At 45.1% G+C, this 141,411-nt stretch overlaps 4 protein-coding genes and 1 long non-coding RNA gene across 13 annotated transcripts; 3 read left to right on the top strand and 2 right to left on the bottom strand.

The window, feature by feature from the left end:
- Positions 1-22,592: 22,592 nt before the first annotated feature.
- Positions 22,593-39,578, bottom strand: TMIE (transmembrane inner ear). Of its 3 annotated transcripts, none has more exons than XM_063417464.1 (4): positions 38,400-39,578; positions 35,356-35,473; positions 29,825-29,974; positions 22,593-26,884 (listed from the first exon to the last, which is right to left on the bottom strand). In XM_063417464.1, the coding sequence occupies exons 1-4, from the start codon at positions 38,484-38,486 to the stop codon at positions 26,394-26,396; spliced, it is 846 nt and encodes a 281-aa protein (XP_063273534.1). In that variant the 5' UTR covers positions 38,487-39,578; the 3' UTR covers positions 22,593-26,393. The 3 variants fall into 3 exon arrangements, with proteins under 3 accessions (XP_063273534.1, XP_063273544.1, XP_063273552.1); XM_063417474.1 differs by having other exon boundaries at positions 26,385-26,889; XM_063417482.1 differs by lacking the exon at positions 22,593-26,884 and adding an exon at positions 26,904-27,680.
- A 5,773-nt stretch (positions 39,579-45,351) lies between these two features.
- Positions 45,352-90,581, top strand: ALS2CL (ALS2 C-terminal like). Of its 5 annotated transcripts, none has more exons than XM_063417384.1 (26): positions 45,352-45,500; positions 48,780-48,888; positions 49,628-50,048; positions 51,036-51,101; positions 52,239-52,404; positions 53,502-53,630; positions 54,768-54,887; positions 56,953-57,029; positions 57,566-57,632; positions 58,538-58,734; positions 62,979-63,044; positions 64,001-64,099; positions 65,383-65,541; positions 66,219-66,330; positions 67,329-67,394; positions 69,296-69,327; positions 71,652-71,825; positions 72,592-72,667; positions 73,802-73,959; positions 74,739-74,801; positions 76,676-76,849; positions 77,925-77,967; positions 78,678-78,739; positions 81,059-81,208; positions 82,594-82,690; positions 82,907-84,724. In XM_063417384.1, exons 1-26 carry the CDS (start codon positions 45,411-45,413, stop codon positions 82,967-82,969), a joined length of 3,036 nt encoding a protein of 1,011 aa, XP_063273454.1. In that variant the 5' UTR covers positions 45,352-45,410; the 3' UTR covers positions 82,970-84,724. The 5 variants fall into 5 exon arrangements, with proteins under 5 accessions (XP_063273454.1, XP_063273479.1, XP_063273470.1 ...); XM_063417393.1 differs by lacking the exon at positions 45,352-45,500 and adding an exon at positions 46,230-46,728; XM_063417409.1 differs by lacking the exons at positions 82,594-82,690; positions 82,907-84,724 and adding an exon at positions 90,443-90,581.
- On the bottom strand, positions 84,515-97,887 carry JMJD4 (jumonji domain containing 4). Of its 2 annotated transcripts, none has more exons than XM_063417430.1 (7): positions 97,784-97,887; positions 94,944-95,430; positions 91,812-91,977; positions 90,540-90,665; positions 89,135-89,402; positions 87,340-87,486; positions 84,515-86,552 (listed from the first exon to the last, which is right to left on the bottom strand). In XM_063417430.1, the coding sequence occupies exons 2-7, from the start codon at positions 95,200-95,202 to the stop codon at positions 86,241-86,243; spliced, it is 1,278 nt and encodes a 425-aa protein (XP_063273500.1). In that variant the 5' UTR covers positions 95,203-95,430; positions 97,784-97,887; the 3' UTR covers positions 84,515-86,240. The 2 variants fall into 2 exon arrangements, with proteins under 2 accessions (XP_063273500.1, XP_063273508.1); XM_063417438.1 differs by having other exon boundaries at positions 94,944-95,207; positions 97,784-97,881.
- LOC134560961 (uncharacterized) lies at positions 90,604-94,934 on the top strand. 2 transcript variants are annotated; one of them, XR_010082835.1, is made up of 4 exons: positions 90,604-90,740; positions 92,520-92,782; positions 93,065-93,111; positions 94,433-94,934. It is a non-coding gene; the product is annotated as an uncharacterized LOC134560961 (long non-coding RNA). The 2 variants fall into 2 exon arrangements; XR_010082833.1 differs by having other exon boundaries at positions 92,520-93,111.
- An 87-nt stretch (positions 97,888-97,974) lies between the features above and the next one.
- SNAP47 (synaptosome associated protein 47) lies at positions 97,975-115,484 on the top strand. The gene is made up of 5 exons (XM_063417371.1): positions 97,975-98,024; positions 103,899-104,439; positions 106,404-106,888; positions 111,546-111,658; positions 113,272-115,484. Exons 2-5 carry the CDS (start codon positions 103,946-103,948, stop codon positions 113,416-113,418), a joined length of 1,239 nt encoding a protein of 412 aa, XP_063273441.1. The 5' UTR covers positions 97,975-98,024; positions 103,899-103,945; the 3' UTR covers positions 113,419-115,484.
- The last annotated feature ends 25,927 nt before the right edge of the window (positions 115,485-141,411 follow it).

Below are 141,411 nucleotides of genomic sequence, written 5' to 3'. Positions count from 1 at the left end.
CTGCAGGAGAATCTTTGTCCATGTGGGTTTTCCTTTAATTCCCTGGTGTGGAACCATTCCAGAGTTCCCACTTTTTAATTTCTCCCTCCCCCTCCACTCGGTAATTTTTTTTTCCTTGTTTTGTTTTTTTTTTTTTTCTCTCCCCTTTTGGCAGCAGTTGCTCTGGAAAAGTCACAGGAGAAACATGATCAGGATGTTTTCCTCACTTGTGGCTGCCCTTGGCGTTATCCCGAGGAATTGGGCTGCTCCTTGTGATCCAGCATTCCCTCTTTCACATGGAATTGCTATCAGGAGCTCCGGGTTCATCAGGAAAATCGGTGCAGAGCTGCACAAAAAGGCTTTTGGTTGGATGGCTGGGATTCATTTCCCTTTTTTAGAGGCAGCTGGGATTGAAATCCAGGCCCAAATCACTGCAGGATTCCACAAAATTCCCTATCTGGGAGAATCCAGGAATTGTTCTGGATGAACATGGGGTGGATTTCACCAACATCCAGCAGGTGCTCAATGAACCCTCCTTGGTTCCACACTCCTCACCCTTCCAGCCAGGAATGTGAAGCCACGGAGGTGTTTCCTCCCCCGATCCCCACCCAGGAATTAAGAGGGGTTGGGAAGAGGGATCCAACCCGCTTTGGATGTGCCATTATTTGTGAAAAAGGTTTTGAGACAATTCTGGGAGGGAGTGGCCTCCTGCCAGCGGGGTTTTGGGAATTCCGTGGGATTCCAGGCAGGGTTTAGGATCTGGGCTGGAAAACGGAGCTAAATAAAGCTTCAATCCAGGCCAAATCCACTGATCCATCAGATTTCTTGGGAATTATTGGGCTGCCTTGGCTTACAACCCCTGATAATTCATGGAGCAAGGGAATGGATTGATGGCAATGAAATAACATCCACAACCTCCCCTCCCTGGAATGACCTGGAATGAAAATCCAAGGTGGTTCCTTATCCAGTCCTTATCCCGCTGGGTGAATATCCCTGGATAAGATCCAGCTTTTACTTCCTCTGGAAATGAACACCCAAAGGGTTGTTGTTCTTCTTTCTTATCTCTGGGAGAATCCCCAATTCCCAGCTCTCCAAAGAGGAATCCTGATAATATTCAGGATTCACGTCTTCTGTGCTATCATTTTTTTTTTTCAGAAAAAAAATCATAATCTTAATCATAACCATAATGATAACCACAATGATAATCATAATTATAATAATGATAATAATATAATTATTATTATGATTAAAATATAATTATGATGATGGTGATAATAATAATAAATAAAATAAAAATAATTTTAAAAATACAATACAACAAAATAAAATAAAATAAAATACAATACAACAAAATAAAATAAAATAAAATAAAATAAAATAAAATATAAAATAAAATAAAATAAAATAAAATAAAATAAAATAAAATAAAATAAAATAAAATAAAATAAAATAAAATAAAACAAAACAATTGAGTTTTATAGAATCCTAGAATTCCAGGAGGGTTTTGGTGGGAAGGGACCTTAAAGATGATCCTGTTCCCCACCCCTGCCATGGACAGAGACACCTCCCACTGTCCCAGGTTGCTCCAGACCCCATCCAACCTGGCCTTGGACACTTCCAGGGATCCAGGGGCATCCAAAACTTCACAGGGAAGAATCCCTTCCCAATTTCCCATCTAAACCCACCCTCCTTCAGCCGAAAGCCATTTCCACTTTTAGTCCATGTTTACATTACAAATATTGGGGGGGGGGGGGGGCGGAAAGAATCCAGCCCAATTCCCATCTTTCCAATTGTTTCCTGGGCTATTTGGTGGCATCAGACAGCTCCTTTCTGTTGGAAAAGGTGACAAAATGGTCCTTCCATTGTTCGGCGGGAATGGTGCGAATCCCCAGGGATGAATCCATTCCAGCCCATGGATCATTTTGCATTATTGTCATTCGGTGGCTCCTGCAGCAGAGAATTTGGAAATTTCCATCCTGCCCTTGCTCGGAGCCATGACCATCCCAAAACATCGAAACTTTGCCGTGGTTTTTGTGGGATGGAAACCGTGAGGAATCCCAGTGGAAAACCTCCCGCTGTTTTGTCTCCATAATTCACTGGAGGAGGAACGTTGTGACCTCCCCGAAATGAAAATGTTCTGCTCTGACTTGTTGAAACGGGGCTTTGTTTGGGGCTTTTCCCTCATCAGACGCCGGCTCTCTGATGTGGTGTGGGAGGGCCGGAGCCTCCAAAGGGATCGGAATCTCGCTTCTTCTGTAGGATGAAAGTTTTATGGGCATATTACACCTCTTGTCATGCCCCAAATCCAACCCCGTGAAAGGATCCGTGCCTGAGAATGAGCACATGGGGAGAGGAGGCTTCCAGGCCATTCATCCCACAAAATTTCCACTACAGTTCCCATGGAGCCGTGAATTCACAGGACAATGCCGTGGAGCTGACTGGGAATTGAATCCCTCACACCAGAGCAGCAAAGTGAAACCTTCAGGATGTGATTTATCAATTAGGCATCGATCATTTCTGCAACCGCACCAATGTTAAATGCCAGGCCATGGGATTTAATTCCCATGAAGGATTCCCTTTCCTTCCCTTTCCCAATTAATCATGGAGCAAATCAAACTCTCCAGCCCATGGATTTATTTCCCACACACGATCCCCTCTGCTTCCCCTTCCCAATTAATTATGGAGCAAATCCAACACTCCAGGCCATGGATTTATTCCCCACACGATCCCCTCTTCTTCCCTTTCTCACCTCATTATGGAGCAGATAAAACCCTCCAGGCCATGGATTTTATTCCCAGCCATGATCCCATCTCCTTTCCTTTCCCACAAAATTATGGAGCAAATAAAAGAGGCCAGGCCATGGATTTAATTCCCATTAAAGATCCCTTCTCTTTCCCTTTCCCACTAATCCACAGGATTTCCAGTACCATTCCCTTAAAGCCGTGAATTCACAGGACAATGCCGTGGAGCTGACTGGGAATTGAATCCCTCACACCAGAGCAGCAAAGTGAAACCTTCAGGATGTGATTTATCAATTAGGCATTGATAATTTCCCCCGTTCCCCTGGGGTAAATCAGTTCTACAGGAATTTTCAGTGCAGAAATAATCCAAGCAGAAAAATCCTGAGCATTCCAACCTATTGATCCTTTGGAGCTTTGAGCTCCCAGGAAAACTGTCAGTGCAGGAATTCTGTCCAGTAGCTGATGGAATCGATGGCTCTCTCTGTTGTATATATCAGACATTGCATTATCCTGGAATCCTGGATAATGGGATGGAAAGGACCTTAAATCCCACCCAGTGCCACCCCTGCCGTGGCAGGGACACTTCCCACTCTCCCAGGTTTTTCCAAGCCCTGTCCAACCCGGCCTTGGGCACTGCCAGGCATCCCCAATTTTAATTAAATCCATAACTTCCTGTTGTGCCTGGCATGAGGAGATCACAATCCTGAGTGGAAGCCCTGAAAATCCCAGTGAAAAAATCACGGAATACTTGGAAACTCCAAGGCCTTCCCCTTTGTGGCCAAGAAGTTGCTCCTTCTCCAATGGATTTGCCTTTGTGCCAGGACTGGGGTTGCTCAGGCAGGAAATATTTTACTGGGCACGGTGGGATTTGAGGGTTGGACTTGGGGGTCTTTCCCAAGCTGGAAGATTCCAGGATGGAATCCCAGAGCTCTGGGATCACTGAGCCCGAGCTGTGCCTGATCCAAACAGAGCCCCGAGTGCCACATCCAGGAATTCCCCAGACACGTCCAGGGATGAGAACTCCAAACCTCCCCGGGCAGTGCCAAGGCCTGAACACCCTTTCCATGGAGAAATGATCCCAAATATCCAATTTAACCCTTCCCTGGCCCAGCCTGAGGCTGTTCCCTCTCCTCCTGTCCCTGTTCCCTGGGAGCAGAGCCCGACCCTGCCTGGCTACAATTTTCCTTCAGGGACTTGTGGAGAGCAAAATTTCCGTGAAATGGGATGGAACCTCTGTCCAATATTCCAGGTCTTGGATCCTTCAGGCTGGGCCTTGAAGCAGCTTTGGATGATTTGGAGGCAGATTCCTTTTAAAGTGAAAAGATTCCTTTTAAAGGGAAAAGATTCCAAGGGAGGGCTGCCGGAGTTCAGCCTCTGCTCCGGAGAGCAGCACGGCTGGGAATTTTCTCCAGACTTCGTGTCCCAGACTAACTCCGGCCAGAAGCTCAGGAAGTGGGAAAGCAGCACCTCCAGGGAAGTTCCTCTCAGGTCACTCCGTGCGGAAAAAAACGGGAGGCTGGGAAGGAGGATGGGACGGGGGACCCTGGTTCCAGCATGGCCTGGAGCATTTCTCCCCAAGCCATGCCAGGAGCAGGGAAAGGAGCTGGGCTTTGTTCCTGTCACAGAGGTGGGAGCACAAGGCTTGGAATCCCCTGGGAAAACACGCGGAATTTCTGGAGAGGAAAATAATCCCTGCGCACACGGAGCTGTCTGGGCCCTTTTTTTAGGTGCTGGGAGTGAGACTTTCCTCTGGATCAGATTTCCTCCAGGCTGGAGCTCCCGTCCAAACCTGAGAGCCAACGGCAACAAAGCCCCGGCCTGACTCCGCTCCTAATTGCGCTTCCTTGTTTTCCTGCTGCTGCTGCTGGGATTGGATTTGAGAACGGCACCTGAAATATCCCGGGACAGCAAATCCACACAAACAGGGCCACGCTTCCCTGTGTTTGTCCAACCCCAGGAATAATAACGGTGATTGCAATAATAATAAACCCTGGCTGGGTTATAAATAGGGGCTGGAGAAGCCTTTGGAATCGGCTCCCTGTCCGCTTCCAGAGGGAGGATGCAGTTTGTTCTTGCTGGAAACTGAGAATTTCAGGAGCTGCAGCAAAGGAGAGGAAGGTGGGAGGAAAGGGGGTCCTGGGTGGGGGGAAATATTTTGGGGCTTTTCCAGCTGCTGCTACCATGGCCTGGAAAGGGGGAATGGGGATTTGCCAGGGGAAGGGAAGGAAGGAGAGAAGCAGCGGGAGAATGAGGACCGTGAGGTGGCTTCAAGAGGATGGAATCCGGAAGAACAAGGGAGGATATAATTCCATAATTCCATAATTCCATAATTCCATAATTCCATAATTCCATAATTCCATAATTCCATAATTCCATAATTCCATAATTCCATAATTCCATAATTCCATAATCTCATAATCTCATAAACCCATAATCCCATAATTCCCCAAATTCTTGGTACAAGTTTATGCATCCATCCCCTACTCCCCAATTCCAGGATTCCTTCTCTTTTCAGGGGAGGGCATCCGAGATACAAACAGGGAGAAAGGAGGAATTTTTCATCCATTGGTGAGGAAGTTTTTTGGGATGTGTTGGGAGTGGGGGGATGTCTCTGAGCATGGAAGAGGGGTCAGGGCAATGACCTGGGAATGAGGATAAAAGGAGGGAATGGGAGAATGAGGAGAAAAGGAGGATCCCAAAGGCCCCAGGTGGGAATGGAGGAACAACCTGCAGGGCCAGAGGATCCTGAATTCCTCTGCCCTTCCTGGTGGAAAAGGGGGGTGGTGGGATGGCAGCGGAGCCAGGAGAATCTCGGATCCAGCACCTTCTTCCAGGCGGGATGGACAAAGTGCTGGAAGAGAAGTCCCAGGAAAGGCCGGGCCTGGAGATTTGCAACCAGATCACCAATACTGAACGCCAGGCCGCAGGATTTAGTTCCAGTGAAGGATCCCCTTTCCTTCCCTTTCCCAAGGATTAGACAGCAAATCCCAACACCCCAGGCCACAGATTTATTTCTTATCCATCATCCCCTCTCTTCCTTTTCCCAATTAATTGTGGTCAAATCCAACACTCCAGGCCATGGATTTATTTCTTACACATGATCTCTTCTTTTCCCTTTCCAGCCTAATTACTGAGCAAATCAAACTCTCCAGGTCATGGATTTATTTCCCATCCATGATCCCTTATCTTTCCCTTTCCCAATTAATTATGAAGCAAATCAAGCCCTCCAGGACACGGATTTATTTCCCATCCATTACCTCATCTCCTTCCTTTTCCCGCTAAATTATGGAGCAAATAAGAGAGGCCAGGCCATGGATTTTGTTCCCACACACGATCCCTTCTCTTTCCCTTTCCCAATTAATCCTGGAGCAGCCCAACCCCTCCGGGTGCTGTTTCTGCCCCTGAGCCCAGTCCCAGGCCGTGTCTCACCTCCTCACACAGGAACTCTTCCCCTCCCCGCCCTCCCAAGAAGAAAATATCCCAAATCCCAACCTTTGGGAATTGCCTGCTGCCTCAGGATCCAGGGATCTCCCCAGGCTCCCAGGATCCTGCTTCATTTGAGCATTCCTGGGCTGGAAGGAGCCATTTGAACCCCGGGACAATCTCCCAGTTGTGTCAAAAACACGGAATGAACAAATGGAATTGTCTTTATTCCATGGCTGGAATCCACCGAGGGCAAAGGGATTAATGGACTCACTCGAGCCAAACAAACGGATACTGGTGGAGCAATCCTTGGATTTTGGATAAATCTTTATTTAGGAAGTGTCTAAGAACTTCTGTCAGCTCCGTGATTCCCTTCCAGCTTCAATAAATATCCAGGCTGAAATCCCAAACTCTGTCTTTTTCTTTTTTTTTCCCCCAAAAAACACTTCCCTGCCCACACCCCTCGTATGAGTGCAGATAAATATTCCCATATTTATATCTGGCGGAGAAAATTCCATGTAGCAAATTCAGGATTGGCGACTGCTGACACTGCCCTAAAGCTTTACTGTGTGCAGTCCAAATGCCGAGCGTTTAAATATTAAATAAATCCTAAATGTTGAACTATGAGCAATTAATTATAAAATCATGTCTAGAATGATGGTTTTATGGGGAAGACGTGCCCAGCCCATTCCCTAGGGATTGGAAAACACTGGATAATGTGATAAGCAGCTGGGACAAAACGCTTGATGATGGAAAAAATGTTTCCAAAGCCAGCAAGAAATAAAGAAATCCCAGTGACAAAAAGGATCTGCAGGAAGCCAATTCTTGGAATGTCTATGGAAGGGCAGAACTACAAAGCTGGAATTTTTTTGGAAATTATGAGAGATGAGAGCAACTCAAGAAAGATGGGTCTCTTTTGGGAGAACATCCATTGATTTTTATCTCTCTGCAGCTTGAATTTCCTTGGGTTATCCGTGGGCTGGCTGACAGCTTTGTCTGAAGCTGTGTCAGACCCAGCCGGGAGCTGCTCCCGGGCATGGAACCACAGGAAATATCCCGGGAAGAGCGGGGCCTCCCTGATGCCCCTGGTGCCTCGGGAAGGCTGAGCTGGAGCAGAGACCGGGCAGAGCTGGAGAATAAAGCAGAGATTTATTCAAAGCCCTTGAAGGACACACCTTGGGCAGCACAAGAGCCTGGCCAGGCCTGCACCCAAGGTGGGCCCAAAATGGGCCCCAAATGGACAAACGCTGCCCAGGCCTCCCCCTTGGATCAGTTTGGGTCCATTGGCACTTTGGGGTGGGATTGCCCAATGCCAGCTGCAGGTGATGCAGTCCCATCCTTCTTGTTTTCTCCTGCAGCCACCGCTGGTTGTGCTCTGGGGCCTGAGAACTTGTGCCAGCTGTCCTTGGTGTGCAGCAGGAGAAGGATTTGTTTTGTGTGGCTGCTGTGTGCAGAGAGCTGAGTGAGCCTGGTGTGAGCTCAGGGGCTGGGATACAGGGAAGGGAAAACTGAAGCTAAAAATGCTGCTGTCATTCATCTGCTGATTTTAATCTTGTTGTCCTTTCCATTCCCAGGGCCTTCCCCTCACCAGTCTTCCCGAATTTTGTGTCTCTTCCTCCACATTTTAGGAGGCTCCAAACCTTGAGGGAGGGTGAGCAGTTTCCCTGGAGCTGTTTGTGCCCTTGGATCCCTGGATGTGTCCAAGGCTGGGTTGGATGGGGCTTGGAGCAGCCTGGGACAGTGGAATCTCCCCCTGCTCATGGAATGAGAAAATTCTGAGGGTCCTTTCCAATCCATTAATTGAGATTAAATTTCCTAGCACAAAACTTTCCTCATTTTCCTGATTTTTCCCCCACAGGAAGTGGTTCCATTTCTCCAAAGTGCTCCCGAAATCAGGGATTGATGCCCTGAACTCTCCTCCCCAGCAGAACCGGACACAAACACGGATCACATTCCAAGTGTTACTCATGGAAAGTTTTCCCTTTGCTTGAGACCAGCAGGGGATAATGTTTTACAAACTCCAGGGAAAATCGGGGAAATTTTCCATCTTTTTTGCCTTCTCTGGAAAAGGAAAGGGATATGGGCAAAGCCCTGGAGGGCCAGGACAAAAGGAAATGGCTTTAAACCGAAACAGAGTAGGGATGGATGGGATTTTGGGAAGGAATTCCTGGCTGGGAGGGTGGGGAGGGGCTGGGATGGGATTCCCAGAGCAGCTGTGGATCCCTGGAAGTGCCCAAGGCCAGGATGGGCCTTGGAGCACCCTGGGATAATGGGAGGTGTCCCAGCCCATGGCCCTGGATGGGCTTTGAGGTCCTTTCCATCCCAAACCATTCCAGGATCCTCTGGAGATAAGGAAGGGTTCTCAACCCCCCAGCTCCTGATCCGATGTTCCATTCATGGCCTGCACTTGGATCACATCCAACAATTCCAGGATTGCCGGGAGCTCCCGCTCCCCACGCAGCTGCTCCTTCGGAGGAGAAGGGGTGAAGCAAAGAATGGAAATCGAGACAGCTGAGCACAGTTATTTCCCCAAAAACCACAAAACAGGGCAGGAAAATATCAAAACATCAAAATCAGGGAATCCCCAGAGTTCCTCGGCGCAAGGATCGCCCCGCTCTTCTGAGTCAGTTCCTCGATGGCCCAAATTCCAGTGGAATTCCCTCAAATGGCCCAGATTCCAGTGGATTTAATTCCCTCAAATTCCAGAGGAACGGCCTTTGGGTCTTCCAAGTCTTCATTTAGGCCTGTGGACATCAGCTCAGCTCCAAAGCAAAGCTGCTCCTCAGTTTTCTCCTTTAAGCCTCGCCCTACACAATTCCAGGGCTCAGGAATATCCCAGAAAATCAATCAGGGCTCAGGAGAAGCTGAGCAGAGCGGGAAGGGAGGAGCAGCAGTCCAGGCTTCAGGAATATCCTGGAAAATCAATCACGTGGATATTTTTCATAGCTCTGGTGAGAAGATAATTCAGAATCCTGATATTGCCCCAAAATTAAAATCATTTAAGAGGCCACTACACCCCGAATTCTCCATGTCATTGCTCCAAATCTGGGTGTGTGTCATTCCCTAATCCCTGTTTGGCTGGGAAAAACAAACTCTGGAATTGGAAAGGGACGATGCCATGAGGTGGAAAACCTCAGTCCATGGGGAAAACTTGGGGATGGCTTTTAGCCGCCGGAGTGACGTGGGAGAAATTTATTAAGGAATACAAAAAGCTTGGAGCAACCAGGAAATGCACAAGACACCAACAAGGGACCTGCGATTCCCAAACAAGGCCTGGAAAGCTCCCTGATGTTCCCAGCATGGATTAGTCACCCTGCTGGGAAGGCCTTGGCAGCTCCTCCTGGTGGACAGTCCAACAGGTGGGGCTGAAATTCCAGGGATTTTAATTCGTCCGCTGCTCTGTCACCACCGGGAATGTCCTTCCTGAGAAATGGGGGTGCAGGCCACACACAGATATCCAAAAAATATCCCCAAAATTTCATGTCCAGGATGTGAAAAAAACACCTCTGACCCCTCCAGCAGCCTGGCAAATATTCCTGTGTTTCTGGGCTTGCCCAGGATTTCAGCTTCCCAACCCTTTTTTCATTATTTTGTCCAAGAATGGATGATAATTCCCGTTCTTTTGGTTGAATTCCAAATTTTTCTTTCTCCTCTCATTGCCATTTGCCAGAATCCCTTTTTTTTTCCCCTCTAAAAATTGCATTAAAGGTTCTGTCGGACATTCCAGCAGGGAGCAAAGAGGAGACAAATCCTGGAAGTAGAAGTTGAACACGCAAAGCCAAACTTCACTTTTTTGGGAATGGGTGTCCAAGTGGTGACTTTCTTCCCACCCTCGTGCCAAGGAGACACCAAACTCCTGCAGACCAGGAAATCCCAGGGGAAAAAATTGTCCTAGGACAAAAAAATATCCCCAAAAAATTGTTGGGATGGGAAATCCTTCAGCAAAATGTCCCTCACAACCTGTCCCTTGTTAACGACGTCATGATCCCTCCACCTGCCTTTTCCAGGAGATTCCAGGAGCTGAAATTCCCTGAAATGGGAACAAACAGAAGTGTCACATTCCCAATCCGTGCTTTGGAGGAGCATCGGGTCCCTCCTGGTCCAAACATAAAATTCCAGACTCCCTTGGCACAGAGTCGGAAAAGAGCTCGGAGTCCAACATTCGGCTCCTCGACGCAATTCCTGGAGATTTTGGAAGGAGTCAAAGATGGAAAATCTTTTCCTCTTGTGAGGGGACGGTGGGAGAACCTGGAATATCGTTGTCCTACCCAAGCAGGAATTTTGGCTTAGGACAGATAATATTGACATTTTTCCTTCCCTGTTTGTGGCCGTGTCTGTGCAGGATTCTCTGTAATCCTTCATTTATCCTGCCAAAATTCGGGATGAACGTCACCTGTCCCACAGGTCTGAGCTTTTCCTGGATTCCTAAAACATTCCCCTTCCCAGACCCCCCTAATTCTGTCCATTTTTGTGTTCGCATCCTTCATTTTCCCTCTCCATTCTTCTCCTCCAGACTTTTTTAAAGTACAGGAATTAATGATAATTCATTAATACAATTAATTATTATTAAAATAACTCTATTAATATTATTATAATTAATAATCCTATTAATGATAATTGGATTTGAGATGCTGCCTCACATTCCTGGGAAATTTTGCAGCCAAAGCTCCCCAAGAAAATGCAGAGAAGAGTTATTTATAACTCCCCAAAAACAAGGAAAAAGAACTTCACCTTCTGCAAACCGGAATCCTCTGTTTTCCTGCTGCTCCGAGCCCGGCCTTTCCAAATTCTGACAGGGCCCCGTTGTTAATCCCAATCCTGGAAGCCGTCAACGCTCCGGGGTAATTTTTCACCACGTTCCAGCACCTCCTCATCCATAATTTTCCTCTTCCAGAGCTTTTAAGTGCAGCAATTTCAGACCCAGCCTCCTCCTCCTTCACTGCTGAGGCTCTTCGGGGGAACTTTTCCTGCCTCACCATTCCCAGAGCCGCTGGGAAGCCTGAACTCCTGGAAAGAGCTTTGGCACGTCGTGAAAATTTCACTTCATCCCACGGAACTCCTTCCAAGAAAACCAGAACAATCCTATGGACGTTTCTTCCTGCTGCCATTGCCAATTAAATCAGAATATTTTAAGGTTTTTTCATCTTTCCTGCTTCTGAACAGTGTCTGGGTGTTGTTTCTTTTCTCCTTTTTTCCCCTGTATTTTCTCTGTAATTCCAGAGCTTTTTAAAATCCGTTCATGGGTTTGAGGAGTTGTTTTTATTCCGGGGCTTCCTCGGGGCCAAACGCTGAGAAAACAACGCTGGGCTTTGAGAGGGGATAAAAATTACAGGGGGAAATATTCAGGTTCGTTTATTATTAGTTAAAACGTTGCTATTACAAATATATATCTTAGTAATAAATATTAGTAATAACTAATAATAATAATTTATGACGTGAATGAGAATCTTTTATTGAAATTAAGCACTTTCTTGGTAATAAAAAAATCAAAGTTTTTCGTCATTTTGCTATTTCTGACTAAAATTAGGGATTTATTTCCCGTCCTTTCCAAACAGCTGCGGCAAGAGGAGGAAAATTTCACCCAAATCCTTTAAAAACGCCTCCTTTTTTCCCTCCTTTTCCCTCTCACTTCCCTTTCCCCCTTCAGCACTGATTTTACTCCTCTCAAATAATTGCTGATGCTATTAATTAATTAATTGTCATCATCCTTGAGGCAAATTAATTCTGATTGTATGCAAATGAGATCTTCGCTCCTGTCTGTAGGAACCACAATTCGCTGTTCCTTAGGATTCCAAGGAATGACATTCCCTCCTCTTCCTCTATTTTATTCAATAATTAATGACTTTATTTATTTTAATTATGGCTTTTAAATTATTTTTAAAAAATGATTAAATTAAATTAAACGATCTTTTGCTTTGAGATCTCCAGGCTGGAAAACTGCAAAAACCCTTTGGAACAATTAAAGTTTAATTAAATTTCAAATAAAATTAATTTCAAAGGACACCCAGAATGAGAATGAGCATTGCAACATTTTAATTCCTCCTGGTTTTCCTTTTTTGTGATTGTTTTGGGATACAGAAATACTCAGAGAGGGATAGATTTCAAACAGGATTAAGAAAAACCCCAAAATTTTCAAGGAAGACCCTGGAATCCTGACAGAGACTTTCCACGCGGGGAGGTCAAGGCCTCCTGGAGAAACCTCTGGATCCTTAGATTTTTCCATCAAAGCCTCCGTCCCATCCTTTGGAGATTCTCCGGTGCTTTGTAACCAAGTCCGAACTTCCTCTCCTGGACAAATCCAAGGAATTCCCTTCCCTTCCCTTCCCTTCCCTTCCCTTCCCTTCCCTTCCCTTCCCTTCCCTTCCCTTCCCTTCCCTTCCCTTCCCTTCCCTTCCCTTCCCTTCCCTTCCCTTCCCTTCCCTTCCCTTCCCTTCCCTTCCCTTCCCTTCCCTTCCCTTCCCTTCCCTTCCCTTCCCTTCCCTTCCCTTCCCTTCCCTTCCCTTCCCTTCCCTTCCCTTCCCTTCCCTTCCCTTCCCTTCCCTTCCCTTCCCTTCCCTTCCCTTCCCTTCCCTTCCCTTCCCTTCCCTTCCCTTCCCTTCCCTTCCCTTCCCTTCCCTTCCCTTCCCTTCCCTTCCCTTCCCTTCCCTTCCCTTCCCTTCCCTTCCCTTCCCTTCCCTTCCCTTCCCTTCCCTTCCCTTCCCTTCCCTTCCCTTCCCTTCCCTTCCCATCCCATGGATGTGTGGCACACGTTGAGTCATTCTTGGAAAACCCAAATCACTTTTGGCAAATCCGGATTTTAGGCTCAGCCTGTAGGCTCGGCTTTGCCCCCAGACCAACCAGGAGCACGGGAAGGTCACGCAGGACAACCTCCAGCCCTCCCACCCTGATCCACCTGGAGCACTTCTGGAAAGCCCTGGAGAAAATCCAGTGGGTCCATTTCCGACTGGGAGCTGCCAAGGCAAACAAAACCCTCACAGGCGCACGGATGAAATCCACGTTTTTATGGAGTTTTCCTTTGGGATGGATCCACACACTGTGGAAAGTTGAGGAATTGTGCTGCTTTTGAAGGAAAACCATCCCTGAAGGAGCTGCCAGATCTCCTTCTTGCAAAACGCTTTTTGCACAAAAAAAAAAATCCCTTTTTCCCCTTTTCCTTTTCCTTCTTTTTTTTCCTAAAAGAGTAGAGTGGGAAAAATAAAATCCCTATAAATAACTCTGCTGTACTCCTCTGTCTGAAAACTCAGGGAATGTTTTACAAGCTGGACTCGGAGCCAGAATTTGGGACCTGCAAATGGGAGCCCTTTCTGCGGTGGGCTGAAAATGAGGGGAAATAATAAAACGAGGAATGTCTCAGCTTTAAAACAACAAAAAAAAAATTGAAAAAGGGAATCAAAACCCTCTGGTTTGTATTCCTGTTTTTGAGTGGATTAAGCACAGGGGAAGAGTTCTTTAATTTGGGGGGGCTTGGAGGGGCCAGGGGAGGATCGAAAGCTGCTGGAAGGATCTGAATGTTAATTAAAAGCAGCTGAAAATAATCAAATTTAAAATTAGAGGAGGGGGGGATTGGACTGTCCAAAAATTTTTATTTAATTTTAATCCAATCTTTTTTCTGCTCGGGACTCAGGATGAGCTGGGATGAAGGATGGCCTTGAGTCCCTTGTGGACATGGATCAGTTCTTCAGAGACCTGAAAAATCAGGGAATTCCAGAGCGGTTTGGGTTAGAAAAGATCTTAAATCCCATCCAATTCCATGGGCATGGATGTCTCCCACTGTCCCAGGCTGCTCCAAGCCCCAGTGTCCAACCTGGCCTTGGGAACTTCCAGAGATCCAGGGACAGCCACAGCTGCTCTGGGAATTCCAGCCCAGCCCCTCCCCACCTTCCCAGCCAGGAATTCCTTCCCAATCTCCCAATCTGGCAGTGGGAGCCATTCCCTGTGTCCTGTCCCTCCAGCCCTTGTCCCAAGTCTCTCTCTCCATCTTCCCTGCAGCTCCTTCAGGTCCTGCAAGGTCACACTGAGGTCACCCCAAACTTCTCCTCTCCAGCTGAACATTCCCAGCTCTCCCAGCCTTTCCTCCCAGCAGAGCTGCTCCATCCCTGGGATCCCCCTGGAGCCTCCTCTGGGCTCTCTCCAGCAGCTCCAGCTCCTTCCCGTGCTGGATCCAGGGCTGGGGCAGCTCTGCAGGGGGGGCCTCATCTGAGCACAGGGGCAGGAGGGACTGATCCCATCCCGGAGCTTCCTTACGTGCTTCCACAGAATTCCAAAAATATTCCATAGAATTCCAAAATTCCACCCCCTGCTGCTATTCTGTACCAGTCCGGAGACTGCGGAATGACTTTGCTAAACCTGAGGAGAGCAACACAAATCCTGGAAGAGTTTGGGTGGGAAGGGACTTTGGAGCTCATCCCATCCCACCCCTTCCATGGGCAGGGACACCTCCCGCTATCCCAGGCTGCTCCAACCAAATCCCACCACCAGAGCAGTTTGAGGCGGATTTGTCCTTTCCTTGTGTTATCAGCGAAAAATTAACAAAATTAACAAAATTAACAAAATCCACAAAACCCTGAAGTGATGCCGGGAGGTTTTTGCTCATCCTCGCGGTGCTTTGCATTCCAATGCCCAGGAATTGCGGCCCTGGGAGCGATTATCAGGGATTGGCGTGCCCGGAATCGCTTCCCCACCGAGGGATAATTAGGAAAAGAAAGTCTCTTCGTTCCTGTGAATTATTGGAGCCCCCAAAGCTCCGAGGAGAAGGAGCTGCCGCAGAGCATCTCTGGCAGCGCCGAGGTTGCTAATGAGGGAATCTTTATGGAGCTTCCCGCCGGGAGAAAGGGAAAATCTGGGATTTATTTCTTCGTGCAGTTTGCGCTTGGCAGCCAGACGTGAAATTAAGACAGCAAAGCAAAAAAAAAAAAAAAAAAAAAAAAAACCACAAAAAAAATCAGGCAGCATCAGCAAATTGGAGGCTGTGGAGCAGAGAGGGACGGGAATTTAATGGGAGAAGGAGGGAAAATGAGGGAAAAAGGGAGAGGGGATCCACAGTTCTTTCCAAATATTAGCAGCAAATCCAGGTTTCCTTTTCCAGGCTGGAGATTTGAGCCTGAGGACCCCAAAGCAGGAAGAAGTTATCCAAAATATCCCTAGGAAAAGTCTAGGGGATGAGGAGGTTGGAATTTTGGGATCCTTAAGGTCCCTTCCAAGCCAACCTGTTCCGTGATTCTATGGATGGAGGGAATGGAAATCCAGCTGTAGCGTTTCCATGGGCTGGGGGAAAGCAAAGGATTCCCGAGCTTTCCATGTTGGCATTTGTAAAGGGAATTCTCAAATTTTTAAGGGAATTCTCCACTTTTTAAGGGAATTCTCCATTTTCAAGGGAATTCCACATTTTTAAAGATAATTTTCAATTTTTGAAAGGGAATTTTTTCTTTTTTCAAGGGAATTCTCCATTTTCAAGGGAACTCTCAGTTTTAAAGAGAGTTCTCCATTATTAAAGAGAATTTTCCGTTTTTAAGGGAATTTTCAATTTCTGAAAGGGAATTCTCCTTTTTTTCAAGGGAATTCTCCATTTTTCAAGAGAATTCTCCATTTTTAAAGAGAATTTTCCATTTTTAAGGGAATTTTCAATTTTTGAAAGGGAATTATTTATTTTTGAGGCAATTTTCCATTTTGAAAGGGAATTTTCCTTTTCTCAAAGGAACTCTCCATTTTAAAAGGGAATTCTCCATTTTTAAAAAGATTTCCCATTTTTTCCAGTTAATTTTCCACTTTTAAAGGGAATCCTCCATTTTTAAAGGGAATTCTCCATTCTTTAATGGGAATTCTTCCCTTTTTTAAGCGAGTTCTCAATTTTAAAAGAGAATTTTCCATTTTTAAAGAGAATTCTCCATTTTTAAAAGCAGATTTTCCATTCTTTAACAGGAATTCTTCCCTTTTTTAAGCGAATTCTCCATTTTTAAAGAGAATTTTCCATTTTTAAGGGGAATTCTCCATTTTTAAAGGGAATAAACCATGCCTGCCTTATAATTTTTTAATTTTGAAGTCCTTACTCTACGCTTTGCTGGAAGAGACAAAGAATATTGAATTTAACAGCTGGTGATGAAATACAAACTGCAATACAATCTTGAATTGCAACCTAAGACATTCCCTGATTCCCCCTCAAGGGAAATCCAGAGCTCTCTGCTCCCACCCATCCCGGTGCTCCCGTGGGAGCAAAATCTGGGAGTCAGGAGCCAAGGGGTTTTGCTGGTTTATATATATATTTTTTTAACTTTTTTTGTGGTTGTAAAATGAAGCGTTTTCTCCCAAACCGCTGTGGAGGAGAAAAAAGGTGCACTGTGAGAGCCAGGCTTCTCCAGTGGTTTGCTGGTTTCGTTTTGGGTGGTTTTGCTCAAAGCCAGGGGTGATTTTGGATTTCAGTTCCCAAAACCCTTTGGCTACGAGCTGAAAATAGAAACCCTTGGCCACTCGGAGCCAGAGAGGGTTTTTTTAAAACCTATTTTATTTTTTTTCCCTGCATTTTAATCCCTTTTTTTTTAAATGAAAACCAGAAACTCATTTCAGACAGCAGGGAGAACTTCTCGATCCGTTCCAGTTTTTCTATCCTTGATTATTTAATAAAGATGAGGGTTTTTTTTTTTATTTTTGTCTCTTCCAAAGCTTCTAAAGCTCCTAAATCGCGGTGTTTAATTAGTGCAGAAGGTTTTAATGAGGGTGGAGCGCTCGTGCATCTGGAGTTGGGGATGGGGAAGGACTGGGGATGTTTTCACGCTGACAGAGAGGAAAAACGAACTCCCACCATTTCTCATTCTTTATTTTAAGCATCCCCATCTGCCTTGTAAATCCCCTCCTTGGCTGCTGGGGAACGGAGCCCTCTTCCCTAAAATCCTGCTTCTCCTGAGGAGAAATCCAGCTCAAAATGCTGGATTGGATTCCAGATCCAGATGTTTATTGACTCTGAATCTGATCAATCCAATCCCAGCCCTCCGAAGGAATTGGCTGCTGGTTTTGGAGCTCTTTGCTGGGAGGGAATTTGGGAATCATCCCCGCTGGGAGCCTGGGTTAATTTTAGGATTGGGATAACAGGGATGGTCTGGTTGTGGGGTGACATCAGCACAGCTCTGCTGTCGCTGGTGCGAGGAGGACACCAGGCAGGCTTTCCCTGTGAACGGCTTCCAGCAGGAGCTGATTCATCCCAAATTCACAGATGTCTTTTCCACTGGCCCGGGATCACAAAACGAAGCTTTTTATCCCCAATTCCTGGCTCCCACTCCAGCTCCGTGCCCGAAGCCTCTCCCCTCGGGGCTCGGCTGCCAAAGGGTGCGATGAAAGAAATGAAGGATGAGGGACAACTCATCCCGGCTTTGGGAAGCAGCAGGGACAACTTCCACCATCCCAGGCTGCTCCAAGCCCTCTCCAGCCTGGCCTTGGACACTTCCAGGGATGGGCCAGCCACGGTTTTTCCGGGAAATCCAATCCAGCCCCTCACTGCTCTCCCAGGGAATTGTTCCTTCCCCATCTCCAATCCAACCCTGCTCTCCTTCAGGATGAAGCCTTCTCAAGATATTCCTACTCTTACATGTTTCTTACTGTTTATTACTATTATAATTATTATTGTTGTTATTGTTATTATTGCTAGATATTTATCTCTTATTAGTTAATTATTGATTTTAGATGTTTATTATTGTTAATTGTGTGCTACTGTTGGATACTTACCTGTTATTGAATACCGATTATTAGTAGATATTTAGAATAGAGACTGGACAAGGAAAAGGCCTTGTCAGGCCTCTAAAATTGAGGAAATGACGCCTTCAGTTTGAATTTTTGTGTATCCCAGCCCCTGAGCTCACACCAGGCTCACTCAGCTCTCTGCACACAGCAGCCACACAAAACAAATCCTTCTCCTGCTGCACACCAAGGACAGCTGGCACAAGTTCTCAGGCCCCAGAGCACAACCAGCGGTGGCTGCAGGAGAAAACAAGAAGGATGGGACTGCATCACCTGCAGCTGGCATTGGACAATCCCACCCCAAAGTGCCAATGGACCCAAACTGATCCAAGGGGGAGGCCTGGGCAGCGTTTGTCCATTTGGGGCCCATTTTGGGCCCCCCTTGGGTGCAGGCCTGGCCAGGCTCTTGTGCTGCCCAAGGTGTGTCCTTCAAGGGCTTTGAATAAATCTCTGCTTTATTCTCCAGCTCTGCCCAGTCTCTGCTCCAGCTCAGCCTGCCCAAGGCATCGCTGCCTCTCTCAGCTTTTCCAAGCAGTTCCTCTCTGGAATTTTTGCAGGTTTCCCTTCAGGGATTTTGCGGTTTTCATGGAGCACAGGAAATATTTCAGCTCCACTGGATAAAATCAGAGGGTGCCCAATGCAATTCAGTCCCTCCCTGACACCGTGTGGAGGCAGCTGAAGGAAAGGGAGAAGTGTGGATGCACAGCAGGAAATGGTTTTCCCTCAAAACCAGAGAAATCTGGATTGTTGAGCAGGATTAGGAACTGTTCCTGGTGTCCCTTTCCCTCACAAGCCGCGCTTTCTTTCCTCTCTTTGCTCACCATTCTCTCCACGCACGAAAATTCACTTTTTGTGAATTCCCAAATCACATAATTTGATTAAATTTAATTTTAAGGCCCCGGAGCTTCCCCCAGCTCCAAACTCGCTCCTGCTCCTGCAGCCTGCACCAGAGCAAGTAAATCTGTTCTTATCAATTCACAGTCACCTCTTATCAATTCACAATCACCTCTTATCAATTCATAGTGGCCTCTTATCAATTCAGTCATTTCTTATCAATGTCCAAATCATCTCTCATTAACTGCACAATATCCTCTTATCAATTCCAAATCATCTCTTATCAACCTCAAAATCACCTCTTATCAATTGACAATCAATCGCGTCTTATCATTTCACAATCACCTCTTATCAATTTGCAGTAATCTCTTATCAATTTCCAATCACTTCTAATCAACCTCCCAATCACCTCTTATCAATCCCCAATAATCTCTTATCAATTCCCAATCACCTCCAATTTACAATCAGTCATCTCCTATCAACTCCCAATCACTTCTTATCAATTCATAATCAATCACCTTTTATCAATTCCAAATTAATCTCCTCCTATCAATCCCCAATCACGGCTTATCAACCTAACAATTACCTGTTATAAAGGAGGAAATAAAGAAGAGATAATTAATAATTAAGAAGTGATAATTAATAGTAGAGATAATTCATAATGAAGAGATAATTATTAATAAAGAAGAGATAATTAATAATAACAAGGTAATTAATATTAAAGAAGAGATAAATAATAATAAAGAATAGATTCATTAATGACAGGATAATCGCTGTGTAATAAAATTAATAATAGCATAAAATAATATGTAGAAAATATAAAATAAATATAAAACTAAAATAAAATAAAAAAATTAAAATTAAAAATAAAATTTAGATAATTAAAATTTTTAAAAAATGAAGAAGAGATTAATTAACGGTGGGATTATTGCTGTTGCACGGAAAGCAGAACAAGTTTTTTCACAGCTGAATCTCAATTTCTTCCCAGATTTCCTTCCCTTTGGCTTTTATCAGCTTGCCAACAGTTTTTAGGAGGAAATGAAGAGCTAATAAAAAATAATAATTATTAAGAATAAATAATAACAAGAGTATACAATTATAAACGAATATATATAATATAACATAAAAATAAACAAAAATTAATGCAAAGCAATGTATATAAAATATATTCTATTTTGGAATGTTCACCCAGTGTGTCCCACCAAATTCTATTTTGAAATACACACCCAGAGTGTCCCAAAAAAATTTTTATTGTGGAATGCTGACCCAGTGTATTCACAAAAATTCTATTTTGGAATACTCATCCAGAGTGTCCCAAAAAAATTCTGTTTTGGAATGCTCATCCCAAGTATCCCAAAAAAATCTATTTTGGAATGCTGACCCACTGTGTCCCACCAAACTCTTTTTTGGAATGCTCACCCTCAGTGCCCACCGAATTCTGTTTTGGATTGTTCACCCAGAGTATTCACAAAAAATCTGTTTTGAAAACTGACCCTGAGTGTCCCAAAAATTTTATTTTGGAATGCTCACCCAGCGTGTCCCACCAAATTCTGTTTTGGAATGCTCACCCCGAGTGTCCCAAAAATTCTATTTTGGAATGTTGACCCCGAGTGTCCCACCAAATTCTATTTGGGGATGCTCATCCAGAGCGTCCCAAAAATTCTATTTTGGAATGCTCACCCAGAGTATTCACAAAAATTCTGTTTTGCAATGCTCACCCAGAGTATCCCACAAAATTCTATTTTGGAATACTCACCCTGAGTGTCCCATGAAATTCTGTTTTGGAATACTCACCCTGAGCGTCCCAAAAGATTCTGTTTTGCAATGCTCACCCCAAGTGTCCCAAAAAAAAATTTTATTTTGGGATGCTGACCCTGAGTGTCCCAAAAATTCTGTTTTGGAATGGTCACCCTGACTGTTCCACCAAATTCCATTTTGGGATGTTCACCCCAAGTATCCCAAAAACCTTCTATTTTGGGATGCTGACCCGGTGTCCCACCACACTCCATTTCCAATCCGACGAAGGGCCCTGGCTGCCGTTGTTTGTTCCTGGTTAACCGCCTTCCCCCCTTCCCCCCTGCCCGTTTTTTCCGGGAAGAGCGTTCCATATGGAGCCCACAGTTAAACCCCAGACAGCGCTGGGGGAGAGCTTTGGGCTGTTCTGGAAAACCAAACCAAAAATAACAACCCTCGGTGGCTCCCGAGGTGCTCCAGCTCCTTCTGACCACCCAAAACCACGTCTGGGTTTATTACGGAAGGTTTGGGTTTACTGCGAAAGGTTTTGGGTTTATTGAAAAGGAACAACCCCAAAAATAAAAACCCTTGGTGGTTTCCAAGGTGCTCCAGCTCCATTGGATCACCCCAAAACCAGGTTTGGGTTTATTATGAAAGGTTTTGGGTTTATTGTGAAAGACCAATCCCAAAAATAAAAATCCTCTGTGGCTCCCAAGGTGCTCCAACTCTTTTTAACCACCCAAAACCAGGTTTGGGTTTTATTATTAAAGGTTTTGGTTTTATTACGAAAGGTTTTGGGTTTATTGTGAAAGACCAATCCCAAAAATAAAAACCCTTGGTCGCTCCCAAGGTGCTCCAGCTCCTTTTAACCACCCAAAACCAGGTTTGGGTTTATTATGAAAGGTTTTGGGTTTATTATAAAAGGTTTGGGGTTTATTACGAAAGGTTTGGGTTTTATTACGAAAGTCCAATCCCAAAATAAAGACTCTCGGTGGCTCCCAAGGTGCTCCAGCTCCTTTTGACCACCCCAAAAACAGGTTTGGGTTTTATTATTAAAGGTTTTGGTTTTATTGCCAAAGACCAACCCCCAAAATAAAAACCCAAGGTGCTCCAACTCCATTTGACCACCCCAAAACCAGGTTTGGGTTTGTTATGAAAGGTTTGGGTTCTATTATGAAAGGTTTTGGTTTTATTGTGAAAGGCCAACCCCCAAAATAAAACCCCAAGGTGCTCCAGCTCCATTTGACCACCCAAAACCAAGGCGAGGATCCTTCCAGGAAGAGGGAAAAAAGAATTCCCAAAAATAAAAAAGCTGCACTCAGCCACTGTGGGAGCCTTGATTTTGGTTTGTTTTTTTGGGAAAGGCCAAACCGAAGGCGGAGCTCAGCCCAAATGATGGAAGCAAAAAAAGAAACGTTTGTGGCTCTCTGCCTTTCATCGGCTCCCACCTGATCCCGGGGGTTTGGTGCTCTTTGAATTCCACGCGGGATCGTTGCGGGATCGTTATCCCAGAGCAGCAATTTGCTAATTAGGATCTCGACTCGGAGGGAATTACAAGGGGATTTAGCAGGGGGAGAATCAGGCCATGGGATTCGCTCCAGGTTTTCTTTATTCTCTGCTGGAGCTGCCCTCAAAATCCACAGGAAAGGCAAAGAAAAGGTTTGGAAACGGCAGAAGAGGATGGGAGAGTGAAGCTGAAAGGATTTTCCATATAAATATCCATAAATATCCATAAATATCCATAAATATCACCTCTGTCAGAGCTGCTGATCCCAGAAATCCCTGAAATCCCAAATATCCTTCCTGTTAGAGCTGGTGATCCCAGAAATCCCTGAAATCCCAAATATCCTCCAAGTCAGAGCTCTGATCCCAGAAATCCCTCAAATCCCAAATATCCTCCCAGGCAGTGCAGAATTGATCTCCAACCCAAACCTGCTCTGTTCCCGGTGATATCCCAAATTCCCGGTGCCAAATCCTAAAAGGAAAAGGGAAAAGCTCCAAGAGCAGCAATTCCCAGGCAGGATCCGGGGGAGTTTCTCTTTTCCTTGGCTTTCCCAAGGTGACAAACTGGGACAGGGAAGGGCTGAGAAGAAAAAAAAAAAACAGGGAATGGGACCAGGAATGGTGAGAGCAGGGATGAAAGGTTGCCATGGAAACCACTCCTCTTTTTTTTACGTTTCCCTGGTTTTGCAGAATTCCAGCCTGGATGAGGCTCCCTGATCCTTTTATTCCTGGCCATGTCCCTGGCAGATGGGGATTTGGGATTTGCTCCCAGAGAGCAGGGACAGGAGGAGAGGGAATGAGCAGGAGATGTTCAGGATCAGCAGGAATTTCCTCATGGAAAAGGTGGCCAAGGACTGGAAGTGCCCAGGGAGGTTTGGAGGGATTTATTGTCCATGGGGAAGCGGTTTAAAGCCTGGACTCGATGGAAACCATTCCATGATTCCGTGGAAAAGCAGGAGAAGCGCTCCGAAGCCACCTGGCTCCCAGGAATGCCTAAAGTTCCGACATTCCAGCATTCCCTGAACGTCCAACCCACGGAACGCCCCAGCTTTGCCAAAGGATAGCCAGATGTTTCCATGAGGATGGATCCCATGGATCCCAGACAGGTCTGGGCAGGAGAGGGAGGAATCAGGGAATGATGGAATGACGGAATGAAGGAATCACAGAATCACAGAATCACGGAATCACGGAATCACGGAATCACACAGAATATTGGAATCACAGAATCACACAGAATATTGGAATCACGGAATCACGGAATCACACAGAATCACACAGACTCATGGAATCACGGAATGACAGAATGATGGAATCACGGAATCACGGAATCACACAGAATGATGGAATGACGGAATCACAGAATCACACAATCACGGAATCATGGAATCAAAGAATGACAGAATGATGGAATCACAGAATGACGGAATCACAGAATGACGGAATGATGGAATCACGGAATCACAGAATGATGGAATCACAGAATCATGGAATCATGGATTCACGGAATTATGGAATCACAGAATCATGGAATCACCAGGTTGGAAGAGGCCTCCAGGATCATCGAGTCCAACCCAGCCCCAACACCTCAACTAAACCACGACACCAGTGCCACATCCAGGCTTTCCTTAAACACATCCAGGGATGGTGACTCCACCATTCCGATCATCCAGACCATTCCAGTACTTTATTGTTCTTCCTGTAAAAAAACTTTTCCCTAATATCCAGCCTGTATTTCCCTTGGCACAGCCTGAGGCTGTGTCCTCTCTTTCTCTCGGTGCTGCCTGGAGAAAGAGCCCAACCCCACCTGACACAGGCACCTCTCAGGGAGTTGTGAGAGTGATGAGGTCACCTCTGAGTCAGCATCACCTGAATCCAAGGAAATGAGTGATCCTGTCATTATTCCCTGGATTTCTGGGAATGAAATGCAACTTTTGGCCTCTGGAATTCCATTTCCACCCAAATCCGGGATGATAAATCCCATTCTCCAATAAAAATCCCTTCCTGTGCCTGTGGCTTTTCCAAGGCAACTTCTCCACCTGCTGGTGGAAAAGCAACTCCCAAAGAAGCTGGAATTGCTCCTGGCTGGAATTTTCCATCTTTTTTTCACTTCCTGACTTCCCAAATCCCACCGGAACAGAGAAAACATCTGATGGAGGCTGGGAATTTCTTCTCATTCCGCTTCAGGATTTGGGATGAGTTTTAAGGCCAGGATGATCCCTGGAAACTCCAGGAATGGATTCCCAAATGCCAAAAATGATTCTCAAATCCCAGGGATGGATTCCCCAATCCAAGGAACTGCTTCCCTGATTCCAGGAACAGATTCCCAGATCCCAGGGATGGATTCCCAAATCCCAAAAACGGATTCCCAAAACCCAAGAGTGGATTCCCAAATCCCAGGAATGGATTCCCCAATCCCAGGGATGGATTCCCAAATCCCGGGAAGGAATTCACAAATTCCAGGAATGGATTCACCAATTCCAGGAATGGGTTCCTGATCCCAAGGGTGGATCTCTGAATCCCAGGGATGGATTCCCAAATCCCATGATTGGATTCTCAAATCTCAGGAATGGATTCCCAGATCTCAGGAATGAATTCCCAAATCCCAGGGATGGATTCCCATTTTCCAAAAATGGATTCCCAAATCCCAGGAGCGGATTCCCAAACCCCAGTGAGGGCTTCCCAAATCCGAGGAACAGATTCCCAAATCCCAGGATTGGATTCCCAGATCCCAAGGATGGATTCCCCTCATTCCACCCCCACCCTGCTAATTCCAAACCCAATAATTCCCAAAGGATAGTTTTTTAAAATGGAAAATACCTTTTTTTTTTTTTTAGTCAATAAGGCATTCTCACAAATTTTTCAGATCTGATCCACAGGATTTGGAATTTTTCCTTCCAAAAAAAGGGACTGAGGTGGATCTCAGAGGATTCCCCAATCTCAGTGAATATTTTATTTGGGATTTTGATGATTTTTAACGGGATAGGGATGGAAGTTGGATGAGGGAGAAGGAATTCCACGGAAAAGGAAAGGAGCGGATTTTCCTCCTGGAACCCTTTGGATCGGGAATAAATCCGCTCCTCTCCAAACGGAGCCACATCCCAAATTTCCTGCGTAATTCCAAGTGCAGGATGGGGAATCCGAGTTTTCCTGCCCCGATCCCAGCTGGATCCCATCCCGGAGTTTTCAAGGCATGAATTCCCTTCCCAAAATTCCCACGGATCCGGCAGATCCCAGGGAGCAAAGCCTGAGTCCAATGGAAAAACCCTTTTTTGGTGGGGATTCCTGATTAAACAGGGCCTTGAAAAATTGGGATTGGGATGGAAATTCCAGAGAAATCTCATTTTTGGATCCGTATTCCCATTTTTCCAGTGGTGCCACTCCAAGGATGGAAGTTTAAGGCTCCTCTGTGTCCAGGGGCAGAATTCCCAACCCTGGAATTCCAGATTTCCCTGGAGCACTGATCCTTCTCTTCCCAAATATTAGTTTTCCCCACATTTTCAGGAGCTCTGGAATTTTGGGATTTTGTGGAGCTGAGCGACCTCATCCCAACAGAAAATTCCCTCCATTTTTCGTTTCCCACCAAGATGAGGCGGGCAGGAGAGAAAGGGAAGGAAAACTGAGACAAGGAAAAGTGGGAAAAATGGGAAATATCTTGGCAGCGATAAATCTGGCTTGGAAAACCAGCAGGAAAATGGAATAAAATCAATTAAACAAAAACTAAATCCCATTCCCACGGACAAGGGATTGGAGGGAATTCTCCCTATGGAGAATTCCAGGATATCCCCAGTTTGAATTATCCCAAGATTTTCCATGGTATCCCCCCCAAAAATGTGGATTTAGATCCCCCCCAGCTGGAACTTTTAAGGCAGAAATTGCTGGAATATTCCCGAAGCAGCCAGAAAACGCCGCTCCCGATAAATCCACCCCACAGGAATTCCCGGGAAGGGAGGGAGAAGCAGCCACATGGAAGCAGAGCAGAATTCCTGGCTTTCCTCAGCAAAAAAATCAGGAAAATGTAGATATATCTCCTAGAAAAGATGGAATTCCTGGTGCAATCCAGGGAAAGAGGTGCCGGAGAAGGAAGGAAAAATTTCCGTGTGTCCAAAAAACTCTTAGAATCCACAGGAGCCAGGCTTTGGAGAATTCCATCCTTTGGGATCTTCCCAGAATTTCCATAATCCCTAAAACTCCCCATGAGGAGATGCTGAGTGCCAGGAAATCTTTATCCAACTCCTCCAGCTCCTCTGGAAGCAGAAATTTGGGATGAATCCCATTTTTTTTTAGTCAGGATCCTCATCCCCGAGCATTCCCACATTTATCCAAACCCCTCATTCCCCTCCCGGCTTCCGGGTCGGTTCTATTCCATTCCCGCTGGAGCTTTTCCTTTCTTGTCCACCCCAATTCCCGTTTTTCCTTTGGAGAGCCGGATCCTGGCAGATGCAAACAGGAATAAATCTATGCATCCAGCAGCGTCCCGCGGGAATATCGGGAAAGGCACATCCCGCTCCAAGGGCTCCTCCCGCGGCAATTTGCTGGAAAATTCCCCCCAAAAATTCCAGCTCTGTCCTTCCAGGTCACTTCTTCTTTGCCGGAGCTTTGGAATTCCCGCTGCCTTTTCCATCGGTTTTGGCGCCTCCGGATTTTCCAGCTTCGCCGTCTTTTTCCCCCTTTTTCCCCTGTTTCTTGTCGTTTGTGTCCTTTCCCTTTTCCCCCTTTTCCTTTTCCCCCTTGTCTCCTTTCCCTCCTTTTTCCTCTTTTTCCCCTTTCCCCCCCTTTTCTCCATCCTTTTTTTTGGCTCCGTCCTTCCCTTCCTTCTTGGCTTCTTCCTTCTGCTCCTTCTCCCCGTCCTTTTTCTTGGAGTCTTTGGATCCGTCCTTCTTTCCCTGAGCCTTGTCCACTTTTCCGGACACCGTGGGAACTTCTTCCTCTTTTTTTTCTTCCGCCACCTGAGCTGTTTCCAAGGGTAAAAAGAAAAAAAACAAAAACAAAAACAGGGAAGGGATTGATGTCGATTAAACGAGCCAGGAATTGTCGAAATTCCAGCTGGAAATCTGGGATAAAGGGAAAATATTCCTACTGGGGATTTTCCCATCCTGGTGAGATTTTTTTTGGAAAGAAGAAGCAGAAAATCCAAAGGTCGATGGATCCCCTTGGAAAAGAGAAGACTCATTCCCTGAATTCCTTGGAGTGGCATCTCCTCCCACAAGGATTAACTCCAAGGACAAGGATTGAGTGGAAGGACAAGGATTTATTCATGGATTGGATTTGGCTCCAGAGGGAATTCCCAGTTTTGGGTCAGATATCCGGACAACCCGGAAATCCTGGGATTTGTGCAAATTCCTGTTGTTCAACTCTTAATTCTGCATTTTGCTGGAGTGAATTTCTCCAAGGAATTGCTGAATTCCCGAATTCCTGCAGTGCTGGGATCTGCCTCTTTCCTGCAGATTGAAGTGGCACATCCCAAATTACGGAAATGCCGTTTTTATGGAATTCCAGCTCCCGGAGAGACACAGGAAAGAGGGAAAAAGCCATGAAAAAGTGTTGAGAAAAAAAAGGAGAAATCCAGGGATGGAGAAGCAGAAAATCCAAGGGTTCCCTTGGGAAAGAGAAGGCACAGGCAGGCGGGAATCATTCCCTAAATTCCTTGGAGAAGCATCTCGTCCTCTTCCTTCAGCACGGGCAGGGAGCGGAGAGGCCGGGCCTGGACGTGGCCAGAGAGAGGGAGGAGATTTTCGGGAGAGCCTACGGAATCGGGAAGGAGAGTGAGAGCAGCAGGAGAAGAGACATTCCAGCAGGAAAAAAACCGGGAATGTGGAATTCCAGAGCTCCTGGGATCCCCCCAACCCATGAGCCTTCAATGAGTCCAAATTCCTGCCCGGAATTTTCAGTATGGAATTCTCTTGTGAATGCCCTGATGGGAAGGGAGGGGTGGAAAGGGATGGGAAATTTGGCCTCCAGTTACCCCAGGAAAGGTTTGGATTGAATGTCAGGGAAAAAAAATTCCTGATTGGAAGAGTGATTCCTAATTGGAATATTAGGGAAATAAAAATCCTAATTGGAAGAGGGATTCCATTTTTGGAATATTAGGGGAAAAAAAAAACCCAAATTGGAAGTGTGACTGAGGATTGGAATATTAGGGAAATAAAACTATTGATTGGAAGAGTGATTCCTAATTGGAATATCAGGGGAAAAAAAATCCTAATTGGAAGAGTGATTCCATTTTTGGACTATTAAGGAAATAAAATTCCTGATTGGAAGAGTGATTCCTAATTGGAATATTAGGGGGAAAAAATTCCTAATTGGATGAGTGATTGAGGATTGGGAAATGTTGGAATCACCCTGCCTGGAAGGGTTCAAAAATCAGGAATTTCAGGGGCTTTTGGTGGGATTTGGTTCAAAATGGGATTTGATGGATTTGACGGGCTTTTCCAACCTTAATTTGGGAATGAAGGAAGGATTCCAACTCAAACCGATGGGCGAATTCCCACTTTTCCAAAGGATTTTATCCCAAAATCCTGATCTGCTGCCCTCAGTCCTCACTGCGGGGGCGGGGGGTGGGTGTTGATCTTGGTGGTGGCACCATGGGGGGAATTTTGGGCTGCCAGAATCCCCCAAAAAAAGTGGGAATTACCTCTGGGAATGCTGGTGAGATTGTCGAGGGACTTAGCACTGCCACATTCCCCCCAAAAAAGCAGGAATTACCTCCAGGAATGTCGCTGAGCTTGTTGAAGGACTGGGCTCCAAAAAAGCGGGAATTACCCCCCAAAAGTGGGAATTACCTCTGGGAATGTTGCTGAGCTCATTGAGGGACTTTGTGCTGCCACAATCCCAAAAAAAAGTAGGAATTATGTCCAGGAATGTTGGATGAGCTTATTGAGCAATTTTGTGTTCCAGGAATCCCAAAAAATAGTGGGAATTATGTCCAGGAATGTCGCTGAGCTCATTGAGGGACTTGGTGCTGCCACAATCCCCCCAAAAAGCAGGAATTATGTCCAGGAATGTTGGATGAGCTCACTGAGGGATTTTGTGCTCCCAGAATCACCCCCAAAAGCAGGAATTACCTCCGGGAATGTCACTGAGCTTGTTGAGGGACTGGGTTCCCAGAATCTCCCAAAAAAGTGGGAATTACCCCCCAAAAGTAGGAATTGTTTCCAGGAATGTCACTGAGCTCATTGAGGGACTTTGCGCTGCCAGAATCCCCCAAAAAGTGGGAATTACCTCCAAAAAGTGAGAATTACCCGCCAAAAGCGGGAATTACCTCTGGGAATGTCAGTGAAATCATTGGGGGACTCTGAGCTCCCAGAATCCCAAAGAAAAGCAGGAATTACCTCCGGGAATGTCGGTGAGCTCACTGGGGGACTTTGCGCTCCCCGAATCCCAAAGAAAAGCGGGAATTACCTCCAGGAATGTCAGTGAGCTCATTGAAGAACTTAGCACTCCCAGAATCCCCAAAAATTTTTGAATCACCTCCAGGAATGTCACTGAGTTTATTGAGGGACTCTGCGCTCCCTGAATACCAAAGAAAAGCGGGAATTGCCTCCAGGAATGTCGCTGTGCTCATTGGGGGACTCTGCACTCCCCGAATCCCGAAGAAAAGCGGGAATTATCTCCAGGAATGTCGCTGAGCTCGTTGAGAGACTTTGTGCTCCCAGAATCCCAAAGAAAAGCGGGAATTACCTCTGGGAATGTCGGTGAGCTCATTGAAGAACTTAGCACTCCCAGAATCCCAAAAAATTTTGGAATTACCTCCAGGAATGTCACTGAGTTTATTGAGGGACTCTGCGCTCCCTGAATCCCAAAGAAAAGCGGGAATTACCTCCAGGAATGTCGCTGTGCTCATTGGGGGACTCTGCACTCCCCGAATCCCGAAGAAAAGCGGGAATTACCTCCGGGAATGTCGGTGAGCTCGTTGAGCGGCGGCACGGTGTCCAGCTTGTCGGCGTAGTTCTTGGCCGCCTTGCGCTGGGCGTAGCGCGCCTCGATCTCCTTCCGCGTGCGCGGGATGCGGCACTTGAAGATGCAGCACAGCGTGATAACTGGGAAACAGGGAATGCCGCTGGGATAACTGGGAAACAGGGAATGCCGGTGGGATAACTGGGAAACGGGGAATGCCGGTGGGATAACTGGGAAACAGGGAATCCGGTGGATAACTGGGAAACAGGGAATGCCGCTGGGATAACTGGGAAACAGGGAATGCCGCTGGGATAACTAGGAAACAGGGAATGCCGGTGGGATAACTGGGAAACAGGGAATGCCGCTGGGATAACTGGGAAACAGGGAATGCTGGTGAGATAACTGGGAAACAGGGAATGCCGCTGGGATAACTGGGAAACAGGGAATGCTGGTGGGATAACTGGGAAACAGGGAATGCCGCTGGGATAACTGGGAAACAGGGAATCCGGTGGATAACTGGGAAACAGGGAATCCGGTGGATAACTGGGAAACAGGGAATGCCGCTGGGATAACTGGGAAACAGGGAATGCCAGTGGGATAACTGGGAATGGGAAATGCCGCTGGGATAACTGGGAAACAGGGAATGCCGCTGGGATAACTGGGAAACAGGGAATGCCAGTGGGATAACTGGGAAACAGGGAATGCCAGTGGGATTTGGGAATGGGAAACAGGGAATGCCAGTGGGATAACTGGGAATGGGAAACGGGAATGCTGGGGGATAACTGGGAATGGGAAACAGGGAATGCTGGGGGAATAACTGGGAAGGGGAAACGGGGAATTCCAGTGGCATTTGGGAATGGGAAACAGGGAATTCTGGGGGAGTTATTGGGAATGGGAAATGGGGAATTCTGGTTGATAACTCGGGATGGGAAATGGGAATGCCGGTGGGATAACTGGGAATGGGAAAGAGGGAATGCCGGTGGGATAACTGGGAATGGGAAACAGGGAATTCTGGGGGATAACTGGGAATGGGAAACAGGGAATGCCAGGGGATAACTGGGAATGGGAAACGGGAATGTCGGTGGGATAACTGGGAATGGGAAACGGGAATGCTGGGGAATAACTGGGAATGGGAAACGGGGAATTCCAGTGGCATTTGGGAATGGGAAACAGGGAATTCTGGGGGAGTTATTTGGAATGGGAAATGGGGAATTCTGGTTGATAACTGGGAATGGGAAAGAGCGAATGCCGATGGGATAACTGGGAATGGGAAAGAGGGAATTCTGGGGGATAACTGGGAAGGGGAAATGGGGAATGCCGGTGAGATGTGGGAATGGGAAATGTGGAATTCTGGGGGAGTTATTGGGAATGGGAAATGTGGAACTTTGGGGGAATAACTGGGAAACATGGAATTCTGGTGAGATGTTTGGAATGGGGAACAGGGAGTTCTGGGGGATAACTGGGAATGGGAAACAGGGAATGCCGGTGGGATTTGGAATAGGAAACAGGGAATTCCGGTGAGATTTGGGAATGCGAAATGTGGAATTCTGGGGGATAACTGGGAATGGGGAATGGAATTCTGGGGGTGTTATTGGGAATGAGAAATATGGGATTCTGGGGGAGTTATTGGGAATGGGAAAGAGGAATTCTGAGGGAGTTCCTGGGAACTGAGAGGGAGAAGCGAGGATTTAACTGGGAATGGGAAATGTGGAATTCTGGGTGGGCTATGGGGAATGGGAAACACGGAATTCTGGGTGATAACTGGGAGTGGGAAACAGGGAATTCTGGTGAGTTGTTGGGAATGGAAAACAGGGAATTCTGGAGGAGTTATTTGGAATGGAAAAGAGGATTTCTGGGGGAGTTCCTGGGAATGGGCAATGTGGAATTGTGGGTGGGTTACTAGGAATGGAGAGGGAGAAATGAGGGTTTAACTGGGATTGGGAATGGGAAACAGGGAATTCTGGGGGAGTTATTTGGAATAGGAAATGTGGAATTCTGGGTGAGTTATTGGGAACTGGGAAGGAGAAACCAGGATTTAACTGGGAATGGGAAACAGGGAATTGTGGGGGAGTTATCAGGAATGGGAGAGGAAAACCCGGATTTGGCCCCTGGATCCCTGGGAGTGTCCAAGGCCAGGCTGAGGGGTGAGGATCCAATCCCAGAGCGGAAGTTCCAGGAAAAACAATGGACGGGCCTGACAGGGAATTCTCTCCATAGGGATCCCGAGGAATTCAGGAAAAAGAGATTTGGGATTTTACCTGGCTGTGGAATTTGGGTGTTTCCCTAATTTTGGGAATTAGGGATTTTGCCTGGTTTGGAATTTCGGAAAAAGGGATGGATGGGTCTGTCAGGGAATTCTTTCCATAAGAATCCCCAGGAATTTGGGTCCAGGTCCTTCAGGAGAGATGGGAAAACCCCTGGATTTCAGGGAAAAAATCAAATTTTTCCTGGTTTCGCATTCCCAAAAATCCCCTCCTGTTGTGATTTCGATCGTTTTCCCAGGAAAGAAGGGTAAAGAAAATTTGGGATTCGGATTTTCCACCGTTTTTTATGGGATGGTGCCACCGTGTGGAATGTGCTGGAAGCCAGACTTGGAGCAGATTTACAGTTTATTATTATTATTATTGTTGTTGTTACTATTATTATTATTATTATTATTATTATTACTATATTTATATTTATATTTATATTTATATTTATATTTATATTTATATTTATATTTATATTTATATTTATATTTATATTTATATTTATATATTATTACGATTATTATTACAATTATTATTGCAATTATTGTTATTATTATTGTTACTATTAGTAATACTATTACTACTATTATTACCACTATATTAATATGTAAAATATTTATTGAATGGTATCTATTATATATTATAAATATTAAAAATTATCTATTTTATAACATATTTATTGTAATCATAATAATATTAAACATTAAAATATTTAAATGTTAAAATAATTTAAATATTAGTGTTATTCTTGTTAATTAAAACTAGAACAGAAATTAAATATCTTATGATATTACTATATATTCTATATTCTATATTCTATATTCTATATTCTATATTTTCCTGGTTTTGGGATTTAGGATTTTGTTTGATTTTGAGATTTAAGTTATTTCCCTAATTTGGGGATTTGGGATTTTTCTCAGTTTGGGATTTTGCCTGGTTTAGGAATTCCCTGGATTTGAAATTCAGGATTTTGCCTGGTTTGAGAATTTGGGATTTTGCCTGGTTTGAGAATTTGGGATTTTGCCTGGTTTGGGATTGAATTATTTCCCTCATTTGGGATTTAAGGATTTTGCCTAGTTTGGGATTTGAGATTTTGCCCGAGTTGAGAATTCCCTGGATTTGGAATTTAGGATTTTGTCTGGTTTGAAATTTGGGATTTTGCCTGGTTTGGGAATTCCAAGGGTTTGGAATTTAGGGATTTCGGCTGGTTTTTGGGATTTGGTTATTTCCCTGAGTTTGGAATTAGGATTTTCCGCAGTTTTGGGATTCGGTTATCTCCCTCCTTTTGGGATTTAGGCTTTTTGCCTCAGTTTGGAGTTTAGGGATTTTGCCAGATTTGGGAATTTGGGATTTTGCCCCATTTGGGAATTCGGGTTTAGAATTCAGGATTTTTAAGCTGGATTTGGGAATTTCAATTCCCTGCTTCCCCTTGAAACAATTCCTTTATCTGGAATTTCAGATTTGTCCCGGAATTTCTGGAATCAGGAACCAGACCTGGACGATTTCCATGGGTCCCATTCCCCTCGGGATATTCTCAATTTTCCCAGATTTTTCCCAGATTTTTCCTCGACACTTCCAGGTTCAAAATCCTGCAGGTTTAAAATCCCCTCCAAAACCCAACGGAAAATCTTGGAATTCCAAACATTCCGGTGGTAAAACTCCCAAAATTCCCTTGGGAACTTTTCCCTTCCCATGAAAATCATGGAATGAAACCGCCTTGAAGGGCCATTCCCACCCAAGACATTCCAAGGGGTTCCAAATTCCTGAGGGAAATTTGGGAATGCCAAGAGCTTTCCTCCAAGTGGGAATTGCACAGGGATGAAATTCCAGTTGGGAATGTTCGGATGGAGCCCGAGCCCATCCCAGTGAATGGAGGAAAAAAGACGGGATTTAAAATAAATGAGTTAAAACCAAATGGGAAATGTTGGAATTCCAAATATTCCAGAGGTAAAACCCCCGAAATTCCTTCTGTTGGGAGTATCCAGAGGGCTGGGATGAAATGGTCTGGGAGGTTCATTCCCTGATTCCCAAAGCATTCCCTGACTCCCAAAGAATTCCATTATTTTGAACCCAAAGCATTTCCTGATCCCCCCCAAAGCATTCCACGATTCCCAACTCAAAACATTCCATGATTTGGAACCCAAAGCATTCCCTGATTCATAGTGAATTCCCTGATTCCCAAAACTTTCCCTGAATCTAAATTGCCAAGCCAAAACATTCCTGGATTCCCACCCAAAGCATTCCCTGATTCTCAACCCAAAACATTCCCTGATTTTGAACCAAATCATTCCCTGATTCCCAAAGAATTCCCTGATTCCCAGCTTAAAACTTTCCCAAATTCTCAACTCAAAACATTCCCTGATGCCCAACCCAAAACATTCCACAATTCCCTGATTCCCTCCCAAATCATTCCCTGATTCCCAAAACATTCCCTGATTCTGAACCCAAAACATTCCCAAATTCCCAGCTCAAAACATTCCCTAACTCCAGACTGACTGATGGACGGGACTTTTCCCATGGGAATTCTGGGAATTCTGGACTCACTGACCAGTGGGAATTTTCCCAAGGGAGTCCTGGGAATTCCAGAATTCCGAACTCAATGACAGATGGGAATTTTCCCGCAAGAATTCTGGGAATTTGGGAATTGAGGACTCACTGATGCATGGGAGTTTTCCTGAGGGAATCCCGGGAATTCCAGGACTCACTGACAGACAAGAGTTTTCCCGAGGGAATTCCAGGAATTCTGGAATTCCAAGACTCAACAAGACAAGGGAGTTTTCCTGCGGGAATCCTGGGAATTCCAGGAATTCCAGACTCACTGACAGACAAGAGTTTTCCCGAGGGAATTCCAGGAATTCTGGAATTCCAAGACTCAACAAGACAAGGGAGTTTTCCTGTGGGAATCCTGGGAATTCCAGGAATTACAGACTCACTGACAGACGGGAGTTTCCCTGAGGGAATTCCAGGTATTCTGGAATTCCAAGACTCAACAAGACAAGGGAGTTTTCCTGTGGGAATCCTGGGAATTCCAGGGATTACAGACTCACTGACAGAAGGGAGTTTGCCTGAGGGAATTCCAGGAATTCTGGGAATTCCAGGACTCACTGATGGATGGGAGTTTTCCCGCAAGAATTCCGGCAATTCTGGGAATTCCGGACTCACTGAGGGCCAGAAATTTTCCCATGTGAATTCCGGAAAATTGGGAATTCCGGACTCCCTGAGGGACGGGAGTTTTCCCGCGGGAATCCCGGGAATCCCGGGAATCCCGTACTCACTGATGGAGAGCACGAAGAGCGCGAAGATCCCGACCACCTGCCAGAGCCGCAGCCCCCAGATCACCACGGTCTCCGACGTCACCGGCGCCGGCTTCGGCTTCGGCGGCGCCGTCGTGGCCTTTAATTAACAAAATTAACTCGTTAACGAAGCGCTCCGGTAATTGGCCACTCATTTTTATTTTTGTTTTTGTTTTTTATTTTTATTTTTATTTTTATTTTTATTTTTATTTTTATTTTTATTTTTATTTTTATTTTTATTTTTATTTTTATTTTTATTTTTGTTTTTGTTTTTGTTTTTGTTTTTGTTTTTGGTATTTGTTTTCATTTTTATCTTTATTTTCATTTAATTATTTTTATTTGTATTTTTATTTGGTTTTTTATTTGTATTTTTTATTTGTATTTTTTATTTGTATTTTTATTTTTATTTTGGTTTCATTTTTATTTTGGTTTTGGTTTTATTTTGGTTTTATTTTTGTTTTTATTTTTATGTTATGTTTCTTTTTAATTTGATTTAATTTTATTTTAATTTTATTTTAAATTTTATTTTTAATTTATTTTTATTTTTATTTTTTCCTTGGGATTTCCCTGAGATAAAATGGAATGGGAATCTTCCCTGGGATTTATCTGGGATAAAAGGGAATTTTCCCCTGGGATTTGTCTGGGATAAAAGGAATGGAAATTTTTTTCCGTGAAAAAAGGGATGGGAATTTTTCTCTGGGAATAGTTTTGGATAAAAGGACTGGGAAATTTTCCCTGGGAATTTTTTCCCGTGGGATAAAATGGATGGGAAATTTTTCCTGGGATAAAAGGGATGGAAATTTTCCTTGGGATAAAAAGAATGGGAATTTTCCCCTGGATTAAAAGGAATGGGAAATTTTCCTGGGATTTATCTGGGATAAAAGGGAAATTTTTCCTGGGATAAAAGGGACGGGAAATTTTCCTTGGGATAAAAGGGATGGGAAATTTTCCCTGGGATTTATCTGGAATAAAAGGAATGGGAAACTTTCCCTGGGGTTTATCTGGGATAAAAGGAAATTTTCCCTGGGATAAAAGGGATGGGTATTTTTCCCTGGGATTTATCTGGGATAAAAGGGACAGGAATTTTCCCTGGATAAGAGACGGGAATTTTTCCACCTGCCTGCCTCGCCCTTGGGATTCAGGGAAGCAGAACCTCGGGAATTCTGCACTCTCAGGGAATGTTCTGCCTCGTTTCCCCCTCAGGCAGCTCGGAAAAGATGGAATTGCTCCCGGAGCTCGGAAAGGATCCCTGGAGCCCTCGGTGAGGATTTCTGGAATGTTCCTGGGGGTGGGGAAGGGGGAAAAGCAGGAAAAATTGGGAATGGGAGGCTGAGAAAAGTGGGAAAATATGGAAAGGGAAATCCTGGGAAAAATATGGAAAGAGAGGGACGAGAGGCTGGGAATCCTTGGAAAAATCCTGGAAAAGTGCAGGGGGCAGAGATTGGAAGTTCTGGGGGAAAATCCTGGAAAAAGGTGGGGATAAGAGACTGGAAATCCTGGAGAAAAAAATCAGGAAAAGGAGGGATGAGAGGCCCCAAATCCTGGAAAAAGTCTGGAAAAGGAAGGGATGAGAGGCTGGAAATTCTGGGAAAAAATTATCTGGGAAGGGCAAGGACAAGGATCCTGAAATCCTGGGAAAAATCCTGGAAAAGGAAGGGAATTAGAGGCCCAAAATCCTGGAAAAAAATCTGGAAAGGGAGGGGATGAGAGGCTGGAAATTCTAGAATAAAAAAAAAAAATCTGGGAAAGGGAAGGATGAGGGACCTGGAATCTCAGAAAAAAACTCAGGAAAAGCAGGGAATGAGAGGCTGGAAATGCTGGGAAAGGATCCCGAGGGGGAAAAGCGAAAGTTTTGGCATTTTTATTTCATTTCCTTCTCTTTTCCAGGCAGGAATTTCCCTCTGGAATGGCCCTCAGGGCTCATTCCCGGATTTTCCAGGAGCGGGGATGCTGAGTCACCCTTAAAGGAAAATCTCTTTTTAAAAATTTTGTTTTGGGAATTCTCTTGGAATTCCAGGACTTTTTGGCAGGATGGGAGGGAAGGAGGTGAGGGGGGAGGAGCAAAAATTCATCCCAAAGATTTCCCTTGGGAATATCTGGTGGCAATCGGAGATTTCGGGATCATTCCCTAAAAATCCTTTTACTATGATTTTTCTTTATTATTATTTTTTTAAATCCCTGCTCCTCAAATTGTTGGAAAATTGGGAAAAACCCCGCGAAATTCCCAATTTCACCCTTTGGGAAGCGCCAAAAATTCCTGAAAAAAACCCCTCAGGAATTTCTTGGATCCACCTGAAATCCCGGGGCTGTTCTGCAGGGAAAACTCCTCATTCCCGCTTTTCCAGCCCCATTCCTGCTTTTCCAGCCCCATTCCCAGCTTCCCACCCTCATTACCACATTTTTTCCAGCCCCATTCCAATTTTTTTCCTGCCTCATTCCCACCCTTCATTCCTGCTTTTTCCCATCCCCATTCCCAATTTGCCATCCTCATTCCCAATTTCCCATCCCCATTCTCGCTTTTCCCATTCCAATTTTCCCACCTCCTTCCCACTTTTCCAGCCCCATTCCCATTTTCCCAGCCTCATTCCCACCCCTACTCCCGCTTTTCCAGCCTCATTCCCATTTTTTTTCCCCACCCCATTCCCACATTTCCCAGCCCCATTCCCAAATTTCCCACCTCATTCCCATTTTCCCATCCCCATTCCCACTTTTCCCGCCTCATTCCTGCTTTTCTAGCCTCATTCCCAATTTTTTTCCACCCTCATTCCCACTTTTCCAACCCCATTCCAAATTTCCCACCCCTCATTCCCACTTTTTCCCAGCCTCATTCCCATTTTCCCATTCTCATTCCTGCTTTTCCTGCCCCATTCCCATTTTTTTCCATTCCCATTTTTTTCCCAGCCTCATTCCCATTTTCCCATCTTCATTCCCACTTTTCCATTCCCATTCCCATTTTTCCCTCCCCATTCCCATTTTTCCCCACCCCATTCCTATTTTCCTTCCCATTCCCATTTTTCCCGCCTCACCTCGATCAGCTGCGCCAGGGAAATCCTGGATTTTGCCAGGACCAGGCAGGAAATTCCCAAAGAATTCCGGATGGGCTCCGGCGCCATCCTCCCCTCCCGAGCCGCCTCCCGAGATTCTGGGATTTTCGGATTCCGATTTTTGCTCCCGGGACTTTCAGGATTTTGGGGCTTTTCAGGATTTTTAGGATTTCCAGACTTTTTAGGATTTTTAGGATTTTCGGGATTTCCAGGATTTTTAGGAATTTTTAAGATTTTTAGGAATTTTCAGGAGTTTTAGGAATTTTCAGGAGTTTTAGGATTTCCTGGCTGGATTTTCAGGCTTTTCCGGCTTTTTAAGATTTTCAGGCTTTTCAGGTTTTTCACGATTTTCAGGATTTTTAGGACTGTCAGGATTTATTTTCACAATTTCCAGGATTTTCAGGACTTTTAGAATTTTCGGAATTTTCAGGCTTTTCCGTCTTTTTCAGATTTTCAGGCTTTTTAGGATTTTCAGGATTTTTAGGATTTCCAGGGTTGATTTTCAGGCTTTTCCAACTTTTGGGGATTTTTAGGATTTTCAGGCTTTTCAGGATTTCCAGGTTTGATTTTTTTGGATTTTCAAGATTTTGACGATTTCCAGGCTTTTCAGCCTTTTTAGGAATATTTGGATTTTCAGCCTTTTTAAGATTTTCAGGATTTTTAGGACTTTCAGGCTGGATTTTTGAGATTTTGAGGATTTTCAGGCTGGATTTTTGAGATTTTTGAGGATTTTTGGGCTTTTGAGGTTTTTCAGGATTTTCAGGCTTTTTAGGAATATTTGGATTTTGAGTCTTTTTAAGATTTCCAGGCTTGGTTTTCAGACTTTTCAGGCTTTTATGAGATTTTCAGTCCTTTTTTTTTTTTTTTTGTATTTTCAGGCTTTCCAGGCTTTCCAGGCTTTTTAGGAATATTTGGATTTTCAGGATTTTCAGGATTTTCAGAATTTTCAGGATTTTTAGGATTTCCAGGCTTGGTTTTCAGGCATTTCAGGCTTTTTAAGATTTTCAGGCTTTTCAGGCTGGATTTCTGGGATTTGCAGGCTTTTCAGGATTTCTGGGATTTTCAGGATCTTTGGGATTTCCAGGCTTGATTTTTGAGATTTTCAAGATTTTCAGCTTTTTCAGTCTTTTTAGGATTTTCAGGCTTTTTAGGATTTTTCAGGCTTTTCAGGCTTTTTAGGAATATTTGGATTTTCAGGATTTTCAGGATTTTCAGAATTTTCAGGATTTTTAGGATTTCCAGGCTTGGTTTTCAGGCATTTCAGGCTTTTTAGGATTTTTCAGGCTTTTCAGGCTTTTTAAGATTTTCAGGCTTTCCAGGCTGGATTTCCAGGCTTTTCAGGATTCCCAGGCTGAATTTTCCGTTTTTTCACGATTCCCAGGCTGGATTTTCCGGTTCTTTAGCATCCCCAGGCTGTTTTTCCCGGCTTTTCCTGCTTCCCAGGTTTTCCAGGGTCCCACCCCGGCCTGTCCGTGCTCCTCGCAGCCTTTCCCGGCGGGCAGCGCTCGGCTAATTAATGAATTAATTACGAGCGGCGGCCGTGGCGGAGCCCCGGGAAGGGGGCTCGGGAGCGCCGCGGCTTTTCCGCCGCTTCCAGGGCCCCGATTCCCCTCGATTCCGAAAATCAAATTATTGAAGGAATTTATTTAAATTTTAATATTTAATTTATTTATTCAAACATTTAATCCTAAGAATTATTTAAAAAAATATTTTCTTAAGAACTTTTTTTCCTAAAAAAATAGATATTTTAACGGATTTTTTTCCTAAAAAAATCTATTTTTAAAGGATTTTTGCCCCTAAAAATATATTTTTAAAGGAATTTCTTTCCCTAAAAATATATATTCTTAAGGGTTTTTTTCTCTACCGCACCCATTTTTAAAAGGATTTTCTTTTTCCTAAAAATCCCTTAAAAAAAAAAAAAAAAGGAATTCCTTTTTTCCTATGAAAACTGTTTTGGTTTTGTTTTTCTTAAGGATTTTTTTCATATATATATATGGACTTCTTTTCCTTAAAAAAAAAATAAGGAATTTTTTTCCTAAAAAAAATTTTTAATTTTTTTTTCCAAAAATCCCCTCTTTTTTTAAAAGGAATTTCTTTCTCTTAAAAAAACCTTTTCTTTTTTTAAATAAAGGATTTTTTTCCTCCAAAATCCCCCCCCCCCTTTTTTTAAGGATTTTTTTTTCCCTAAGAAATATATTTTTTTAAGGTTTTTTTTTTAAGGTTTTTTTTTTGCTAAAAATTACGGTTTAAAAGGAATTATTTTTCCTAAAAATATATTTTTAAAGGATTATTTTCCTTAAAACCCCTCTGTTTTAAAGGCATTTCTTTCTCCTGAATAACCCTTTTTTTTTTTTTTTATAAAGGAATTCTTTTCTTATAAACCCCTTTTTAAAAGGATTTTTTTTCTTTAAAAATAGATTTTTAAATTATTTTTTCCTAAAAATGTGGTTTTCAAGGACCTTTTTTACCTAAAAAAATTTATTTAAGGATTTTTTTACTAAAAAATAGGGTTTTCAAAGAGGTTTTTGTTCCTAAAAATATATTTTTAAAGGATTTTTTTTTTTTTTTTTTTTTTTTTTTTTTTTTGGGGATCTGGCTCAGAGGATTTTCTGGGAATACCAGCTCAGGGAATTCTGGGCTGGGAATTCTGAGCTGGGAATTCCAGGTTGATGATTGGGAATTCCAGCTCCTTCCTCTTATTCCCAGAGATTTGGGAATCTAAACTCTTGATCTGGATCAGAGGATTTTCTGGGAATATCAACTCTGGGAATTCTGGGCTGGGAATTCCAGCTCCTCCCTTTTAGTCCCAGAGCTTTGGGATGCTGGAATTTCTTCCTTTTGGAAGAGGGAATGCAAATCTGGGATTGGCTCCGAGGATTTTCTGGGAATGGCAACTCTGGGAATCCTGGGCTGGAAATTCCAGCTCATTCCTGTCCATGGAATTCCAGCTCTGCCCTTTTATTCCCAGAGCTTTAGGAATGGAATTCTTTCCTTGTGGAAGAGGTTATGGAAATCTGGGAAAGGCTCTGAAGATTTTCTGGGAATTCCAGGCTGGGAATTCCAGCTCCACGATTGGGAATTCCAGCTCCTTCCTCTTATTTCCAGAGATTTGGGAATGGGATTTTGGAAAACGCTTTGGAGATCTGGGATTGGCTCTGAGGATTTTCTGGGAATACTCCCATGGGCTCAGAGGAAAAACTCCGGGAATTCTGGGCTGGGAATTCCAGGTCCATGATTGGGAATTCCAGCTCCTCCCTTTTATTCCCAGAGATTGGGAATGGGATTATGGAAAATGCTGTGGGAATCTGGGATTGACTCTGAGGAATTTCTGGGAATGCTTCCATCAGCTCGGAGGAAAAACTCCAGGAATTCTGGAAAATGGTGGGACAAATATTCCCAAATCCATGGAAAATCAGGAATGGGATGGAACAATGGGTAAACATTCCCAAATCTCAGCTGGCTCCAATGGAATGTTGGGAATGGGACGGAACCCTGGGATTCCTCGAGGTAAGATATTCCCAAATCCCGATGGAAATTTGGGACAGGATCCAGCAGGAGGATTCCCTGCGATTGGGGGATTTGGGGATCGGGGAATTTCGGGATTTGGGGATTGGGTCTCTCTGGGTGCTGACAGAGCTCAAGGAACGTTTGGAAAACACTCCCAGAAATATTTTGGGATGTCCTGGGCAGGAGCAGCAGCGGGATGAACCCGGAGGATCCTGGATTTTGGGATCGCTCTGGAGCTGCTGTGCCTCCGCCTGGGAGGGGGCTCCAGGCCACGGGACAGAGATGGGAATGTTGGATTGGAGCGGGAATGTTGGATCAGGATGGAAATGTTGGATAGGGATGGAAATGTGGGAATGGAAATGTTGGATGGGAATGGAAATGTTGGATTGGGATAAAAATGTTGGATGGGAAATGTTGCATGGGGATGGAAATGTTGGATCAGGTTGGGAAATGTTGGATCAAGTTGGGAAATGTTGGATCAGGTTGGGAAATGTTGGATGGAAATGTTTGGATGGGGATGGGAAATGCTGGATGAAGATGGGAAATGTTGGATCGAGATGGAAATGTTGGATTGGAAATTTTGGATGGGGAATGTTGGACTGGGACGGGAGATGTTGGATCAGGATGGGAAATGTGGGATGGGAAGGTTTGGATGGGGACGGGAAATCCTGGATGGGGACACACAGGTCACTCCAAGGCCACCAATTCCCAAGGCCACCACGGGAACTGCTCCCCCTGCTGCCGGAGCTCCGGAACATCGGGACAAACCCTTGGAAAAGCCGGAAGGGGCCAAACCCCAACCGGCCCCGCTGGCTCCAAAATCCACAAAAAATCCCTGATCCTGCTCCCAGGGCTGCCAAATCTCGGGAATGAAACATTCCCGGCACCCGTGGGTGGAGCCGGAGCGCTTCCGTTGCCTCCGGGAGAAATTCCGGCAGCGGCAATCCAGAGCTGGAGCAGCCTTGGGAATTCCCTGGGAATTCCGGCCTCTCCCGGCCCATCCCAGTGAGCCTGGAGAATCCTAAACCGGAATTTCCTGGGATCCCATCCTGATTCCCAACATTCCCACTGCTGATCCCGGGGTTTTTTGGAGTTTTCCAATTCCTCCTTTATCCATTAAGGTGTGAAAAAATCAGGATTGGAATCACGGCTCCCTTCCCATCCAAAATTTCCCAGAAAAATGAAAATCCCAGGATTTTGGGATTGGAATTCCACGCTCGGAGCAGGTTTAGGAATTTCCTGGATGAGCGAATCCAGGGTGTTTTTAAGGTGTTGGATCCTTTACCGGCTAAAGCAGAGCAGATCTGAGGAAATTCCCAGAAATTTCCAGGAAATTTAAAGAAATTCCAAGAAATTCTAAGGAAATTCCAAGAAATCCCAGGAAATTCAAGGAAATTCTAGAAAATCCCTGGAAGCTCCAGGAAATTCCAAGAAATGCCAGGAAATCCCACAAAATCCTACGAAATCCCACAAAATTCCAGGAAATTGAAGGAAATTGAAGGAAATTGAAGGAAATTCCAGAAAACTCCAAGAAATTCCAAGAAAATCCAGGAAATTCTAGGAAATTCTAGGAAATGCCAGAAAAACCCAGGAAATTCCAAGAAATTTCCAGGAAATTCCAAGAAATTTCCATGAAATTCCAAGAAAATGCTAGGAAATTTCTAGGAAATTCTAGGAAACTCCAAGAAATTCCAGGAAATTCTGAAGCTCCCAGTTCCCTTCCAAAACCTGGAGCAGAGCAGCAGGAATGCCGTTGGAATTCATTGGGATTCTGGATCCGGTGATTCCGGAATTTGGGATTTTTTGATTTTCCAGCTCCCGGCTCTGCATTTTCCAAAACTCTTGGGCGGTTTGGAGGGAAAATGCTGCTGGAATTCCTGAAAAGAAAAAAATTCCTGGAAGATGGGAAAGGGTTAAAGGTGGCTGGGAGCTGCTCAGGGACGGATTTGCGAATTTTGGGGTTGGATTTGGGAATTTTTTAGGATTTTTTAAGAGTTAAAGTTGGCTGAGCTGCACAGAGACCTCCGGGACCCTCCTGACCCATGGATTTGGGAATTGTGGTGTTCGATTTGGGAATTTTGGGGTCGAATTTGGGATTTTTTAAGTGGAAAGGAAAGGGTTAAAGGTGCCTGAGGTGGGTGGGATCTCCTGAGGGACGGATTTGGGAATTTTGGGGTCGGATTCGGGAATTTGGGGTTGCATTTGGGAATTTTTGGCTTGTTTTAAGGGTTTTGAGGAGGAAAGGAAAGAGTTAAAGGCGCCTGAAGTACCTGAGACTTCCTGACCGATGGATTTGGATTTTTGGGATCGGATTTGGGAATTTTGGGGTCGGGTTTAGGATTTTTAGGCGGAAAGGAAAGGGTTAAAGTTGCCTGAGCTGCCCAGAGAACTCCGGGAACTCCTCAGGGATGGATTTGGGAATTTTGGGGCCGGATTTGGGAATTTCGGGGTTGTTTTTAGGGTTTTAAGGCGGAAAGGAAAGAGTTAAAAGTGGCTGAGGTGCGTGGGACCTCCTGAGGGTCGGATTTGGGAATTTTGGGTTCGGATTTAGGATTTTTTAGGATTTTTTTTTAAGAGTTAGAGGTGCCTGAGCTGCACAGGGAACTCCAGGACCCCCCTGACCACGGGATTTGGGATTTTGGGGGTCCGATTCAGGAATTTTGGGTTGAATTTGGGAATTTTAGGAGGAAAGGAAAGAGTTAAAGGTGCCTGAGGTACCTGGGACCACCTGAGGGTCGGATTTGGGATCTTTGGGTTGGATTTGGGAATTTCGGGGTTGTTTTTAGGGTTTTAAGGCGGAAAGGAAAGAGTTAAAAGCGGCTGAGGTGCGTGGGACCTCCTGAGGGTCGGATTTGGGAATTTTGGGTTCGGATTTGGGATATTTGGGGTGGAATTTGGGATTTTTGGGGTCGGGTTTAGGATTTCTTAGGAGGAGCCGAAAGAGTTAAAGGTGCCTGAAGTACCTGGGACCTCCTGAGGGTCGGGTTTGGGATTTTTGGGGTCGGATTCGGGAATTTTGGGATTTTGTTTTTAGGATTTTTGAGGGAAGGGAAACGCTCCGGGCTCCACCACGCGCCGCCCGTCAACCACAGGAAAATTCAAAAAAACCCCCAAAACCAAAAAAAAATCAAAACTCCCTTCCCAAAAAATTCCCGGAATTTTCACCCAAACGGGAGGGAAAAAAAATCCCCAAATTTGGGGATTTTTTCTCGGTTTTGGGATCCGAAAAACTCCGCGAGCCGCGAAACTCTCCCTAAAAACAAAAAAAATCAAAATAAAACCAAACAAACCCCGGCGAGTTTGTCTCTGGCACTTCCCGAGTTTCCAACTTCCCCAAAATCCCGGGATGACAAAAATCCGGGATGACAAAATCCGGGATTATTTCCACCCAACGCCAAATTAAAAAAGGAGGAAGAGGAGGAGCAGGAACTTTTTTTTTTTTTTTTGGAATTTTGTAACCGCGGCTCCCGTGGGAGTTCGGGAGCGATGGGAGCGAAGAATTCCAGCCCCGATTCCCGAATTTCTGCCGCTCCCGGGGTTTTTTCCAGCCTGGAATTCTGCGCTGCCTCCTGCCAGGTGAATCCCTTTAAAATCGGAATTTTCCGGGAATTTCCCGCTCGGTTTCTTTCGCTCCCGAGGAAATTCGGGAATGTTTTCGTCGGGATCAAATCCCGGCGTGGATTTGCCGGGATTTTCCCACCCGAGCTCAGCTTTTCCAGAAAGAATTCCCGTTTTTTTTAGGATTTTTTAAAGGATTTTTTTTTTTAAGGAATGAGGAATTTTTGGGAAGGAATTTCACTCCTGGCAATGAATTCCAACCGAAACTTGGGCGGGAAAATTCCCGAGCCCGCTGCGGGCGTTTCCAGCCTCTCCTGGAATTCCAGGCGCGGCCTGGCTGAGCCGGGGCTCAGGATTGAAACCGAGCCTTTGGGAGTTAAGCCGCAGTTAAAGTTCGGGTCTCTAAGCTCGGTTTAGCGCGTTTCTGGCCGGGGGAGGCGATCCCAAAACTCCCGTCCGGGAATTCCGGGCAAAGCCGGGATCGGGGCTTTGCGGGAAAAGCGGCGCTGGGAGGGGCTGGGCAATGAGAAAGGCACGGGAGGGGCTGGGCTTAAACTCGGGCTTAGTTTGGGGCTGGGGTTAAACGGGGTTTAAACTTGGGGTTAGTTTGGACTGGGGTTAAACGGGGTTTGAACTTGGATTTAATTTCCGGCTGGGTTTAAACTGTGGTTTAGTTTGGGGCTGGGTTTAAACTGGGGTTAAATTTGCAGTGGTTTTAAATTTGGGTTGAATTTGGGTTTGGGCTTTGGTTTAAACTTGGGTTTAATTTGGGGCTGGGTTTAATTTTGGTTTACTTTGGGGCTGGGTTTAACCTGGGGTTTAATTGGGAGTGGTTTTAAACCTGGCTTTAATTTGGGGCTGGGGTTAGGCTGTGGTGTAATTTGGGGCTGGGGTTAGACCTGGCTTTATTTAAGCCTGGCCTTAAGCCGGGGCTGTTCAGGGAAATCCCTTTGGCCCCGGAATTTCCGGAATTCCTGTCCCCAAAGGGCCAAAGCTGGGAATTGCTGGGGGAAAAACGGGAATTTTGGGGTGGAAAAATGGGAATTCCTGATGGGAATTCTGGGAATTCCTGGGAAGAATTTTGGGAATTCTTGGGAAGAAAAATGGGAATTGCTGGGGGGAAAATAGGAATTTTTGGGAGGATATCTGGGAATTGCTGAGAGGAAAACTGGGAATTCCTACAGGAAAAATGGGAATTCCTGAGAGAAAAAATTGGGAATTCCTGGAGGAAATCTGGGAAATTTTGGTAGGAAATCTTGGAATTTTTGGGAGAAAAACCAGGAATTCTTGGGAGAAAAACCAGGAATTCTTGGGAGGAAATCTGGGATTTTTTGGGAGGAAAAACTGGGAATTCCTGGGAGGAAAGTGGGGATTCCTGGCTGGAAATCTGGGAGTTGCTGTGAGGAAAAATGGGAATATTTGGGAGAAAAATCAGGGAATTCCTGAGAGAAAAAATTGGGAATTCCTGGAGGAAAACTGGGAATTTTCGGGAGAAAAAGTGGGAATTATTGGGAGGAAAAAAAATGGGAATTCTTGGGGGGAAATCTGGGAATTTTTGGGTGGAAGTCTGGGAATTGCTGAGTGTAAATTTGGGAATTCCTGGGAGGAAATCTGGCAATGGCTGGGAGGAAAAACTGGGAATTTTTGGGAGGAAAAATTGGGAATTCCTGGGCAGAAAAAGTGGGAATTTCTGTGAGGAGAAATGGGAATTGGCAGGAGAAAAATGAGAATTCCTGAGGGGAAATTTGGGAATTCCTGGGAGGAAAAACTGGGATTTTTTGGGAGGAAAACTGGGAATTCCTTGGGGGAGGAACTGGGAATTCCTGGGAGGAAAAATGAGAAATTTTGGGAGGAAATTCAGGAATTTTTAGGATGAAAATCTGGGAATTCCTGTCAGGAAAAATAGGAGTTATTGGGAGGAAATCTGGGAATTCTTTGGACAAAATCTGGGATTTGCTGGGAGGAAATTGGGAATTTTTGGGTGAAATCTGGGAATTGCTGGGAATCTGGATGGGATTATCCCAAAAATCTGCCCTGGAGGGGCAAAACCCGCCGGGAATTCCCGAGAAATGCGGAACAAATCTGGGAATTCGGCATTCCCGGAGCCGCAGTCGGGTTTAGGCCGGGTCGGTAAAACTGGCTCCAGTTAGGCCCGGCCTGGCTGAGCCACAGGGCGGGAATGGCGACATTCCAGAGGTTGGGAATGAGGAAATTTCCGGCCTGGGTTTGCCCTGGGAAAGGCTCTGGGCGGGAAAAGCTGCCGGGATCTCCAGTGGGAATTTTCTTCTGGAATTTTGGGAATTTTCTTTGGGAATTGTAGGAATTTTGGGAATTTTCTTTGGGAATTGTAGGAATTTTATCTGGGAATTTGGGGATTTTTTTTCTAGGAATTGGGGAAATTTTCTCTTGGAACTGGGGATAATTTCCTGCAGAAATGTGGGAATTTTCTTTGGGAATTTTCTCTGGGACTTGGGGGAATTTGCTTTGGGCATTGTGGGAATTTTTTCCAGGAATTTTGGGAATTTTCCCTAGAAATTTTGGGAATTTTTTTCTGCAAATTGAGGGAATTTCCTGTGGGAATGGAAGGAATTTTTTTTCCAGGAATTGTGGAAATTTTCTCTTGGAATTGTGGATATCCAGGGATTTGATTCATTCCTGAGGTTTTTTCCCCCACTCTTTTCCCAGGATTTCCCCCATTCCCAATATTTTTCCCTGGGATTTTCCCCCACGATTTTGCTCCATTCCCGATATTTTTTCCCAGGATTTGCTCTATTCCTAATGTTTTTTTCCCCGTTCTTTTCCCAGGAATTTCCCCATTCCAAACATTTTTCCCAGGAATTTCCCCATTCCCAATATTTTTTCCAGGGATTTGATTAATTACTGATGGGTTTTTTTTCCCAGGATTTTCCCAGGATTTTGCTCCATTGCAGGGATTTTTTTCCCGGGATTTTCCCCATTCCTAACATTTTCTTGTGGGATTTTCCCAGGATTTTGCTCCATTGTGGGGATTTTTTCACAGGGATTTGCTCCATTCCCAATATTTTTTCCCACTCATTTCCCAGGAATTTCCCTATTCCCAATATTTTTTCCTGGGATTTGACTCATCCCCGATGGTTTTTTTTCCAGGGATTTGATCCATTCCCAAAGTTTTCTGCCCGGGATTTGATTAATTCCCAAAGATTTTTCCCAGGATTTGATTAATTCTGGATGTTTTTTTCCCAGGATTTCCCCCATTCCCAATATTTTTCCCAGGATTTCCGCCATTCCCGGATTTCCTGACCCCTCCCCTCTCTCCAGGCCGCGTCGGTGTCGGGAATTTCGGGATCCCTGCTCCGGCTGGAGGAGAATTTCTCGTCCTGCCTGGCCCGGCTCGACGGCCGCGTGCTCCAGCCGCTGCTCCAGGCCGGTAAAGCCCAGAATTCCCGGGAATTCTCGGGAATTCCACCAGTTTGGGAATGAAGCCGGGGGGTTTGGCGGGATGGAAATTCCCGATCTGATGTTTCTGGGGTGGGAATGGGGAATTTGGCGGGAAATTCGGGGATTTGGTGTTTTGGTGTTTCTGCTCCCACTGCGGGCGCAGAAATTGGGAATTGCAGGGAAATGGGGAATCTGGGAGTGGGAAATCCAGGGAAATTCCAAATCCAGGGAAATTCCAAATGCAGGGAAATCCCAAATCCAGGGAATCTGAGCAAATCCAGGGAATGGCAAATCCAGGGAAGTTCCAGATCCTCGGGAAATTCCAAATCCAGGGAAATTCCAAATCCTGGGAATTGCAGGGAAATGGCAAATGTACCAAATCCCAAATTCCAGGGAAATTCCAAATCCAGGGAAATCCCGAATCTGGGAAATTCCAGGGAAATTCCAAATCCAGGGAAATCCCAAACCCAGGGAATGCCAAATCCAGGAAGTTCCAAATCCAGGGAAATAGGAAATCCAGGGAAATTCCAAATCCCCTTTTCCTGACTCATTTTCCCCATTCTTTTTCCTCTCTTTTTTCCCAACTAATTGAATTGATGAATTCCCTAAACTCCCGGATTTTCCCCATTTCCCACCTGATTTTCCCCATTTTTTTTTGGGGAATTCCGCCTCTATTCTGTTCCTTCCCCTCCGTGACCCCTGCGGAATTCCCGTTTTTCCATGGGCAGCGGCGCGGGACGCGCGTAGCCGGGAGCGGCGGGAGCTGCTGGCGGCGCTGGCGGGGCGGCTCCACGCCCTGCAGGAATTCTGCCATGAAAACCTGGGAATGCTGCGGGAATCCTGCCATGAAAACCTGGGAATGCTGCGGGAATCCTGCCAGGAAAATGTGGGAATGCTGCAGGAATCCTGCCAGGAAAATGCGGGAATGCTGCGGGAATCCTGCCAGGAGAAGGCGGGAATGCCGCAAGAATCCTGCCAGAAAAATGCGGGAATGCTGCGGGAATCCTGCCAGGAGAAGGCGGGAATGCCGCGGGAATGCTGCCGGGAAAAGGCGGGAATGCCGCGGGAATGCTGCCGGGAAAAGGCGGGAATGCAGCGGGAATTCCACACGCTCGGGAAGGGAGAGCGGCTGCTGGGGCTGCACCTTCAGTGAGTGGGGAAAAACGGGATCAAGGGATGGGGATGGGAGGATTCCAGGAAAAAATGGGAAAAAATGGGAGAATTTTGGGGGATATGGGGAAAAATGGGAGAATTCCTGGGAAAAATGGAAAAAAATGGGAGACTTCTCAGGAATATTGGGAAAAAATTGGAGAGATCCTGGGAATATCAAAAAAAAAAAAATTGCTGAGAAAATGGGATTTGCTGGGAAAATGGGATTTGCTGGGAAATTTGGGATTTGCTGGGAAATTTGGGATTTATTGGGAAAAGCTGGGATTTGCTGGAACTTTTTTTTGATTTTCATGGGAGTTTTTGGATTTGCTGGGAATTTTTTGGGATTTGTTGGGAAAATCTGGGATTTGCTGGAAATTTTTGCAATTTTCATGGGAAATTTTGGATTTCCTTGGAAATCTGGGATTTCCATGGGAAGTTTCCATGGGAAAAATAGGGATTTATTGGGAATTTTGGGATTTGTTTGGGAATTTTTGGGGATATTCATGGAAATTTGTGGGATTTGTTGGGAAATTTGGGATTTATTGGGAATTTTTGGGATTTTTATGGAAATTTTTGGATTTGCTGGGAATTCTTGGGATTTTCATGGGAAATTTGGGATTTTCTGGGAAATTTGGGATTTGTATAGAAAATTTGGGATTTTCATGGGAATTTTTGAGGATTTTCATGGGAATTTTTGGGATTCGCTGGGAATTTGTGGGATTCGCTGGGAATTTTTGGCACAGGAAAACAAACCTCTTGGAAGAAAACCTTGGAAACCATTCTCTAAAAAACCCCAAATCCCAAATTTTCTTTGGAAAACCAAACCCAGCTCAGAGAGACGTCACACCTCCAGCATTGACATCCCAGAATTCCCAAATTTTGTAGGATTTAAGGGAATTTCTCCACAATTTGAGATCCCGGAATCCATCCCAGATTTTCCTCCGGAATCCTTTTCCCGTTTCTCCCTGGAATTTTCTTTCCCAGGTATTTTGTCACCTTGGCCAACTTCGTGGTGATGCAGGGCTTCGAGCAGGCTGCCAACAGCAAGAGGTGAAAAATCCTCAGGAATTCCGGGAAGGAATTTGGGGATGTGGGGGCAGCAGAGATTCCCAAAATTCTGGAATATAATATAGCATAATATAGCATAATATAGCATAATATAGCATAATATAGCATAATATAGCATAATATAGCATAATATAGCATAATATAGCATAATATAGCATAATATAGCATAATATAGCATAATATAGCATAATATAGCATAATATAGCATAATATAGCATAATATAGCATAATATAATATAATATAATATAATATAATATAATATAATATAATATAATATAATATATAATATAATATAATATAATATAATATAATATAATATAATATAATATAATATAATATAATATAATATAATATAATATAATATAATATAATATAATATAATATAATATAATATAATATAATATAATATAATATAATATAATATAATATAATATAATATGTATTTGTGTAATATATATATTTAATATATATATAATTTATAGAACATATTTATATATATTATAGGCGTTTATATAACAGGTATTTATTATGTCATAATTTAACATTGTGATATAATAGGTGTTTTTATATTTATAGTTATATCATAGGTATTAATATAACATAACATAACATAGTATATAATATAGTATAATATAGTATGATATAATATGGGATAATATAATATAATGTAGTATAATATTATATAGTATAATGTAGTATAATATTATATAATGTAGTTTAATAAAAGTATATTTAAATGCTTGTAATTTATAGAACATATTTTATATATTACAGGTGTTTATATAACAGGTATTTATTATCTCTTAATCTCAAATTATGATACAATGTTTATATATTTATAGGTACAAGTATTCATATAATATATATAATATATACATAAAATAGATATGTAATTTATTTATAGGCTATGTTTATGTACATTAAAGGTATTTATAAAATAAGCATTTATTATTTCATAACACAATACTGTGATATAACAGGTGTACATTATGATACATAGCAATAATTATTTATTATTATTATTAGGTGTATAATTATGCTGTTATTAGGTGGTTATTATGGTATGGAGGTGTAATATTTTGACAGCAGAGGTGTTTATGGCATTCCCGATTTTCCAGCGACGCCTGGGGGCCGCAGGGGGCGGCGCTGCCGGAATTCCTGCGGGATTTGCCCTCCGAGGGCTCCCTGGCGCGGGCGCTGCTGGCGGCATTCCAGGAGCCCTTCCAGGCTCACGTCCGGAGCCACCGGCGGCTCCTGGCGCGGCTCCAGGAGCTGCTCCACGAGGTGGGGATTCCTAGGGAATGGGGAATATTCCTGGAAATCCGGGCTGCGTCTCCTGGGCTAAATATTCCAAAAAATTCAACCGGGATGTTGCAAAATATTCCCAAAAATCCAGCTTGGATCTCCCTCATTCCAAGAGAGACATGGTGCCACAAATTCTCTAAAATCCAGCCTGGATCTCCTTTGCTAAATATTCCCTGAAATCCGACCGGGACATTGCTAAATATTCCCAAAAATCCAAGCTCGACCTCCCTTATTCCTGGATGGACACTTTGCTAAATATTCCTGAAAATCCAGCGTGGACATTGCTAAATATTCCCTAAAACCCAAGCTGGATCTCCCTCATTCCAGGAGAGACACGATGCTCAAATATTCCTGAAAATCCAGCCTGGAACTCCTTTGGTCAAGGATGGACACATTGCTGAATATTCCCAAAAATCCCACCAGGACATTGCTGAATATTCCCAAAAATCCAGTCTGAATCTCCATTGCTAAATATTCCCAAAACCCAACCTGGACATTGATAAACGTTCCCTAAAATCCATCTTGGATCTCGCTCATTCCAAGAGCGACACGATGCCGAAAATTCCCTAAAATCCAGCCTGGATCTCCATTGCTGAATATTCCCAAAAATGCAACCTGGACCCCCTTTAGTCCAGGATGGATACATTGATAAACAAACCCAAAAATCCAACCTGGAACTCCCTTGCTAAATATTCCCTAAAATCCAGCCTGGACTTTGCCAAACATTCCCAAAAAATCCAACCTGGATATTGCTAAATCTTCCCAAAAATCCAACCTAGATCTCCTTTGCTAAATATTCCCTAAAATCCAACCTGGACTTCGCTAAACATGCCCAATAATTCAGCCTGGACTTTACTAAACATTCCCAAAAATCCAGCCTGGACTTTGTTAAACATTCCCAAAAATCCAGCCTGGACATTGATAAACATTCCCGAAAATCCAACTTGGATCTCCCTCATTCCAGGAGGGAAACAATGCCAAAAATTCCTGAAAATCCAACTGGGACTTTGCTAAGCATTCCCGAAAATCCAGCCTGGACCTTGCTGGACATTCCCTGAATCCCTCCTGTTCCCCAGGAGTCGCAGCGGGAGGCGGTGGCGGCGGTGGAGCGGGAATTTGGGAAGCTGGAATCCTTCATCTGCCAGGTCATGGACGAGGCCGCCGGCACCAAGGAGCTCTGGAAATCCCTGGGCGCCAAATTCACCGTGAGCACGGCGGGAACGGGGCGGGAACGGGGCGGGAATGGGGAATGGGGCGGGAATGGGGAATGGGGCAAGAAAATGATGTGAGGCAGGAATTTGATAAGGATGAGGAATTTGAAATGGGTCGGGAACTTGACATGAATCAGGAATTTGAAGTGGATTGGGAATTTGAGGTAGATCGGGAATTGAACATGGATCGGGAATTTGATATGGGTTGAGATTTTGATGTGGATTGGAAATTTTATAAGGATGGGGAATTTGATAAGGATGAGGAATTTGAAGTGGATTGGAAATTTGAGGTAGATTGGGAATTGAACATGGATTGGGAATTGGAAGTGGGTTGGGAAGTTGATAAGGATGGGGCATTTGATAAGGATGAGGAATTTAATATGGATCAGGAATTTGAAGATGGATTGGGCGTGGATTGGGAATTCAGTGTGGGTTAAGAATTTGAAATGGGTTGGGAATTTGATAAGGATGAGGAATTTGATAAGGATGGGGAATTTGATAAGGGAATTTGATAAGAATTGGACATAGATGAGAAATTTGATAAGGATGGGGAAATGAACATGGATGGGAATTTGATATGGGTCAGAAATTTGAAGTGGCTCAGGAACTTGATATGAATCAGGAATTTGAAGTGGGTCAGGAATTTGATGTGGATTGGGAATTTGATACACATTGGGAATTGAATATGAGGTGAGAATTTGAAGTGGGATGGGAATTTGAAGTGAATTGGGAATTGAACATGGATCGGGAACTTGATATGAATCAGGAATTTGAAGTGGATCTGGAATTTGATAAGGGTGAGGACTTTAATATGGATCGGGAATTTAATATGGATTGGAAATTTGATATGGATCAGGAATTCGATATGGATCAGAAATTTGATAAGGATGAGGAATTTGATAAGGATCAGAAATTTGATATGGATTAGGAATTTGATATGGATCAGGAATTTGAGGCTGGAATTCAGCAGAGCTGGGTGAAAGAGCTGGAGAAATTCCATGGGAGTTCAAAGCTGGATTTTTGCCCCCTGTGTGTCACTGCCACTGGAACCCCGGCCCAGCTGATCCCTGCCGGAATTCCCGCCTGGAATTCCGTTCCTCTCCCAATCCCGGTGTTTTCCTGCTGCTCCAGGACGTGCTGTGTGTCCCTGAGCGGAGGCTCCTGGAGGACAGCAGGAACCTCCCCATCGCCACCGGCACCGCGCGCTCCGAGCGCCTCCTGCTCTTCGACGACGTCCTCGTCCTCATCCAGGTGAGGCCGGGATCCTCCAGGAAGGGAACGCGGGAAAACGGCACCGAAATTCCACTGGAATGGCTGGAACGATGGGAATTTCCATGGGAATGGCAGGGAAATTCCCATTTTTAATGTTGAACATCCAGCACAGTTTGGCTGTTGGGAAAAGTCGGGAAAACTTTCCTGGATCCATCCAAGAAAGTCATTCCAAGGGAAAGATCCATTATGAGATTCCAGGAGCTCCCAGGCATTGGGAGAAAGAGTATTTTCTGTGTTTGTGGCATGGCTGGAGATGTTGGAGATATTTTTGGGAATTTTTTGAAATGGAAAATGGAAAATGCCTGTTTTTTGGTGTTGAACATCCAGTAGAGTTTGGCTGTTGGGAAAAGTTGGAAAAACTTTTCTCAGATGCATCCATGGGTGGTTGGCTCTGGAAAATCAAGGAAAATCTGGGAAGGAGTGGAGGAGATGCCCAGAAGATTTTCCAAGAAATGTGGATTATCCAACCCCTTTTCCACAGGGAATTGTGGCCTTTAGTTATTCCAGGGGATCTGATGGATCCATGAGGAGATACCAGGAGCTCCCATGCGTTAGGAAAAAGAGGATTTTCCATGTTTGTGGCATGGCTGGAGATGTTGGAGGTGGTTTTGGGAATTTTGGGAATTTCTGGGAATTTTGGGCATGTGTTCCCATGAGGGAATTCCAGCTGGGATGGCTCTGGCTGAGCTGGGATCCAGCAGGAATCTCTTCCTGGAAGGGCTGGGAAGGGAACACAGAAAAACCACCCAAAAATTCCACTGGAATGGCAGGAAGGACAGGAATTTCCGGGAATGGCAGGAAAATTCCCGTTTTTTGGTGTTGAACACACAGCAGAGTTTGGCTGTTGGAAAAAATCGGGAAAACTTTCTTGGATCCATCCACTTTGGCTCTGGAAAAAAAAAAAAAAGGAAAATCTGGGAAGGAGTAAAAAATAATCAGGATCCAGCCTTGGGAATGGGCTGGAGATTCCCTGCCCCACCTGGGTGCTGTGGATTTCTCATCCTGCTGATGAGAATTCCACAAAAACTCTGGGAAGAGCAACCTGTGCCACGGAATGGGGTTTGGTTTGGATGAGTTGGATCCTGGCCTCGCTGCGGTGGGATCAGCAAATCCATGGAATTCTCTCCATGTTCAATCCATGATTCCTGGCTGTGTCTCAGCCAAATTTTCTGGAGATTTGGGAATTCCAACTGGATTGGGATTGGCCTGGTTGGGAATCTTGACATCCTTTCCTTGCCTTTTTTCCCAAAATTGGGAAAACACTGGAATTCCTTGGAGTTTTCCAAGTTTTCCTGCCAGGCAGCAGCTCCGGGTGGGCACCTGCATGTGAGGCAGGGAAGGGAGATGGGAAATGGAAATTTTCCTTTGGGGTTTGTTCTGTTTGGGCGCTGCTGATCCCAAAAGATCCTTAAATTTGGGATTTCTGGGATATTTCTGGTGGTGCCAAGTCCTCAATAAATCCCAGAATGGATTCGATGGAAAGGGAGCTTAAAGATGATCCATTCCCATCCCATTCCACGGTTCCCAACATCCCAGCTTGCTCCAAGCCCTGCCCAAACTTCCAGGGAAACAGACACAAATCTGTGGGAATGTTGGCTGGAATGATTTGGGAATGCAGCTGTGGAATTCTGGAGGAGCTTTAGGATAGTTCAATCAAGAACCTCCCTCCTTTTCCCATGGTTTTTCCATCTCTAGGGTCTCTCATCCCAAGGTGGAATGGATTCATTCCCACCCCTTTCCGTGGTTCCAGCAGTCCCAGCTTGCTCTAAACCCTGCCCCACCTTCCAGGGATGGGGCAGCCACAAATCTCTGGGAATGTTGGCTGGAATGATTTGGGAATGCAGCTGTGGAATTCTAGAAGAGCTTTAGGATAGTTCAATCAAGAACCTCCCTCCTTTTCCTGTGGTTTTTCCATCTCCAGGGTCTCTCTTTCCAAGGTGGGATGGATGGACGGACCATTAAGTTGGGAATTCGTGCTGCCACTCCAGCTCTGCAATTCCATGGATGTTTCCAGCACCACCTTTTCCGTTTTTTTTTTTTCCAGGGAAACAGCTTCCGGAGTTTCGATCTGAAGCTGGTGTGGGTGGATGAAAACTGCGGAGAGAAATCGGCTCCGGGATTGTGAGTGAGAAATTCCCACTGGGAGTTAAAAAAAAACAGGAATAAAAATGCTCAGGTTGATGGGAAAAGGATCCAGAGCTTTGTCCCATTTCCTTCCGAGCACTGGGATTGGGATATGGATCATGGGCTCTCAGCAGCTTGGAATTCCCTGCCAGATTGAAATCCCAGAATTTCTGAGCTTGGAAAAGCCCACCGGGGTCATCAAATCCAACCCATGTCCCATCCCCATCTCGTTCCCAGCCCAGAATTCCTCAGATTCCTCCAAGGATGGAGACTCCAAACAATTCCAAGGCAATTCCAAGGCCTGACCACGTTTTCCATAAAAAAATTCCTGCTGATGTCCAACCTGACCCTCCCCTGGCACAACTTGAAGCCGTTCCCTCTCAATGAATCCCAAAATTATTTCATCCAGCCCTAGAGAACTTGAGATGTCTCCAGAAAAACCTTGGGAAAGCCGCAGGGGATCTCCAGGAGGGGAATGGGAAGCGCTGATGGATCGGGAATTGCGTTTTCCATGCTTTTTTTCTCCCTCCCAGGCACAGCCTGCGGATCACAACCCCGGAGGAGACGTTCGTGCTCTCCGCCAAGGACGCCCAGACCAAGGTCAGCCGTGGCTTTGTCCCATCTCCTCCTTATCTACATCACGATGACAATTCCCATCAGGGTGGGTTGGGATTTTCGGCTCCTTTTCCAAGAAAATCCTGGATTTTCAGCTCCTTTTCCAAGAAAATCCTGCCCAGAGGTGGCTCAGAGTCGATGGCGGGTGAGGAACGTTGGTGGGAACCCATCGGTTCCTCGCCGCTTTTCCTGAAGTTTCTCAAACCAACTGGAAATTTTTATTTCTTTGTTTAAATATCCGAGTGGATTTTTTCCCTGTTTTTCTCCACATCCAAGTGGAAATTTTCCCTGTTTTTTTTTAACATCCAAGTGGAAATTCCTCCCTCCCAGCTGTTGTGTCTGGCTACAGTATCCAATATTTAGCAATGGAGATCCAGGTTGGATTTTCGGGAATTTTTGGCATCATGTCCTTCTTGGAATGAGGGAGATTCAAGTCGGACTTTTGGGAATATTCAGCAATGTCCAGGTTGGATTTTCAGGAATATTTGGCAAGGGAGTTCCAGGTTGGATTTTAGGGAATGTTTATCAATGTCCAGGTTGGATTTTCGGGACTATTCACAATGTGTCCATCCTTGACCAAAGGAGTTCCAGGATGGATTTTCGGGAATATTTATCAATGTCCAGGTTGGATTTTCGGAAATATTTAAGCGTGTCCCTCCTGGAATGAGTGAGATCCAGTTTGGATTTTTTGGGAATATTTAGCAATGCAGGTCCAGGCTGGATTTTTTGGACAATTTCGCTTCCAGGAGAAGCCCTGTGGAAGCTGCCCTGGCCTTCGGTGGGAACCCGCGTGTTCCCGGCTGCTTTCCCGCGGTCGTCTCCGGTTGGTTTTCCCAGGATCCCACCTATTCCTCGCCTGTCCCTGATTTTCCCGCTCTCCATGCCCACAGGCCGCGTGGCGCTGGAAGCTGGAGCAGGCCGCGCGCCAGGCGCTCAACGGGAAGCGCGATTTCCCCCTCTGGGGCCGCAGCGGCGAGGGCGGCCCCGCGCCCGCCCGCCGCTTCTTCAGCTACGCCTTCCGCACCGAGGGACGGCTCCGCGGGGCCACCTACGAGGGCGAGTGGCTCTGGGGGAAGCCCCACGGCAAGTAAGGAACCTTCTGGGCCTTTTTGCCGAGTGGGAAGAGGGTTGGGAGTGCTGGTTTGGCATTTCCCTGAGGGTTGGGAAAGTTCTCCAACATCAACCCAAAGTTCCCCAGGTCACTCATGAAGGGGCTGCTCCTTTCCTGGGCAGGCTCAGGGGGGCCACCTACAAGGACTCTGGGGGAAGCCCCACAGCAAGTAAGGAACCTTCCGGGCCTCTTTGCTGAGTGGGAAGAGGGTTGGGAGTGTGCTTCGGGCCTCTTTTCCAAGTGGGAATAAGGTTGGAAGTGCTGGCCTGGTGTTTTTGTGAAGGTTGGGAAGGATCTCCAAGGTCAACCCAAACTTCTCATACTTCTCATGAAGGGGCTGCTCCTTTCCTGGGCAGGCTCAGAGGGGCCACCTACGAGGGCGAGTGGCTCTGGGGGAGGCCCCACGGCAAGTAAGGAACTGTCTGGGCCCCTTTTCCAAGCGGGAATCAGGTTGGGAGTGCGCTTTGGGCCTCTTGTCCAAGCGGGAATCAGGTTGGGAGTGCGCTTTGGGCCTCTTGTCCAAGCAGGAAGAAAGTTGGGAGTGCTGGCTCAGAATTTCCATGAAGGAAAGATCTCCATGGTCAACAAAAACTTGTTCAGGTCACTTTTCCAAGTGGGAATAAGGTTGGAAGTGCTGGAGAGCTTGGAGTTTCTGTGAAGGTTGGGGAGGATCTCCAAGTTCAGCCCAAACTTGTCCAGGTCAATTTTCCAAGCTGGAATAAGGTTGGAAGCACTGATTTGGTGTTTGCATGAAGGTTGGGTAGGATCTCCAAGGTCAAGTCAAACATCTCCAGGTCACTTTTCCAAGCGGGAATAAGGTTGGAAGTTCCTTTTGGGCCTCTTTTCCAAGTGGGAATAAGGTTGGAAGTGCTGGCTTGGCGTTTCCATCAAGGTTGGGAAAGATCTCCAAGGTCAACCCAAACTTCTCCAGGTCACTCAACCACATCTGCTCCTGTTTTGGGCAGTTCCAAGGTCAGGATAAGGTCAGAATTTAATTCCTGATGAGGTTTTGGAGGTGAATCCAGGCCCGGCTCTCAGATTCCTGCCTCACTCATTCCCAGAGGGAATTCTGGCCTTGAGGGCAGGCTTAGCAAAACCTGACTCCTAAACCTTGGGATTTGTTGTGGATGTCTCATCCGCGGTTTATGGATTAAATCCTAAAGGCTGCCCCAAAAATGTGGTGGTGATCACCCTGAAGGTGCAGCACGGGCTGGGGCTTTCACTTGGGATTTAGGCTTGGCCTAAAATCACGATCTCAGCCTGGGCTATGGAAATCTCACCCTCACAATGAGGAAAACACTCAGTAAAAATCCTTTGTGGAGAAGAATTTTATTCTCTGCTATCAAATCTCTCTGGATTTTATCCAAAGCTGAAACCTCCAAACTTACGCCAGGAATTAGGAAAAGCTTAAATACAGGAGCTCAAATGGGAACTGCTCAGGAAATCCAAGTTTTAAGTGAGGGGATGGCTGGAAATCAAAGATCCCAACCAAAAATTTTTGGACATAAGTTAGAGAACACTCTGGGGGTTTTTTTGGGAAGAAACCTGGAATGTGACCGAGCTCCTCAGTCACCAAAACTGGAAAATTTGATTTTCCATGAGTTTTACACGGTAAAGCAGAAAGGATGGAGAGAGACTCGCTTGGAGAGAGCCCTAAAATCACAAAAGAATCCAGAACAGAAATGGTTTGGAAGGGGTTTGAATCCAGTTCCAGCCCCAAATCCAAAACTGAATCCTGACTACTCCGTGGAGGAGATTTTGCCGTGCCCTGGAGCAGCATCGAAGGAGCAGGAGACCTTCGGATCATTCCCACCTTCACTCCCTCAAAACCATCTCCTGCTCCTTGTCCTCCCCTGCCTTAGGGCTGGAAAACTGGGATGGATCCAAATCTCCCCTGCCTCCCATGGAGTGACTGGGATGAGGCCTCCCAGGAAATTTGGGGCAGGATTAAGGGACTTGGGTGTTCAATTCCTTGGATTTGAGTTCCCTTCCTGCTCCTGGAATTCCTCAGCTGGGATTTTGTTGCTGGAAGGTTCCAAAGCAGCATCTTGGCTGCTCTGGGATTTCTGAGGGAGGAACACGAGAGCAGAGCTGTGGGAATTTGGGCTCTTTGGCAAAAACATCGGCATTCTCCAGTGTCTGCCCTGGAATTCCTGGAATTCCGGGTGACCTGGGGTGGGGGAAGGCCCGACTCCCACTCAGGTGTGGCTTAAACCTCCTCGTGCCTGCAGCAGACATGGAATTCCGGAATGTTCTCAGTGGGAAGGACTCACACGGGTCAAGTCCAACTCCTGGCCTGGCACAGACACCCAAACAATCCCAACTCCTGGAGGAGCCTTGGGAATGTGCCCATTCCCTGGGGAATGTTCAGTGCCCGGCACCTTCTGGGGGAAAAGCCTTTTCCTAAAATCCAACCCAAACCCAGCTCCAGCTGTTCCCTTATCCCCTTTGGCTGCGCCCCTTTTCCATTCCTACAAAGCCAAAGGAAATTCATTCAAATATGGAAATTCCAAAACCATCTGAGCTCTGGAATTCAAATATTGAAATTTAAACCACATCCGAGCTCTGGAATTCAAATATTGAAATGTCAAATGCGTCCGAGCTCTGAAATTCAAATATTAAAATTTCAAACCCATCCGAGCTCTGGAATTTAAATATTGAAATCTCAAACCTGTCCAAGGTCTGAAATTCCAAGATTGAAGTTTAAATCATCTGAGCTCTGGAATTCAAATATGGAAGTTTCAAACATGTCCAAGCTCTGGAATTTAATTATTGAAATGTCAAACCTGTCCAAGGTCTGGAATTCAAATATTGAAATGTCAAACACAACTGAGCTCTGGAATTCAAATAAGGAAATTTCAAACACATCCAAGCTCTGGAATTCAAATATTGAAATCTCAAATCCATCTGAGGTCTGAAATTCAAATATTAAAATTTCAAATGCATCCGAGCTCTGGAATTCAAATATTGAAATTTCAAATGCATCTGAGCTCTGGAATTCAAATATGAACATGTCAAACACGTCTGAGCTCTGGAATTTAAATATTAAAATTTCAATCCATCCGATCTTTGGAATTCAAATATTAAGAGTCAAACACGTCCGATCTTTGGAATTCAAATGTGGAAATTTCAAACCCATCTGATTTTTGGAATTCAAATACTGAAATTTCAAACACATCCGAGCTCTGGAATTCAAATATTGAAGTGTCAAACATGTCCGAGCAATCCTCTGGAAAAGCTGGAGCAGGGCCAATCCCGCGGGGGTGTTTAAAACAACAACCGCGGTGAAAGTCAAACAAGCCGGTCGCGGTTTTGGTGTTGCGCCATCTCCTGCCAAACCCACCCAGAGGAGGTTTGGATTAAACACTGGGGTGGAATCCCGGGCTGGGCTGGAATTCCCAGAGGAGCTGTGGAATGCCTGGAAGTGTCTGAGGTCGGGCTGGAGCACGCTGGGACAGTGGGAGGTGTCCCTGCCCGTGGGATGAGATGATCCTTGAGGTTCTTCCAACCCAAACCGTTCCAGGATTTTGTGATTCTGTTGTGTCTGCCTTGGGAACATGCGGGGATGGGATTTTCTGGGATGAGGTTGGAATTCAAGCTCTCACTGGGTGTGGGTGGAGTGGGAGACAGGGAGGGATGGAAATTGCTCCGGCCGTGGGCACAGCCGGACAGGAATTTCACCATCATCCACCGTTCCCGGCTCTCCTGGCTCCGTTATCACCTCCTGGAATCGCTCTCCCAACCCCCACAAACCGTGGAATCCGTGATCCCTTGGGACTGGGATTCCTCTCTGTTTTCCCAGTGGCTGGAATTCCAGGCTGGGGCGTCACCTTGGCCACGGGGATGTGCCAGGCTGGATTAATCCCTGTCATTAATTCAGGGTCACGGGCCAGGTCCTAAAGGCACCTCCAGAAAATACTTTTGGGATTAGGGGATGGAATGGGCTCTTCCCACTCATGCCAGAGCAGGCGAACATGATGGGATTAAATCCTCCCGCTGAAAACCAAGGCCTGGAGGTGCCTTTTGTCTCTCTGGGCCTCCAAGGAATATTTTTGCCGTTTGCCGTAAAATCTGGGAATGCTTTGGGTTAGAAAGAACCTGGGGGGAAAAATCCACCTTGGGCACCTTCCACCGGGTCAAAGCTAAGATGGCCTGAATATTTAGGCTGGGCTTTAGTAGCTGCTGTTCCATTGGGAATGAGAGAATTCCTTGGATTGCAGGGGGACGCTGAAGTGGCGCGATGGACGCAACCACGTCGGGGATTTCCAGGAGGGCCTGGAGCACGGGTGAGACCTGGGGAATGTGATATCCGTGATTTCCAAAGAAACCGGGATGGTTCCTGCCACGGGATGGAACCTGGAGAGAGGAGACTGGCAGTGAGTGACCCCATGGGCTGGAATCTGAGCCCAGATCCCAAAATCCATAGGAAGTTATTCCTAGGAATTGTCTTTAAGTGATTTTTAGATCCTTTTATAAACATCACTAAAATGAAAGGGAAATCCCATGAAATTCAAGTTGGTTTTTAAACCTCATCCTCTACAATGGTGTCACCATTTTCCATGCAAACTTTTTCCATGCTGACCTTTTCCATCCAACTGGAATCTGATCCCAGATCCCAAAATCCATGGGAATTCATTCCTGAGAAGTGTCTCAAAGTGATTTTTAGTCCCTTTAATAAGCGTCATGTAAATGAGTTTTTGTCAAAGAAAAAAAAAAGCAAATCCCATGAAATTAAAAATGGTTTTTAAAACTTCATCCACACAATGGAGTCGCCATTTTCTACACTGACCTTTTCCATCCGGCTGGAGTCTGAGCAAAGATCCCAAAATCCATGGGAATTTATTCCTAGAAAGGGTCTTAAAGTGATTTTTAAATCCCTTTAAAAACTCACTGAAATGAGAAGGTTTTTAAAAGAAAAAACCCCAATCCCATGAAATTGAAATTGGTTTTTAAAACTTCATCCACTACAACGGAATCACCATTTTCCATGCTGACCTTTTCCATGCAGCTGGAATCTGATCCCAGATCTCAAAATCCATGGGAATTTATTCTTAGGAAGTGTCTTGAAGTGATTTTTAGATCCTTTTATAAATGTTTTAGAGCCTTTTAAAACCTTTTACAACAGAAGGTTCTGAATGCAGTCACCATTTTCCACGCCAACCTCTTCCATGTTGACCTTTTCCATTCTGACCTTTTCCATGTTGACCTCTTCCATGCCGACGTTCCCTGCTTGCCCTGGCAGGTTCGGGATCCGCCTGGTCCCGCGGCGCTCCGAGGATCGCTACGACTGCTACAAGTGCCACTGGTACCAGGGCAAGATGAGGGGCTACGGGATCTGTGAGTAAGTGAGACCCTGGGAAAAGGGGATTCCAGGGAAAACGGGGAAAATGGGATTTCGAGGGGGAAATGTTCCCTGAAATCTTTGGAGCCTGGTCTGGGAATGCTTTGTGGGTGTTTAGAATTCCAGAATGTTTGGGGGATTAAGGATGATCCCATTCCATCCAGGGACACCTCCCGTTGTCCCAGGGTGCTCCAAGCCCTGTCCAACTTTTCCTTGGACACTTCCAGGGATCCAGGGGCAGACTGGAATTCCAGCCAGGAATTCCTGCCCAATTCCCATCTATCCCAACCACTCTGCCCTGCCCCAGAAGCACCCAACCCTAAATCCCTCTCAAGAATTCCTACCAATTCCCGATCCTTGGGATTCTCCAATGATCTGATAATCCCTGGATTCAGCTTCCATCCAAGTGGAAAACCACAAAGTTCTTCCTTGTTTTCCAAAGGGGGGAAAACCAGGAAGTGTTTATTGGGAATTCCCATCCTCCTTTCCCTCAGGAAAAGTGGGAATGCCCATCGGGAATTCCTGATGGCATCCAACAGCCACCTGCTGAATATTCCATGGAAATCAATTCCTGCATCCTTCCCACCGCAGCCATGCCACTGAGGGGCTTCTCCGGGAATCCCTTCCCAATCTCCCACCCAGCCCTGCCCTCTGGCAGTGGGAGCCATTCCCTGTGTCCTGTCCCTCCAGCCCTTGTCCCCAGTCCCTCTCCAGCTCTCCTGGAGCCCCTTCAGGCCCTGGAAAGGTCTGGAATTTTCTCATCCGAGGTCACCCCAAGCGCTTTGGGGTGCCCACGGTTCCTTCTCATCCCCATCCCTGATTTCCCCGTCCCAAGTGGGACAGAGACAAAATTCCGACTGGGATGGGCCTGGCCTCCAGCCTGGATGTTCTTCTCCTCCTTTCACCTCGGAGCTGCTCTTCCCAGTGCAGGGAAGGGCTGGTGGCCACCACCAGCAGGTGGATCCAAGCCTGGCCTTCTTCCTCCGGATCCAGTTTTCCTGCTGGGATTCACCGGAGCTCCGTGTGCCCAGGCTGGTGAGAGGTCGAGGCCTGAGTGGCCTCTCCCAGGACAATCCCAAGTCCTTGGATAATTTGGGGAGCTCTGGAACGCCTGCATTGGGAGATGCCCATTCCCAGCAGCAACCAAGGATCCACTTCCGTGCCGTCGGCTGAATATTTGGGATATTCCCACGCGGATGAGCTTGATCTCCTCGCTTCCCGGTTCTCTGCTCCAGGAGTAGCTCCAGAATTCCCAGGCTGGGATTCCATCCCTCTTCCTGCAGGTACGGGAACGACGTGGTCTACAAGGGTTACTTCAAGGACGACGCGCGCCACGGCTTCGGCATCCTGGAGGACTTCTCAGCCCGGCATCCCTTCAAATACACGGGAAACTGGGAGAGGGACAAAAAGAGCGGATACGGAGTCTGGGAGGACAAGGAGAGGTAAAGGGGGGATGGAGCCGAGGTGTGGGACAGCTTTGGGATGAATCCTGGAGATTTGGGATGGATCCGAGGTGTGGGACAGCTTTGGGATAAATCCTGGAGGTCTGGGATGGATCCGAGGTGTGGGACAGCTTTGGGATAAATCTGGAGGTTTGGGATGGATCCGAGGTGTGGGACAGTTTTGGGATGAATCCTGGAGGTTTGGGATGGAAGGAGAGGGAAAAGTGGGATGGATCCAAGGTGTGGGACAGCTTTGGGATGAATCATGGAGATTTGAGATGGATGCGAGGTGTGGGACAGTTTTGGGATGAATCCTGGAGGTTTGGGATGGAAGGAGAGGGAAAACTGGGATGGATCCGAGGTGTGGGACAGCTTTGGGGTAAATCCTGGAGATCTGGGATGGATCCAAGGTGTGGGACAGCTTTGGGATAAATCCTGGAGATCTGGGATGGATCCAAGGTATGGGACAGTTTTGGGATAAATCCTGGAGGTTTGGGATGGAGGGATGGGCGCGGAAGGCTTGAACTCCTTGGAGAACACCCCTGGAGCTCAGCCGGTGTGGGACATCCAGCCTGGAGCGTTGTCATGAAAAACCGGGACAAATCCAGCAAATCCAACGGATTGAGAGCTGGGAAAAGAGGGCAAAGTCCAGCCTTTGGCTTCTCCCGGCATTCCAGAGGGGAGAGGTACCTCGGGATGTGGCGGGATGACCACAGGCATGGCGAGGGCATCGTGGTGACGCAGGCGGGGCTCTGCTACCAGCGCACCTTCCAGGCGGGTAAAGCGGTGGTGAGTCGGGAATTCCGCGGGATTGGGAATTCCCGACACGGGGAATTCCCTGCTCAGGGAACGGGGCATTCCCAGAGCTCCTGGAGCGGTTGGAAAAGACTCTGGGATGTTGAGATGTCTCTGTAGGGCCCGGGGTTGGGTTTGGGTCCTCGTGGGCGCTTCCCGCACAGGATATTCCAAGATTTTTCCGGAAGTCATGGTTGGGAAGAACAAGGGATTGGGGGAGTCTTCCAGAGGGGCTGGATGGGATCTTGGGAAGGAATTCCTGGCTGGGATTGAATTCCCAGAGAATTTCGGAGATCCCTGGAAGTGGCCAAGGCCGGCTTGGGCGAGACCTGGAGCAGCCGGGGAGATCCGTGCCTATGGATGATCCTGAAGGTCCCTTCCTGCCCAAACCATCCCGAGATCCCGAAAGATCCCATCTTTTCCTGGAAACTGGGAAATCCTTCTTTTTCCAACGGGAATTCACCACTCCAAGTCATGGAAAGTCGGGAATTCGGTGGGGAAAACAAAGGGAATTGGGGTTGGAATAAAAGCTTCACTTCCACTGGGAAATCCATCCCCAGAGAATTCCCAGTTTTCCCCAGAAAATTTCTGGTTTTCCCCGGAAAATTCCATTTTTCCTGGAAAATTCCTGTTTTTTTCCTGGAAAAAATTCAGTTTTCCCAGAAAATTCAGAGTTTTCCCTGGAAAATTCCTGGTTTCACTAGAAACTTTCTGGTTTTCCCTGGAAAATTCACAGGTTTCCCTGGAAAATTCCCAGATTTCCCTAGAGAATTCCCAGATTTCCCTAGAAAATTCCCAGATTTACCCAGAAAATTCCCAGATTTACCCAGAAAATTTCTGGTTTTCCCTGGAAAATTTCCAGTTTTCCCCAGCAAATCTCCACTTTTCCAAAAACACTTCTCGGGATATGCATCCCCTCATTTTTCCGGGCTGAATTCCAGCGGGTGGGAAGCTCATGCTGCCAATTCCCAAATTTTCCCTTCCATCCCAAGGGTTCGGGAATTCTGCTCCTGGAGGATGGCGCCTGCGACGGGAACTGCACCGAGGAGCCAGGGAAGGTGGGAATGGTGCCCTCCTCCTCCTACCCCAGGAATTCCAGACGGATTCAAACCCCTGGAATTTCCTTCTTTTCCTCCTGGAATTTCCAATGGATTTGTTTCCCTGGAATTTCCAGTGGATTCATCTCCTGGAGTTTCCTCCTTCATCTCCTGGAGTTTCCAACGGATTAATTTCCCTGGAATTTCCAACGGATTAATTTCCCTGAATTTCCTCCTTCATCCCCCTGGAATTTACTTCTTTTTCTCCTGGAATTTTCAATGGATTAATCTCCCTGGAATTTCCAGTGGGTTCATTTCCCTGGAATTTCCTCCTTCTCCTCCTGGAATTTCCAATGGATTGATTTTCCTGGAATTTCCAGTGGATTCCTCTCGGAATTTCCAATGGATTAATTTTCCTGGAATTTTCAATGGATTTGTCTCCTTAGAATTTCCTCCTTCTCCCCCTGTGTCACCCTGAAATTTCCTCCTTCTCCTGGAATTTCCTCCTTCTTGTCTTGGAATTTCCAGTGGATTCATTTTCCTGGAATTTCCAGTGGATTCATCCCCCTGGAATTTTCTCCTTCTCCCCCTGGACTTTATTATTAAATTCTCTATTTAAATTTCAATTTTTTATTTCAATTTCTCCACATCAATTCTCTGTTTAATTCTCTGGTATTAAATTTTTGATCTATTATTAAATCCCCAGATTCCAAGAATTTTTTTTTTCCCTTGGAAATTCTCCAAGGAAAAGCGGGAATTTTCCAGGGAAATCTGGGGATTTTTTTATTTATTATTGAATTTATTTATTGTTAAATCCCCTGGAATTCCCAGCGAATTTATCTCCCAAGTTTTTTCCTTGCTGCTCCTAAAATCCACCTTCTCCCGATTTTTGGGAATATTTCTCCGCCTCATTCCCTGCAGCCGGGAGGGTTTGGAAATTAAATCGAGAATTTAATAATAAATAGAGAATTTATTTAACAAATAGAAAAATTAATAATATTAAATGGGGAATCTAATAATAAATAGAGAGAATTTAATAACAGAGAATTAATTAACAGAGAATTAAGCAGAGAATTGATGTGGAGAAATTCAAACACGGAAATTAAATTTAAATAGAGAATTTTTTAATAAAGAGAAAATTTAATAATGGAGAATGTAATGCTAAATAAAGAATTTATTAGTAAAGAGAAAACGGAATAGAAAATTAATTAAATAATAGAAAATTAAGCAGAGAATCAAAGTGAAAAAATTTAAATAACATTTCAATTCAAATAGAGATTTTAATAATAAATAGGAAATTTAATAACTGAATTAAACAGAGAATTAATGTAGAGAAATTTAAATAAAGAATTTAAATTTAAATAGAGATTTAATAATAAATAGAGAATTTAATAACAGAGAAAAAACCAGAAAATTGATGTAGAGCAGTGTAAATAATTTCAATTTAAATAAAGAATTAATTAATAGGTAGAGCATTTATTTAATTAATAGAAAAAGTAATAATAGAGAATTTATTAATATATAGGAAATTTAAGAACAGAATTTAATAATGGAGAATTAACAGAGAACTGATGTGGAGAAATTCAATAAAGGATTTCAATTTAAATGGAGATTTTAATGCTAAATAGAGAATTTATTTAATAAATAGAAAATTTAATAACACAGACTTCCACATTAAATAGGGAATTTAATAATAAATAGAGAATTTAATAACAGAGAATGTAATAAGGGAATTAACTGGAGAATTAATGTGGAGAAAAGTAAATAAGGAATTTAAGTTTATATAGAAGAATTAATAATAAGTAGAGAATTTATTTAATAGAAAGAAAAGTTAATAATAAAGCATTTAATAATAAATAGGAAATTTAATAACAGAGAAATTAATAACAGAATTTAATAACGGAGAATTTTTCTCTCCGCAGGGAACGCCCGGCACCCACTGTGGCCACCACATGTGAGCACCAAGGGAGTGGGGAGGGATCCCAGGGATGGGATCATTGGGAATGGGATCATTGGGAATGGGATCCTGGGAATGGGATCCTGGGAATGGGATCCTGGGGAGGGATCTTTGGGAATGGGATCTTTGGGAATGGGATAATTGGGAACAGGATTCTGGGAATGGGATCATTGGGAATGGGATCATTGGGAATGGGATCATTGGAAATGGGATCCTGGGAATGGGATCCTGGGGAGGGATCTTTGGGAACAGGATTCTGGGAGTGGGATCATTGGGAACAGGATTCTGGGAATGGGATCATTGGGAATGGGATCATTGGGAATGGGATCCTGGGAATGGGATCCTGGGGAGGGATCTTTGGGAATGGGATCTTTGGGAATGGGATCATTGGGAACAGGATTCTGGGAGTGGGATCATTGGGAATGGGATCATTGGGAATGGGATCATTGGGAATGGGATCCTGGGAATGGGATCCTGGGGAGGGATCTTTGGGAACAGGATTCTGGGAATGGGATCATTGGGAACAGGATTCTGGGAATGGGATCATTGGGAATGGGATCATTGGGAATGGGATCCTGGGAACGGGATCCTGGGGAGGGATCTTTGGGAATGGGATCTTTGGGAATGGGATCATTGGGAACAGGATTCTGGGAATGGGATCATTGGGAATGGGATCCTGGGAATGGGATCCTGGGGAGGGATCTTTGGGAATGGGATCTTTGGGAATGGGATCATTGGGAACAGGATTCTGGGAATGGGATCATTGGGAATGGGATCATTGGGAATGGGATCATTGGGAATGGGATCCTGGGAATGGGATCCTGGGGAGGGATCTTTGGGAATGGGATCATTGGGAATGGGATCATTGGGAACAGGATTCTGGGAATGGGATCCTGGGGAGGGATCTTTGGGAATGGGATCTTTGGGAACAGGATTCTGGGAATGGGATCATTGGGAATGGGATCATTGGGAATGGGATTCTGGGAATGGATCCTGGGAGTGGGATCCTGGGAATTCTGTTGGATCTGTGGAATTCTGTGGGATCCTGGGGATGGATCCTGGGAATGGGATCTTTGGGAATGGGATCCTGGAAATGGATCCTGGGAATGGGATCTTTGGGAATGGGATCCTGAGGACAGGATCTGTGGGAATGGATCCTTGGGACTTCTGCAGGATCCTTGGGAATGGGATTCATGGGAATGGCATCCTGGGAATGGATCCTGGGGAATCCTGTGGGAATTCTGTGGGATCGTTGGGAATGGGATCTTTGGGAATGGGATTCTGGGAATGGGATCATTGGGAATGGGATCCTGGGGATGGATCCTGTGAATGGGATCCTGGGAGTGAATCCTGGGAATTCTGTTGGATCTGTGGAGTTCTGTGGGATCCTGGGAATGGGGTCCTGGGAATGGGATCCTTGGGAATCCTGTGGGATCCTTGGGAATTGGATCTTTGGGAATTCTGGGTGGGGCTGTTTCCAGAGCAGCTCAGGATCGATCCCTGCTGGGGAATGGATCCAGGAACGGATTTGTGGGCAGGGGGAGAGGGAGCAACGGAGCCCCTGGGGTTCGCTCCGTGTACTCCTGAAATCCTGGGATTTTCATCGAGTTAGTTCCATATGGATGTTTTTATGGAATTCCCATTTTAATGGATTCTTTTTAAGAGACTTGAGGGGTTTTTATAGAATTCCCATTTTTTGTGGATTTTATTTTAGGGACTTGAGAGATTTTTTATGGAATTCCCTTTTTTTTGGTGAATTTTCATGAAGAGACTTGAGGGGTTTTTAAGGAATTCCCATTTTTAATGGATTTTTTTAAAGAGTCTTGAGGTTTTTTTCTGGAATTCCCATTTTTTTCTGGCTTTTCTTGAAGAGATTTTTGGGATTTTTATGGAATTCCCATTTTCCTCGATTTTCTTTAAGTGATTGAGGAGTTTTGATGGAATTCCCATTTTTTTGTGGATTTTCTTGAAGAGACTTGGGGGATTTTTATGGAATTCCCATTTTAATGAATTTTCTTTTAGAGACCTTTGGGGTTTTGATGGAATTCCCATCCCAGCCCGGAATTCCATCCCCAAATCCCATTAAAATCTCCATTTTTCCCACCGGAAGCCATTCCCTGTTTTCCTGTCCCTCCATCCCTTATCCCAAATCCTGGAGCTCCTTTAGGGCCTGGAATTTTTCCCTTCTCCAGGAAAACATTCCCAGCTTTCCCAACCTTTGTGTTTTTATCCAGTCCTGGAGAAAATTCCCAGATTTGAAGGGGAAATCGGGAATAACTGGGGAAGGAGCTGGAAAATCCTGATCCCGCTTTGTTTTCCAGGCAGCTGGACCTGAAGGAATTCCCGGTGGAGCAGCGGTGGCCGGGAATCTTCCAGCAGTTCCAGGAATTCCTCAGCTCCGGCTGCAAGGAGGAAACAGAGGAAGCGTTCCTGGGATTCCACGTGCAAAGCAGCAAGGAGCTGAGGAGATCCCAGGAATATCTGTACTGCCAGAGGTATGGAGGGGATTCCTGAGGAAATCCGGGAATTCTGAGGAGATCCTGGGAATTCTGAGAAAATCTGGCAATTCTGAGGAAATCTGGGAATTCCTGAGGAGATCCTGGGAATTCCTGTTCTGCCCAAGAGGAAATTCCAGGAATCCCTGTGGAGATCTTCAGAATTTCATGAGGAAATCTCGGGAATTCCTGTTCTTCCAATTAGGAAATCCTGGGAATTCTTGAAGAAATCCCGGGAATATCTGTTCTGCCAGAGGTATGGAGGGAATCCCAGGAATTGCTGAGGAAATCCCAGGAATTTCTGAAAAAATCGTGGGAATCACTGAGTAAATCCTGGGAATTCCTGTTCTGCCAAAGAGAAAAACCCTGGAATCCCTGAGTAAATCCCAGGAGTTCCTGTTCGGCTGAAGAGGGAATCCTTGGAATTCCTGAAGAAATCCCTGGAATTCCTGTTCTGCCAATGATGAAATTCTGGGAATTCCTGAGGAAATCCCAGGAATATCTGTAGTGCCAAAGAGGGAATCCTGGGAATTCCTGGTCTGCTATTGAGGAAATCCCAGGAATCGCTGAGGAAATTCTGGGAATTCCTGTTCTGCCAGAGGTACGGAAGAAATCCCGGGAATTCCTGAGGAAATCCTGGGAATATCTCTGCTGCCAAAGGGGAAATCCTGGGAATTCCTGTTTGTCTTTTTTAATTCCGCCTCTTCCATTTTCCCAAGAACCTAGTTTTTCCTGTGCTTTTCCCGCCTCATTCCCGTTTTTCCAGAGGTGCCGAGGAGATCTCCTGGAGGAGCGAGGAGGTGCCTGAGGAGCCGCAGGAGCTCCGGGGGTACCTGGAGAAGGTAAAGCTGGGAAGGGTTGATCCCAAATCCGGGATTTCCTCAGGAATAAAGAGATTAAAATAGAGCTGAAATTACTGTTAAATGGAGAAATTAATGTTTAATAATTAAGAATAAGAAGTAATTTAATAACTATTAATTGTTGATTTTAATTTTATAATTTAATTTAATTTAATTATTAAATTAAAGTAAGACAGAATTTGATGTAACAAATGGTTTAATAGCAGAGAATCAATCAGAAAATTAATAATCCATAATTTAATACTGAATAGGGAATTGAATAATAAAGAATTTATGGGATGGAGAATTTAATATTAAAGAGGGGAAGAGGGGAGCAGAGTGCGTCGGTGCCATCTGAGAGATCCCAAATTCCAGCTGCCAATTCCAGGAGAAATTTGGGATTCCTTTTAGATTTTCCCACATTCCAGCTGCCGATTCCAGGAAATTCCAGGAGAAATTTGGGAATCTTCTGTGTTTTCCAAATTTCAGCTGCGAATTCCAGGAGAAATTTGGGATCCTTTTTAGGCTTTCCTGAATTCCAGATGACAATTCCAGGAAATTCCAGGAGAAATTTGAGATCCTTTTGGGCTTTCCTAAATTCCAGGAAATTCCAGGAGAAATTCAGGATCCCTTTTGGGTTTTCCCAAATTTTGTCTGGTAATTTCAGGAGAAATTTGGGAATCTTTTAGGTTTCCAAATTCCAACTCCGAATTCCAGAAAATTCCAGGAGAAGTTCAGGATCCCTTTTGGCCTGTCCCAAATTCCAGCGGCGAATTTCAGAAGAAATTTGGAATCCATTTTGGGCTTTCCTAAATTCCAGGAGAAATTTGGGATCTCTTTTGAGTTTTCCCAAATTCCAGCTGCTAATTCCAGAAATTTGAGATCCCTTTTAGACTTTCCCACATTCCAGGAAATTCCAGGAGAAATTCGAGATCTTTTTTAGGCTTTCCCAATTTCCAGGAGAAATTTGGGATCTCTTTTGATTCTTCTCAAATTCCCGCTAGAAATTGCAGCAGAAATTTGTGATTCCTTTTGGGTTTTTCCCAAATTCCCGCTGCGAATTCCAGAAATTCGGGATCCCTTTTGGTTTTCCCCAATCCCAGCCGCCGATCCCGATGGAATTCCGGGCTTTTCCAGGCGCTGGGCTCCTCGCTGCACCCCCTGGGGAAGCTGCAGCGGGCGCTGGCCGCGGCGTTCCAGGCGTCCTACGGCGGCGGCGGCGCCAACCGGCACCTGCTGCCCATGGCCCAGCTGGAGGTCAAGTTCTACGCCGGGAAAATCTGGGAATTCTTCCAGTGAGCGCCACCCCGGGACTTTTCCGGGGGGTTGGGAGCGCCGGATGGAGCCTTGGGATCGGGGGGGTTGGGGTGAGGCGGATATGGGTTCGTTGTTCTTGGGGGTTTTGGGGATTTTTTTGGGTTTTTTGGGAGTTCTTTGGGAATTCTATGGAGTTCTTGGGAGTTTTTTGGGAGTTTTTGGGAATTTTGGGGAATTTTTGTGAGTTCTTTGGGAATTCTATGGAGTTCTTGGGATTTTTGGGGATTTTTGGGGAGTTTTTTGGGAGTTCTAGGGAGTTCTTGGGAGCTCTTGGGAATTCCTTGAGAAATTTTTTGGAGTTCTTGGGAGTTTTTTGGAGTTCTCGAAAGTTCTTTGGGATTCTTGGGAGTTAATGGGAGTTCTTTGGAGTTCTTGAGAGTTCTTTGGAATTTTGGGGAGTTTTGGGGATTTTTTGGGAGTTCTTCAGGAATTCTGTGGAATTCTATGGAATTCTTGGGAGTTCCTGGGAGTTCTTGGGAATTCTTTGGAGTTCTTTGGGAGTTCTTCAGAATTCATTGGCATTTTGGGGAGTTCTTGGGATTTTTTGGGAGTTTTTGGGAACTTTTGGGAGTTCTTTGGGAATTCTGTGGAGTTCTTGGGATGTTTTGGGATTTTGGAGGAGTTTTGGGGAGTTTTTGGGAGTTCTTGGGAGTTCTTGGGAGTTCCTGCTCTCCCGCGGGGTTTGGGCTCGGCTCTCCTCCGGGAACAAACGCTCCCGGATCCCGGATCCGGCTGATCCGTGTTTGTGCCCTTGCAGGGGCCTGTGGCGCCTGGTGCGGGAGCAGCGGGGCCGCGCTGAGCCCGAGGACGCCGAGCCCAGGTCAGTCGGGCTGAGCCCGGGATTGTGTGCTTGGGCCAGGCCTAGTGCCCGCGGGTTTGTGCTTGAGCCAGGCCTAGTGCCCAGACTATGTGTTTGTGTGCTTGAGCCAGGCCTAGTGCCCGCGGGTTTGTGCTTGAGCCAGGCCTAGTGCCCGCGGGTTTGTGCTTGAGCCAGGCCTAGTGCCCGCGGGTTTGTGCTTGAGCCAGGCCTAGTGCCCAGACTATGTGTTTGTGTGCTTGAGCCAGGCCTAGTGCCCGCGGGTTTGTGCTTGAGCCAGGCCTAGTGCCCGCGGGTTTGTGCTTGAGCCAGGCCTAGTGCCCAGACTATGTGTTAGTGTGCTTGAGCCAGGCTTAGCACCTTGTGTTTGAGCCATGCCTAGTGCCATGTGTTTGCACCAGGCTTAGTGCCCAGGCTTTGTGTCCTTGAGCCAGGTTTAGTGCCCTGTGTTTGAGTCGGGCTTTTCCCCAGGACTCCAAAGATCTCCTGGAGCTCCAGGGTTTTCCCAGTGAATTCCCTGAAGATCTCCTGGACCTCCAGGATTTTCCCGATGAATTCTCTGGAGATCTCCTGATACTCCAGGTTTTTTCTGGTGACTCCAAAGATCTCCTGGAACTCCAGATTTTTCCTGGGAGCCCAGAGACCTTCTGGAGCTCCAGGATTTTCCCAGTGAATTCCATGGAAATATCCTGGAGCTCCAGGATTTTCCCAGTGATTGTGGAGATCTCCTGGTGTGCTCCAGGTTTTCCCAGTGATTGTGGAGATCTCCTGGTGTGCTCCAGGTTTTCCCAGTGCCTCCAGAGATCTCCTGCACCTCCAGGTTGCTCCCAATGAATTCCCTGGAGATCTCCTGGAGCTCCAGGTTTTTTCTGGGACTCCGGAGATCTCCTGGAGCTCCAGGATTTTCCCAGTGAATTCCCTGGAGATCTCCTGGAGCTCCAGGTTTTTTCTGGGACTCCGGAGATCTCCTGGAGCTCCAGGATTTTCCCAGTGAATTCCCTGGAGATCTCCTGAAGCTTCAGGTTTTTTCTGGGACTCCGGAGATCTCCTGGAGCTCCAGGATTTTCCCAGTGAATTCCCTGGAGATCTCCTGGAGCTCCAGGTTTTTTCTGGGACTCCGGAGATCTCCTGGAGCTCCAGGATTTTCCCAGTGAATTCCCTGGAGATCTCCTGGAGCTCCAGGTTTTTTCTGGGACTCCGGAGATCTCCTGGAGCTCCAGGATTTTCCCAGTGAATTCCCTGGAGATCTCCTGAAGCTTCAGGCTTCCCCAGAGACTCTGAAGTTCTCCAGGAGCTCCATATTTTTCCTGAGACTCCGGAGATGTCCTGGTTCTCCAGGATTTTTTTTCCAGTGACTCCAGAGATCTCCTGGAGCTCCAGGTTTATCCCAGTGACTCCAGAGATCTCTTGATGCTCCAAGTTTTTCCCAGTGAATTTCCTGGAGATGTCCTGGAGCTCCAACTTTCTGTCGGTGACTCCAGAGATCTCCTGGAACTCCAGGCTGCTCCCAAAGAATTTCCTGGAGATCTCCTGGAGCTCCAAGTTTTTGTCGGTGATTCCAGAGATCTGGAACTCCAAGTTTTTCCCAGTGAATTTCTTGGAGATCTCCTGGAGCTCCAAGTTTTTGTCCGTGACTCCAGAGATCTCCTGGAACTCCAGGTTGTTCCAAATGAATTCCCTGGAGATCTCCTGGTGCTCCAAGTCTTTCCCAGAGGCTCTGGAGATCTCCTGGAGCTCCAGATCCTCTCAGACCACCCATTCCAAGCTCAGAAGAGAGGAAAACAAGGCGAACCCCTCAGAAACGGTGGCTTTGGGAATCTCCACATGGACTTCCCAGGAAAATCCCAGATTTTGTTTTCTTTTCCCTCTTTTCCCAGCTCCCAGCAGGGCTCCAGCCTGGTCCTGCCCCTGATCCTGCCCTGCTTCTACCCGGAGCTCTCCATGCTCTACATGCTCCGCCACCAGCGCGAGGACAGCCGCTACTGCCAGGCCATCGTGGAGCTCAGCCTGCTCCCGGACCTGCAGCTCCTGGAATTCCTGGACGTGCAGAAGTGAGCGGGAATTCCCCATGCTGGGGTTGGGTTCCGGTTAGATTCGTCATTGGGGTTTTTCTCGGTTTTTTACTGGAGCTTCTCCAGTGTGGACATTCCCGAATTCTTGGCCTCCCAAGATTTGGAGGTGGTTTGGAAAAGGAATGTTTGATCCCTGTTCAAATGTGGGAATGCGCACGGAAAAGATGGGGAAAGTGGGGGCAGGTGTGTCCCTCATCCCAGATCCACCTCTGGAAGTGGTGGTGAGGAGCTTGGGAATTTCCCTCTGGGATTTCAGGAGAGCAGCGGATCCAGGGAATTCCTGGATCCAAGTGGATTCAGTCCAAAAGAAAGGAGAGGAATTGGGTGGAAAAGTGTCAGGATTTCCCGTGGATTATCCCAGGATCATCCCTGAGGAATGGAAACTCCGATGGGAGATCCCAGAGAAGTGGATCCATGGAAGTCCCAGAGAAGTGGATCCATGGGATTGGAGCTTTGTGGGAAGTGGATCTATGGAAATCCCAGGGAGGTGGATCCATGGGATTGGGATTTCCCAGAGAATTGGATCCATGGGATGGAGATCCTAGGGAATTAGATCCATGGAGGTCCCACGGAGGTGGATCCGTGGAGATCCTAGGGAGGTGGATCCATGGGATTTGAGCTCTGAGGGATGTGGATCCATTGGATGGAAATCCCAGAGAAGTGGATCCATGGGATAGAGATCCCAGGGAAGTGGATCCATGGGATTGGGATCTCCCAGAGAAGGGTATCCATGGGATTGGAGCTCCCAGGGAGGCGGATCCATGGGATGGAGATTGCAGGGATGTGAATCCATGGGATGGGAGATCCCAGAGAAGTGGATCCATGGAGCTCTCAGGGCAGTGGATTCATGGAGATCCCAGAGAAGTGTCTGTGGGATGGGAGATCCCAGGTTTCCGAGGTGAATTCCACCTGGATTCAATCCCACCGGGAGCAGGGCCAGGACAGGAGCAAACGGAGCCTCTGAGGCTTTGGCCCCACCTCGGAGGAGGAGCTGGAAGAACCAACGGGATTCCAGACAGAATCCATCCTAAATCCCGGTTTCCCTTTTTCCCAGGCACCTGTGGCCTCTCAAAGATCTCACCCTGACCTCCAACCAGGTGAGGACAAACCTCGGAGCCGGGAATGGGACTGGGCCACGGAATTGGGCTGGGATGAGGATGGAGCTTCTCCGAGTCCATGCTGGGAATCCGAGCTCCGTGGTCGGCTCCGATCCGGAGCCACTGCCCGCGGATTTCCTTGGATTTCCTTGGATTTCCTTGGATTTCCTTGGATTTCCTTCGGCTCCGACCCAGAGCTGCTGCCCACGGATTTCCTTGGATTTCCCTTGGCCCTGATCCAGAGTCACTGCCCATGGATTTCCTTGGATTTCCTTGGATTTCCCTCGGCTCTGATCCAGAGTCACTGCCTGTGGATTTCCTTGGATTTCCTTGGATTTCCTTGGGCTCCAATCTGGAGTCGCTGCCTGTGGATTTCCGTGGATTTCCTTGGATTTCCTTGGGCTCTGATCCAGAGTTGCTGCCCATGGATTTCCTTGGATTTCCCTCAGCTCCAATCCAGAGCCACTACCCATGGATTTCCTTGGATCTCCTTGGGCTCTGATCCTTGGATTTCCTTGGATTTCCTTGGGCTCCAATCTGGAGTCGCTGCCCGTGGATTTCCTTGGATTTCCTTGGATTTCCTTGGATTTCCTTGGGCTCCCATCCGGAGTCGCTGCCCGCGGATTTCCTTGGATTTCTGTGGGGATTTTGTGGGATGGCTCTGGAACCTCTGCCCCCGGCGTTCCGAAGTGTCCGTGTCTCTTTTCCAGAGGCGCTCCCTGATCAAGGATAAATGTTTCCTCTCTGCCACCGAGTGCCTGCAGAAGCTCATGTGAGTCCCTGGGTGTCTCTTCCTGCTGAAATCCCGGGAGTTTTTCGGGAAATGTCAGGAATTTGTGTCTGGTCCCAAAGCATCCTGGAGCCATCCTATTCGTTATTGAAGGAGAAGTGGTTTGGGATGTTATTTCTGTTTCTCTGTTAATTCCATGGAATTTTTATCCTCCAAAACTCCAGGAATGTCCCATCCCATATTGGAGATCCCAGGAATGTTCCGTTCCATACTGGAGATCCCAGGAGTGTCCCATCCCATACTGGAGATCCCAGGAGTGTCCCATCCCATATTGGAGACACCTGGAATGTCCCATTCCACTTGGACACACCAGGAATGTCCCATCCCATCTTGGAGATCCTAGGAATGTCCCATTCCATATTAGACATACCAGGAATGTCCTGTTGCATACAGGAGATCCCAGGAATGTCCCATCCCACCTTGGAGACACCAGGAATGTCCCATCCCATAAATCCTTTAATCCCTATTTTTTTTCTTAATTCCTAATTTTTCATCCCTCATTTTTTTCCTTTCAATCCCAAATTTCCTGGACCCACCTCTCCTGTGTCTCTTCCCTGCTGGCAGCGCCACGGTGGACCCCAGGGAGAAGCTGGAGATCCTTCAGGAGATGATCTCCAGGAATGTCCCATATCAGAGATCCCAGGAATGTCCCATCCCACACTGGAGATCCCAGGAACCTCACATTGCATATTGGAGATCCCAGGAATGTCCCATCCCATATTGGAGATCTCAGGAATGTCCCATCCCATATTAGAGACACCAGGAATGTCCCATTTCATCCTGGAGATCCCAGGAACCTCCCATTCCACTTGGAGACACCAGGAACCTCCCATCCCATAAATCCTTCCATCCCTCATTATTATTTTTTTCCTATTCCCTAACTTTTCATCCCTCATTTTTTTTTCCCTCCCCACCTCTCCGGCGTCCCTTCCCTGCCGGCAGCGCCACAGCGGACCCCCGGGAGAAGCTGGAGATCTTCCAGGAGAGGATCTCCAGGAATGTCCCATATCAGAGATCCCAGGAATGTCCCCTCCCATATTGGAGATCCCAGAAATGTCCCATCCCACCTTGGACATCCTAGGAATGTCCCACTCCATATTGGAGATCCTAGGAATGTCCCATCCCATACTGGAGACACCAGGAATGTCCCATTCAATATTGGCGATCCCAGGAATGTTCCATTCCTCTTGGAGACACCAGGAACCTCCCATCCCATAAACCCTTTAATCCCTAATTTTTTTTCGTGATTCCTAATTTTCAATCCTTCATTTTTTTTCCCCTCCCCTCCTCTCCAGCGTCCCTTCCCTGCCGGCAGCGCCACGGCGGACCCCCGGGAGAAGCTGGAGATCTTCCAGGAGAGGATCTCCAGGAATGTCCCATATCAGAGATCCCAGGAATGTCCCCTCCCATATTGGAGATCTCAGGAATGTCCCATCCCACCTTGGACATCCTAGGAATGTCCCATTCCATATTGGAAATCCTAGGAATGTCCCATCCCATATTAGAGACACCAGGAATGTCCCATTTCATCCTAGAGATCCCAGGAACCTCCCATTCCACTTGGAGACACCAGGAACCTCCCATCCCATAAATCCTTCCATCCCTCATTCTTTTTCCTAATTCCTAATTTTCCATCCCTCATTTCTCCCCTCCCCACCTCTCTGGCGTCCCGTTCCTCCTGGCAGCGCCACGGCGGACGCTGGGGAGAAGCTGGAGATCCTCCGGGAGAGGATCTCCAGGAATGTCCCATTCCACTTTGGAGACATCAGGAATGTCCTGTTGCATACAGGAGATCCCAGGAATGTCCCATCCCACCTTGGACACACCAGCAACCTCCCATCCCATAAACCCTTCAATCCCTAATTTTTTTTCGTGATTCCTAATTTTCCATCCCTCATTTTTTTCTCCCCTCCCCTCCTCTCCGGCGTCCCGTTCCTCCCGGCAGCGCCACGGCAGACCCCGGGGAGAAGCTGGAGATCCTCCGGGAGAGGATCTCCAGGAATGTCCCATATCAGAGATCCCAGGAATGTCCCCTCCCATATTGGAGATCTCAGGAATGTCCCATCCCACCTTGGACATCCTAGGAATGTCCCATTCCATATTGGAAATGCTAGGAATGTCCCATCCCATACTGGAGACACCAGGAATGTCCCATTCAATATTGGCGATCCCAGGAATGTTCCATTCCACCTTGGAGACACCAGGAACCTCCCATCCCATAAACCCTTCAATCCCTAATTTTTTTTCGTGATTCCTAATTTTCCATCCCTCATTTTTTTCCCCCTCCGTTCCTCCCGGCAGCGCCACGGCGGACCCCGGGGAGAAGCTGGCGGCGCTGCGGCGCGCGCTGGCGGAGCTGGAGCTCTCGGCGTGCCGCGCCCTGGGCCGCCACTGCCGCCTGCCCATGGACGACCTCCTGCCCCTGCTCGTCTTCGTCGTGGCCCGCGCCCGGTGAGCGCCATTCCTTCCCTCCGGAATGTTCCCGGCGGGAAGAGTTCCGGGGAAAAACGTTGGGGTTTGGGGTTGGGCGTGGGGGGGTTTATTGGAGGTGTGGGCGGGATTTTGGGATGTGAAGTGGCGGCGGAATTCCGTGTGTTGTCCCAAAGGATAATCGGTGGAAAATGGGATTCCTTTTATCCCGGAATTCCAGAGAGTCTGTGTGTTATCCCAGAGGATAATCGGTGGAAAATGGGATTCCTTTTATCCTGGAATTCCGGACTGTCCGTGTGTTATCCCGGAGGATAATTGATGGAAAATGAGATTCCTTTTACCTTGGAATTCCCAAAGGTCTGTGTGTTGTCCCAGAGGATAATCAGTGGAAAATGGGACTCCTTTTATCCTGGAATTCCAGACTGTCCATGTGTTATCCCAGAGGATAATTGATGGAAAAGGAGATTCCTTTTATCCCAGAATTCTGGAGGGTCTGTGTGTTATCCCAAAGGATAATTGGTAAAAGATGGGATTCCTTTTATCCCGGAATTCCAGACTGTCCATGTGTTATCCCAGAGGATAACTGATGGAAAATGAGATTCCTTTTACCTTGGAATTCCAGACTGTCCGTGTGTTATCCCAAAGTATAATTGGTGGAAGATGGGATTCCTTTTATCCTGGAATTCCAGAGGGTCCGTGTGTTATCCCAGAGGATATTTCATGGAAAATGAGACTCCTCCTCTCCCAGAATTCCAAGTTTCTGTGTCTTATCCCAAAGGATAACTGGTGGAAAATGGGATTCCTTTTATCCCAGAATTCCAGGAGGGATCTGGGGTCTCTGAATTCCAGAATCCCGGAATTCCAGACTGTCCGTGTCTTATCCCAGAGGATATTTCATGGAAAATGAGATCCCTTTATCCCGGAATTCCAGAGTTTCCATCTCTTATGCCAGAGGATATTCCAGGTTTTCCATGGAAAACGAGATTACTTTTATCCCGAAATTCTGGGATTCTGAAATTCTAGGGATTCTGGGAATTCCGGGATTTTGAGATTTGGGAATTCCAGCATTCAAGAATTCTGGGATTCTGGGATTTTGGGATTCTGGGATTTGGGGATTCTGGGATTCTGAAATTTGGGAATTTGGGATTCTGGAATTATGGAATTATGGGAAATTGGGAATTCTGTGGTTCTGGAATTTCAGGATTTTGGAATTTGGGGATTCTGGGAATTCTGTGATTCTGTGATTCTGGGGATTCTGGGATTCTGGAATTCCGAGCCTGCAGCTCCCCCCGCGGATCGAGTGCTCAGCACCGCAATTCCGGACTTTTCCTCTTCCTCTCCGAAACTCCAACCCCTCCCTCGTGCCCAGAGACTTTTCCCGGATTTTAGGATTTGTTCTTCCCTAGGATCCAACACCTGGGAGCCGAAATCCACCTGATCCGGGATTTGATGGATCCCACCAACCAGGGAGGGATGCTGGATTTCCTGCTGACCGCACTGGAGGTGAGGAATTCCAGGAATTCCAGGAATTCCCAGCCTGAGGAGCCAAATTCCAGCTTTTCTGGAGCAGAATTTTCAAGAATTTATTCCCTTGCCTGGCTGGGAAAAATCCTGAATTTCAGCCAGCTGGAATTCTGTTGGAATTCCCCGTGGGATCAGCAGGGATCGGATCCCAGAATTCCCAAATTTTCCCTCATTTTTGCTCCATTCCCTCTGCAGTCGTGCTACGAACACATCCAGAGGATCCGGCTCCAGCCCAAGGAAAACTCCTCCAGCTCCTGATCCATGGGGAAAAATCTCCTTTTCCCGAATTTTCCGGACCAAATCCCGCCGGAAAAAGCGGGAATTGTCTCCCTGGCTGCCTTGAAAGGGAAGAATTCCTCTCCAGCCGAGGTTTTCCCAATCCCAAAAACACTGGAAGGGCTGGAATTTTCATCTCCAACCTTTTTTTTTTTCCAAGCAGAGAAGGGTTTTTTTTTTTTGGGAATTTTATCCCCTTTTCCCACAAATAATTCCCAGGAAAAAAAATCTCCTTTTCCTGCTCTGGATGGGGTTTATTTTTTGCACTGGAGAATTCCCAGAAAAAGAATGGATTTTTTTGGGAAAAAAATCAATTTTTGATGGGATTTCTTGGAATGGAATCCCAAAACTCCGAAAAATTCCGGGAATGAGAGAAGATATTTTTCCCACCGCTCCTTTTCCCACTTTTCCCAACTCAGGATTTCTCCCATTGCATTTGGGAGCTGCTATTCCCAGATTTCCTGATTTTTCCGAGATTTTTAGGGTTTTTTTTTATTTTTATTGGAAACAGTAAGGAGTTCTTCTGGATTTTGGGAAATTCCGGGAAAAACAAACAGAAAACGTGGAATAAAAACTCCAATCCTGCCTGGATTCGCGCCCTGCCAAGCCCTGAGCTGGAATTTCCCTTTGGAAAAGGAATTTTTGGAATATTCCCAGTGGATATTTGGGATATTCCCAATGGAATCCTGGGTATAATTTAAGAATTGTCCAAAAAAAAAAAAATCTCATTTTTAGACGTTTTTATCCCGCCTTTTTCATTTTTTTCTGGGAATTTTTTCCTTATCCAGGTGATTCCTGGGAAAACAAAACTCCCCAGGATTTTTCCTGTTGGTTTTCCCAAGTTTTCCTAGTTTTCTAAATTAAGGAAAAGCAGATCCTTGATATTTTTGGGAATTAAGAAAAATTGGAAGCCCGAAGTTATAAATAAATGGGATTTTTGTCATTTTTCCCAGGAATTTTTTCATTTTTCCCAGATTTTTTTCCTTTTTCCAAGGGGATTTTATTCCTTATCCAGGCGACTCCAGCAAAACAAAACTCCTCAGGTTTTTCCTGCTCTTTTCCCCAAATTTTATCTTTAATAAATATCAGATTAATTACATTAATTAATATATTAACGAGAGGAAAATGGGAAGTTTGCCAGGAATTTTTATTTCAATAAAACTCGGGGAATTTTGAAGAAATTCCAGGCTCCACGTGATCCTTAGTCTGATCTTGTGTTTTCAGGAATCTGGGAATTTTCTAGATGAAGGAAAAACGGATCCTCGAGATTTCTGGGAATTAAGAATTATTGGAAGCCCAAAGTTGTAAATAAATGGGATTTTTGTCATTTTTTCCCAGGAATTTCGTCATTTTTCTCAGGAATTTTTTCATTCTTCCAAGGGGATTTTATTCCTTATCCAGGTGACTCCAGGAAAACAAAATTCCTTAGGTTTTTTCCTCCCATTTTTCCCCAAATTTATCTTTAATAAATAACAGATTATTTACAAGAACTAATATATTAATATATGAATGAGAGGAAAACGGGAAGTTTGCCAGGAATTTTTATTTCAATAAAACTCGGGGAATTTTGAAGAAATTCCAGGCTCCACGTGCTCTTTATTCCATTTTTTTTTGTGTTTTCAGGAATCTGGGAATTTTCTAAATCAGGGAAAAGCGGATCCTCGATATTTTTTTGGTGAATGAAGAAAAAAATGGGAATTTCCTACAGGAAAAGCACATGCAAAGTGCAGGGGGGGGGATAAAAATTCCAAGGAATTCTCTGGAAAACGAGGTGGATTTTCAGGTTGATTTCCTCAAACTCCCCGAAAATTCCAAGTTTTTATTTTGGGAAGAATCCAAGCGAGGCCTTTGAAGGTAACAGTGCGCAGCCATTTTGTGCTTCCAGGTGTTTTGGTTTTTTCCAGGGAAAAGCGGGGATATTCCGGGTGGGAATTGTGCTGTGGAACCGTGCTGGAAGTGCTGGATCCCGTTTTTTCCTGCAGGGAATGTTGGGATAGAGCGTGGAATTGTGGGAGCACATTCCCATTCCTGCTTTTTGTTTGTTTTCGGGATGAGGAAAGGTGGGTTTGGCTTGGAGTTGAATGGAATCCTGAGCTGCTCAGCTTTGGAAGACACGGAACCAACGTTCCCAGATCTCAGGCTTCCATGGAATTCCATGGAATTCCCTAAAAAAAGGCTGGAAAAGCTGAGCTGCAGCTGGAAGTAGGAGAGGTTTTAACAAAGCCGAGCTTAAGCACAGGGAATTGGCTTCACTCCACTTCCAGACTTCATCCGTAGGGAATTTTTCCCTGAGTTTCTGCTCATAGTCCTGAAAAAATTTGGGATTTTCCTTTAGCTGGGATTTTTTTTCCCTAATTCTTCCAAAGCACTCGGAATTTTGGGAATGTTCTTCCTTCACCTGCTGGAGTAAAGCTCCTGTCCAAGTCCATTTCTTCCAAATACTTTGGAAAAAAACCTTGGAAAAGTGGGAATTTCAAACAGGGCTGTGTCTATGGCAGATTCCAGGTGCTGGCTCCATGGAATTCCTTAAAAAAGCTGAGCTACACCTTGTAATAGGAGAGGTTTTATCAAAGCCGAGCTTAAGCACAGGGAATTGGCTTCACTCCACTTCCAGACTTGATCCGTAGGGAATTATTCCCTGAGTTCCTGCTTGTAATCCTGAAAAACTTTGGGATTTTCCTTTAGCTGGGATGTTTTTTTCTCTAATTCCTCCAAGCCACTCAGAATTTTGGGAATGTTCTCCCTCTTTCCCAAATGTTCTCTCTCCTTCCATTCTTCCTCCTTCCATTCTACCTTCTCCCGCTGGAGTAAAGCTCTTGTCCAAGTCCGTTTCTTCGAAACCCTTTGGAAAAAATCTTGGAAAAGAGGGAATTCCGAGCAGGGCCGTGTCTATGGCCAATTCCAGGTGCTGGCTCCAGCTCAGGCTTCCACAGAATTCCCTAAATTAGGATGGAAAGTCTGAGCTGCAGCTGGAAGTAGGAGAGGTTTTATCAAAGCCGAGCTTAAGCACAGGGAATTGGCTTCACTCCACTTCCAGACTTGATCCGTAGGGAATTTTTCCCTGAGTTCCTGCTCGTAATCCTGAAAAACTTTGGGATTTTCCTTTAGCTGGGATGGTTTTTCCTCCAAAGCTCTCAGAATTTTGGGAATGTTCTCCCTCCTTCCCAAATGTTCTTCCTCCTTCCATTCTCCCGCTGTCGTCCAAGTCCGTTTCCTCCGACCCCTTTGGAAAAACGCTCGGAAAGGCGGGAATTCAGAGCAGGGCCGTGTCGATGGCCGATTCCAGGTGCTGGAGCAGAACCTCCGGAGGAGGAGAGAGCGAAGTCAGGTCGAGCTTCCGGAAATCCTCGTTAGCGCTTAACGAGCTCAGCACCTTGGCTGTCCTCTTGAGGTCGAAGACGGCGTGCAGCATTCCCAAGGTGGAGATGGCGGCTTTGGAATTGTTCCGGGCCGAGGATTCCTCGTCCAGGCCCTTCTCCAAGATGGAGATTCGGTTTTCCGCGATGACCTTCAGGAAGTTGTAGAATTCCTTGTAGTCAATGCCCGTGCAGGATTTCATGATCAGCTAAAGGGGGGAAAAGGAATTCCAATGGGAATGACGGTGGGAAAAAAATCCAGGAAAAATCCCCCAGTTCTGATTAAAGGTTGGAATTTTCTGGGATCAGAAATAATTCTGTTGGATAATTGTTTAATTGCCATCCCCTCTGCATCCAAAGGCACCAAGTTGTTTTCCCAAATATTAATTGTGGGAATTTTCCCAAATATTATTTGTGGGAATTTTCCCAAATATTCATTTTTTGGAAGGAAATCAACCCAAGGAGAGGGAACAGCTTCCAGAAATCAAGGTGGAATTTGGTTTATCCCAAAGGAATCCCACCCATCCTCTTCCTCATGGAACTTTGGTTGGATTATGGAGTTTGGTCTTTCCCAGCTCTAGGGATAGGGCAGCCACAGCTTCTCTGGGAATTCCATGCCAGGCAGGAATTCCATCCCAATATCCCACTGAAATGCAGTGGGGACCCATTCCCTGTGTCATTCCATGCCTTATCCCAAATCCCTCTCCAGCTTTTCTGGAGTTTCTTTGGGCTCTGCAAGGGGCTCTGAGGTCTCTCCCTGGAATTTTCCCTTCTCCAGGTGAACATTCCCAGCTCTCTTGATCCTGAAGCTTTCCAAGATTCCAACCTGGACACAGCCAATAAACACAAGCAATTCCCAGGCTTTTATCGGGGAATATTTCCCACCAAAACAAAGCTGTCCCCAACTCATAGCCCCTTAGAAATTCCTCTGTGAGGACTTCAGCTCCAAGAATCCCGGAATTCCGGGTGCCTGGAGAATCCGGGATTGGGGTGTACCTGGCATTGGAGGTGCCGGTCGTCCATGGGATCTTTCCATTGGCTGAGTTCCCTCTGCACGGCCGCCAGCTCGTCCTGCAGGAAGCACCACATGACGGCCACGTTGCAGCCGTTGACCCAGTTGTGGTTGATGGAGATGGTGTCTTCCTGAGGGAGAAATTTGGGATAACACACGGATAATTAATGATGAGTCGCTAATTAAGTTATTAGGAATGATATTATGGAATTTGCCACTCTAAAAATCCCGTTTCTGAGGAACCCAAAATGTCCCTAATTCCCAAAATGCTGCTGTTGACCCAGTTGTGGTTGATGGAGATGGTGTCTTCCTGAGGGAGAAATTTGGGATAACACATGGATAATTAATGATGAGTCGCTAATTAAGTTATTAGGAATGATATTATGGAATTTGCCACTCTAAAAAATCCCGTTTCTGAGGAACCCAAAATGTCCCTAATTCCCAAAATGCTGCCGTTGACCCAGTTGTGGTTGATGGAGATGGTGTCTTCCTGAGGGAAAAATCTGGGATAACACACAGATAATTAATGATTAGCAACTAATTAATTTATTAGGAATGATCATATGGAATGTGCTGCTCCAAAAATCCTGTTCCTGAGAAGGGAAATGATGCCCTGGATCAAAATCCTGGAAAATTCCTTCTTTAGAAACCCAAAATGCCCCTAATTCCCAAAATGCTGCCGTTGACTTGGGTGTGGTTGATGGAAATGGTGTCTTCCTGAGGGAAAAATCTGGGATAACACAGGGATAATTAATGATTAGTCTCTAATTAATTTATTAGGAATAATAATATGGAATGTGCAGCTTCAAAAATGCCACTCCTGAGAAAGGAAATGCTTCCCTGGAAAATTCCTTCTTTAGAAACCCAAAATGTCCCTAATTCCCAAAATGCTGCCGGTGGCCCAGCTCTGGACAATGGAAGTCACATCTTTCTGAGGGAAAAATTTGGGATAAATTAATAATTAGCAACTAATTAAGTTATTAGGAATGATAATGGGATATGCTGCTTCAAAACTCCTATTCCTGAGAAAGCAAAGGCTTCCCTGGAATCAAAATCCTGAAAAATCCTTTTTCCATGTCTCTGAACAAGCCGAAATATCCCTAATTCCCGAACTCCAAAAGGTGGGAGAGGGTGGCAGGAATTTTGGGATGGAATCCTATGGAATCATTTGTTAATTGGAGGTGATTCAATTAAAATTCCCAGGATTAACAAGCCCACCGTGGGTCTGGCTCCTCCAGGATCCCACTCCTGAGGGACTGGTAGCATTTCCTGACAAAAAATTGGGAAAAGGGGATGCAGGCAGCTTTTTCCATGGAATACTCTGAAATTCCAGTGCCCCAAGGAGCTTGTGATGATTTTGGCACCCCAGAATTCCAGAAAGATTTGGGATGGAAGGGATTTTAAGGATGATCCCATTCCATGGGCAGGGACACTTCCCGCTATCCCACGGTGCTCCAAGCTGGAATTCCTCCTTCCTGGGAAGGATTTCCACCCTTTTTCTTGGGATCTTCCTCCTCCTCACCCCAACTCCATGCCATGGAATTCCTGGAATGGTTTGGGTGGGAAAGCACCTGAGGGATGATCCCATTCCCACTCTCCTGTGGTGCTCCAAACCTCATCCAAGCTATCCTCGGACACTTCCAGCGATGGGAAAACCATTCCAAGGCCTCAATCCCCTCCCAACATCACCCAGGAGAATAGATCAACCGGGAAATCCCGATTCCCATCCCAACAAAACCAAAACTCCCAGGGAATTCCCAGCGGGCCGTGTTCCCTCACCAGGTTGTGAACCTGGTGGTGCCATCCGCTGGGAATGAAGACGATCTCCCCGGCTTCCTGCAGGATTTCCAGCGGCGCCTGGCTCCGGCGGAAGCGCGGGTAAATCCGCTCGTCCCGCAGTTCCGGAGCCGTCACGTCGAAGGGGAGGTTCCCGTGGCGATCCCGCAGGAATTCCTCCTGGCCCGCGGGATACAGGAGCCACCGCTTGCGGCCGCAGACGTTGGCGGACCAGCTGTAGGAGCGGAAGACGTCGGCGTGGAACGGCGTCCTGGGAAAATCGGGAACGGCGGGGGGTCAATCCCGACAAATTCCAACAGGGATTCGAGCGGCTGAGGAGCTGATCCCGGAATTCCATGAGGGGTTTTGGTTGGGTTATGGAGTCTTGGTTTATAAAAGGCAGTTATATGGATACTGATCCCAAATTTCCTCATGGAATTCTGGCTGGATTATGGAAGTTTGTCTTGTACAAAGCCACTGTATCCATACCAATCCTGAAATTCCATGAGGAATTTTTGGTTGGATTATGGAGTTTTGGCTATTGAAAGGCCATTACATGGATACTGATCCCAAAATTCCATGAGGAATTTTTGGTTGGATTATGGAATTTTATCTTGTAAAAAGCCACTGTATTCATACCAATCCCAAAATTCCATGAGGAATTCTGGTTGGATTATGCAGTTTTGACGATTCAAAGGCCATTGTGTGGATACTGATCCCAAAATTCCTCAAGGAATTTTGGCTGGATTATGGAGTTTTGGCTATTCAAAGGCTCTATATAGATATTGATCCCAAAATTCCATGAGTAATTTTGGCTGGATTATGGAAATTTATTTTGTAAAAAGCTACTGTATCCATACCAATCCCAAAATTCCATGAGGAATTCTGGTTGGATTATGCAGTTTTGGCTATTAGAAGACCATTGTATCCAAACCAATCCCGAAATTCCATGAGGAATTTTGTTGGATTACAGACTTCTGGCTATTAAAAGGCTCTATATGGACACTGATCCCAAAATTCCTCTTGGAATTCTGGCTGGGTAATGGTTTTATATCCTCTGTGCTTCTCCCCTTGAATTTATCCCCAAAAACTCCTGGAGGTCAGGGAATTCTGATCCAAATACCCCAAATACAACCTCCCAACCAACACTGGGCTGGAATTTTCACCTGGAAAACACCGGTGTTATCCCAGCCATTCCACGCTCCTGCACATTTCCAAGTGCCCGATCCCAAGGGAATTTCTCCTCTCATCTCCCACAGAATTTTTATTCGTGGCCACAATTTGGAGTTTTCCTTTTTCCCTCCCATCCAGAGCCAACCAGAAGCAGACTTGGTTATCCTGAGGGATTAAGGGATCATTCCCTGGGATATTGAGCTGGAAAAGGAATTTTTCGGGATGAGATCCTTACCAGGATCCCTTGGGACCCATGTAGACGAAGCGGAAATCATCCACGGCCACGGCATCCCAGTATTCGTTGAGCCAGTCCGAGGAAAAATACACGGGAGTGGTGTAAACATCCTGCTCCGGGAAAGCCCTGGAAAACACAAACCCTTGGAAAAGCAGCTCGGGAAAACGGGATGGGATTCCCGAATCCAGCGGGAAGAGCAAGGTGGGTCCTTCAGGATGGAATTCCGGTTGAAGGAGTAGCTCATCCCAACTTTTCGTTATCCCAGGTTATTCCAAGATGGTCTTGGATATATCCAGGGGCTTCTCTGGGAATTCCAGCCCAGCCCCTTCCCCATTCCCACAGGGAAAATTCCTTCCTGAGGTTCTTTTCCAGCTGGAGAAGGAAAGGCAAAGCTGGGGGAAGGGAGTGGGAATATTCCCAAAAAAGCCAATGGATACTGAGGGATCCCAAATCCAACATATCCATGGAATAATCCCAATTCCAATGTCCCCCAGGTCTGACTGGAGGAGGCGTTCCAGCCCTGTTTTCCACAGGGAGAAAACATGGAATGTTTCCCATGGAATGTTTTCCATGGAATAGTTTGGGTGGTTAAGGCTCATCCCATTCCATGCCAAGGACACTTCCCAGGATCCCAGGGTGCTCCAACCTGGTCTTGGGCACTTCCAGGGATTCCCAGGACAGCTTCTCTGGGAATTCCATCCCAGCTCCTTCCAGGCAGGAATTCCAGAGTTTCAATGGATCTTCAGCTTGGAATAAAAGCTGGGAATTAACTGAGGGGATGACACCAGCCTGGAATATCAGAGATTTTAGGAATTCTGGGCTCTTTTTGGAGCTGGAGGCCAAAGCTTTGGAATCTTGGAAATGTTGGAATTGTTTTCCTCTCTGATGCTGAGCTCTTCCACTATTCCTCAAAACCCGCTTTGGAACAACTGAAAATCAGGGAATCATGGAATTTTTGGCCTTGGATGGGATCTTTAAGAACATCCGGTTCCAACCCCGTGCCAGGGACACTTCCCACTATCCCAGGCTGCTCCAAGCTGGCCTTGGGCACTTCCAGGGATGCAGCAGCTCCTCTGGGAATTCCATCCCAGCCCGGAATTCCTTCCCAATATCCCACTGAAATGACGTGGGAAGCCATTCCCTGTGTCCTGTCATTCCATGCCTTATCCCAAATCCCTCTCCAGCTCTCCTGGAGCTTCTTTAGGCTCTGAGGATTCCTTGGATCCTCAGGGGAACATTCCCAATGCCGGAATTTTGGGAAGGAGCCCTGACCTGCTCAGGTGCCAGTCCTTGAGGTAGAGGCAGCCCCGGGAGGAGCGGTAGCCGTTCCCAATGTATTCCCGCCAATATTCCACGAATTCCTTGAAGGGCAGCTGCTCCTTGGGGTTGGAATTGTATTCCTTGACGTCGCACTTGGCCACGGGCACCACGGCTTCTCCTGGAACGACAAATCCCTCGGGAATTCGCCTCGGGAATGAGGAGGACTGGCTGGGGTTGCGGTGCAAGGTGTAACCAGAAGTTTGTGCTCTGTCACCAGCTGTTAAATCCAGCTGGGGCAGAGTCCTTTGTCTCTTCCAGGACCCATCCCTCACAACCCCCATGGTCTTTATCTCTTCCAGGACCCATCCCTCACATCCCCCATGGTCTTTATCCCTTCCAGGACCCATCCCTCACATCCCCCATGGTCTTTATCCCTTCCAGGACCCATCCCTCACATCCCCCATGGTCTTTATCCCTTCCAGGACCCAATCCTCACAACCCCTGTGTTCATTATCTTTTCCAGGACCCATCCCTCACAACCCCCCCATTGTCTCTTCCAGGACCCATCCATCACATCCTCCATGTTCTTTATCCCTTCCAGGACCCATCCCTGACAACCACCAGTTCTTTATCTCTTCCAGGACCCATCCCTCACCTCCCTGTTCTTTATCCTTTAAAGGACCCATCCCTCATAACCCCCCTGTTCTTTATCCCTTCCAGGACCCATCCCTCTCAAGGGGGATCCCACACAAGGACTCGTCAAATCCGCTCGTCCCATCAGAATTCCGGGCTTGGAATATTCCCAAGGAATTGTGCCCAAATCCCAGGACCGTCATTCCAGCCTTGTTTATTTCCAGTGACCTGAATTTTCCTCCTCTTTGTTCCGTGTGCCCCAAATTTTCCGGGATTTTCTTTGGCGTGACCTGAATTTTCTGGTTTGTTCTTTAAAGGGAATTTCCCTCTAAAATCCCATTAGGATCGAGGTATGGATGAGGATTTAATATTAAAATATGCTCATAAATCTTGTGTAATTAACCAGTGATTCACTGGTAATTACTAGTTAATATTTCTAAAAGGAATTCAAAATAATTACAAATATATTATTATTAATTATATTTTATATTTGTTATTTCTCTATTTAATTATTTTACTATTTATTTTAATAATAATAATTTATAATTTAATTATAAGTTTAATTTTCCTGCTCTTGATTTCATGTGCCCCAAATTTTCCGGGATTTTCTTTGGCGTGACCTGAATTTCCAGTTTGTTCTTTAAAGGGAATTTCCCTCCAAAATCCCATTAGGATCGAGGTATGGATGAGGATTTAATATTAAAATATGCTCATAAATCTTGTTTAATTAACCAATGATTCATTAGTTAATATGTGTAAAAAGAATTCAAAATAATTACAAATATATAATTACATTTTATATTTTATATTTGTTATTTCTCTAATTATTTCATTAATTATTTTTATTATAATAATCTATAATTTAATTAAAAGTTTAATTTTCCTATTCTTGATTCCATGTGCCCCAAATTTTAAAATATGTTAATAAATATTGTGTAATTAACCAATGATTCATTAACAATTATTAGTTAATATTTGTATAAAGAATTCAAATTAATTACAAATATTTCAATATTAATTCTATTTTATGCTTGATGTCTAATATAAATTTGATTATTTTATTATTTATAAAATGATTCTTAAAATAATTTATAATATGATAATAAATAACAATATAATTGTTGGAATAATTCGATTATCCAAGATTTTTAATGTATTGAAATATAAACAAGAAATAAAAATTTGAGATTAAATTTCTGCTTTGGATCTGCAACAAGGCCAGGAATAAATGGGAAAAAAAAATCATGGATTAATTTAGGAAAAAAGCTTGGAATTTTGGGGTTTTTTTAGTGCTTTTATTCCTAAAACCCAATCCTAAAAATCTCCAGCCTTCAGGATTTGGAGAAAAGCCCAGGACTTACCAAAATTCTGCAGGAGATGCTCAAAATTGGGATTTCCATGGAATTAAAAAAAAAAAAATCTATGGAATAAAAGCTTGGAATTTTGGGAGTTTTTAGTGCTTTTATCCCTAAAATCCAATCCTAAAAATCTCCATCCTTCAGGATTTGGAAGAAATTCCAGGATTTACCAAACTCCCGCAGGAGATGCTCGAAGTTGAATTTTCCATGGGAAAAAAAATCCATGGATTAATTTCAGAAAAAAAGCTTGGAATTCCATTTTTTTTAGCGCTTTTATCCCTAAAATTCCATACTAAAAACCCTGCATCCTTCAGGATTTGGAGAAAATTCCAGGATTTGCCAAACTCCTGCAAGAGATGCTCAAAATTGGATTTCCCAATTCTAAAAAAAGCCATGGATTAATTTGGGAAAAAAACTTGAAATTTTGAGTTTTTTAGTGCTTTTATCCCTAAAATCCAATCCTAAAAACCTCCATCCTTTAGGATTTGGAAGAAAATGCGGGATTTACCAAACTTCCTCAGGAGACGCTCAAAACTGGGATTTCCATGGAATAAAAAAACCCTATGGAATAAAAACTTGAAATTTTGAGGTTTTTATTGCTTTTATCCCTAAAATCCTATCCTAAAAATCTCCATCCTTTAGGATTTGGAAGAAATTTCAGGATTTACCAGAATTCCACAGGAGATGCTCAAAGTTGAGTTTTCCACGGGAAAAAAATCTATGGAATAATTTAGGGAAAAAGGTTGGAATTTTGAGATTTTTAGTGTTTTTATCCCTAAAATTCCATCCTAAAAGCCTGCATCCTTCAGGATTTGGAAGAAACCCCAGCACTCACCGAACTCCCGCAGGAGACGCTTGAAGTTGGATTTCCCGATTCTAAAAAATCCATGGATTTCAGAAAAAAACTTGGAATTTTGGGGGTTTTTAGTGCTTTTATCCCTAAAATTCCATCCTAAACCCCTCCATCCTTCAGGATTTGGAAGAAATTCCAGCACTCACCGAACTCCCGCAGGAGACGCTCGAAGTTGGGTTTCCCGATTCTAAAAAATCCATGGATTTTGGAAAAAAACTTGGAATTTTTGGGTTTTTTAGTGCTTTTATCCCTAAAATCCAATCCTAAAAACCTATTATTGGAATGAATTCCAGCACTCACCGAACTCCCGCAGGAGGTGCTCGAAGTTGGGTTTCCCATCCCGCGTCACCCACGTTCTCCTGCTGCTCCACTCCTCGGTGAACTTGGCCGAGAAGATGCAGGGATGGTTGGGAATGAGATAATCCCGGAAAAAATCGGAATACGAGAAGGAATCGGCTCTGTCTATGAAATCCACGTGGCCCCCGGGAAGGGCACCCGCAGGAGAATTCCCGAAATCCCGATAAAAAGCGGTGGAACAGGCAAAGGTTGCTCTGTCCATGCAGGCTGGGGGGGAAAAATTTCCTGGCTGAGCCAAGAAAGTTTGGAGCAGGTGTTATCCCAAAAAAAAAACCCCCAAATCTGCTCAAAATGGGATCGGAGCTGTGGAAAATGAGGGGGGAATTGAGGGGGAATGAGGAGTGTTGGGATAATTCGGATTTTCCATGGTTCCTACAGCTGGGAAATCGCTCTGTGGATGCTTTTCCCTCTTGCCAGAGGTGGTTTTGTCCTAAAAGAGCAGGAAAAGAAAACTGCGGTGGGATGTTCCTGAAAAATTCATGAATTGCAGGGGTGGAGGGATTAAAAAAATCCCTGAAATATTTGGGGAAGTGCTGCCTGTTCTGGGATCGGCGCTTTGTTCCGAGGGCTGGCACCTCCCACCTTCCCGCAGAGCTTCTCCCAGGGATGTGGAGCAGCCGCGGGATAAAAATGGGACATAAAAAAAAATAGGGAAAAAAAAAAATAAAGAAGACTGAGCACAGAGAGGGAATAAAGCAAAGAGGCTGCAGGGATGGGGTTTGGGAGGCACTGAGGGAAAAGGGATTTAGGGATCTTCGGGAGGGAATTTCTCCCTAAGAGAGCTCCGAGGGAATATCGGAATTAAGGGATTTCCATGAGGGAATTCCTCCTTCAGAGATCTCCAAGGGAATATCATAATTAAGGGATATCCATGAGGAAAATCCTCCTTCAGAGATGTCTAAGGGAATATCAGAATTTAGGGATGTCCATAAGGGAATTCGTCCCCCAGAGAGCTCCAAGAGAACGCCAGGATTAAGGGAAATCTATAAGGGAATTCCTCCCTCAAAGATGTCCAAGGGTATATCAGAATTAAGGGATTTCCATGAGGGAATTCCTCCCTCAGGGATGTACAAGGGAACACTGGAATTAAGGGACATCCATGAGGGAATTCCTCCTTTAGAGATGTGCAGGGGAATGTCGGAATTAAGGAATATCCATGAGAAAATTCCTCCCTGAGAGAGCTCCAAGGGAATATCAGAATTTAGGGACGTCCAGGAGGGAATTCTTCCCTCAGAGATCTCCAAGGGAATATCAGAATTAAGGGATTTCCATGAGGGAATTCCTCCCTCAGAGATTTCCAAGGGAATGTCGGAATTTAGGAATATCCATGAGAAAATTCCTCCCTGAGAGAGCTCCAAGGGAATATCAGAATTTAGGGACGTCCAGGAGGGAATTCTTCCCTCAGAGATCTCCAAGGGAATATCAGAATTAAGGGATTTCCATGAGGGAATTCCTCCCTCAGAGATTTCCAAGGGAATGTCGGAATTAAGGAATATCCATGAGAAAATTCCTCCCTGAGAGAGCTCCAAGGGAATATCAGAATTTAGGGACGTCCAGGAGGGAATTCTTCCCTCAGAGATCTCTAGGGGAATATCAGAATTAAGGGATTTCCATGAGGGAATTCCTCCCTCAGAGATTTCCAAGGGAATATCAGAATTAAGGGATTTCCATGAGGGAATTCTTCCCTCAGAGATCTCCAAGGGAACGCCGGGATTAAGGAAATCTACGAGGGAATTCCTCTCTGAGAGAGCTCCAAGGGAATATCAGAATTTAGGGAAGTCCAGGAGGGAATTCCTCCTTCAGAGATCTCCAAGGGAATATCATAATTAAGGGATATCCATGAGGAAAATCCTCCTTCAGAGATGTCTAAGGGAATATCAGAATTTAGGGATGTCCATAAGGGAATTCGTCCCCCAGAGAGCTCCAAGAGAACGCCAGGATTAAGGGAAATCTATGAGGGAATTCCTCCCTCAAAGATGTCCAAGGGTATATCAGAATTAAGGGATTTCCATGAGGGAATTCCTCCCTCAGGGATGTACAAGGGAACACCGGAATTAAGGGACATCCATGAGGGAATTCCTCCCTCAGAGATTTCCAAGGGAATGTCGGAATTAAGGAATATCCATGAGAAAATTCCTCCCTGAGAGAGCTCCAAGGGAATATCAGAATTTAGGGACGTCCAGGAGGGAATTCTTCCCTCAGAGATCTCCAAGGGAATATCAGAATTAAGGGATTTCCATGAGGGAATTCCTCCCTCAGAGATTTCCAAGGGAATATCAGAATTAAGGGATTTCCATGAGGGAATTCTTCCCTGAGAGATCTCCAAGGGAACGCCGGGATTAAGGAAATCTACGAGGGAATTCCTCTCTCAGAGAGCTCCAAGGGAATATCAGAATTTAGGGAAGTCCAGGAGGGAATTCCTCCCTCACGGAGCACCAAGGAAACACCGGGATTAAAGGATTTCCACGAGGGAATTCCTCCCTCAGAGATCTCCAAGGGAACACCGGGATTAAGAGGCATCCATGAGGGAATTCCTCCCTCAGAGATGTGCAAGGGAATATCGGAATTAAGGGATTTCCACGAGGGAACTCCTCCCTCAGAGATCTCTAGGGGAACACCGGGATTAAGGGAATTCCCCTCACGGAGGTCCCAGGTGTGTGTGGGGGGGAAGGACCCGGACACCACAGGCCGTCGCACACCCCATCCCCGCATCGCCCTCCCGTTCCACCCTCACCCTCCCCGCCCGGAGGAACCGGCAGCACCCCCGAGAGAGCCACACTCACCCCCGCCCCCCGCGGGGCAGCCCCGCGGCGCGAATGGCGGCGGCGCCGGCGACACTGAAGGGTTGGGGCGGGCACCGCCGGAACCTCTGCGTCGGGCGGGTGGGGGCCGGGGGGGAGGCGAAAAGAGGAGCGCAGCGGCGCTGGGCTCAGCCAATAGGAACGCGCAGCGGCGCGGGGCTCAGCCAATGGGAGCGCGCGGAGGGCGCAGGCGCGGAGCGGGGCCGGTGCCGCACTGAGGGAGGTGCGTGAGGGGCCGGGGGGGCTCTGAGGGGAGCGGGGGCTCCGGGTGGCGCTGGGGAGGCTCGAAATGGAGCCGGGGGGTCGGAAATGGAGCCGGGGAGTCACAAACTGGGCCTTGGGGGCCTTCCATGCATGACCAGGGTGGTGTCGGACCGGGACCTGGGTTTCAGCCGGGGTCTGGCGGGGCCGGGCTGGGTTTGGTGTTGGGGCCTGGGGCGGGCTCGAAGCGGGGGCTGGGGAAGTTCCGAACCGGGAGCCGGGACGGGCCTTCAGAGCGGGGCTTGGGGGGATTTGGCGGGGCTGGGATTGGCGCTTGGGGGCCAGAATTCCATCCGGGGCGGGAGCGAGGGGAGGCTCGAAGCGGCGTCGAGGAGCTGCGAGCGAGGCTGGGTGGGAGCCGGAGCAGGGATGTGGAGAGGGAAGGGATGAGCTGGGTGAGGGGATCTCCAATAAATTCCTGGATAGCACTGAGCTGTGTGGGACTGGAGAATGCTGGGGGAGCTGGGAATGTTCATCCCGGAGAAAAGGAGGCTCAGGGGGGACCCTGTGGCTCTGCACAGCTCCTGACAGGAGGGGACAGCGGGGAGGGTCGGGCTGTGCTCCAGGAACAGGGACAGGAGGAGAGCGAGGTTTAGGTTGGATTTTGGGACAATTCCTCCATGGAAAGGTTGGTCAGGAATTGCCCAGGGAGGTTTGGAGTGGCCGTCCCTGGAGGTGTCCAAGGAATTCCTGGATGTGGGGCTGGGAGTGGGCACAGCTTGGATTTGACGGCCTTGGAGAGCTTTTCCAAGCTTCTGGAATTCTGTGGGGAAAGAGAGGAAAGTTCTGGAAGAGCCTGGCCCTGCAGTGAAGGGGACAAAGAAAGGTTTGGGGCTTGTCCAAGTGGGATTGGGAAAAATGGGGGATTTTCAGGGACTGGAGAAAGATCCTTCCAAGAAAAGGGAGAGGGATGGAGGGACAGGACACAGGGAATGGCTTCCTGCTGCTGAGATGGGATTTTGGGATGGAATTCCTGGCTGGGCTGGAATTCCCAGAGCAGCTGTGGCTGCCCCTGGATCCCTGGAATGTCCAAGGAAAGGTTGGATCCACCTGGGACAGCAGAGGGGCAGTCCCTGCCCTTGGAATGGGATGATCCCAATGGTCCTCCCAACCCAACCCATTGGAATTCTCTGGAATTCTCTCTTCCCTTGAGTTTGGGGTGAGGAGGAGGAAAAACCTTGGGGAAAAAGGAAAAGAAAGGGATGGAAATCCTTCCTAGCAGGGAGGAATTCCAGCTTGGAACCAGAGGGGAGCCTTGGGAATGAAGGGATGAAGTCAGTCCTGGACACTTCATGTCTTGGAGAATCCCAAATTTAGAATTAGTGGATTTATTAAAACTGAAATTGAGTCCTAATTAAAAAAAGAGAGACTTGCTAAGATTAATAAACTCATTTATTGAAGGTTGGTGTCTCCTAGGAGTTTTTAAGCTCAGCATTTCCCGCATTTATTTCTGGGAATGAAGCAGCCTGTGGAATTCTCAGCCGTGCAAGAGGAGAGAAAATAAAGAATAAAAAATGCAGGAATATTCAGGCCAGCATTCCCACGGGCAGGTGGGAAGGACCTGGGAATTCAGTGCTGGTGAGAACATCACCCAGGGATGCCCACAGCTCCTCCCCCCTAATTAACTCGTTAGAAACGATCCCAGTTAATTGGCTGATCTCACCAAAGGTGAATCAGCTCCTTTTTATGGAAGCAGCCACTGGATGATGTTCCAGGGAAAGAATTCCTGCAAAATCCCCGTGACCTTGTTACTAACCCAGGGCTGCCTGTGGATGGAATTCCAGGATTTTGGGGCAGATGGGGCCCAAAAATCTGATTATTTCCTTAAAAAAGAGTGTGGATAATCAGAGAGTCCAGGCCTGATCTGGGAACGTTTCAGGAAGAAATTCAGGAATTTCATGTGGAATATTTGGGATATTGGAAGGTGTCCCTACACGTGGATGATCCTTAAGATCCCAAATTCCCTGATTCTTATCCAGAAATCCAGGATAATTCTGACCTTTGTTTTTCCAAGAATTCCAGCCCTTTCCTTTATTTAATTTTGGGAAAAATCCTTTTCTCTTTTCATTGGAAATTTCAGTTTCTTGTCAGAGTGAGAAGATTTTGGGAACAGCCTCAGTTGGGTTTTCCTTTGGAATTTTTTCCTTGGCTGTAACCATTCCTTTAAATCCGATTTTGGTGCCATTTTCCTCCCTCTGTTTTCCCACTGTTTTCCCCAGGGTTGTGGATTTATGGGATCAAAAGAGGCAGAGAATTTTCACTTCAAATCCTGATTTTTTTAATCAATTTATGCCTGATTTTTTTTTCCATTTCATCCCTAAAATCAATGAAAAAAAATTTAATAAAAATCCATGAAAATAAGAGATGGAAACTAAATAAAAGATTTTTTCCTCCAAATCTGCTGCTAATAAAAACATCATTCTCTTGGAAAAAAAAGCACGGATTTCATTCCCAAGTGGATTTTTCCTTGGTGGATTTGCCCCGAGGCACAGAAAGGAGCTGAGGGAAGGTTTGGAGCTCTCAGGTGAGTCAGGGATCACGAGAGCTGAGCCACATCCAGGGATAAAAACCCTGCCTGTCCTGCCCTGCCAGCCTTGGATTCGGTGCTTATTCCATAGAAATCCCGGAGTTTTGGAAGGAATTTTCAGGTTGGGAGCAGCCTCAGGTGTATTTTCCTTTAGCTTCAAGGGGTTTTGGGTTTTATTTTCAAAACTTGGAAGAGAAAAAAAACCCAGAGGGAAAAGAATTCCTCCTTGAGAGTTCCATGGATCCAAATCCAGGTAAGAAATAAAGCTCAGGAAGAGATTGTTTTAATTTATTATTAAATATAAATCCATTATATTTTAGGGAATTTTCATTTTGGGAGCACCCTCAGTTGTATTTTCCTTCAGGATTTTTTCTTTTGTGAAAAGTTGGAAGGGAAAATTTTTTCCTTAAGAATTCCATGGATACAAATCCAGGTAAAACACTTGGCCTAAAGCTCAGAAAGAGATTATTTTAATTTATTATTAAATATAAATCTATTACATTTTAAGGAATTTTCGTTTTGGGAGCACCCTCAGTTCTATTTTCCTTCAGGATTTTTTCTTTTGTGAAAAGCTGGAAGAGATAAAACACTGAGGGGAGAAAATTTTCCCTGAGAATTCCATGGATCCAAATCCAGGTGAGAAACTTGGGATAAAGCTCAGGAAGAGATAATTTTAATTTATTATTAAATTTAAATCCTTGATTTTTAAAGGCATTTTCATTTTGGGAGCAGCCTCAGTTGTATTTTCCTTTGGAATTTTTTCCCAGCAGAAATCTTGGCTGTAACCATTCCTTTAAATCAGATTTTTGTACCATTTTCCTCCCTCTCTTTTCCCAGTTTTCTCCAGGGTTGTGGATTTATTGGCTCAAAAGAGGCAGATAATTTTCACTTCAAATCCTGATTTTTTTATTTTGATTTATTTTGATTTTTATTTTGATTTATTTTTGATTTTTTTATCAGTTTCTGGCTGGGTTTTTTTTCCATTTCATCCCTAAAATCAATAATGAAAAAGAAATCACTAAAGATCCGTGGAAAAAGGGATGGAAACCAAATAAAGATTTTTTTTTGCAGGGGTATAGTGTGGACTAATCCTTAATTATATTGAAATTTGGAGTGTTTTTAATTAAAACAATCCCTGGAACTGGGCTTTTGAAGGGATTAAGGATGCAGCAGCCTGAGAACCCTGGGAGATCTCGGAGTGGGATCAGGAATTCCCGAGGAAGGAGTTGTTTGTTTTCATGAGAATTCCTGAAGTTTTCCTGGATTGGTCTGGAATTAAGGAGGGTAATTAGTGAGGATCTCATTAATCAAACAGCAGAATTCCATGAGCTCCTGGGCTGGGATTAATCCCTGCATGATCCCACGAAATACCAAAACCTGGGAGAAGATGATGGCTCGGGAAGCAATTAAATCCTGGTGACATCATCAGCATTCCCAAATTAATTGTGGGATGTAACGAAGCCTCCGTGCCAGGAACTGCAGCAATGAGGGGGATATTCCAGGAAAATTCCAACCCTTGGCTCCAAAAAACTTCGGGAAGTGTGGAGAGAAGCCATTCCAGAGCTGGAATTGCTCATTCCGAAGTCGGGATTGTTTGGATGGAAGGAAGCCAGAGCTGAGGCATGGGAAGCCGGAATTCTGGATCCTGGTGAGCAAATCCCACGGGAATTCCAGATCCCTCTGTGGCTGCAGCGTTCATCTCCCAGGAAAACGCAGCCTGGGAATATTCCACAGGGAAAATCCGACAGATTCGAGAGGTTCCTTTGGGATTGTTCCATCGGAAGCTGCAGGAGCCGCTTGGATTTGTGATTTTTGGGATCGTTTGGTGGAGTCCTGTGGAAACCTGGAGGGGAGGCCTGAGATTGTGACAATTCCCAGAGGAAACTGGGAATTCCTGGAGAAAACTGGGAATTCCTGAAAAAAAGCCTGGGTTCCTGAAGGAAACTGTAAATTCCTAGAGAAAACTGAGAATTTCTAGATCAAACTGGGAATTCCTGGAAAAAACTTGGAATTTCTGGAGGAGACTGGGAATTCCTGCAGAAAACTGGGAATTCCTGGAAAAAACTTGGATTCCCGCAGGAAAGTGGGAATTCCCAGAGGAAACTTGGAATTCCTGGAGAAAACTGGGAATTCCTGGAGAAAACTGAGATAATTCCCAGAGAAATCCTGGAGATTGTTGACAATTCTTGAAGCATATTGACAATTCCTGGAGAATTCCTGAAATTTGCTTTATGTGCCTGGACGTTGAGATGCCAGAGGGGAAGGGGAGGGAGCAGGGATTTAAAAAGAAGGATGAGCTGGAATTTTGGGATATCCTGGATTTTTCTCAGTACCTGTTGGTCTGTGGGAAGCCAGGATGAGTTGGGAATGGGAATATTCCAGGATAAGAATGGAATTCTTGGTAAATTAAGGTGGCCAGGGATGCTGATAGCCCTTTCCAGAGAAAATCTTGAATTTTGGGATATCCTGGATTTTCCCTTGTTGATCTTTGGGGAGCTGAGATGAGTTGGGAATGGGAATATTCCAGGATAAGAATGGAATTCTTGGTAAAAATGCATGGCCAGGGATGCTGATGGGCTTTTCCAGAGAAAATGTTGAATTTTGGGATATCCTGGATTTTCCTTACTACCTGTTGATCTTTGGGATGAGCTGGGAATGGGAATATTCCTGGATATCAATGGAATTCTTGATAAAACGAGGTTGCTGGTGATACTGATGGACTTTTCCAGAGGAAATCTTGAATTTTGGGATATCCTGGATTTTCCTCAGAACCTGTTTGTCTGTGGGAAGCCAAGATAAGTTGGGAATGGGAATATTCCAGGATAAGAATGGAATTCTTGATAAATTAAGGTGGCCAGGGATGTTGACAGCCATTTCCAAAGGAAATCTTGGATTTTGGGATATCCTGGATTTTCCTCAGTACCTGTTGATTGATGGGAAGCTGAGATGAGTTGGGAATGGGAATATTCCTGGATAAGAATCGAATTCTTGGTAAAAATGCATGGCCAGTGATGGTGATGAGCTTTTCCAGAGGAAATCTTGAATTTTGGGATATCTTGGATTTCCCTTAGTACCTGTTGATCAGTGGGAAGCCAGGATGAACTGGGAATGGGAATATTCCTGGATAAGAATGGAATTCTTGGTAAAAATGCATGGCCAGGGATGCAGATGAGCTTTTCCAGAGCAAATATTCCTGTGCTTAGAAAAGATTCCCAAATTCCCTGGATATCCAGCTGGAAAGCGCCAGATTAATTCCCGTGTGTTTATTAAGGATTCCTGCTTTTTTTTTTTCTTTCCCCTGGATTTCAGCGTCTCCCGGTGGATTGGAGAGCATTTCCCTGGGAGAGGAGGCCGGGATGAACGAGGACATCCGGATCCATTCCTGGCCTTGCTCCTACTACCTGGACAGCAGCAAGCAATGGATCCCCGGGAAGCTCTCCCTGACTCCCGTCTCCATCAAATTCACGGCCGACAAAACCTCGGAGCTCCTGGTGGATTTCCGGCTGGCTGGGATCAGCGAGATCAAGAAGGAATCTTCCCATTTGATCTTCAGCTCCCTCACTGTCCTGGAGAAGGGCACCAAGCACTGGTTCAGCTCCCTGCATCCCAACAGGAATGTGGTCTTCAACATCCTGGAGCACTTCTGGCGGGAGCAGCTCCTCTCCAGCCAGGAGGGCGGAGCGGGAGCGGCTTTGGAATCCAGCAAGGGCAAGGAATTGACGGGAATGTTGGAGGGATCCCAGAAACGCCTGGAGGACACGGCCAAGATGCTGCATTCCCAAGGGGAGCAGTTTGACAACATCATGAGGGGGCTCCACAAGATTGAGGGGGACATGGATGTGGCGGACAGGTACGGAATGGGAGCGTTCCCACAGCTGGGAATGGTGTGGAAGGCCTGGAGTTTCTGCAGGAGGCCTTGAGGAAATGGAAGTGTGGAATTTTGATCGGAGGGTGGAGAGCTGGGAATGTTCCCCTGGAGAGGAGAAGGCTCCAGGGAGAGCTCAGAGCCCCTGGCAGGGCCTGAAGGGGCTCCAGGAGAGCTGGAGAGGGACTGGGGACAAGGGCTGGAGGGACAGGACACAGGGAATGGCTCCCACTGCCAGAGGGCAGGGCTGGGTGGGAGATTGGGAAGGGATTCCCGGAGAAGCCCCTCAGTGGGATGGCTGCAGTGGGAAGGATGGACGAAGGAAGGATTTCCATGGAATATTCAGCAGGTGGCTGTTGGTTGCCATTGGGAATTCCGGCATTCCCACTTTTCCTGAGGGAAGGCAGGGCGTGAATTCCCAATAAACACTGCCTGGTTTCCCCCTTTGGAAAACAAGGATACCAAGGAAGAACTTTGTGGTTTTCCACTTGGATGGAAGCTGAATCCAGGAATGATCAGATCATTGGAGAACCCCAAGGATTGGGAATTTGTAGGAATTCTTGAGAAGAATTTAGAGTTTGGTTCTTCTGGGGCAGGGCAGAGTGGTTGGGATAGATGGGAATTGGGAAGGGATTCCTGGCTGGAATTCCCAGAGCAGCTGTGGCTGCCCCTGGATCCCTGGAATGTCGCAGGCCAGGCTGGAGCACCCTGGGGTAGTGGGAATTCCCTGCCCATGGATTGGGATGATCCTTAGAATCCCTTCCCATCCAAGCCTTTTGTGCCTGTGGGCTCAGGAAATGTTGGGAATTCGGCTCTGGAATTTAAGGGTGCCACAGTCTCCTTTCTTCCACCCCTGCCCTGCTCCATGGGAATAAAAGCTGGGATCAGTGAGGCTGAGCAGAGTTTGCTGTGTCCATCCCTGCTGCCCTTCCTGGGAAATCCAGAGCTGTGCCTGCTCCTTTCCTGCCCTTTTTTTCCTTTCCTGCCCTTTTTTTCCTTTCCTGCCCTTTTTTTCCTTTCCTGCCCTTTTTTTCCTTTCCTGCCCTTTTTTTCCTTTCCTGCCCTTTTTTTCCTTTCCCGCCCTTTTTTTCCTTTCCTTCCACTTTTTTCTTTTCCCGCCCTTTGTTCCCTTTCCCTATCTAATATCCCATATTGAGTATCCAATCTCCCAATATTTAACAATCAATATCCTATATTTAGTATCCAGTATCCCATATCCAATATCCCATATTAAATATCCAGTATCCCATATTCCATGTTCAATATCCCATTCGCAGTACCCCATATCCAGTATCCAATCTCCCAATATTTAATAATCAAATCTCCCATATTTAATATCCAATATCCCATATCCAATATTTAATATCCAATATCCCATATAAAGTATTCCATATCCCATATCCAATATCCACTCTCCCAGTATTTAACAATCAATATCCCATATCCGCTATCTAATATCCCATATCCAATATTTAATATCCCACATTTCATATCCAGTATTCAATATCCAGTATCCCATATCCAATATCCAATATCCAGTATTTAATATTCACATTCCATACCCAGCATCTCATACCCAGTATCCCATATCCCATATCCAGTATGCAATATCCAATATCCAATATTTAATATTGCATACCCAATATCCAGTATTCAATATCCATTCTCCCAGTATTTAATATCCAGTATCCCATATCCCATATCCAATATCCAATATTTAATATCCCATATCCGATATTTAATATCATGTACCCAATATTTAATATCCCCATCCCATATCCACTATCCAATATTTAATATCCCTTATCTGCTATCCCATATCCAATGTCCCATATCCGATATCCAATATTCAGTATCCATTCTCCCAATATTTAACATCCCCATATCCCATATCCAATATCCAGTATTTAACATCCCACATCCCATATCCAACATTTGATCCCTCCCAGGCTGTTGACCGAGCTGGAATCTCCTTCCTGGTGGCCCTTCAGCACCAAGCTCTGGAAAGCCCCTGTGGAGCCGAAGCCCAAGGAGAGCCCCGGCGCTCCCGATCCCGATCCCCGCTCGGAGGAGCAGGCCCTGCTGCGGATCCCGGTGCTGATCGCGCAGGGCGCGGACGCCAGGCCGGGCTCGCTGGCGCTGCTGCCGTCGGCGCTGGAGATCCGCGACGGCGCGGCGCGGCTGCTGCGGCGCTTCGAGCGGCGCCACGTGGACGAGGTGCGGGTGCACGGCCCCTACGAGGTCAGCGTGCGGCAGCGCTTCATCGGCCGGCCCGACTGCGCCTTCCGCCTGCTGGCCGCCCGCATGCCCGACGCCATCCCGCTGCTCCAGGCGCACTACGGCAGGAGGGTGCAGATCCTGGAGGACGCGCTCGGCTTCGCCGCCGCGCCCAGGTCCCCCGCGGCGGATCTGGGGACGTCCGTGTGGCAGGCAGGTGGGTGGCACGGGTGGCTCTGGAGGCTTCCCGGTGTTTTCCGAGGGAAAGCGTCGGTGCAGCGAGCCCGGCGTGAGGAGGAGTCCAAGGAATGAACTCCGGGTGGCGTCACAGCCTCTGGTACTGCTGGTTTGCCTGGAGCTGATTCCCAGCTGGAAGGGAATATCCAGTAATTGATATCCAGTAATTGATATCCAGTAATTGATATCCAATAATTGATATCCAATAATTGATATCCAGTACCCAGTAATTAATATGCCATATTCAGTCTCCCATATATCCAATATTCAGTATTCAGTATCCCACATTTCATATCCAATATTTAATATCCAATATCCCAGATCCAAGATTTAATAACCAGTATCCCGTATCCAGTTTCCAATATCCCATATCCCACATCCAGTATTCAGCATTTAATATCCCATATCCAATATTTAATACCTCATATCCAATATTTAATACCCAATATCCAGTATCCAATATTTAATAATCAATATCCAATATCCCCTATCCAGTATTCCGTGTCTGATAATTAATATCCAATATCCCATATTCGATATCCCATATCCAATACCCAATATTTAATATCCCATATATAATATCCAGTTTTTTATATCCCATATCCATTTTCCAATATCCAATATTTAATATCCCACATTTCATATCCATTTTCCAATATCCAATATTTAATATCCCACATTTCATATCCATTTTCCAATATCCAATATTTAATATCCCATATCCAATATCCTGCATCCCATATCCAATATCCCATATTTGTTATCCAATATTTAATAATATCACATAGCCCACATTTCACATCCCATATCCAATTTCCCATATCCTGTATCCAATGTCCAACATTTAATAATCAGTATCCCGTATTTAATATCCCATATCCAGTATTTAATACCCCATGTCCAATTTCCAATATCCAGTGTCCTATATCCCATATTGACTATCCTGTATTTGATAATCAATATCCCATATCCCATATTTAATATCCAGTATCTTGCATCCTATAGTCAATTTTAATAATCAATATCCCAGATTCAATATCCCATTTCCAATACCAAATATTTAATGTCCCATATTTAATATCCCATATCCAATATCCCATATTTATTATCCCATATTTAATAATCAATATCCAGTATTTAATGTCCCACAACCAATTTCCTATATCCAGTGTCCAATATTTAATAATCAGTATCCCATATTTAATATCCCATATTTCATATCCCATATCCAGTATTGAATAATCAATAGCCCATATCCAATATTTAATATCCCATATCCAATATCCCATATTCAATATTTAATATCCCACATCTCTTATCCAATATCCAATATTTATATTAATTTAAATATTTTATTTCCTTAAATCCTGACAAATTGCCTCAAATATCCAGGAAATCTTTAATTAAAACCTGGGCTAAACCTGATTCTCCCATATTAAAAAAACCCCAGGATTTGGATATTAGACAAGCCCAGCTGTTGGAATTCCAGAAATTTTGGAATTACTGTAAGGAACTTTCAGAGTGAAAATTCCCAACAAGAAAATCAACATTCCCTACTACAAATCCTAAAATTCCAGATTTTTTTTAACCAATTTTTAGGAATTTTTGACAGCTTGGAATTTATTCCTCCCAACATCCCTGAATCCTTTTTTCCCCTGATTTTTAATCCCAAAGGAACAAATCAAAGATGAACTCAGTTCCAAAACCAATTGGAAAATCGGAATAAATGAATAAATCCAGGGATTTCCCGCTGGAATTCCAGCAGGGAAAGGAATATCCTGGTTTTGAGGAATATTCCAGCTTGGAAAAGTTGCGTTATTTTTAAGGAAGTGAATTTTGGCTCCTGGAATTCCAGCATAGCAACTCCTAGGAAAAACAAGCTGCTGTTATTCCAACAAATTCCTGACGGAATTCCAGAACATTATTGGGTTTTCAGCCCTTTTCCAGAGGTTTTCCTGCTGGATTTTGCTCTCCTTTCCTTTTTAATTTAGAATTAAATTGGAATTAAATTAATAAAGAAAATAATATTATTAATTATATTAATTAATAATGTTTTAGATGTAATATTAAATAATTGTATTAACAAATTCTATTAATTATGGATATTTTCAATATTAATTTGGAATTAATTTGGAATTATTTGGAATTAATTTGGAATTAATTTGGAATTATTTGGAATTATTTGGAATTAATTTGGAATTAATTTGGAATTGATTTGGAATTGATTTGGAATTTATTTGGAATTATTTGGAATTATTTTGGAATTAATTTGGAATTAATTTGGAATTTGGAGAAGCTTGGGAAGCAAAGGGGAGGTGATGGAAATCCTAATTTTTCCAGGTTTTTTTTGTGTTTTCCTTGGATTTGTGGCCGTTCCTGTTCCGTCACAAGGTGGCACTCGCGGACTGCGCCGGATCCTTTGGGATTTTTCCATGGAAAGGGATTTTTTTTCCTGATTTTTTTCCCCGGGTTTTCTCAAATCAGGAGGGGAAAAATCAATTTTTTTTCTCTGTCTCTCTGTTTTTTTCTGTTTTTTTATCGGGAATAGATCCAGGGATTTTTGGGATAAAATCCATGCAGGGCATGGAAATCCCTGGGAAAAGGATGGATTTTCCCTCCAAACTGACACATTCCCACCCGGAGCCTTCGTTTATATCAATCCTGCCCTCAGCTTATTTATCAATTAGAAATTTAAGGAATTAAATTATAAAGTATAATTTTATAGAAGTAAATTATATATTGGAAATGTACAGGATTAAAATATTTATTCATTTACTTATTAAATATTAACTATAAAATCTTAAACATTGAAATTAATTTAGATGAAATCCTAAATTAATTTAAATATTAAATTACTTATTTATAAGTCACAAATTTATAGACTAAATTATTGATTTATAAATCACAAATTTATAGAGGTAATTTATCAATTTATCAATTAGAAATTGATAGAATTAAATTATGGATTTATAAATTAAAAATTTATAGATTTAAATTATTGATCTCTCAATTAGAAATGAATAGAATTACATTATTGATTTATAAATTACAAGTTTATAGAATTAAATTATAAATTAGAAACTTACAGAATTATCAATTTATAAATCAAAAATTCATAGAATTAAATTATCAATCAGAAATTCATAGAATTAAATTATTGATTTATAATTACAAGTTTATAGAATTAAATGCTAAATTAGTAACTTACAGAATTAAATTATCAATTTATAAATAATGAATTTATAGAATTAAATTATCAATTTATAAATCAGAAATTTGCAGAATTAAAATATCAATTCGAAACTTACAGAATGAAATTATCGATTTATAAGTCAGAAATTTATAGAATTAAATTATTGATTTATCAAATAGAAGTTTATTGAATTAAAATATCAATTAGAAATTTATAGAATTAAATTATCAATTTATAAATTAGAAATTTATAGAATTATATTTTAAATTAGAAATTTACAGAGTTAAATTATCAGGTTATAAATCACAAATTTATAAAGTTAAATTATCGATTAGAAGTTTATAGTATTAAACTATCAATTTATTAATCACAAATGTATGGAATTAAATTATCACTTTATCAATGATAAATTAATAGAATTAAATTCCCAAAAAAGTAATTTCCCCCAAGAATTTTGGCTTCATTCCATGTGGAAAAGGAATTTTGGGATTATCTGGAATTACTTTTAGCTGCTTTGCACATTTTTCCATGGGTTTTTTGGGATAAATGTTGAAATTTTGGATCAGCTTTGGTCTAGTTTTATCCCAAAAAACGCCTGAGAATTTCCAAGGATTAAAGACCTGGATTCCAATCCTGAATTCCGTCTGCAGTGGGATCGCTTAGGGCAACTTCACCCTGGCATTCCCAGATTCTGATCCCTTGAGAGGGTGAATTCTCCCTGTGAACAAATTCCCCGATCATTTGGATTTTCCAGGAATTCCTGGGAAAATTTGGCATTTTCTTTTATCTTTGACACAAAAGAACTGAAATATTCCTGACTTTCAGCCACTTCTATCCCTAAAAATTTCCTGGGAATTCCAGCAAATTCCAGCTCTTCTTCCTCATCCCCTTTTTTTTCTTTTTTGCATTCCCACAATTTTTTCCTTACTCCCGGATTTTTTCCTGTCCTCAGAGGGATGGCTGTGGTGGGAAAGATGCAGGAATTGAGTCCGGAATTCCTGTCCGAGCCCGGAATTCCTGTCCGAGCCCGAAATTCCTGTCCGAGCCCGAAATTCCTGTCCGAGCCCGAAATTCCTGTCCGAGCCCGAAATTCCTGTCCGAGTCCGGAATTCCTGTCCGAGCCTGGAATTCTTATCCGAGCCCGGAATTTCTTCCTGAGCCCGGAATTCCTGTCCGAGCCCGGAATTCCTGTCTGATCTCGGAATTTCTGTCCAAGTCTGGAATTCCTGTCTGATCTCGGAATTTCTGTCCGAGTCTGGAATTCCTGTCTGATCTCGGAATTTCTGTCCGAGCCCGGAATTCCTGTCTGATCTCGGAATTTCTGTCCGAGCCCGGAATTTCTGTCCGAGCCCGGAATTTCTCTCTGAGCCCGGAATTCCTGTCCAAGCCCAGAATTCCTGTCTGAGCCCGAAATTTCTCTCTGAGCCCGGAATTTCTGTCACAGCCACAGGATTCCTGGGAGCGGCGGCGACTCCCGGATCTCCGGCGGGAAGCGCGGACAAGGAGCAGGTGCAGCTGCAGAAAATCTCCCAGGAAGAAGCCAACGAGCTCAGACAGGTAAAAATCGAGATCAAACTGATGGAAAAAATCATTGAATTCCTTCATTTGATTGTTGTTCCAGCTATTTTATTTTTTTTTCTAATTTATGTAATTTTATGTTATTTAACTTTTTAAATCTTATATATTGGATCCTATTTCATTTCAATTTATTTTTATTTTGTTTTATTTTTTTAGTTTTTATTTTTGCATTGTTTTTAATTTGTCTCATTTTATTTCATTTCATTTTTATATTGCTGTTTTATTTTATCCTAATTTCTTGTTTTTTAAGCTTCTGTGTTGTTAATGTAATTTTATTATATTTTTACAAAACGTTTTTATTTTTTACTTTTTAAAAAGTTTTATTTCAATTTTTATTATATTTTTCTTTTTTATTCTTTATTGACTTGTGTTATTTTTATTTTTATATTTTTAATTTTTATTTTATTTTTACTTTTAATGTTCTGGCATGTTCTTTTTAAAATTATCTTTAATTTCTAAATTTTATTTCTTTTTTTAGTTTTTTTTGTTTTTATTTTTAGTTTTATCTTTACTTTTGTCTTTAGTTTTATTGTTTTTATGTTTTGTTATTTTATGTTAATTTGATTTTTTAAATTAATTTTTAAAAAATTATTTCTTTTTAAAAATTTTACTGATTTGCTTTGATTGGAATTTATTTTTATTTGATTTAATTTTTTTATTATGGAAAAATTCTTCTGCCAGAGGACAGGGATGGATGGGAATTGGGAAGGAATTCCTGGCTGGGCTGGAATTCCCTGCAATGTCCAAGGCCAGGCTGGATCCACCTGGGAGAGCGGGAGGTGTCCCTGCCCATGGAATGGGATGGATGGGGATGATCCTAAAGATCCTCCCAACCCACCCCATTGGAATTCTCTGGAATTCTCTCTTCCCTTCTCTTTGGGGTGAGGAGAAGGAAAACTCCTGGGAGAAAGGAGGAGGAAAGGATGGAAATCCTTCCTAGGAGGGAGGAATTCCAGCTTGGGGTGAGGAAACTGAGGTGAGCCTTGGGAATGATGTTGGGAAAGGAGGAATGAGTTCAGTCATCCAAGGATCAGCCTGGCTTGGCGGGAGGTGTCCGTGCTTGGATCTGGGCGATCCTTGGAATCCCTTCCAACCCGAATTCCAGGGGTTCTGGGATGTCAGTCCGTGAAAGATCCCATTGCTGATTCTGGGATGTCAATCCATGGGAGATCCCGTTGCTGATTCTGGGATGTCAATCCATGGGAGATCCCATTGCTGATTCTGGGATATCAATCCATGAGAGATCCCGTTGCTGATTCTGGGATGTCAGTCCATGGGAGATCCCATTGCTGATTCTGGGATATCAATCCATGAGAGATCCCATTGCTGATTCTGGGATGTCAATCCATGGGAGATCCCATTGCTGATTCTGGGATATCAATTCATGAGAGATCCCGTTGCTGATTCTGGGATGTCAGTCCGTGAAAGATTCCATTGCTGATTCTGGGATGTCAATCCATGGGAGATCCCGTTGCTGATTCTGGGATGTCAATCCATGGGAGATCCCGTTGCTGATTCTGGGATGTCAATCCATGGGAGATCCTGTTGCTCCCAACCCCGAAATGCGAGCTCTCCGCGTTTCCCTCTGGCAGATCCTGAAGAAGCTCAAGGGCCTGGCCCTGGAGACGGAAGCGGAGCTGGAGAGGCAGGACGAGGCCCTGGATTCCATCGGCAGCTCCGTGGACCGCGCCACGCTCAACATCGACCGGCAGAACCGCAGGATGAGGAAGCTGACGTAACTTCCTGGCGGGAACGGGAACGCCGGGGAGAGCAGGAGGATGGGGGAGCCGGGAGTTTCAGGACTGGTTTTTCCAGAGACACTTCGGGAGGGGTTTGGGATGAGGTTTGGAAAACGGCGCTGCTGAGGGTGAGTTCCTGAGAGGATTGAAGGTTCCTGGACTTCGATCGTGGCTGGATCTTCGATCCTGGGTGGATTTTGGATGGTTGGAGTTTGGGTGATGGTTGCGTCTTGGATGAGGTTTGGATCTTGGATCATGGTTGAATCTTGGATGAGGTTTGGATCTTGGATGATGGTTGGATCTTGGATCACATTTGGATCTTGGATGATGGTTGAGTCTTGGATGAGGTTTGGATCTTGGATAGTTGGATTTTGGGTGGTGGTTGGATCTTGGAGGGTTGGATTTTGGGTGGTGGTTGGATTTTTCGTGGAGATTGAGTCTTGGATGAGATTTGGATCTTGGATCATGGTTGGATCTTGGATCACATGTGGATCTTGGATGATGTTTGGACCTTGGGTAATGTTTGGATCTTGGATCTTGGATGGGATTTGGGTCATGGATAATTGGATTTTGGGTGGTGGTTGGATCTTGAATGGTTGGATCTTGGATGAGGTTTGGACCTTGGATGAGTTTTGGACCTTGGATGAGGTTTGGACCTTGGATGGTTGGATCTTGGATCACAGTTGGATCTTAAATAACGATTGGATGTTGGATGAGTTTTGAATCTTGGATCATGGTTGGATTTTGGATCATGGTTGGATCTTGGATCATGGTTGGATGTTGGATGATGATTGGATCTTGGATGAGGTTTGGATCTTGGATGAGGTTTGGATCTTGGATGAGGTTTGGATCTTGGATGATGCTTGGATCTTGGATGATGATTGGTCCTTGGATAATATTTAGAAGCCTTTTTTGGATGGAAGGATCCAAATTTCCAATCGGGATGAAACAAAACTCGTGGATTCTCCACTACAGAACCCTGTAAATAGGAAGGGATGTGACAAAACCGGACTTAATTTTAATTCATTAATTCATCAATTAATGTGCTTTTTCACTTTGCTGCTTTCCAACCCATCAATTCCCTCTCCAGAACTTTCCGTAAAATCCTTAGGATCCAATCCTGTTTTTTTTAATTTATTTGCACTGAGTGGTGATGAAACATTTCAAGGCTTTTCCAGAATTCCTAAAAAAAGGGAATATTTTCAATTGAAGTCTGAAGTTTACACTTGGCTCTGTTGAGAGCTGAGATTCCCCCTCCTAAATTATTGATATTCCGTAGGAAAAATTCCCATTTCCAGCTGTTCTACCTCCAAGGAGCTCTTGTAAAATATTTTTTTTTAATTTTTTTTTTTTTACATTTAATTTAAATTTTTTTTTGGTGTTGCTTGCTAATCCAACACTTCCAGTGCAATATTTTGAAACAGTGAAGCTTCAAATCCTTGGATTCAGTGGGAATTTTTCCCAATTTTTTTTGGAATCCAGCCTAAATTTGGGAGAAGACCCCGAACCATGTCGAGGGTGTTGTTTGCAAAGTTTGTATTCCTTTGTCTGAGTTAAGACTGGAGTAAAATTTATTCCAAGTTTTTCCTGGCATGCACTTTATTGGATAATCCGGTGATAATTCCCTCTCCATCAATTATTTCCTGGGAATAAAATCCTCTTGGAGCTTCTCCTGACGTTTCCCACCCCAAAATCGCTGCTGGTTTACCGGGAGAGGAAAAAAAACTTCCCACACCTCATTTTTCCATGGATTTCCATGTGGATTTCACACCAAATCTGTGCTTGTTGAGGCTGGGATGGGGTCTGGGAATGTTCCAGAATTCCCAAAAGGAAATCTTTTGGATTTGAGCGTTTTTGGGGTGTTCTTTGTGCCATATTTTTTATTGTTGTGAGGTTTTAGCACCGACTCCGTATTTTGTGGGTTGTGTTGAGTCCAACATATCCCAAAAAAACTTTGGAATATTCCTTGGAAAGCCCATCCTGGAGCTGTACATTGGCTGAATTCCATGTGCCAGAAGGATTTTCCACCTGTAATTCCTTCTTATTAAATCTCTTGGAATTGTGAATTTTCTCTCTTGTCTTCACTTGGCCGGGAATTAGCAGGAAAAATCCATCTGTGTTTTCCTGTGGAATGGGATTTCGTGGATTCTGTGGGCTTGGGCTTTAGGATGGGTTTATTTGGGATTAAAAATGTGGAAAGTATAGAAAATATGGAAAATATGGAAAATATGCCCTGCTGGAAGATGGTCCTGGATGAGTTTTAAGCTTCCAACCCATTCCAGAATTCCGTGATCTTCATCAAGCCTGGGAAGAGTGGCTGATATTCCAGAGGGGCCTCAAAATCCTGGAAAAATGGGATTTTTTGCTGGGATCTTCATGGATTTAATCAGAAGAAATCCTGCCCTGGGGGAGGAGCAATCCCAGGAATTGGGACATGCTGGGAACACCCAGCTGGAAAACAGGAGCCAGAGGTGCTGCTGGATGGAATTCCCACATGGATTGGCTTGGGAGGGATTTTTTAGGATCATCCAACCCCATCCCAGGGTGCTCCAAGCCCTTTTTTTCCATGAGAGGTGGATTGGAATGGGATGATCCTTAAGATCCCTTCCATCCCAAACCATTCTGGAATTTTCCAGGACTTTCCAGGAATTTCTGTGCCATGTTGCTGACTCCTTTTGTTGGCCGCAGGCCCCGAACTCTGTGGAATCCCACATCTTCCTCTGCTGCTGGATTTGAGGCATTCCAAACAGGAATTCTGCGTCCCAGGTGACAAATGTGGAAACGGGACCCAAAATTGAGGCTCCGGAGACCTCGGGGATGGCTCCGAGGGGAAGCTGCCCTCTGGAACCCGTCCTTCTCCATGGATCATCAAAGGAGCCTGGAGATCCTGGATTTGGGAATTCTTCCTCATCCGCGTCCTCTCCGGAGCCTTTCCGGGCTCTGTTTGTTTTTCCCGCCTGGCTCCTTCCCTTTGCCGTTTTTCCCGATGGAAAATGTGGGCTCTGGGATGAGCTCCGGGCGCAGGGGAGGTGATCTGGATTCTGTGAAAGCTTCATCGACGCTCCTCGTTATCCCTGTGGGATGGGATTGACCAACGGCTTCATCCAGCCCCCGGGGACGCTTTTCCTTTGGATTTAAAGGATCAGGAGGAGGTGGCGGATCCCTGGATCGGGGTCAGGGCAGGGTGAGGGCAAGTTTGGACTCCTGGCTCAAATTTGGGAGGTTGGAGGGGAGGAAAATCCAGGATCTCAGGGAAAACATCGGCTGCCAACCGCTGGAGCTGTGGGGAAGGGGAAAATCCACACTGGGACACTTCCACTGTCCCAGGTGATCCAAGCCCTGTCCAGCCTGGCCTGGGAGACTTCCAGGGATCCAGGGACAGCCACAGCTGCTCTGGGAATCCCAGCCCAGCCCCTCCCCACCCTCCCAGCCAGGAATTCCTTCCCAAAATCCCAGTCTGGCAGTGGAAGCCATTCCCTGTGTCCTGTCCCTCCAGCCTTGTCCCAGGTCTCTCTCTCCATCTTCCCTGCAGCTCCTTCAGGTCCTGCAAGGTCACACTGAGGTCACCCCAAACTTCTCCTCTCCAGCTGAACATTCCCAGCTCTCCCAGCCTTTCCTCCCAGCAGAGCTGCTCCATCCCTGGGATCCCCCTGGAGCCTCCTCTGGGCTCTCTCCAGCAGCTCCAGCTCCTTCCCGTGCTGGATCCAGGGCTGGGGCAGCTCTGCAGGGGGGGCCTCACCTGAGGGGACACAGGGACAGAATTCCCCTCCCCTGGATCTCCCGGCCACATTCCTTTCAGATCCTCATTTTTCCATGAAAACGCTGCCTTAAACCCTCCTAGGGTCACGTTTAACATCGAGTTTGATAGTTTTAATTTCTCTCTGCTTTAGGATTTTTGGACTTTGTGCTCCCCAGTCTTTCTCCATGGCAGAGCAGCGTGGGCACCTCAGATTTTTCCCACCAGGATTTGGGAATCCCCGTCTTTGTGGGATTTCAGGAATCCCATCCCTGTAACCCTGAGATCCTCCAATTCCTTCAGGCTCATCCCACTCTGGAATCAGCTGGGGCGAGTTTTATCCTGCTCACTCCTTGAGCACAGGAAGCGCATTCCAGGCGCTGCCTGAACTCTCCCCCCACCCCCTCTTTGGGCTCTCAGGAAAATGCATTTTCCAACAGAAAACAGGAGGAAAACTCGGCCAAATTCCCAGTGCCAAGGAGTTTGGCACTAAGCAGCTTTTCGCTGCCTGGTGTCTGGCAGTGCTGGGTCTTATTTTTCAACAAACCCCGTTAAAGGATTACGAGGGCCTTGTTAAAATAATGCCCTCGGAGCTTATTCCTTATTGGAAGGAAAACAAGGAGAAACAGAAAGGGTTCTCTCATCCCCGGGGTGATTGCTTGGAGTGCTTTGAGAGGAGAAAAAAGGAGGAAAAACTGGCAGGAATTAGGGAATATATAAACACACACACACACATTTGTCTGGGAATATAAAGTGAGTTTTGTTTCGTTTGTGCTTTACAGCCCTCGGGGAAAAAAAAATAATAATAATAATTAAGAACTCCCCCCGGTACTGACTCTAATTAATGCCGGTGTTTGGCTGTTGCGTGAGAGGTTTTACCTCGGAGAAATCATCAATTAAAAAAGAAAAGGGAAAGGAAGCTGTTCCGAAGGGCAGTTGCTATATTTACCTTTTTAATGGGGTTTAATAAATGGGAATCAGGAATCCGGGGAGTTTCGCGCCGGCCGGAACGACGATGAAACGGGAAATTGGGAACGGCGTTTGCCGCAAAGCGCTCACGTTTTCCAAATAAAAGGTGGAAAAGCTGGATGGGGAGCAGGGGGCCTTTCCCTCAGGACTTCGACTTCATCCAGAGGGGGAAAGCAGCAGCCAGGGGGGATCCTGATCGTGCCGATCCCTGAGGTCTCCTGTGCTTCAGGAGATCAGATCCACCCTGTCCTTCTGCAGGTGGAGGAATCGAGGATCCAGAGCGAGCGGGAACTGAGCAGGAATCTCTGGGATGTCGTCCCAAGGCAGCAGCTCGGAAGATTGGATGGCTGAGGGGGATGTGGCATTCCTGGTGGGGTGGGGAATATCACAGAATCCCAGAATTCCAGGTTGGTGCTGGAAGGACCCTTAGAGGTCATCCTGCTCCAACCAGGGACACTTCCCACTGTCCCAGGGTGCTCCAAGCCCTGTCCAGCCTGGCCTTGGGCACTGCCAGGGATCCAGGGGCAGCCACAGCTGCTCTGGGAATCCCATCCCAGCCCCTCTCCATCCTCCCAGCCAGGAATCCCTTCCCAATCTCCCACCCAGCCCTGCCCTCTGGCAGTGGGAGCCATTCCCTGTGTCCTGTCCCTCCATCCCTGTCCCCAGTCCCTCTGCAGCCTCGGAGAGGAGAGGGAGCACCCGGGATGAGTGACCAGAGTTTCATTTCCCCCGTCAGTCCCTGGTGTGGATTTCTCTCCCCAAATCCGTATCTGACCATGGAATGGCCACGCTGAGCCAGCCCGAAGTCCCTCCTTGCCTCCCGGCGGGTTCCTGGAAGTGGGAATGGAACAGGGCAGGCGTCCATTGCTCCTCTCCCAAATAATCCATGCCCAGAGCTGGGAGAGCCACAGATCCAACTCCTTTTGGAATCCTGCTGGTCTCAGGCATCCATGGATTCTCTGGCGAGGAATTTGTGCTGGATACTCCAACTGCTGATTTCCTTCGAGCCTCTCTGGTCCTTCCACTGAAACCCGGAACAGCCAATCCCTTTTCCCTTTGTCCTTTCCCCTGGATTTTCCATCATCTCCCATCAATCCATCCTCAACTCCTCCATTGTCAATGATTCCTCACATCCCTTTCTTTTGGTTGTTGCCGTTATCCCAAAGGATTTTTTCCATCTTTGTTGTGGTTTTCAGGCCTCGCTTGGCTTCCGGAGCCGCCGTGACCAGGAATGTTTGGCAGGATTATCCTGCCAGGAAAGGGGATGTTTTCCTCCTCCCATTCCAATGTCAGTGTCACACGCTCACACCTGCGCTGGCCCCCATTCCCAAAATTCCAGCCTGCTTCAATCAGACGAATGGAACGGGCAGAAAGCCCCACCCTTTAATTAAATTTAACAAAATGAAAATGTGGCATCCCGATCAAGTCCATCGTTTCCTTTGCTTGTACACAAGCCTGAATCTCCTGGAGGCAGGAGCAACAAATTCCCGAAGATTTTCCAGGAATGCTTTGCAGAGGTGATTGTTGACCGAGAGGAAAGCGGTGCCATGGATCGTTCTCACAGTTTACTAGGGCTGAGTTGGAGCTGAGTGTTCCAGAACATTCCTTGGCACAAACAATTTGCTGGAATCCATGCAGCCATCCAGACTTTTGGCTGAGGGTGGAAAAGATCCGGCTCCTCCTCGGATCCGTCGTTCGGTGAGTAGGAGCAGCACAAACGTTCTTTCCTTCGAATTCCTTAGGGATGCCCCAGGGAGCCTTTGGTGAGGAGGGAAAAAGGCTGATTATATCCCAAAATTTGAGATTTAATCTGATCCTAGCATCAGCCAGAGGAGGCTTTAATGTGCTCAGGGAATCCTGGAATGGTTTGGGTTGGAAGAGACCTTAAATCCCATCCATTCCCACCTCCTGCCTTGGGCTGAGGCACCTTCCAGTATCCCAGGGTGATCCCACTGGGCCTTGGACACTTCCAGGGATCCAAGGGCAGCCACAGTTGCTCTGAGAATTCCAGCCCAGCCTCAGAGCCAGGAATTCTTTCCCGATATCCCATCTAAATCTCCTTTTTCCAGCTCAAAGCCATTCCCTGTCCCTCCAGCCCTTGTCCCCAGTCCCTCTGCAGCTCTCCTGGAGCCCCTTCAGGCCCTGGCAGGGGCTCTGAGCTCTCCCTGGAGCCTTCTCCTCTCCAGGGGAACATTCCCAGCTTTCTCAGGAATTTTCCAGGCCCTTCCCAGCTCCATTCCCTTCCCTGGACACGCTGGAGGTCCTGCTCCTTTCCATCTCTCCCATTCCTCAAGGAGAAGAACCACGTCATGTTTGCTGAGAATCTCCAGTTCCACTTCTCCATGTCCTGGAATTCCATTGCTTTATCCCTCCCTTCAGAACTCTGAAGATTGTCTTTAAAACCATCAGAATTTGTAGCAACAGAATTCCAAGGTTTTGGACTTCCATAGCAGCATTCCCAAAACTCCCTTGGCGGTTGCACCAGCTGGGAAAACGCTTCTGACTCCCAGAGAAACCTGAGGTTTTCCTTGGATTCTGAGAGTTGGAATTTTCCCAGAAAAAGAACAAAGGGAAACATAAATATTCCAAACCTTTGTGTTTGTTTGTTTGTTTTTAAGAGGGGGAAATTCTGTTTATTCTGTGTTTGCTTTGTTGTCCCTGCTCTGTTGGGAATCCCGAGTGTTTGAAGTGCTCCAGCCCTTGCTTATCCGGGAACGCGTGGTCCCAGGGATTTCTGTGGGAATGCTGGAGCTCTCACGCGTGCTTGGAAAGGTCTCATGGAACAAAGATAAAGGGGAAAAATCAAATAAATTGAGGATAAATTCCGCTGTCTGAAAAGGATTTCAGAACCTTCCACCCCATGCCACCCACGGGTCCACTGAAACGAAAACTTTTAGTCTCATTTCCAATTTTTTTACTCCTTTTCTTCTGCCAGAATTGAGGGAAATTGCCTTTCTGCTTTTGTCTTATTTTTGCTAATTTTTAATTTTTTTAAGAATTTCATTTCTTTGAATCAGTTTAAACTTCAGGAGTTTTTATGGATGAAGGCTCGACTTCAGGAATATCCTTCCCAATTTTTTGTTCTCAGGAAGCTGAAATGTGCGGGAGAAGGGTTTGGATTTGATTTAGTCCCTGATGATGGGAGAGGGTGATCAGGCACTGGAAGGGATTCTCCAGGAATTCCCCACATTCCCAAGGCTGCCAGAGCTCCGGGAACGTTCGAACAATGCTCTCAGGGCGGGTTTGTTGGGGTGTCTGTGCAGGGCAGGATTGGGACTGGGTGGGTCCCTCCATCTCAGAATATTCCATGGTTCTGTCATTCCATGGACAATCCTGACACCTTGGGAAGGCTGGGCTGGAGCAGAGACTGGGCAGAGCTGGAGAATAAAGCAGAGATTTATTCAAAGCCTTGAAGGACACACCTTGGGCAGCACAAGAGCCTGGCCAGGCCTGCACCCAAGGGGGGCCCAAAATGGGCCCCAAATGGACAAACGCTGCCCAGGCCTCCCCCTTGGATCAGTTTGGGTCCATTGGCACTTTGGGGTGGGATTGTCCAATGCCAGCTGCAGGTGATGCAGTCCCATCCTTCTTGTTTTCTCCTGCAGCCACCGCTGGTTGTGCTCTGGGGCCTGAGAACTTGTGCCAGCTGTCCTTGGTGTGCAGCAGGAGAAGGATTTGTTTTGTGTGGCTGCTGTGTGCAGAGAGCTGAGTGAGCCTGGTGTGAGCTCAGGGGCTGGAATACAGGGAAATTTAAAAGCTGATCCTGTGATGATTCCTGAAATTTGGGGAGACCCCGGAACCTTCTCCATAATTCCATCCCTCCTCTTTTCTGCTGGTGTCTTATCCAAATTCGAGCTTTAAATCCTTGGAAAGCCACCCTGAGGAAAGGCACTGGTGACCCTGGTGGATGGAATGATTGGAAAAGAGGGAAATCCATGTGGAAATCCTTGGATTGCTGCGGTGAGGGGGAAGATCCTAAAAGGAGATCCAAGGCAAGAAACAAAGATGGGAAAAGAGGAAAATGGGGACAGAGGTGACATCCAAGGAATATTTTAGTTGGTCACAGGAAGGATAAACTTTTTCCTGGTGCAGTGAGCTATAAATCATTGGATAAATAACAATTAAAAGCCATTTTGGAAATGATATTTCCTGTTTAAACCCCGGGATTAAACATTTCACCTCATAAAAGCCAATGCTTCCTCCTGGAGCTCCGAAATCCGTTGACTCTGGACTCCGTGCGGGATGCAGCCCAGATTTCCACCTGGAGGCATTCCCAGAGCAGGATCCTGCCCAATTCCTTGGATTGGTACTGCTGGAAAACCCAACCCAAGCTTGTCAGAGTCCCTCAGATCAGGGCAGAGCGTTCCCTTGGGATATTTACAGAAAGCCAAGAGGGAAATATTTCCTTTCCTTTGAACGCCGTTCCCTTTTCTCCGTCCGTCGAGAAAAGAAAAACTTTCAAATTCTCTTTGTTCTTCCTTGTTATCCAGGGAAATTTCACTCACAAGGACAATTCCTGGGTTTTCAAAAAATTATATAGGAATTCTGGAAATTCTGTTCTATTCTAATTCTATTCTGGGAATTCCATGAGGAAACCTCGGTGATTTCTGGCTCTGGTTTGGCCATTTTCTTGTTCTGTTTCTCTGTGTGTATCAGAGGATATAAATAAATATATTTCAGAATATTCCTATGGATCTTTTTTCCATAATATTCCTAACTATATTTTCCATAATATTCCTAAGTTTGTTTTCCATGGTATTCCTAAATATATTTCCATGATAGTCCTAAATATATTTTCCATAATATTCCTGAATATATTTTCCATAATATTCCTGAATATATTTCCCTGCGTGCAACTGTCAGGATCAGAATTCCAGCACGAAATCGATCGGATTAAACACAGACATCTACATTTTCCTCATAATCTGTTTTCTTCCATGCCACTGGCGCCTCAGGATGAGCGGAATCCGCGGAATTCGGCAGCCCATCCATCCTAAAATGGAATCCCAACGTTGGAAAGCCCCCAGGATCCATCCTCCTCCAGGTTGTCCATCCAATCCAGGAGGAAGTGCTTGGGTGCATTTCTGGAGTTTTTCTCAAACCGTTGCTTTTCATGAAGAGTTTGGTTTTCTGGTCAAGTTAAACCAAAGGGGGTTTGTTTCTCCTCTGGAATCTTCTCCATGTCCACCACTGCTCCCAGGTTTTGGGATGAGGAGGAGGAATTGGAAGGGACCTGTAAGATCATCCCATTCCAGCCCTGTCGTGATAGGAACACCTCCCACTGTCCCAGGGTGCTCCAGCCTGGCCTTGGACATTCCAGGGATCCAGGGGCAGCCACAGCTGCTCTGGGAATCCCAGCCCAGCCCCTCCCCACCCTCCCAGCCAGGAATCCCTTCCCAATCTCCCACCCAGCCCTGCCCTCTGGCAGTGGGAGCCATTCCCTGTGTCCTGTCCCTCCAGCCCCTGTCCCCAGTCCCTCTGCAGCTCTCCTGGAGCCCCTTCAGGCCCTGGCAGGGGCTCTGAGCTCTCCCTGGAGCCTTCTCCAGGTGAACAATCCCAAATTTCCCAGCCTTTCACCCATGTTCCCATTCCCTTTCCATTCTATTCCCAGACTTTGTGCTCTATCCCTTCCCACAGGAGCTGGTGCCTCTCCCCCCTTTGGATGCAGCTTGGAAAGAGGATTTTGAGCTCCTTTTTGCCTTTTTTCCCCCCTCATCCCCAATTTGAAATTTTCACTTCCCAGCTCCAAAACCAACTCACTCTTTCCTTTTCCTCCTCCTTCCCGAGGAAAAGACTTAATGAGGAATTTAAACACCATCAGCCACTCCCCTTTTCCCCTCCCCGCATCCCGCTCTCCCTTTCCCCCCATCCCAGCTCCTGGAATATAAATCACTGGCTGTGGTCTGCAGCTCAGCTGGAAAAACCAACAGCCCGGGCCCGCAATGTCACCAGCGTCTCGTTTGGGGGATTTATGGGGTCTGGCCTTCAGCGCTTGCAGCTTTCCAGCCTGGGAGTTCACTCCTGTGGGAATTCCCTGCGGATTTCCGCTCCTCACCCTTGACTCCGGCTGGTCTCAGGGGCTTTTCAAAAGGCACATCCCCACCCCTTGGAAAATGGGATCAGTTTTCCAGGACAAACATTCCTTGGGAATGTTTGGATGTGCTGCAGTGGGAGTCATTTCCCTCAGGTGTCTCCTCTGGACTCCAGCCTGGGAGATACCTCATGGAATCCAGCAGAAAACTGGGATAAAAGGTCTTTTTTCAAGGATAACCTGGCTTGCACCTGAATTATTCATGGCACATTCCTGCCTTGAGCTGCAGAGATGACGTCAGGCACTGAGAAGATGTGGGTTAATAAAATAAAGAAAAATAATGGAAAAATATGGATGCAGATCCTCATGGAGCATCGATTGAGTCTCCTGTGGTTCTCCTCACCCTCAGGAATCCATAAAACTTCCCAGCAGGAGAAAGGGAGCAACTCTCAAAGGGTGGAAAGGGTGGGGAAGGGTTTTATGGATGGGAATCCAGCCAAAATCCCACCACAGATGTGTGGGAGAGCCAGGAGGAAAAGCTGGACAATAAATAAATAAATAAATAAATAAATAAACAAACAAACAATAAATAATAACGACATAATATATTAATTTTATATATAGTATACAGTATACAGTATACAATATACAATATATAGTATACCATATACCATATACAATCCATAATCCATAATCCATAATAATAAATTATTGATAATATATAATGTAACGTAATGTAATATAACATAATGTAATATAATATATAATAATATGATACGATACGATACGATATGATGCGATACAATACAATACAATACAATACAATACAATATAATATAATATAATATAAACAATTAAAGACATTCCTGAGGGAAAGATGATTCCTGGAGGGGCGTGGTTCTTAGAGTGAGGAGGGAAAAGCCTTTGGAAAACATCCTTTGTTTCAGGGGCAATTTTTGGGAGAGTTTGTTGCCGTGAGTTTTTCATTAACAAGAAAGATTTTCATTTTCTACCCTCCCCCCAAATATTGAATTTTTCTTGAATTTATTTAATTTTGACAACTACAAGTGAAAAAATATATATATTTACGGGATGAAATACTTTGGCTGTGTTTTTCAAGCAATTTATCTCCAACAAAAACCCTTTAATGTTGGAATTTTCTGCTCAAATATTCCAAATAAATCCATTTTCCTTTCCCTCCAAAGTGTGAGGAGCTCTGTACAAATAATTTGAATTCCTTGGATTTCCACCCGGGTCCATCTCGTCTTAGGCAAAGGTATAAAGAAAATGGCACTTAAATTTTTGGGATAGTGAAGGGCCCTCTCCTCATCCCCACAATTTTTATGCTGATCAGTTCTGTATAAACAGAAATATTCCCATTTTTTTTTCGCCATGGTGACAGCAAATGTTTCAATTTGGGTTTGGGAAGAGTGATGTCATTTAGCAGCTGCCTCCAGAGAAGCCAAGCCATTAAATATCCTGTCTGCCATTCCCTAGGGAACTCTGGAAAACCTTTTGGAGCAGGAAGGAGCAAAATGATTGGGACAGCCGTGTCTAGGTTCTGTTTTGCCATTAAATCTCTCATCTCGGGGTCTCAGACTCCTTAATGAAGCCAAATTCGGCCACACTGGGTGAGAAAATGATGATTTTTGGTGGAAAATGGAGCGGGATTCATCCTGCTGAGGGTAACCCTCAGATATCCATGGAAAGTCGGAGCCAAGGGACGCCGGAACCTCGGGAACTGATTTGCCTCAAATGTTTGCAGATGCATCAGGAATTCCAGGGTTTTCTTTTTGACTTCCTGGAGTGTGGAAGGAGCCAAAAGGACGGGCTTGAGATGTCCAACAAATCCAGTGCAAGGTGTCAGGGAAATCAGGGATAAGCTGCAGGAATTAGAGATGTTCTGGCTGGAATTTTTCCTGGGAGGTCTCTAATCCGACCTTGCACTCTGGGAGAAGTAAGGGAATGTTGGAATTCTCACCGGATCGATCAAGATCCAGAACAGAAGCCAAGTTGGATGGGGCATGGAGTAACCTGGGACTGTGGAAGGTTTCCCATTCCCATGGAATTAGATGATCTTGAAGGTCCCTTCCACCCCAAACCATTCCACGATCCTATAAAAATATTCCCACTATGTATTTCTCTCATTATTAGTTAAAAAATTTACGTTTTTAATTATTATTTTCCCTCATCCAGGGAAGTCGGTGCATTCCCAACTTGAAACCCCAGAATCCCAACCCTCAATTTCCCGCTGGCAGCCAGTTTGGATGGAACGTTTCCCCAAAACCCCGGGGGAGGACGGAATTGGTTAATCCAGAAATAAATAGCGGAGGCTGAGAGCAAAACTGGCATTGGCCAAGGAGAGGCAACATCCGCACATTCCCGATCCCTGAATTCCCACGCCGGCCTCTCCCGGGGTTTTTCTCTTCCCTTTCCTGCGGCTGGGAAGGGCAGGGCGGGGTTGGGGATGGCTCTGTCTCTCTTTGATGCCCCGCTGGAGGCCGATAACGTTCCCTGCTGACAGCAGCGGGATGATTAGCGGGGATTTCAAGGAGGGAAGTGTCCGGGATGGAATTTTTTCCATGCTTTGGTCACCGATGGCCTCAAAGCCTCCATTGTTGCCGGTCCCCAGGTGAACAATCCGTGCCTCTGAGGGAGGGAGATACGGATCTCGCCCGTCCCTCTGGAGAGCCACCCCGGCCTCCTCCCATCCGCTGGAATGGCTTCAGAGGGCGTCGGATGTCAAAGGGGACGCGGAGCCTCCCGGAATTCCCTCGGCTCCCGCTCCGCGCCGCGTTCCATTCTGCAGGTGTTGGATACAGACACCGAGCTCTGACTTGCAGGGATATTCCCCAAAATTCCCTCCGGGGAGAAGTTTCTTTGGGAAATTCCTCATTGCGAGGATTTTTTCTTTTTTTTACCTGCGCCAGGTGAAAGTTTCAGGGATGTAATTCCCTGGGTAATTATCCAGGTTTGTCCTGACTTGGGCAGAATGAATCCAAGGCCAAACTGGGCAACCAGAACAATCCTTGTGCTGCTCCAGAAAAATTCCCACCTTGGACAGGTTCCACCTTCCATGAGGATGGAAATCTCCTTGGGGGTCTTACAGGATCGGAATGATTGAACAGAACACTCCCCCAAAGTTATGGAGCTGCTCCAGGGGAGGTTTAGGTTGGATTTAGGAAAAGATTCCTCACCCAGAGGGTGCTGGCACTGCCCAGGCTCCCCAGGGAATGGGCACATTCCCAAGGCTGCCACGGCTCCAGGAATGTTTGGACAGCACTCCCAGGGATGCCCGGGGTGGGATTGTTGGAATGTCTGTGCAGGATCGGGAGCTTCCCTGGATGATCCTTGTGGGTCACTCAGGATATTCCATAATTCCATGGAATTATTATTATTATTATTATTATTGTTTATTCATTTTATTTATTTATTTTTTATTATCATTATTTCGAATGCACATCACGAGATTCAAGTCAAATTCCCAACTCTCTCGGTACCAGCTGCATTCCCGTCCTGGCGATAGGAATGAGTCAATCTTTAAAATCCCTTCCAACCCAAACCATCCTCGGATCCCATATTTTCCCCCCAACTCCCGCAAGAATTAGGAGATGCTGCTCCCTGTGTGTTTGTTTTTGTTTTTTTTTTTTTTCAGCAGAGCTTCTGTTTGGCTCAGTTTATTTTCACCCACCAAGACTCGACCCTTAATACTTTTAAAAGAAATAACGGAATTTTTGGCCACCACGAGCGGCACCTTCACGGGATTTTGGGGGAGTTGCCATCTCCCTTCCAAAACAAACAATTTTAAAAAAGAGAGGGAAATAAAAAGAAGAAAACAAAGAAAAAAGGACCAATTAAAGCGAGTTTTAAACCCAGAACAAACAGATTGAGTGTCAGACTTCGTCCCACTTCAGAAAGTGGGGGAGGATGTGGTTTGTCCTGTTTTCCGAAGCTGTAGCTTTGTCCCAGCTCAGAAAAACGGGATACTAATTCCGCTGGGGAATCACTGAAGGACCAGCCGACCCTTCCGCTGCCCCGTGAAGGCTCCCGGAGTTGCAGGAGTTGTTTTTCCTTCCCTGGTGAGAATTTACGGCCAGTGATTCACGGAGCGGGGCCGTGTTTGTTTTCCTTTTCCGATGATATTCCGTGTTCCAGGGAACAGGACACAGCTGTTATTGCCCGGAGCGGGCCGCTGCCGGCGGTTTACATCCACAGCCGCCTTCGGAAGGAAGGAATTCCTGGCACTGCTCCTCACGCCGGAGAATTTTGTCCTTTCCGATATTCCTTGTTTGTTTTGTCATTTTTTTCCTTTTTTTTTTTTTTTTTTTTTTTTTTTTTTTTTTTTTTTTTTTTTTTTTTTTCCAGATTTGCAAATCCAACCAGGAGATGATGAGGGATTTCCACTTGGGAACTGTGATTCTGGGGTGTGGTCTCCTCTGGAGCAGCTTAGCACATTCCCAGTGTTTGCATCCTGCAGGATCACGGAGGGTTTGCATCCATTTATGGCCACGTGCTCCATCCTCGGAGCGGAAAAATGGGATCACCTCATCCACAGCCACGGGAAAATCCTGCCTGTGCAAGGGGGGCCAGCTCCAAGGGCGTAGAATCATGGAATGGGTTGGGATGGAAAAGGATTAAATCCCATCCCATTCCATGGGCAGGAACAGCTTCCACTATCCCAGGTCGCTCCAACCTGGCCTTGGGCATTTCCAGGGATCCAGGGGCAGCCACAGCTGCCCTGGGAATTCCATCCCAACCCCTCCCCACGCTCCCAGCCAGGAATTCCTTCCCAAAATCCCATCTAAACCTGCCCTCTGGTAGGTTGAATCCATTCCCCTTCATCCCGTCCCTCATCCTATGGAAATATTCCCTCTCCATCTTTCCTGTCACCTCCTTCAGGTCTTGGAAAAACACAGTGAGGTCACCCCAAAACTTCTCCAGGCTGGAAGAAATCCACAGGAGATCCCAGTTTTTCAACATTGCTGCCCAGAATCCAATGGTTTTAGGGAAAACTCTGCCCAAAGAAGGGAATTATAATCCTTGCACTTGGAATGAGCGATTTTCCAATGGATAACGAGTGGGATTCTATCTGTGGGTCGGTGGAGCAGCACTGGAAGGAGTTGGATGGGCTTGGAGCAACCTGATCTCCATGGAGATGTCCCTGCCCGTGGCCAACTGGATGATCCTTAAAGTCCGTCCCGACCCAAACCATTCCAGGATTCCACGGAGATTAAAAGCCAGATTGTGACATCACAGCGCCACCAAAACTCTGAAGATGGAAATCACAGAAACTGCTGGAATATTGAACACGAACCACGACCTGCAGTGGGAAGCAGGATCATTCCAACAGGCATGGAGGAGGTTTTCCCGAGGTTTTTCCCCTCGGTTCTCATCCAAACCCCGGCATTTTCTGGACACCAGGAATTCACTGACACCCTCTGATTTTGGTTTTGGTCGAGCCGCCCCCGTCGGGTCCATCTCCATCTCAGGGAAATTAAAAGTGGTTAACGAAGAAAATCTGAACTGTGTCAAATGTGGGGCATTTTGGCAGCCTCTGAATCCCAAAAATCTAATTCCAACTCCTTTATTCCTTCATTTTAGTGAACAAACCCTCGTAATGAAGTTTTCTTGGAAACACCACCAAAAGTGATGCTTTCAATTAAAAAAAGAAAAAAGAAAAATAAAATAGTAATTGCAATTGAGAGGGCTTTTTTTTTTTGTTTCAATTTTCCTACTGGAAAGTTGGAAAAGGTTATGGAAATAAACATTTCTTTTTGCCTGTGCCTAAATATTTTTATTCCAAGGAATAAATACATTCCCTGGATGAGGGAAAACAAAAATACGAGGGCAAAGCAGCTTTGCTTTCCAAGGTGGAATTAAAAACCAGTTCAAGCAGATCCACCTGGATCCATGGAATACTTGGAGGAGGATCCCAGACCTGGGAGTGGGAGTTCAGCCTTTAAATGGGAATTATTTTGTGTCCCACATTTATTTATTTAATAAATATTTAATAAATATTAAATGAACAGAGATTTGTTCCCGTGGCTTTTAATTCTTCCCAGGGATGGGGACTGGGAAGGAAAACCTTTCCCTGGGCTGGAAAACCTTTCCATGAAGGAATTGTTCCCAATATCCAACCTAAATCCTCTGGAGCAGCTTGAGGCTGTTCCCTCTCATTCTGTCCCGTTTTCCTTGGGAGAAGATCCCAATTCCCACCTGGATCCACGCTCCTGGCAGGGAATTTTGGAGATTGAGATCCCCCCTGATCCATTGATACAACTGAGTGTCCTACAAGACTGTTGGAGATGAAATTCCTGCCAGCTCCAGTGGGAAAAACCGGGATTTCAGGAAAAATCCCGCTCTCATGGGTGAGCCAATGAAGCCACAAAGTGAGTCCTGCATCTCTCTGCTCTCCTCTTCAGGAATATTTTTCCGCTTCCCAAATTTTCCTATTTCCCTTGGAATATTTCTTATCATCATTTCTTTATCCACTTCCATCCTGGGTCTCTCTGTGTGAGGCGGGAATCCCAACTTCTGCCCAAAATAAGCAAAAATGGGGATTAAACCCAAGTTTTCTGCAATTTATGGGATATTTTAAACCTGGAGTATCCAACTGGGAAAGACACGGTTCCTGTGAACGCTGTTCTGGGAGAAGTTCCGAGTTAATTGCAATTAAAAGATGGGATTGTGCTGGATTTGTGCATCCTGCAGGGCTCCCTGATCCCTCCAGCTGCCGAAATCCAAGGATTTGTCCGGACCTTGGCACCGCCGGAATTCGATGGGATTTGGAGATCCTACAGAGTTATAAAAATCTTCATTAATTAAGCATTAAATAACAGCAGAATTCGTGGGGTCGGAGGTTGGATGGCACAGGACAAGTTGGATTTTTCCAGACAAAATCCCAATGTTCCAAACCAAGCAATGAGACCGGATCCATCCAGGAATGGGGACGGTCCTTGGAGCTGTGAGATTTGGGAAAGCTGGATTGACCTGTCCCAAAAATACACCAGGAAAACCGCAGGGATTTGCATCCCAGTGGCGGGGTTGATTTAATGGCGTGGGTGGAATTGGCACCATTTTACCATTTTTTATTTTTATTTCATTTTAATTTTTTTTACAATTTTTAAAAATTTAATTTAAATTTTTTTTTTACTATTTGCTATTTTTATTTTTACCATTTTTACCATTTTTACCATTTTTACCATTTTTACCATTTTTACCATTTTTACCATTTTTTATTTTTACCATTTTTTTTATTTCTAGTTTTACAGTCAAACCATTTTTTATTTTTTGGTTTTACCATTTTACCAATTTCAGGTTTTATTTTTACCATTCTTCTATTTCTTTTATTATATTTTATTATTTTTTACCATTTAAAATTTTTAGTTTTTATTTTTACCATTTTATTTTTACCATTTTTTATTTCTAATTTTACAATGAAACCATTTTTTATCTTCTTGTTTTACCATTTTACCCATTTTAATTTTTATTTTTACCACTCTTCTATTTATGGGCTGGTTTTTTGTGGTTTTTTTTTTTTTTTTGACAATTTTTAGTTTTCATTTTTACTATTTACCAATTTTTATTTCTAGTTCACCTTTTTTATTTTTACCATTTTTGCCATTTTTGCCATTTTTATTTTTACCATTTTTAATTTCTAATAGAAGAGTGGTAAAAATAAAAATTAAAATTGGTAAAATGGTAAAGCTAGAAAATAAAAAGTGATTTAACTGTAAAATTAAAATATAAAATGGTAAAAATAAAAACTAAAAATTAATAAATAGTAATAAAATAAAATAAAATAAAATAAAATAAAACAAAATAAAATAAAATAAAATAAAACAAAATAAAATAAAGTAAAATAAAATAAAATAAAGTAAAGTAAAATAAAACAAAACAAAACAAAATAAAAAAATAAAATAAAACAAAATAAAATAAAACAAATAGAAGAATGGTAAAAATAAAAATTAAAATTGGTAAAATGATAAAACCAAAAAGTAAAATTTCCCGGCTTGGAGGGCCGGAATTCCTTCCAGGAGCTGTGAAGCTCCGGGGGTGGCATTCCCTCCTCCCCGTTATTTTAATGAGGATTCCCCTCCGGGCTGTGCAGACACCAAATCCCATCAGCGCTGGAAATTCCACCCCTGAATGAGGCTCCAAATCCATCCCAGCCCCGTAAAATCCACCTGGAATTCCTTTGGCTGGAGTGGGAGCGGCCGGGGATCGTGGAAGGCGCAGGTAGAAAATTCCCTTTTTTATTTCCCGACTCTGATTTCTCCTCACGAGTCCCAGGGTGGGGTTAAACCCGCTCCCATTCCCAGAGCTTTGCCAGGCCTTTGTGCCCTATAAAATTCCAGACAAAACACTCATTTTTCCATGGTTTTTTTGGTCCTTCCGTCAGTTCCCTCCGAGTTGCGGTAGGGCAGATGTGGGGTTGGGGAATAAATAAAAATCCAGAGGGGATGTGGGAAAGCTGGGCCTCCAAACAAAGGCTGAAAATCCAGGAATGAGCAAATAAATCCAAATTGGTTTGGAGGACAGGTGGGTCCTGAGCCACAATCCCGGGATGGGCTGGGTTGGGCTGGAAGGGATTTTGGGATTCTTGAATTCCAAACCTGCCATGGCAGGGACACCTCCCACTGTCCCAGGTGCTCCAGCCTGGCCTTGGACATTCCAGGGATCCAGGGGCAGCCACAGCTGCTCTGGGAATTTGAGCCCCCCCTCAGAGCCAGGAATTCTTTCCCAATATCCTGTCTAAATCTCCTTTTTCCAGCTCAAAGCCATTCCCTGTGTCCTGTCCCTCCATCCCTTGTCCCCAGTTCCTCTCCAGCTCTCCTGGAGCCCCTTCAGACCCTGGCAGGGGCTCTGAGCATTATTTTTATTTTTATTTTTATTTTTATTTTTATTTTTATTTTTATTTTTATTTTTATTTTTATTTTTATTTTTATTTTTATTCTTATTCTTATTTTTATTCTTATTTTATTTTTTATTAATTTAAACTATTTTTATTTTAATATTAATTATTTTATTTTTATTTTAATTTTATTCTAATTTTGATTCTTTTATTTCTTATTCTTATTTTAAATTATTTTAAATTTTATTTTAATATTAATTTTTCATTTTTACTTTTATTCCTATTTTATTTTTATTATATACTTTTATTATTTATTTTACATTTTACTATATATATTTTCTTTTATTATATATTTTTCTTTTTCTTTTTCTTTTTCCTTTTTTCTTTTCCTTTTTCCTTTTCCTTTTCCTTTTTCCTTTCCTTTTCCTTTTTCCTTTTTTCTTTTCCTTTCTCCTTTTTCCTTTTTCTTTTTTCATTTTTTAAAATTTTTAAATGTATTTTATATTTATATTTATTTTTATTTTTATTTTTATTTTTATTTCAATTTTTACATTCATTTAATTGCGAATTTTAAAAATAATTTTTATTTTTATTTTTAAAATTTATTATTTTTATTATTTTTATATTCATATTTACATTTATCACCATTAGAATAACTTTATCATTTTCTCCTTACTCCACTGAACAATAAATCCTCAAATGTCCACACGAGCATAAGGATAAAAACTCGGGAACGGCAGCCGGGACAGGAGGAGGCGGAGCCGCTCCGCCAGCGCCTTTGGGATCGGGAAAATTGTGGGAATGATCCCGGAAATGTTCTCTGCCCTTGCTGGGCTGCTTCTGACATCAATCCATCAATCAATCAATCAATCAATCAATCAATCCTTCCATCAATCAATCAGAATTGTTAATTATATCCATATTATAATAATTATGTTAGTTCTTATGCATTAAAATTATTATAATTTATTTATTATTATAATATAATTATATAGTATAGATAATAGATAAACATATCAAATTATTATTTTATAAATAATATAAATATTATACTACATTATATTATACTATATTACATTACATTATATTACATTACATTACATTACATTACATTATATTATATTATAGGTATATAACAGTGAATAATTATTAATCAATCAGAATAGTTAATTATATAAATGTTAATTATAACATGTTAATAATCCTGTATTGATTATATATTATATATATAACATCTATCATATGTGTTATTATATACATAATTATAGACATACAATTTAATAAATTGTAAATTACACATTAATTATGTATTATGACAATAATAATATTGTTAATTGTTAATTATAATTAATAATTATATTAAGATTAGACTAGACTAGACTAGACTAGAATAGAATAGAATAGAATAGTGTTAAAAATACATTACTTATAATTATATAATTAGTTGTAGGTGTATATATATATATATATATATATATATACACATTCTAGATGGATATAATTAATGTCCATGTTAATTGTGCTAATTCTCTTCCCCCATAATTGAAGGGGTTGGATCCTTAAGGAATGTTCCAGAACGTCCCTTCCGCCCCACCCATCCCGGATCGATGATTCCGCAGGTTTAATCTCAGTTTTATCTCCACAATCACATCCAAGCCTTGATGCCTGCTGTGAATTTTGGAACTTTCCATGAATCCTTTCTTTCCCAACTTTGTGTTTCCATAAAATGTCGCGGGAACTCCCCAGGATTGCGTTTCCTATTTAAATCACTTTTCCCTCTCTGTATTTTTAATTTAATGTGGATTTTTTTGTTTCTTTTTGGGTTTTTTGTAGCTTCTCCGAGCTGCCCCCACCCCAGCACAAACCACGAGGGACTGGGGTGGAATTCCAGCCCATCCCAGCAAAACCTTTGGCATTCCCCCCTTTCCCAATGAATTTTAATCCCGGTTATCCGCACGGGGAACGTCAAGCATCGAGGCCGTCGTTGTTCCGTACCTCCCCAAACTTTATCCCAAGGGTGTGGGAAAGGCAGGATTTTATCCCAGCTCTGAGCAACCCGGACCCGCAGAGCGCGGAGCAATTAACCCTGCCAAATTAACCCCCACTTTGCTTAATTAGGTGCTGCTCCAGGTGTCCGGTGACCGTTTTTATTTTGAGTTTCCCCTCCGAGCTGAAGGGGAAAAATAAAAATTATTGGGACTCCTCCCGTCCCTGCTCCCATCTCGGGGTTCATGAGCTCCGCTCCTCCAGGAGAGGAACGAGCTCCGGGTCCCCGCGGAATCCCAAATTTTATGGGGTGAAACGTGACCTAATTCCCTGAACTTTGCTCCCCTCCGAGGGGAACTCGGGGGTTTTAAGAGCAAACGGCTGGGGGAGGTTTGGGGTCCAAGGGGGAGGAATAACGGAGGTTGAGGGGAAAGTTGGTCAGGAAGAGCTGGGAACTGGAGAATGTTATAGGGGAAAAAAGAAGATTTATCTGATTATTTTATATTGTTTTTATTTTAAAGAAATATTATTTTAAAATAATTTTATTATATAAATTATATAGAAATAATATTGTATAATTATATATAAAATATATTTATTTGAAATAAAAACAATATTTGAATAACATGAATAAAATATTATTTACATTTACATTTACATTTACATTTACATTTACATTTACATTTACATTTACATCTATATTATTTATATTTATATTTATATTTATATTTATATTTATATTTATATTTATATTTATATTTATATTTATATTTATATTATTTATATGTATAGTTATAGTTATAGTTATAGTTATAGTTATAGTTATAGTTATAGTTATAGTTATAGTTATAGTTATAGTTAGTTATAGCTATAGTTATAGTTACATTTAAGTTTACACGTACATTTTTATTTACATTTACATTTACACTAACACTCACACTTAATACCTATATCTATATCATCTATATCTATATCTATATCTATATCTATATCTATATCTATATCATCTATATCTATATTTTTACATTTACATGTATATTTATATTTATATCTATATTTACATTTACATTTACATTTACATTTATATTTATACGATCTATTTATTCTATTTATTGTATTAGCTCCCCAATCAGATGAATTATTTGCCATTCATAAATGTCAATATTTGTGTGGCTGTCCATGGCCTGCCAATGGAATGGGCTTGGCATGAGAAAATCTTTCCTCCCCCAAACCCCTCTGTGACTCTGCAATATTTTTTTTTTTAATTCCTTTATTATTGAACACAAGTTTTGACCTTCTGCTTGAGGAATTTGGTGCAAATGAACTTTTTGTGGGGCTCCACTGAGCCCTGGCACTCTCTGGGGCGTCCCCTCCTGGTGGCGTTGTGGTTCCCAATCAGGAATCCCGTGGGAATGTCGGGATGGAGGTGTCGTCTCCTTGACTGAGAAAACGGGAATGCTCAACGCCGGAATTTGGTCTGCTGGCTTTGGAGACAGGGATCGAGCTCCTCACAGGATTTTGCCCTTCTCGTTTTCCTGTGATTTCAATGAATTTTCAAGGATTTATTTGTTTTCCTGGTTTTCTAAGTCCCGGTGGTGTCACCCCTGCCATGACCTGTGCTCGGGTGAGCCCCCCCCTGCAGAGCTGCCCCAGCCCTGGATCCAGCACGGGAAGGAGCTGGAGCTGCTGGAGAGAGCCCAGAGGAGGCTCCAGGGGGACCCCAGGGATGGAGCAGCTCTGCTGGAGGAAAGGCTGGGAGAGCTGGGAATGTTCAGCTGGAGAGGAGAAGTTTGGGGTGACCTCAGTGTGACCTTGCAGGACCTGAAGGAGCTGCAGGGAAGATGGAGAGAGAGACTTGGGACAAGGGCTGGAGGGACAGGACACAGGGAATGGCTTCCACTGCCAGACTGGGATTTTGGGAAGGAATTCCTGGCTGGGAGGGTGGGGAGGGGCTGGGCTGGGATTCCCAGAGCAGCTGTGGCTGCCCCTGGATCCCTGGAAGTCTCCCAGGCCAGGCTGGACAGGGCTTGGATCACCTGTGACAGTGGAAGTGTCCCAGTGTGGATTTTCCCCTTCCCCACAGCTCCAGCGTCTGGTAGCCGATGTTTTCCCTGAGATCCTGGATTTTCCTCCCCTCCAACCTCCCAAATTTAAGCCAGAAGTCCAAACTTGCCCTCACCCTGCCCTGACCCCGATCCAGGGATCCGCCGCCTCCTCCCGATCCTTTAAATCCAAAGGAAAAGCGTCCCCAGGGGCCGGATGAAGCCGTCGGTCAATCCCATCCCACAGGGATAACGAGGATTGTTCAGCTGGAGAGGAGAAGCTTTGGGGTGACCTCACTGTGACCTTCCAGGACCTGAAGGAGCTGCAGGAAAGATGGAGAGAGAGAATTTCCAAGGGATGGAGGGACAGGACACAGGGAATGGCTTCAAACTGCCAGGGAGGAAGTTTAGGTGGGATATTGGGAAGGAATTCCTGGTGACGGGCTGGGCTGGAATTCCCAGGGAAGGCCCTGTATCCCCGTCCCTCCATCCCTGGTCCCAAATCCCTCTTCAGCTCTCCTGGAGCCCCTCTAGGTCCCAGAAGGGGCTTCTAAGTTCTCCTGGAGGAAACGACTTCTCCACATGGGCAAAACGTGCCCTGGGGGATTTTTTTGGGAGCTGCTTCTCCAGCTGTGCCGGGTGGCTGATGGAAAACGAGGGACGGGATGAGGACATGGGATGAGAACTCATTTCAGGGAGCCGAACCACGGAGGAGCAGCGGGTGATTATGGTCTGCAATTATCGTCTGCAATTATCGTCTGCAATTATCATCTGCAATTATCGTCTGCAATTATCGCGTTTGGACGGCTCCGGTTCTGACCAGGGCCGGGCTGCTCCCAGCTGTGCGATTCGGGGCAGGATCATCCAAACCGGCGCCAGCAGAGCTTTCCCTGGATCTGAGTTTATTTTGGGGCTCTCGGCCGTGCTCAGCCCAGGAGGGGTTTTGCTGTTGGCTGAGCCATGGGCCCGTCCCTCCTTGGGGAAGTTTCCAAGCTGGAACACAAAAACACAAACCGGAGCAGGAACGCGAGGGAGCTGCTGCTCTCCCTCCTTCCCTCCTGTTTTCTGCAATCAATCAACTCCAGCCTTAATTGTGCTTTGGAGAGCCCACGGCCACCAGGGCTGATTCCCGGGAGGATTCCCAAAGTTTTGAGAGGGGCTGGGTTGTGTGGGCTGTTAAATAAAGGCACCAAATCCTCATTTTTCAGCAGCCTCACCTCCCACCTTGGAATAACGGCTGGAAAAACAACTCGAGGGCCACCTCTTACCTCCAGCAGCTCCTCAGCACTCAAAGGAATGGGAAAAATGGGATAAGGGAAGGGGGAATGGTGAACCTGCCCTCCAGGATGATACCCCAGGGTTTAGCCCCTCTGGCATCCCTCTGAGGCTGCTGAGACTCCGGGAGCTGGATGCTCTTGAGGGAAAAGAAGCTGAGGGGAACTGGTGGGATATTCCATGTGGATTATGAAGGGAAGGATTGAAAGCTGTTCTGCTCCTGTTTCCGGGATTTTGGGAATGAAGGGGCTGTTTGGTCCTTGGTGGGTCCCCTGAGAGATGTGCCCAGGAGCTGGAAGTGTCTGGCTGGTGCACAAGCTCAGGCAGCCCTGGAATTCCAGGTGCTGGGAAGAGGGGATGGGACCAGGGGGCTCCTGGCAAGGAATGGGAGAGTTGGAAAATGGGGGTTGGAATCCAAGCCTCTGATCCTTCCTGCTCCCAAAGAAATGGATCCCTGGAATGCCATAATCCCCCTCTTCACTCCTTCCATCCCTGGAATCAACAACCTGGGGCCTTCCATGTAGGGAAAGGTGGAAGTGGAGCCCTGGTGATCCCTTGGGCAGGCTGAGCTGGAGCAGAGACTGGGCAGAGCTGGAGAATAAAGCAGAGATTTATTCAAAGCCCTTCAAGGACACACCTTGGGCAGCACAAGAGCCTGGCCAGGCCTGCACCCAAGGGGGGCCCAAAATGGGCCCCAAATGGACAAACGCTGCCCAGGCCTCCCCCTTGGATCAGTTTGGGTCCATTGGCACTTTGGGGTGGGATTGTCCAATGCCAGCTGCAGGTGATGGGATACAGGGAAATTAAAATTTAAGGGATCACAGGGACCTTCCCATCCCTCTCCCATTGTAACAATAACCTCATTCCCCACGCCAGGAAATCACGGATGCTGCAGGGTCTTGGATTATCCTGGAGACAGCACCAGCCAGAAATCAGCTGGAATGCTGTTATCCCAAACAGAAATGAGCAAATCGTGCTGAGACAGAGGAACCATCCCTTGGGCGGCTGCTGCAAACTCATTTTCACAGCATTTTGGGATTTTCTGGGCTGGTGATGCCCCCTCTCTGTCCTGCTGTCTGGAATTAATGCCTTTGATGCCTCCAAAGGCCTTTGTGATCCCCTCCCAGCATCTGAGTCCCACTGGGATCCCCGCTTCTTGGGCTGGGATCCCAAATTTTGGTATGGGAGTCTCCAATCCCTGGATCATGGAGACACCAAATGCCACACAGGATGAGAGGAGGAGGGATCAGTGTCTGCACATGCAGGGGTTTAATCCAGGAGAAAAAGGATGGCACCTACACACGGCAGAGTGAGGGAGTTATTTAATTTCCATATTTTGGGGCATTTCTGGAAAATTCTGATTTTGAACTCGAATGCCTTTCAGTGGAAAAAAAACTGCTTTAAGTGCAAGGCTTGCGACAGGGAATTTGGGAGATTGGAGAGAAGATTTTAGGGGGGAAATTAGATGAAAAAGGAGGAAAAAAATTAAAATTTCTTCATGGGAAGGTTCCTCACACCCTGGCACAGCTGCCCAGGGAAGTGGTGGAATGCCCATTCCTGGAGGGATTTTAAAAGGTGGATGTGGCACATGGGGATGTGGATTAGTGGCAGGAATTGGGAATTCTGGATTTACAGATTTGACGCTCTATTTTTTTATTCATAGCTGTCCCCATCAGTCAGTCCCCAAGGGCTTTATGGGATGTCCCTGCCCACGGAGGGGCTGGAACGGGATGATCCCTCCCAACTCAAACCATTCCAGGATTCCCTGATTTCCATGGGAGCGCCGAGTCCTCACAGCGGTACTAAGGAACAACAGCGTGAGCCATCCAAAATAAATTATCAAGCTGATAACAGAGGCAGAAATTCCCGTTTCCCCCTGCATCCCAGCTGGAGCTGGCTACTTAAATCCCAAATTATCACCTAGAAAAACCCCAGATTTGAAGCCTCGTTTTGTGCGTGCTCAAGAAAATCCGAATAATTCCCGCTTAACTCCCGCTTGGATCCAGCCAAGGAGCTCAAGGAGTTAAACCCTTCCCATGGGGACACAGGAGCGACTTTTCCAACTGCATCCGGAGGTGCCAGCAGAATCCAGGGACAGCGTTATCAATCACACCCGGAGCAAACAAAACCCTCCCTTATCTCCCGCGTTCGCCTCGGGCTGTTTGGTTTCCAAAGGTCGCGGGTGGAAGCAGGAGGAGCCATCCAGGGGTGATGTTTCCTTTGGAACGGGGTGACAGATTTGCCTGGAGGGCAGTGGAAAACGATTGGGAAAATGGAAAGAGGCCGAAAAGGTTTTGAAGCAAAAATTTTCAAGGAAATTTTTGAAGGAAATTGAAAAGGGAAAAGAAAAAAAAAAAAAAAAGGGATTTGTCTGCACAGACTTTAAAAGTCGTGCAGCTTTTGAGAAAAAAAAAAAGGGAAGGAGAGATGAAAAATTAAGATTTCGCTCAGCTCCTGTCTTATCTTTTATGTAAATGATAGGAAATTCTTTCTTTCTTTGTGAGCCTTTTACCTGCCATGCCGCAGGGGTGATCTTAATCAGGTTTAAATTCTCCCTGTGCACATTATCAGGGTGAAAATGCCAAGTTTGCTTCTGGAATTACGGAGCTTCCAGCCTGGAAAGGAGGTGGGAAGTGGGAGAGGAGCTGCTGCAGCCATTGAAGGTGTTAATAAGATAATAAGAGAGTTTGGAGCACAGTGTTTCCCTCAAAACCCACAAGATCCTCTAAAAACCCCTCTCTGGGCTGGGCATTTTCATTCTGGAAAGGCACTGGGAGATGGAGAAATTATTTTAGAGGCCCTGGATTGAAAAAATCAGGGATTTAATTAAAGCTGAATGTGGAAAACTTTAATTCTGTGCCGCTGGATTTTGGTGTTTCTCCTCCTGGTTAACTGCAGGATCTGCCTGGAGCTGGGCAACATGAACACAGGGGAAAATCTCAGGAATCGTTATTTGTCCAAAATAAAATGATGATATTTACAGATTTTAGCAGGGATTTATTAAAAAAAAGAAAAGAAAAATAATTATTTCATTTAAAATATTAAAGTCTGTGGGCAAATCAATGAAAATTGGATTTTCTCCTGGTGCAAACCAACAGTT

The sequence above is a fragment of the Prinia subflava genome, chromosome 1, assembly GCF_021018805.1.
Source record: "Prinia subflava isolate CZ2003 ecotype Zambia chromosome 1, Cam_Psub_1.2, whole genome shotgun sequence".
Lineage (NCBI taxonomy): Eukaryota > Metazoa > Chordata > Aves > Passeriformes > Cisticolidae > Prinia > Prinia subflava.
The sequence above is the reverse complement of the archived record's forward strand: the minus strand, read 5'-3'. Positions and strand labels throughout refer to the sequence as shown.

What these genes read in the sequence shown, in the direction of transcription:
- SNAP47 (XM_063417371.1), top strand. Translation starts at nt 103,946, where the DNA reads ATGAACGAGGACATCCGGATCCATTCCTGGCCTTGCTCCTACTACCTG. An exon ending in GACATGGATGTGGCGGACAG is followed by an intron (nt 104,440 to 106,403) that starts GTACGGAATGGG and finishes GATCCCTCCCAG; the next exon opens with GCTGTTGACCGAGCTGGAAT. An exon ending in GACGTCCGTGTGGCAGGCAG is followed by an intron (nt 106,889 to 111,545) that starts GTGGGTGGCACG and finishes TTTCTGTCACAG; the next exon opens with CCACAGGATTCCTGGGAGCG.
- ALS2CL (XM_063417384.1), top strand. Translation starts at nt 45,411, where the DNA reads ATGGGAGCGAAGAATTCCAGCCCCGATTCCCGAATTTCTGCCGCTCCC. An exon ending in CAGGAGGGCCTGGAGCACGG is followed by an intron (nt 63,045 to 64,000) that starts GTGAGACCTGGG and finishes TTGCCCTGGCAG; the next exon opens with GTTCGGGATCCGCCTGGTCC. An exon ending in TCCAGGCGGGTAAAGCGGTG is followed by an intron (nt 66,331 to 67,328) that starts GTGAGTCGGGAA and finishes TTCCATCCCAAG; the next exon opens with GGTTCGGGAATTCTGCTCCT.
- TMIE (XM_063417464.1), bottom strand. Translation starts at nt 38,486, where the DNA reads ATGGCGCCGGAGCCCATCCGGAATTCTTTGGGAATTTCCTGCCTGGTC. An exon ending in CCCTGGCGCAGCTGATCGAG is followed by an intron (nt 35,474 to 38,399) that starts GTGAGGCGGGAA and finishes TGTTAATTAAAG; the next exon opens with GCCACGACGGCGCCGCCGAA. An exon ending in GCTCTTCGTGCTCTCCATCA is followed by an intron (nt 29,975 to 35,355) that starts GTGAGTACGGGA and finishes CCTGTTTCCCAG; the next exon opens with TTATCACGCTGTGCTGCATC.
- JMJD4 (XM_063417430.1), bottom strand. Translation starts at nt 95,202, where the DNA reads ATGGACAGAGCAACCTTTGCCTGTTCCACCGCTTTTTATCGGGATTTC. An exon ending in ATGGGTCCCAAGGGATCCTG is followed by an intron (nt 89,403 to 90,539) that starts GTAAGGATCTCA and finishes CGATTTTCCCAG; the next exon opens with GACGCCGTTCCACGCCGACG. An exon ending in ACCACCAGGTTCACAACCTG is followed by an intron (nt 87,487 to 89,134) that starts GTGAGGGAACAC and finishes TTTCTCCCTCAG; the next exon opens with GAAGACACCATCTCCATCAA.